Source organism: Engystomops pustulosus, chromosome 5 (assembly GCF_040894005.1).
Source record: "Engystomops pustulosus chromosome 5, aEngPut4.maternal, whole genome shotgun sequence".
NCBI lineage: Eukaryota > Metazoa > Chordata > Amphibia > Anura > Leptodactylidae > Engystomops > Engystomops pustulosus.
The window spans coordinates 207199486-207320512 of NC_092415.1; the positions used below are offsets into that span (position 1 = coordinate 207199486).

Below are 121027 nucleotides of genomic sequence, written 5' to 3' on the forward strand. Positions count from 1 at the left end.
GATATATATATAGACATAGAGAGAGCAGGATCTATCTTTCCCCGTGTGTGCAGGCCATGGGGCGCTGCTCTGTATAAGGCCGCTATATAAGGAGGGTTCATGGCTCCTCCTCTCCAGTGCACCGCCCTAGGCCCGGCTACGTCCAGGGCCGCCATATGCGTGTGTGAATGTACCCCAAGTCTGTGATTTCTAGAATATTCCATCTTTACAACATCACAAACTCATCAAGTCCCCCAAGAAGCCTGAAATGTCTCCAAATAAACACATATAATAATATAAATACACAGTGCCCCAAAATGTAATAAAATATACCTAGTGCCCCTCAAACCTCCTGAGTCCGTGTTCCTCTGTGGCAGCTGCATCAGACCCCCCTAGGTGGTTGGATGACATCATCCTGCATCATACAGAGCGGCGGCTACTATTGGGTCCTACACCCCCCCCCCCTGTAAACCTCCCATCTGACTCCTCCCCTCATTGACATCTTTATTGTCATTTATATGTTACTTCTCTACGATGGTTTTCTGATCGATGCATTTTTGCTCACTAAACGGCGGTAAATGACCTCGATGTGTTTCCATTCTCAGTTTATTATAATCCATCATTGTTGTATGGATATCCTATTGTATTTGTTGTTTGCACTATAAAATGTAAAAAAAAAACAATAAAAAGATTTTACAAACAGACATAAGGAGCCGCAGAGGCCTAAAGAAGAGGCCCTGCTGCTGCGCTCTCCGAATCAATTGTACTTGTCCCTTTGAAAGACGCAGATGCAATTGATATTGGCAGTGAACCCTAGCGGGTCCAGGCCATGACCCAGACCATGAGTCCCAGGTCCCCTAAGGTTAAGGGTCAATTAGCATCCAAGACATCTCCAGTGCCACTAGCGTATGCTTTGTATGGGTAATGCCTTTGAGATTAATTATGCAAATTAATGCAAAACTGTCCACAAGCTACTGGCACTGTATGTAGAGATAATTTGTATACCTTAGGAAAAAAAGATGCTTGAGAAGGTACAACATGAGACGCCATCCGACCGTAGAATGTGGCGGAAATTCTCTGAATGACCTTCAATCTGACCTCTAAAGTCATATGCAAATGAGCTTAAAAAAATAGACTCTTTTTGCATCAGAGGAGTCACATGTAGAGGCTGGAGAGGGGGACGGCACTTCAGACCCCTCAGGCTATAGAGCCCCTACCAACTATACTTATGTTATTTAAAGGACACAAATCTTTGCAACAATGGGGCAGTAAAAGACCAAATTGTGAATGTAAGCTCCAGATAAAAATCTCAACTGTGTCTTTAATTGACCGTATATTTTGTAAGAGGTGTAAAAAAAACTTACTTTACAATGACACCAGCAGTATAATTGTAGCAGCTATAGCTCCCAAGATCTGTAGAGAAGCTCTCTATCTAGCCTCTAAAAGTGACTCGTCCCAGGCAAAAAGTGACGCTTTTCAGCTCATTTGCATATGGCTTTGGAGCCGATTTTTCTTCTATGGTAAAAACAGGCAATTAATGACATATAAGAGGGAATATTAGAAAAGTAATTTAATTTCTTACCTGAGGGCGCTACTAGTTTAGTGATCCCTTTAAGATAATATCCCTTTAAGAATCCCTTATGATAATAAGAAAAAAAAAAATTCCGATTTCATGAGAAGAAGGAACATTTATTCTAAAAGGAACGAGATTAAAACACAAATATAAAACCGTAAAAGTCCAAAAAAAACAATGGAGAAGTTTTTTTTGTTTTCAGAAAACAATTTATTTTTAACCTTTAACAATCGAGCGCTCACGACTATTGTTCCCGAGATTCTACGTTAAAGGTCTGATTATTTTCTTCCATTTCCCATAAATCCTCCGCTTTCGTAGATTTTACGGGCACGGGCCGGTCCATTCTCATGTGATCCCCCCCCCCCACCCCCGCTCACTCAATCCTATCACTTGTCCGGAGAAGCCATTGTCCATGTGACCCATCCGCAAGGTCTCCACAAGCCGCTTCCTACAAAAACAAACACTGGAATCTCATGGGAACGTCGCCACAGACATCAATGCTTAATTATTGGGACTTCCTAAATCAACCTTCCCTGGCACCACATGAAGAGAATGCGAGTAATAAAGCGCAGGAAGTGCATTGTTATACTTTGTCCTGTACGACTCGCACAGGCGTTGTCCATCTGACCAGCGACTCTTCTCAAGGATTGTTCCCTCTCCGAGGTTCTGCAATAGACGCACTTCTCGCATCCTAAAGGCCAAGGACATCCGAAAAATGTCACATTATGAAACACAACATCCCACAATCCTCCGCACCAGGGCTCAGATTTACATAAAGTCTAATATCCCCCCCCCCCTCCCCCAACCAATGAGAACTGAGAAACCTGGAAGATAAGGCATCCAAGTCTGTACCCCCAGATCTATAGGACACCCCAAATACTAGCCAGAAGGGTCTACAGTACAGAGAATAACAATATAATATAGTATGTTACCTGGAAAAGAAACAGAGGAACAGTAAGTACAATTACATATAGAAGAAGTATTATAGTAGTTATATTCTTGTACATAGGAGGCAGTATTATAGTAGTTATATTCCTGTACATAGGGGGCAGTATTATAGTAGTTATATTCTTGTACATAGGGGGCAGTATTATAGTAGTTATATTCCTGTACATAGGGGGTAGTATTATAGTAGTTATATTCTTGTACATAGGGGGCAGTATTATAGTAGTTATATTCTTGTACATAGGGGGCAGTATTATAGTAGTTATATCCCTGTACATAGGGGGCAGTATTATAGTAGTTATATTCTTGTACATAGGGGGCAGTATTATAGTAGTTATATCCCTGTACATAGGGGGCAGTATTATAGTAGTTATATCCCTGTACATAGGGGGCAGTATTATAGTAGTTATATTCCTGTACATAGGGGGTAGTATTATAGTAGTTATATTCTTGTACATAGGGGGCAGTATTATAGTAGTTATATTCTTGTACATAGGGGGCAGTATTATAGTAGTTATATTCTTGTACATAGGGGGCAGTATTATAGTAGTTATATTCTTGTACATAGGGGGCAGTATTATAGTAGTTATATTCCTGTACATAGGGGGCAGTATTATAGTAGTTATATTCTTGTACATAGGGGGCAGTATTATAGTAGTTATATTCTTGTACATAGGGGGCAGTATTATAGTAGTTATATTCCTGTACATAGGGGGCAGTATTATAGTAGTTATATTCCTGTACATAGGGGGCAGTATTATAGTAGTTATATTCTTGTACATAGGGGGCAGTATTATAGTAGTTATATTCCTGTACATAGGGGGCAGTATTATAGTAGTTATATTCTTGTACATAGGGGGCAGTATTATAGTAGTTATATTCCTGTACATAGGGGGCAGTATTATAGTAGTTATATTCCTGTACATAGGGGGCAGTATTATAGTAGTTATATTCTTGTACATAGGGGGGCAGTATTAAAGTAGTTATATTATTGTACATAGGGGGCAGTATTATAGTAGTTATATTCTTGTACATAGGGGGCAGTATTATAGCAGTTATATTCCTGTACATAGGGGGCAGTATTATAGCAGTTATATTCCTGTACATAGGGGGCAGTATTATAGTAGTTATATTCCTGCACATAGGGGGCAGTATTATAGTAGTTATATTCCTGTACATAGGGGGCAGTATTATAGTAGTTATATTCTTGTACATAGGGGGCAGTATTATAGTAGTTACATTCTTGTACATAGGGGGCAGTATTATAGTAGTTATATTCTTGTACATAGGGGGCAGTATTATAGTAGTTATATTCCTGTACATAGGGGGCAGTATTATAGTAGTTATATTCCTGCACATAGGGGGCAGTATTATAGTAGTTATATTCCTGTACATAGGGGGCAGTATTATAGTAGTTATATTCCTGTACATAGGGGGCAGTATTATAGCAGTTATATTCCTGTACATAGGGGGCAGTATTATAGTAGTTATATTCCTGCACATAGGGGGCAGTATTATAGTAGTTATATTCCTGTACATAGGGGGCAGTATTATAGTAGTTATATTATTGTACATAGGGGGCAGTATTATAGCAGTTATATTCCTGTACATAGGGGGCAGTATTATAGCAGTTATATTCCTGTACATAGGGGGCAGTATTATAGTAGTTATATTCCTGCACATAGGGGGCAGTATTATAGTAGTTATATTCCTGTACATAGGGGGCAGTATTATAGTAGTTACATTCTTGTACATAGGGGGCAGTATTATAGTAGTTATATTCTTGTACATAGGGGGCAGTATTATAGTAGTTATATTCTTGTACATAGGGGGCAGTATTATAGTAGTTATATTCCTGTACATAGGGGGCAGTATTATAGTAGTTATATTCCTGTACACAGGGGGCAGTATTATAGTAGTTATATTCTTGTACACAGGGGGCAGTATTATAGTAGTTATATTCTTGTACATAGGGGGCAGTATTATAGTAGTTATATTCCTGTACATAGGGGGCAGTATTATAGTAGTTATATTCCTGTACATAGGGGGCAGTATTATAGTAGTTATATTCCTGTACATAGGGGGCAGTATTATAGTAGTTATATTCTTGTACATAGGGGGCAGTATTATAGTAGTTATATTCCTGTACATAGGGGGCAGTATTATAGTAGTTATATTCCTGTACATAGGGGGCAGTATTATAGTAGTCATATTCTTGTACATAGGGGGCAGTATTATAGTAGTTATATTCCTGTACATAGGGGGCAGTATTATAGTAGTTATATTCCTGTACATAGGGGGCAGTATTATAGTAGTTATATTCCTGTACATAGGGGGCAGTATTATAGTAGTTATATTCCTGTACATAGGGGGCAGTATTATAGTAGTTATATTCCTGTACATAGGGGGCAGTATTATAGTAGTTATATTCTTGTACATAGGAGGCAGTATTATAGTAGTTATATTCCTGTACATAGGGGGCAGTATTATAGTAGTTATATTCCTGTACATAGGGGGCAGTATTATAGTAGTTATATTCTTGTACATAGGGGGCAGTATTATAGTAGTTATATTCCTGTACATAGGGGGCAGTATTATAGTAGTTATATTCCTGTACATAGGGGGCAGTATTATAGTAGTTATATTCTTGTACATAGGGGGCAGTATTATAGTAGTTATATTCCTGTACATAGGGGGCAGTATTATAGTAGTTATATTCCTGTACATAGGGGGCAGTATTATAGTAGTTATATTCCTGTACATAGGGGGCAGTATTATAGTAGTTATATTCTTGTACATAGGGGGCAGTATTATAGTAGTTATATTCCTGTACATAGGGGGCAGTATTATAGTAGTTATATTCCTGTATATAGGGGGCAGTATTATAGTAGTTATATTCTTGTACATAGGGGGGCAGTATTATAGTAGTTATATTCCTGTATATAGGGGGCAGTATTATAGTAGTTATATTCCTGTACATAGGGGGCAGTATTATAGTAGTTATATTCCTGTACATAGGGGGCAGTATTATAGTAGTTATATTCCTGTACATAGGGGGCAGTATTATAGTAGTTATATTCTTGTACATAGGGGGCAGTATTATAGTAGTTATATTCTTGTACATAGGGGGCAGTATTATAGTAGTTATATTCCTGTACATAGGGGGCAGTATTATAGTAGTTATATTCCTGTACATAGGGGGCAGTATTATAGTAGTTATATTCTTGTACATAGGGGGCAGTATTATAGTAGTTATATTCCTGTACATAGGGGGCAGTATTATAGTAGTTATATTCCTGTACATAGGGGGCAGTATTATAGTAGTTATATTCTTGTACATAGGGGGGCAGTATTATAGTAGTTATATTCTTGTACATAGGGGGCAGTATTATAGTAGTTATATTCCTGTACATAGGGGGCAGTATTATAGTAGTTATATTCCTGTACATAGGGGGCAGTATTATAGTAGTTATATTCTTGTACATAGGAGGCAGTATTATAGTAGTTATATTCTTGTACATAGGGGGCAGTATTATAGTAGTTATATTCCTGTACATAGGGGGCAGTATTATAGTAGTTATATTCTTGTACATAGGGGGCAGTATTATAGTAGTTATATTCCTGTACATAGGGGGCAGTATTATAGTAGTTATATTCCTGTACATAGGGGTCAGTATTATAGTAGTTATATTCTTGTACATAGGGGGCAGTATTATAGTAGTTATATTCCTGTACATAGGAGCAGTATTATAGTAGTTATATTCTTGTACATAGGGGGCAGTATTATAGTAGTTATATTCCTGTACATAGGGAGCAGTATTATAGTAGTTATATTCTTGTACATAGGAGGCAGTATTATAGTAGTTATATTCCTGTACATAGGAGCAGTATTATAGTAGTTATATTCTTGTACATAGGGGGCAGTATTATAGTAGTTATATTCCTGTACATAGGAGCAGTATTATAGTAGTTATATTTTTGTACATAGGGGGTAGTATTATAGTAGTTATATTCCTGTACATAGGGGGCAGTATTATAGTAGTTATATTCTTGCACATAGGGAGCAGTATTATAGTAGTTATATTCCTGTACATAGGGGGCAGTATTATAGTAGTTATATTCCTGTACATAGGGGGCAGTATTATAGTAGTTATATCCCTGTACATAGGGGGCAGTATTATAGTAGTTATATTCTTGTACATAGGGGGCAGTATTATAGTAGTTATATTCCTGTACATAGGGGGCAGTATTATAGTAGTTATATTCTTGTACATAGGGGCAGTATTATAGTAGTTATATTCCTGTACATAGGGGGCAGTATTACAGTAGTTATATTCTTGTACATAGGGGGCAGTATTATAGTAGTTATATTCCTGTACATAGGGGGCAGTATTATAGTAGTTATATTCTTGTACATAGGGGGAAGTATTATAGTAGTTATATTCTTGTACATAGGGGGCAGTATTATAGTAGTTATATTCTTGTACATAGGGGGCAGTATTATAGTAGTTATATTCTTGTACATAGGGGGCAGTATTATAGTAGTTATATTCTTGTACATAGGGGCAGTATTATAGTAGTTATATTCTTGTACATAGGGGGCAGTATTATAGTAGTTATATTCCTGTACATAGGGAGCAGTATTATAGTAGTTATATTCCTGTACATAGGGGGCAGTATTATAGTAGTTATATTCTTGTACATAGGGGGTAGTTTTATAGTAGTTATATTCCTGTACATAGGGGGTAGTATTATAGTAGTTATATTCTTGTACATAGGGGGCAGTATTATAGTAGTTATATTCTTGTACATAGGGGGCAGTATTATAGTAGTTATATTCTTGTACATAGGGGGCAGTATTATAGTAGTTATATTCTTGTACATAGGGGCAGTATTATAGTAGTTATATTCTTGTACATAGGGGGCAGTATTATAGTAGTTATATTCCTGTACATAGGGAGCAGTATTATAGTAGTTATATTCCTGTACATAGGGGGTAATATTATAGTAGTTATATTCTTATACATAGGGGGTAGTATTACAATGAGGCCACAGACCAGATACCATGAGGATACAATGCAGAGCTTCTGTTATGTTGGGGTTGGTTGCGGCTTCTGGGTCAAAAATGGAATAAGAAAATAATTTAACATGTTGTTATCCATTGCATGTGATTGGATTACTAGTTTTTTTGCTCAAACTCAGTCTTATGCTCTAAAATATGGGACTGCAGGGACTCGTGTGGCAGCTAGGACAGTTCGAAAGTTTTCAGAACAACTAAGAATTTTCTTTTAACTCTGGACGAACTTCACCTGATGAGACGTAGAAGGACATGACTGATATCCATAAGAGTATTATGTGTACGGTATGGAGTGCACAGTATGTCAGTATTACACAACTACAAGACAACAGCAAGGATTGTCCATAGCTCAGAGATAACGTAATATAACAAAAACTGAAAAAATCCTTTTAGATATAAAGACGACACAAATGGTCTCTGACCTTTAAATATCAAATTTAAAAATCTGCAACAGAAAATTTTTCTTCTGTGACCATAAGAAAGTGAAAAACAAAGTTGCATGACTTACCCAGCCGAAAATAAAACACAGGCGGAGCAGCTGTCAGGACATGTGGCCTCAATATCCTTAATAAAATTACTACAGATTGTACTGGATGACTCAAATGTTTTCATCATGTGAAATAAAACATAAAAAACTATTTGTTATATAAAACATGAAGATGCAAATTACTAATAACCTGTGGTCCATATTCATGTACATAGGGGGCAGTATTATAGTAGTTATATTCTTGTACATAGGGGGCAGTATTATAGTAGTTATATTCTTGTACATAGGGGGCAGTATTATAGTAGTTATATTCCTGTACATAGGGGGCAGTATTATAGTAGTTATATTCTTGTACATAGGGGGCAGTATTATAGTAGTTATATTCTTGTACATAGGGGGCAGTATTATAGTAGTTATATTCTTGTACATAGGGGGCAGTATTATAGTAGTTATATTCTTGTACATAGGGGGCAGTATTATAGTAGTTATATTCTTGTACATAGGGGGCAGTATTATAGTAGTTATATTCTTGTACATAGGGGGCAGTATTATAGTAGTTATATTCCTGTACATAGGGGGCAGTATTATAGTAGTTATATTCTTGTACATAGGGGGCAGTATTATAGTAGTTATATTCCTGTACATAGGGGGCAATATTATAGTAGTTATATTCCTGTACATAGGGGGCAGTATTATAGTAGTTATATTCTTGTACATAGGGGGCAGTATTATAGTAGTTATATTCTTGTACATAGGGGGCAGTATTATAGTAGTTATATTCTTGTACATAGGGGGCAGTATTATAGTAGTTATATTCTTGTACATAGGGGGCAGTATTATAGTAGTTATATTCCTGTACATATGAGGCAGTATTATAGTAGTTATATTCCTGTACATAGGTTGCAGTATTATAGTAGTTATATTCTTGTACATAGGGGGCAGTATTATAGTAGTTATATTCCTGTATATAGGGGACAGTATTATAGTAGTTATGTTCTTGTACATTGGGGACAGTATTATAGTAGTTATATTCCTGTACATAGGGGGCAGTATTATAGTAGTTATATTCTTGTACATAGGGGGCAGTATTATAGTAGTTATATTCCTGTACATGGGGGCAGTATTATAGTAGTTATATTCCTGTACATAGGGGACAGTATTATAGTAGTTATATTCTTGTACATAGGGAGCAGTATTATAGTAGTTATATTCCTGTATATAGGGGACAGTATTATAGTAGTTATATTCTTGTACATTGGGGACAGTATTATAGTAGTTATATTCCTGTACATAGGGGGCAGTATTATAGTAGTTATATTCTTGTACATAGGGGGCAGTATTATAGTAGTTATATTCTTGTACATAGGGGGCAGTATTATAGTAGTTATATTCTTGTACATAGGGGGCAGTATTATAGTAGTTATATTCCTGTACATAGGGGACAGTATTATAGTAGTTATATTCTTGTACATAGGGGGCAGTATTATAGTAGTTATATTCCTGTACATAGGGGCAGTATTATAGTAGTTATATTCCTGTACATAGGGGGCAGTATTATAGTAGTTATATTCCTGTACATGGGGGCAGTATTATAGTAGTTATATTCCTGTACATAGGGGACAGTATTATAGTAGTTATATTCTTGTACATAGGGGGCAGTATTATAGTAGTTATATTCTTGTACATAGAGGGCAGTATTATAGTAGTTATATTCTTGTACATAGGAGGCAGTATTATAGTAGTTATATTCCTGTACATAGGGGGCAGTATTATAGTAGTTATATTCTTGTACATAGAGGGCAGTATTATAGTAGTTATATTCTTGTACATAGGAGGCAGTATTATAGTAGTTATATTCCTGTACATAGGGGGCAGTATTATAGTAGTTATATTCCTGTACATAGGGGGTAGCATTATACAAGTCACATGTATTATAGTATTAGGGCACTGTACTTCCTACATCCATGATGACTCCTGGCATTGTTGGCTCACTATACATTTGGGTCTGACCTCTTCGATGTAATGCCACCGATGTTATCCGTACATTTTCTGTAATGCTCAGAAATCAGTGAAATCCTGCTTTCCCTTGTGTACAATAAATCAGAACTTATCTAGGAATCAGTGTTATAGAACAATTGTTTAGGTCGGAGAAACAATGCAGTTGGCGGTATTATATAAGTGTGCCACAGATCCCGGCGAGGAGCTCACAGTCGGCCGTGCAGCCAATATAAACAAATAGAGTGAGATTGTTCATACATAGGAAGTTCTCCTGCGGGTCCCCGCTGTGAGAGGAGGCCTCCGCTGAAACAACTCGCACCACAATGGACTGAGGAAAAAGTCAATTAAGGTTCTTATCTTTCACTCCAGGACTGGAAGGCGAGGAGACCCGGCTGTGCCCAGGTTAGGCGGCAAATAAACATTACTAAAGCGATGAGGTGCGAGAAGCCGGAGTGTAGTAGCCCCGGGCATAAAGCCAACCCTACGGTATGGATCTCATAGAATATCTGAGAACAACCCTCACGCAGCGGCCATCCATCTAGGAGCGGATGGGGCTCCCACAATAACGGGGGGTCCAACATTCAGCACATGTGCCATATCTGGTCACATTTGGGATTGTCTACGAGTTACTTCTTTCTTGTCTTCCTCTAAGATTTTTCCTTAGCTCAGGGTCATGAGACCATAGACCAGTGATGGCGAACCTTTTAGAGACCGAGTGCCCAAATTACAACCAATCCCACTTATTTAAATGTAAAGGGCCAACATGGCAGCTTTTAATTGTATCTGTGTCTTAAGGACACCAATACAGTTGAACAAAATAGGACAAATTCTGATTATCATTGTAGCTTCCTACCAGGGGCCCCTGAACAGGAAGAATTGTGGGGCCCAGAGCAGGAGCTCCAATAATAATGCAGCCCTGTATGCACCTCCCTGCTCCACCTGTAGTTCCAGGCAACTAAGGACGTGTAGCTTTAAAATAGCACTGATCACAGCACATCCTGGTTGGACAGGGACTGCAGGAGGAGGTTTTGAGACCTGGCAAACTCTGTGCTGGGGTGATGGTCTGGGTGCCCACAGTGAGTGCTCCCAGTGCCACCTCTGGCACCCGTGCCATAGGTTCGCCACCACTGCCATAGACCATAGGGGAGCCGATAAGACGATCCTTACCACTGACCATCCTCTTAGTGGCCTTTGGCTCTTCCAGATTTTCAGTCTTACCAAATTCTTGTAATGGAATCTCGATGGGTCAAGGATCTGTCCACCAAATCTACAATAACACTTTACCACCTGTACCTCCATGTAACAGAGATTAGCCAAAGCCGATGATCTGGGTTCAATCCCTTTAGGTCTACCAGCTGCAGGCTACATAGCTAATCACCTTGCATGTCTACACGGTACCTCCAGGTTATCAGCTGGAGAGGTCTACCAACCACATTTCCAATCCTTCAGAGAACTAAGAAGCTAATCAAACGAGCATTGTATGGGGGATGTTGGGTTGTCGAGGTCAGACAGTGGCCAGCTTGCCTCGTAGACAACCTCTTGCTGGCCAGCATCCAGAGGCCTACACATCTACTGGATCTTCTGCTTTGGAGGACAAGTTCTTGGCTGTGGTGTTTCCACTCCACTGGTCTTTAGGCCCTTGGGTTCAGGTCTTCTGCTCTTACTCATCTCCATTATCTTCATCCTTCTAAAGGCTCGTTAATATGTAGCAGCAATGTATAAAATTGCTTCAATTCTCTGACTTTGAAAACTTGAAGTGTATTGTGGGAACTTCAGCTGCTCATCTTTGCCTGAGGAAGGGTCAGCTGCTTGTCTGCTTGTATCCAACCCTAGATAATGAGTTCTGTGATGGGTCATTCTCGTGGAATCTCAATCTTTTGATATTGAAGTTTTGGAAAGTAAAGCAATTCTTCTAATGGCAGAATTTGTAGGGAAGCAGCAGCAGGTCCTGCAAGGGGCGCTGTTTCCTCCTTTCATATGTACAATAACAACACAACCACATTACATATAAAAACATTTAATACAGATATAAAAAATGCACTTCTTACACCAGCACAAAAAATCATGATAAATTAACACATAAAATAAGTTCTAGGCGACCCCCACTAAAATCTGATTAGTAGGGCAGTTAGGGGCGGGTGTGAACACTGCCCGGCTTCTATGCCCGTACGATGAAGTAACCTGCTGAGGAGCGGTGTGCACAATATGTAAAGTTGCATCATTTTTTAGTTTCTATGCATGAGATCAGTAAAAGATGGCTACAAAAGTCTCGTGTATAGTGTCTGACCTCATCGGGTGCCTGGGATGTTTCTCAAATTCTAGTGAAAGTCAGTGAAGGGTTAAAGATGATGAAAAGCTGAGGGGAGGGAATTGAGGCTTCGCAGCCTTCGTGATGCGCAAAATGTTTTTCGAGGATAATCAAATTTTATGGACGTATTATGGAACGTATCAAAGTCTCTTGGTCTCAGAGCTCCCATGACTCTAGTGGCTGCTCTTGGTCTCGGATAGCCCTCATGACTCTAGCGGCTGCTCTTGGTCTCGGATAGCCCTCATGACTCTAGCGCAGGGGTAGGGAACCTATGGCTCGGGAGCCAGATATGGCTCTTTTGTTGGCTGCATCTGGCTCTCAGACAGATCTTTAATAAATAGTGATGGCTGCTGTGAGTATTAGACTGATCACTGGACACAGGCAGCGATGTTACCGCTGCCTACATCCTTTGTACTACCTAGGCGGCATCGGCGCCATAACTAAGCCTGGGTCAAAGAGAAGAGCGTGGGAGCGATGAGGAGCTGGCTGCAGAGAGCGCTGGTAAGTGCATTTTTTTTTTGCTGTGGCTTCCTATCTACTTGGGGGCATGTGCTGTGGCTACCTGTCGACTGGGGGCATATGCTGGGACCACCTGTCTACTGGGAAGCCAGGACGGGAGTAGGAACATGGAGAGGTGAGTGAGCTCGGAAAGGGGTGCCGCCACAGAGAGTGCCTGTGATCCGAGACGTAGATCGCAGAGGCACCCATGACACTGGGACTACCTATCTATTGGGGGGCATATGCATATTATACGGCTCTTATGGAATAGCATTTTAAAATATGTGGCGTTTATGGCTCTCTCAGCCAAAAAGGTTCCTGACCCCTGCTCTAGCGGCTGCTCTTGGTTCAGGATATCCTCCATGTCTCTAGCGGCTGCTCTTGGTCTTGGATAGCCCCCATGCCCCTATGACTCTAGCACCTGCTCTTAAATAGCCCCCATGCCCCTAGTGGCTGCTCTTGATCTTGGATAGCCCCCATGCCACTAGTGGCCTCTCTTGATCTTAGATAGCCCCCATGCCACTAGTGGCCTCTCTTGATCTTGGATAGCCCCCATGCCACTAGTGGCCTCTCTTGATCTTGTATAGCCCCCATGCCCCTAGTGGCTGCTCTTGATCTTGGATAGCCCCCATGCCACTAGTGGCCTCTCCTGATCTTGGATAGCTCCCATGCACCTTGCGGCTGCTCTTGATCTTGGATAGCCCCCATGCCCCTAGTGGCCGATCTTCATCTTGGATAGCCCCCATGCCCCTAGTGGCCGCTCTTCATCTTGGATAGCCCCCATGCCCCTAGTGGCTGCTCTTGATCTTGGATAGCCCCCATGCCACTAGTGGCCTCTCCTGATCTTGGATAGCCCCCATGCCCCTAGTGGCCGCTCTTGATCCCAGAGAGCACCGATGCTTCTCTTGATCTCGGATAGCTCTTGTGACTCTAGCACCTGCTCTTGATCTAGGATAGTCTCTGTGATGGTCACCGGGACTATAAAGCTATCCTTGGTCTTCTGTTGTATCAGACTTTAGGACTAAACCATGTGCCGTCCATTCATGTCAGTGATTGGCTCAGCTGTCAGACTCCATAAATTACGGCCAGTGATTGATTCAGGGGTCACTTAGCCCAAAAAAATACTTGGGATCCATTGGTGCTGTAGATACCAAGAGCCGCTGCTAGAGCCATAGGGGTCTCCCAAAAATGTTCATTGTCTAAAACACTTGTGCCCTGAGAAAACCCCTGAGAAGCCTGAAGAAGACAAAGTCATCCCTGCTCCCCCGTGTGAAGACCCTTCCCAGTATCCTGGAGGTCCTGACCTTTCGGCGGTGACATCCTCTGGATTATTTCTTGTAGGTTTTACAGCTCCGCAGACATTTTACTGCTGGCTCGGCACAATGGGATCTTTTACTAGTAAGACAATCGCTGAGCGCGTCAGAGTCTCCTGAGGAAATGCCATGTGAGCGTCTGCCTGGCACCGGCCGTGTCCTCATGATCCTCGCCTGGATACGGGGTGAGCAGATTTATAGGATGGGGTCTGTGTCGTTCCAGTCCACGGCCGCGCCTTTCCACCTAGAGCCATGCAGATAGAGACGTCAGTAAGGGATGTGCGGGGTCTGCACACAGATCCACAGGAGGGGACGACACACAACGTCCATGACCCCCCACCCAACCACCAGCTGGAGGAACACGTCCACTAAGAGTGTGACCTCAGGCCACCAATAGACCAGCACAACCAGCAGCCACTGCCATCACACACACCGGACTCACATATCCCATCAATTACATGATAAGAAGGTGAGAGGCTGACCTATAGAACCCAGCCTTAAAGGGGCATTCCTCCCACAAAGACAAGTTTCTTCTATGTACTCAGGATAACAAAATCACACATTCTCTAATTCACTGTTATTAACAAAAATTCAGCATTTCACAATTTCGGTTGTCCCTAGACACAACCCTGTAACTTTTGACTTGGGCTCGGGACGCCATCTTGGATGAGATCGTGGAGCTGAGTTTCTGTCAGTGTCTGCTATGTGGCTGTAACCCCGCCCCCAGCACGGAGCTCAGAGACGCTGATCACATCCTGCCAGGAGATAGTGAGCAGAGAAAGAGGCTGCAAACTACAAGGAGATAAGTGATCCAAGGGAAGGGGGAGGCAGGCACATATCTGTGAGATGTAGCAGAGCTGATAGTGTAACAGTGTAATGGCCTATGAGCCTCTGTGTAATAGGCATCTCATCCTCTCTCATCTCATGTGTCAGTGTGTGACTACAATGTCAGAAGCCAGATGAAAGTGCATATACACCTGTACCCTGATAATCTAACCACATTGTCGCCCCACAGAACTAGATGGGTCATCATGTATCTGCTTAGAGAGGCCCCGCCCACACCCTGGGATTTTGCACTGAGCAGCCAAGGGAGAGATAGGTGTTAAACCAGCAATAACACTGAGTAACATTGTCAAGTAAAGGGGTAAAATGATATTTATTGTGTAACATCACTAGGGGGTTGAGATGAGAATTTTCTTTTGTGGGAAAACCCCTTTCAAAGGATCAACCTGTAACATTACAACCTTTGTGTATGTTATTAGTAGCAGCAGGACTGTGATATATGAATTTGTATTCCAGGATTGTAGCTGCTCCAAATGCACTAGGATTGTGTCCTCACACTGCTGTGTTATGCAGAGGCACAGGGACTGTGGAGCAGTACAATGCAGAGGAGACGCGGAGAAGTAACAATCCTGGGATATAAATCTGTATTTCACAGCCCTGCTGCTACTACTAATATACACCGCTGACTAATTACACATCTCTCCAGGGACAATACATAACACTGGCTGCAGAGAGCACATAGCACAGCAGTGTGAGGTCTGATTACACATCTCTCCGGGGACAATACATAACACTGGCTGCAGAGAGCACAGAGCACAGCAGTGTGAGGTCTGATTACACATCTCTCCGGGGACAATACATAACACTGGCTGCAGAGAGCACAGAGCACAGCAGTGTGAGGTCTGATTACACATCTCTCCAGGGACAATACATAACACTGGCTGCAGAGAGCACAGAGCACAGCAGTGTGAGGTCTGATCACACATCTCTCCAGGGACAATACATAACACTGGCTGTAGAGAGCACAGAGCACAGCAGTGTGAGGTCTGATTACACATCTCTCCAGGGACAATACATAACACTGGCTGCAGAGAGCACAGAGCACAGCAGTGTGAGGTCTGATTACACATCTCTCCAGGGACAATACATAACACTGGCTGCAGAGAGCACAGAGCACAGCAGTGTGAGGTCTGATTACACATCTCTCCAGGGACAATACATAACACTGGCTGCAGTCCGTATGGTTGCACCTGCTGTGGACAATATTGCGGTCATAATGAATTTTAGGAAACTGTGCAAGTGATCATACTACGGACTACTCTCCAGTATTGGCTGGAGATGAGAGATGATGGGCCTTGTAGTGCTTCTGGTATTAGTAATGTCAGTCCATAAGAAGGAAATGTATTACTAATAGGGAGCAGGAGACACATGGGTGTCCTGTCTGTGTGGGTGTGCGTCTTCACTCAGTACATAGTGTCCGTTATGTGTACGCAGCTCTAACCGCAGTCATGTGCTGGGAACATCTGGATGTCCTTAGCTATAGGTTGGTCTTCTGACATCGTCTTTACATGGAGGCCAAGTATGTGGGAGATGGTTAACATGGGGAAACTGGAATTCTCCAAATCCAATGTTTCCACACATTGACCGCACCCATCTGGCGCCCCTCCACGCCGGCTCCTGCCGACGCTCCAGCTCCGCGTGGACGGATATCTGCCTTAAACTAATGCAGCCTCTGGATCATAGTCATGTAGGTTACCTGGAATCAGTAATATAATATCAAACTGCAGGACCCGACTACAAAAGTCCTGCCTGTAGTCTGTAACCATAGCGACACAGCAGTATACAATGTATATGTAACAATGTCTGATGTTTCTTTATGTATCAGAGCGACGGCCGGGAAAGTGACGTCTGGAAATGGTCCTGATGAAGTACAAGTCCCTTTCATCCCTTACAGCCGGAGCTAATTTTAGCCCTTCGGAAGGAAGCCATTGTTTTGTCTGCTCCCCTCGTTACTTCACACTTTATTACATTTGTTACCAGGGGAAACCTTAGCTTCTTCTGTAAAGTTATAGAATACTCAGAGGTTTTCCCACGGGTGGGTGATGGGGACCCTGGTGATGTGTGAATGTGAGGCAGCACCTATGTATATGGGACCACCGGCCCAATCACTTTGGTGCTAATCCTTGGACAGGAGATAACGGCTCTCAGCTCAGATAAATGTTTTGAGACTTTTAATATAAATGGAGGAACAACAAAATTCGAGGTGATAAGTGAGATGACAGGTGGATCTGTTGTCTGTATAGATCAGAGATGTGATGGTGTCCTCAGGACTAAGGGTTAGGGGCAGCCTCTTGTCTGACCTACTCTGAGATCAATGTATGAACAGGAGGCAGTGAGCTCCAGTGCTCCCCCTTGTGGAGGCCGATGCTAATTACAATCTTATAGACATCTATATTCTGGGATTTGGAGCTCTGAGCGCTGTAAGGATATTATAAATTATTCCAAACAGAATTGTGACCCAAAGATAACAAGATAATCATCTCCTGAAGATCTGTATTACTGTATAATAAGCAGGAATTATTCTTCCATATCCGGACTATGACTGAAGCCTAAGCCAGCGAGGGGGCACTATGACTGAAGCCTAAGCCAGCGAGGGGGCACTATGCCCGAAGCCTAAGTCAGCGAGGGGGCACTATGACTGCAGCCTAAGCCAGCGAGGGGGCACTATGACTGCAGCCTAAGCCAGCGAGGGGGCACTATGACTGAAGCCTAAGCCAGCGAGGGGGAACTATGACTGAAGCCTAAGCCAGCGAGGGGGCACAAGGGCTGCAGCCTAAGCCAGCGAGGGGGCACTATGACTGCAGCCTAAGCCAGCGAGGGGGCACTATGACTGCAGCCTAAGCCAGTGAGGGGGCACTATGCCTGAAGCCTAAGCCAGCGAGGGGGAACTATGACTGAAGCCTAAGCCAGCGAGGGGGCACAAGGGCCGCAGCCTAAGCCAGCGAGGGGGCACTATGACTGAAGCCTAAGCCAGCGAGGGGGAACTATGACTGAAGCCTAAGCCAGCGAGGGGGCACAAGGGCCGCAGCCTAAGCCAGCGAGGGAGCACTATGACTGAAGCCTAAGCCAGCGAGGGGGCACTATGACTGCAGCCTAAGCCAGCGAGGGGGCACTATGACTGAAGCCTAAGCCAGCGAGGGGGAACTATGACTGAAGCCTAAGCCAGCGAGGGGGCACAAGGGCCGCAGCCTAAGCCAGCGAGGGGGCACTATGACTGAAGCCTAAGCCAGCGAGGGGGCACAAGGGCCGCAGCCTAAGCCAGCGAGGGGGCACTATGACTGAAGCCTAAGCCAGCGAGGGGGCACTATGCCCGAAGCCTAAGTCAGCGAGGGGGCACTATGCCCGAAGCCTAAGTCAGCGAGGGGGCACTATGCCCGAAGCCTAAGCCAGCGAGGGGGCACTATGACTGCAGCCTAAGCCAGCGAGGGGGCACTATGACTGCAGCCTAAGCCAGCGAGGGGGCACTATGACTGAAGCCTAAGCCAGCGAGGGGGAACTATGACTGAAGCCTAAGCCAGCGAGGGGGCACAAGGGCCGCAGCCTAAGCCAGCGAGGGGGCACTATGACTGCAGCCTAAGCCAGCGAGGGGGCACTATGACTGCAGCCTAAGCCAGCGAGGGGGCACTATGCCTGAAGCCTAAGCCAGCGAGGGGGAACTATGACTGAAGCCTAAGCCAGCGAGGGGGCACAAGGGCCGCAGCCTAAGCCAGCGAGGGGGCACTATAACTGAAGCCTAAGCCAGCGAGGGGGCACAAGGGCCGCAGCCTAAGCCAGCGAGGGGGCACTATGACTGAAGCCTAAGCCAGCGAGGGGGCACTATGACTGCAGCCTAAGCCAGCGAGGGGGCACTATGACTGAAGCCTAAGCCAGCGAGGGGGAACTATGACTGAAGCCTAAGCCAGCGAGGGGGCACAAGGGCCGCAGCCTAAGCCAGCGAGGGGGCACTATGACTGAAGCCTAAGCCAGCGAGGGGGCACAAGGGCCGCAGCCTAAGCCAGCGAGGGGGCACTATGACTGAAGCCTAAGCCAGCGAGGGGGCACTATGACTGAAGCCTAAGCCAGCGAGGGGGCACTATGACTGAAGACTAAGCCAGCGAGGGGGCACTATGACTGAAGCCTAAGCCAGCGAGGGGGCACTATGACTGAAGACTAAGCCAGCGAGGGGGCACTATGACTGCAGCCTAAGCCAGCGAGGGGGCACTATGACTGCAGCCTAAGCCAGCGAGGGGGCACTATGACTGCAGCCTAAGCCAGCGAGGGGGCACTATGACTGAAGCCTAAGCCAGCGAGGGGGCACTATGACTGAAGCCTAAGCCAGCGAGGGGGCACTATGACTGAAGCCTAAGCCAGCGAGGGGGCACTATGACTGAAGACTAAGCCAGCGAGGGGGCACAAGGGCCGCAGCCTAAGCCAGCGAGGGGGCACTATGACTGAAGCCTAAGCCAGCGAGGGGGCACTATGACTGCAGCCTAAGCCAGCGAGGGGGCACTATGACTGCAGCCTAAGCCAGCGAGGGGGCACTATGACTGAAGCCTAAGCCAGCGAGGGGGCACTATGCCCGAAGCCTAAGTCAGCGAGGGGGCACTATGCCCGAAGCCTAAGTCAGCGAGGGGGCACTATGCCCGAAGCCTAAGCCAGCGAGGGGGCACTATGACTGCAGCCTAAGCCAGCGAGGGGGCACTATGACTGCAGCCTAAGCCAGCGAGGGGGCACTATGACTGAAGCCTAAGCCAGCGAGGGGGAACTATGACTGAAGCCTAAGCCAGCGAGGGGGCACAAGGGCCGCAGCCTAAGCCAGCGAGGGGGCACTATGACTGCAGCCTAAGCCAGCGAGGGGGCACTATGACTGCAGCCTAAGCCAGCGAGGGGGCACTATGCCTGAAGCCTAAGCCAGCGAGGGGGAACTATGACTGAAGCCTAAGCCAGCGAGGGGGCACAAGGGCCGCAGCCTAAGCCAGCGAGGGGGCACTATAACTGAAGCCTAAGCCAGCGAGGGGGCACAAGGGCCGCAGCCTAAGCCAGCGAGGGGGCACTATGACTGAAGCCTAAGCCAGCGAGGGGGCACTATGACTGCAGCCTAAGCCAGCGAGGGGGCACTATGACTGAAGCCTAAGCCAGCGAGGGGGAACTATGACTGAAGCCTAAGCCAGCGAGGGGGCACAAGGGCCGCAGCCTAAGCCAGCGAGGGGGCACTATGACTGAAGCCTAAGCCAGCGAGGGGGCACAAGGGCCGCAGCCTAAGCCAGCGAGGGGGCACTATGACTGAAGCCTAAGCCAGCGAGGGGGCACTATGACTGAAGCCTAAGCCAGCGAGGGGGCACTATGACTGAAGACTAAGCCAGCGAGGGGGCACTATGACTGAAGCCTAAGCCAGCGAGGGGGCACTATGACTGAAGACTAAGCCAGCGAGGGGGCACTATGACTGCAGCCTAAGCCAGCGAGGGGGCACTATGACTGCAGCCTAAGCCAGCGAGGGGGCACTATGACTGCAGCCTAAGCCAGCGAGGGGGCACTATGACTGAAGCCTAAGCCAGCGAGGGGGCACTATGACTGAAGCCTAAGCCAGCGAGGGGGCACTATGACTGAAGCCTAAGCCAGCGAGGGGGCACTATGACTGAAGACTAAGCCAGCGAGGGGGCACAAGGGCCGCAGCCTAAGCCAGCGAGGGGGCACTATGACTGAAGCCTAAGCCAGCGAGGGGGCACTATGACTGCAGCCTAAGCCAGCGAGGGGGCACTATGACTGCAGCCTAAGCCAGCGAGGGGGCACTATGACTGAAGCCTAAGCCAGCGAGGGGGCACTATGACTGAAGCCTAAGCCAGCGAGGGGGCACTATGACTGAAGCCTAAGCCAGCGAGGGGGCACTATGACTGCAGCCTAAGCCAGCGAGGGGGCACTATGACTGAAGCCTAAGCCAGCGAGGGGGCACTATGACTGCGGCCTAAGCCAGCGCTTGGTGAACTATGGTCGCAGCCTAAGGGTACATTCACACGAATGTGTGCCCACACGGACGGGCACACGCCAGCGAGCTGGAGAGGAGGAGTGATGAGCCTCTCCCCACAGAGCAGCACCGGCGATGTAAAAAAATGAAATATCGGACATTCCCTCTATTTCGCCATGCACGGACGCGGTGCAGTGAGACAACGTGTGCTCTCCGCACAGTCACAGGGCGCCATAGGCGTAATTGGGGAGCGATATCTGGCTGCAAATGGTGCGTCCTGATATTGGTCCCCATTACTTTCGTGTGCATGTACCCCAAGCCAGCGCAGGGCGCACTATGGCTGCGGCCTGAGCCATTGGGAGGACAGCCCTGGACTATGAGACCAGCACCTACTTAGTTCTGATGCAGTAATCGAGGGGTGGCACAAGGTCATCGTCCTCATCTCCCATGTAGGATCCAGATGTGTCTGAAAGGAAGAAGAATAGAAGCGGATTACAGGACGAGTACATACACCATGGAGCGGCACGGGAGGTGGGGGGCAGTGTCTGTGCCCGAGGCGGAGGACTAGAGGAAATCTCATAAATGCTGCCCTGTGCTGTTTACATACTTCACATTTCAGCAGTCAGACTGTCAGGTCCAGGAGGATTAATGGCAGCTGCAGCATCAGAGCCACAGAGAAAAATACCGCCCCACACGATATTAATCTTGGCATCGAGTCCATCTACTGCTCCACCACATCCACAGCTGCCAGGGGGCAACCAAGCAGCGCAACAGCAGCAGCAGCAGAGCCAGGACTGTGCGGGTCACTGATCACCGACTAACATACAGGGCAAGAGAGGACACGAGAGATACAGCCCCGAGCTGACCCACACCCAATATAACACCGCTATACTATACTATAGCTATACAACCAGCTATACTACCAGCCATCCCACCAGCTAATCACCAGCCATACCACCAGCCATACCACCAGCCATACCACCAGATATACCACCAGACATACCACCAGACATACCACCAGCCATACCACCAGACATACCACCAGCCATACCACCAGCTATATTACCAGCCATACCACCAGACATACCACCAGACATACCACCAGCTATATTACCAGCCATACCACCAGCTATATTACCAGCCATACTCAGCTATACCACCAGCTATACCACCAGCCATACAACCAGCCATACAACCAGCCATACTCACCTATACCACCAGCCATCCCACCAGACATACCACCAGACATACCACCAGACATACCACCAGACATACCACCAGACATACCACCAGACATACCACCAGCCATACCACCAGCTATATTACCAGCCATACTCAGCTATACCACCAGCTATACCACCAGCTATATCACCAGCCATACAACCAGCCATACAACCAGCCATACAACCAGCCATACCACCAGACATACCACCAGACATACCACCAGACATACCACCAGACATACCACCAGACATACCACCAGACATACCACCAGCTATATTACCAGCCATACTCAGCTATACCACCAGCTATATTACCAGCCATACTCAGCTATACCACCAGCTATATCACCAGCCATACCACCAGCCATACCACCAGATATACCACCAGACATACCACCAGACATACCACCAGACATACCACCAGACATACCACCAGCTATATTACCAGCCATACTCAGCTATACCACCAGCTATATTACCAGCCATACTCAGCTATACCACCAGCTATATCACCAGCCATACCACCAGCCATACCACCAGACATACCACCAGCCATACCACCAGCCATACCACCAGCCATACCACCAGACATACCACCAGACATACCACCAGACATACCACCAGCTATATTACCAGCCATACCACCAGCTATATCACCAGCCATACTCAGCTATACCACCAGCTATACCACCAGCCATACAACCAGCCATACAACCAGCCATACAACCAGCCATACAACCAGCCATACAACCAGCCATACCACCAGCCATACCACCAGCCATACCACCAGCCATACCACCAGACATACCACCAGACATACCACCAGACACACCACCAGACACACCACCAGACATACCACCAGACATACCACCAGACATACCACCAGACATACCACCAGCTATATTACCAGCCATACCACCAGCTATATTACCAGCCATACTCAGCTATACCACCAGCTATACCACCAGCTATATCACCAGCCATACTCAGCTATACCACCAGCTATATCACCAGCCATACCACCAGCCATACCACCAGACATACCACCAGCCATACAACCAGCCATACAACCAGCCATACAACCAGCCATACAACCAGCCATACAACCAGCCATACAACCAGCCATACTCAGCTGTACCACCAGTTAATCACCTATACCACCAGCTATAACACCAGCCATACCACCAGCTATACTCACCTCAACCACCAGTTATACCACCAGCCATACTACCAGCCATACCACCAACTATACCACCAGCCATACTCCCAGCTATACTACCAGCCATACCCCCAGCCACACCACCAGCCACACCACCAGCTATACTCACCTATACCACCAGCTATACTACCAGCTATACCACCAGCTGTACCACCAGCCGTACCCCTAGCCGTAGCCCAAGCCACACCACCAGCCACACCACCAGCTATACCACCAGCTATACCACCAGCTATAGCAGTTATATTCATGTAAATAGGGGGCAGTATTATAGTAGTTATATTCCTGTACATAGGGGGCAGTATTATAGTAGTTATATTCTTGTACATAGGGAGCAGTATTATAGTAGTTATATTCCTGTACATAGGGGGCAGTATTATAGTAGTTATATTCTTGTACATAGGGGGCAGTATTATAGTAGTTATATTCTTGTACATAGGGGGCAGTATTATAGTAGTTATATTCTTGTACATAGGGGGCAGTATTATAGTAGTTATATTCTTGTACATAGGGGGCAGTATTATAGTAGTTATATTCCTGTACATAGGGGGCAGTATTATAGTAGTTATATTCCTGTACATAGGGGCAGTATTATAGTAGTTATATTCTTGTACATAGGGGGCAGTATTATAGTAGTTATATTCCTGTACATAGGGGGCAGTATTATAGTAGTTATATTCCAGTACATAGGGGGCAGTATTATAGTTGTTATATTCCTGTACATAGGGGGCAGTATTATAGTAGTTATATTCCTGTACATAGGGGCAGTATTATAGTAGTTATATTCCTGTACATAGGGTGCAGTATTATAGTAGTTATATTCTTGTACATAGGGGGCAGTATTATAGTAGTTATATTCCTGTACATAGGGGCAGTATTATAGTAGTTATATTCTTGTACATAGGGGGCAGTATTATAGTAGTTATATTCAAGTAAATAGGGGGCAGTATTATAGTAGTTATATTCTTGTACATAGGGGGCAGTATTATAGTAGTTATATTCTTGTACATAGGGGGCAGTATTATAGTAGTTATATTCCTGTACATAGGAGGCAGTATTATAGTAGTTTCTTGTACATAGGGGGCAGTATTATAGTAGTTATATTCCTGTACATAGGGGGCAGAATTATAGTAGTTATATTCCTGTACATAGGGGGCAGTATTATAGTAGTTATATTCTTGTACATAGGGGGCAGTATTATAGTAGTTATATTCCTGTACATAGGGGGCAGTATTATAGTAGTTATATTCTTGTACATAGGGGGCAGTATTATAGTAGTTATATTCTTGTACATAGGGGGCAGTATTATAGTAGTTATATTCTTGTACATAGGGGGCAGTATTATAGTAGTTATATTCCTGTACATAGGGGGCAGTATTATAGTAGTTATATTCCTGTACATAGGGGCAGTATTATAGTAGTTATATTCTTGTACATAGGGGGCAGTATTATAGTAGTTATATTCCTGTACATAGGGGGCAGTATTATAGTAGTTATATTCCAGTACATAGGGGGCAGTATTATAGTTGTTATATTCCTGTACATAGGGGGCAGTATTATAGTAGTTATATTCCTGTACATAGGGGCAGTATTATAGTAGTTATATTCCTGTACATAGGGTGCAGTATTATAGTAGTTATATTCTTGTACATAGGGGGCAGTATTATAGTAGTTATATTCCTGTACATAGGGGCAGTATTATAGTAGTTATATTCTTGTACATAGGGGGCAGTATTATAGTAGTTATATTCAAGTAAATAGGGGGCAGTATTATAGTAGTTATATTCTTGTACATAGGGGGCAGTATTATAGTAGTTATATTCTTGTACATAGGGGGCAGTATTATAGTAGTTATATTCCTGTACATAGGAGGCAGTATTATAGTAGTTATATTCTTGTACATAGGGGGCAGTATTATAGTAGTTATATTCCTGTACATAGGGGGCAGAATTATAGTAGTTATATTCCTGTACATAGGGGGCAGTATTATAGTAGTTATATTCTTGTACATAGGGGGCAGTATTAAAGTAGTTATATTCTTGTATATAGGGGGCAGAATTATAGTAGTTATATTCTTGTACATAGGGGGCAGTATTATAGTAGTTATATTCTTGTACATAGGGGGCAGTATTATAGTAGTTATATTCTTGTACATAGGGGGCAGTATTATAGTAGTTATATTCTTGTACATAGGGGGCAGTATTATAGTAGATATATTCCTGTACATAGGGGGCAGTATTATAGTAGTTATATTCCTGTACATAGGGGGCAGTATTATAGTAGTTATATTCTTGTACATAGGGGGCAGTATTATAGTAGTTATATTCTTGTACATAGGGGGCAGTATTATAGTAGTTATATTCTTGTACATAGGGGGCAGTATTATAGTAGTTATATTCTTGTACATAGGGGGCAGTATTATAGTAGTTATATTCCTGTACATAGGGGGCAGTATTATAGTAGTTATATTCCTGTACATAGGGGGCAGTATTATAGTAGTTATATCCCTGTACATAGGGGGCAGTATTATAGTAGTTATATCCCTGTACATAGGGGGCAGTATTATAGTAGTTATATTCTTGTACATAGGGGGCAGTATTATAGTAGTTATATTCCTGTACATAGGGGGCAGTATTATAGTAGTTATATTCTTGTACATAGGGGGCAGTATTATAGTAGTTATATTCTTGTACATAGGGGGCAGTATTATAGTAGTTATATTCTTGTACATAGGGGGCAGTATTATAGTAGTTATATTCTTGTACATAGGGGGCAGTATTATAGTAGTTATATTCTTGTACATAGGGCAGTATTATAGTAGTTATATTCTTGTACATAGGGGGCAGTATTATAGTAGTTATATTCCTGTACATAGGGGACAGTATTATAGTAGTTATATTCTTGTACATAGGGGGCAGTAGTATAGTAGTTATATTCCTGTACATAGGGGGCAGTATTATAGTAGTTATATTCTTGTACATAGGGGGCAGTAGTATAGTAGTTATATTCTTGTACATAGGGGGCAGTATTATAGTAGTTATATTCCTGTACATAGGGGGCAGTATTATAGTAGTTATATTCCTGTACATAGGGGGCAGTATTATAGTAGTTATATTCTTGTACATAGGGGGCAGTATTATAGTAGTTATATTCCTGTACATAGGGGGCGGTATTATAGTAGTTATATTCTTGCACATAGGGGGCAGTATTATAGTAGTTATATTCCTGTACATAGGGGGCAGTATAATAGTAGTTATATTCCTGTACATAGGGGGCAGTATTATAGTTGTTATATTCCTGTACATAGGGGGCAGTATTATAGTAGTTATATTTCTGTACATAGGGGGGCAGTATTATAGTAGTTATATTCCTGTACATAGGGGGGCAGTATTATAGTAGTTATATTCCTGTACATAGGGGGGCAGTATTATAGTAGTTATATTCCTGTACATAGGGGGCAGTATTATAGTAGTTATATTCCTGTACATAGGGGGCAGTATTATAGTAGTTATATTTCTGTACATAGGGGGGCAGTATTATAGTAGTTATATTCCTGTACATAGGGGGCAGTATTATAGTAGTTATATTCCTGTACACAGGGGGCAGTATTATAGTAGTTATATTCCTGTACATAGGGGGCAGTATTATAGTAGTTATATTCTTGTACATAGGGGGCAGTATTATAGTAGTTATATTCCTGTACATAGGGGGCAGTATTATAGTAGTTATATTCCTGTACATATGGGGCAGTATTATAGTAGTTATATTCCTGTACATAGGGGGCAGTATTATAGTAGTTATATTCTTGTACATAGAGGGCAGTATTATAGTAGTTATATTCCTGTACATAGGGGGCAGTATTATAGTAGTTATATTCTTGTACATAGGGGGCAGTATTATAGTAGTTATATTCTTGTACATAGGGGGCAGTATTATAGTAGTTATATTCTTGTACATAGGGGGCAGTATTATAGTAGTTATATTCTTGTACATAGGGGGCAGTATTATAGTAGTTATATTCTTGTACATAGGGGGCAGTATTATAGTAGTTATATTCTTGTACATAGGAGGCAGTATTATAGTAGTTATATTCTTGTACATAGGGGGCAGTATTATAGTAGTTATATTCTTGTACATAGGGGGCAGTATTATAGTAGTTATATTCTTGTACATAGGGGGCAGTATTATAGTAGTTATATTCTTGTACATAGGGAGCAGTATTATAGTAGTTATATTCTTGTACATAGGGGGCAGTATTATAGTAGTTATATTCCTGTACATAGGGGGCAGTATTATAGTAGTTATATTCCTGTACATAGGGAGCAGTATTATAGTAGTTATATCCCTGTACATAGGGGGCAGTATTATAGTAGTTATATTCTTGTACATAGGGGGCAGTATTATAGAAGTTATATTCTTGTACATAGAGGGCAGTATTATAGTAGTTATATTCTTGTACATAGGGGGCAGTATTATAGTAGTTATATTCTTGTACATAGAGGGCAGTATTATAGTAGTTATATTCCTGTACATAGGGGGCAGTATTATAGTAGTTATATTCCTGTACATAGGGGGCAGTATTATAGTAGTTATATTCTTGTACATAGGGGGCAGTATTATAGTAGTTATATTCTTGTACATAGAGGGCAGTATTATAGTAGTTATATTCCTGTACACAGGGGGCAGTATTATAGTAGTTATATTGTGTAACTGTTATGTATCATATTATCTGGAAACAAACAGTTTTATGGGTCGTATAATAATGATATTGATTACTAGTGTGTACAGGGTGGGGGGGGGATACCGTGTCAGACGTAATTCTGTCAGTTTGGAAATTCTCATTTGCAGGAGATAAGACATGGAGTAATACGGGGTATAGCAGAGAGCAGATAGCTCGGGCTCCGGAGTGCGGGGTGCAGCAGATAATGTCTGGGCTCAGGATCAACTATGATCACTATGTGTATGTGTGCACCCTGCGACCTCCATTACTTTGGGATTGCAGGGTCTGTCCTAGAATAAACTTCACTGCTGGATGGATACACAATAAATCCACAGTAATTACATGTATTCTGGCAGGAGAAGCCAATCAGCTGTATGATGTATGTGAGAACTCCGACAGGCGGGGGAAGACATGCCCGATCCATGTCTTTGTGGACCATGATGCGCCATCAGAGAAGTTGGTCGGTACTTCCTAGGACTCCTTTGTATGGAGGGATTGTCCTTGTTTAGTGTTTGGCATTGGACAATGAAGGAAAGATGTGCAGTGGTTCTGGCCCCGCCCCTTGTGCACCGATCTCTATAATGAAGGATAGTAGAGGGTATGGGGAGCAGGTGATGGGTGCACAATGTTCCTGATCTTATCACTGCTGGAGCTGGAGATGTGTGAGGACCTCACGGGAGGAACCAGGGGGATGACATTTTTTAATTTCACATGACCTGCCCCCCTCAGGGGTATCTCCAGATCTTTATAATCCCATTAGACTGTATAAATCAGTACACAATGTGTCCGCTTACACAATCACACAGGAGAGGGGTGAATGCCGCCTTGGCATGGGCACCAGGTGAGAACATCCTCCCCTCCGCAGCGCAAACACCACCAGAGATAAGATAAGGACCCATTAAAGGTGAAAGCACTTAGAGCAGGCAGGACCTCCTGTGCCTGGAGGGGGCGCTGCACCTCACCCACATGCATCATGGCAGGACCTCCTGTGCCTGGAGGGGGCGCTGCACCTCACCCACATGCATCATGGCAGCAGCTCCCCCTGATCTGCTGCTACATACACAATTACATCCATACATATTCCCACTGTATATAAGGAGGGCATATGTAGCCACTGTATATAACAAGGGCATGCTAGGGCACTGTATATAAGGAGGGTATATGCGCACTGTATATAAGGAGGGCATGCTGTGGCACTGTATATAAGGAGGGCATGCTAGGGCACTGTATATAAGGAGGGCATGCTATGGCACTGTATATAAGGAGGATATGGGGGGCACTGTATAAAAGGAGGGTATGGGGGCACTGTATATAAGGGGGGCATGCTAGGGCACTGTATATAAGGAGGGCATGCTAGGGCACTGTATATAAGGAGGGCATGCTAGGGCACTGTATATAAGGAGGGCATGCTAGGGCACTGTATATAAGGAGGGCATGCTGGGCACTGTATATAAGGAGGACATATGTAGCCACTGTATATAACAAGGGCATGCGGGGGCACTGTATATAAGGAGGGCATGCTGGGGCACTGCATATAAGGTGGGCATGCTGGGGCACTGTATATAAGGAGGGCATGCTGGGGCACTGTATATAAGGAGGGCATGCTGGGGCACTGTATATAAGGAGGGCAAACTATAATGACATTTCATGATCACATGACCCTAAGCCCCGCTTACCAACTGTGAGCCGGATCTCCTCCTGCTGATTGGCCAGTCCATCGTAATAGTAAAGGTCAAATCTACGCTCGGCTTTCCAGTCGCTCATCAGCTCTTTCCTCAGGCAGAAGAGGACGCTGAAGTGACTTTCACTGCAGACCACCCAGATTGGATACTTAGGGGTCTTCAGATAAGAGCCGACCTGCAAGAGACCAATCAGAGGCAATTACTACGTCACTGGGAATGGGCAGCAATTGTTACAATGTATCAGAGGTCCTGGAAGAACTTCATCTAGACTGGATACAAGTGTAACAAATCTTCTGCTGTGAGAAGGATTAGGTCCAGAGAGGATTTCAGACTCTAGATGTCAATACGGCAGTTTCTATTTACTGACAGCAAGCGGAGTTGGTGGAAATTCAATAAGTCAAGTGTAAAGGGCAGAAGGGGAGTGACACTTCACACGCCCCTGTCTTGGTCTCTAGGTAAGGACCTCGCTTCTGGTGTCCCTGTAAAGATGAGAATCTTACCACTTGTGGTTTGGTGCTACAGAACTGGCAGATACATATTTGGGAACCTGGATCTTTCTCTACAGTTCAACTTCCAAACTATGTCCTTACCTGCCCGTATCTCCAGGGCTGAAGCTAACATACCCATCTGAAAGAGGAGATTCTCATCTTTACAAATAAACCAGAAACGTGGTTCAAGGTGCTATAGATTGTAAGATAAGGCCTGGAATGACTCTCCCCGGGAAAAAAAGTGACTCTTTTGACTCTTGATAGATAAATGAGCAAAGAATAACGTAAGAGAGGGAATTATAGAAAGGACATTTCATACCCGACAGACTTTCCTAACTTGTGTCCAGGACCTCCTGCACCTAGAATCCCTGCAGTGTTCAGGACCTCCTGCACCTACAATCCCTGCAGTGATCAGGACCTCCTGCACCTAGGAATCCCTGCAGCGTCCAGGACCTCCTTCACCTAGGATCCCTGCAGCATCCAGGACCTCCTGCACCTAGGATCCCTGCAGCGTCCAGGACCTCCTGCACCTAGGATCCCTGCAGCGTCCAGGACCTCCTGCACCTAGGATCCCTTCAGTATTCAGGACCTCCTGCACCTAGGATCCATGCAGTGTTCAGGACCTCCTGCACCTAGGATCCCTGCAGCATCCAGGACCTCCTGCACCTAGGATCCCTGCAGCGTCCAGGACCTCCTGCACCTAGGATCCCTGCAGCGTCCAGGACCTCCTGCACCTAGGATCCCTTCAGTATTCAGGACCTCCTGCACCTAGGATCCATGCAGTGTTCAGGACCTCCTGCACCTAGGATCCCTGCAGCGTCCAGGACCTCCTGCACCTAGGATCCCTGCAGTATTCAGGACCTCCTGCACCTACAATCCCTGCAGTGTCCAGGACCTCCTGCACCTACAATCCCTGCAGTGTCCAGGACCTCCTGCACCTACAATCCCTGCAGTGTCCAGGACCTCCTGCACCTACAATCCCTGCAGTGTCCAGGACCTCCTGCACCTACAATCCCTGCAGTGTCCAGGACCTCCTGCACCTACAATCCCTGCAGTGTCCAGGACCTCCTGCACCTACAATCCCTGCAGTGTCCAGGACCTCCTGCACCTACAATCCCTGCAGTGTCCAGGACCTCCTGCACCTACAATCCCTGCAGTGTCCAGGACCTCCTGTCCCTAGGATCCCTGCAGTGTTCAGGACCTCCTGCACCTAGGATCCCTGCAGTGTTCAGGACCTCCTGTCCCTAGGATCCCTGCAGTGTTCAGGACCTCCTGCACCTAGGATCCCTGCAGTGTTCAGGACCTCCTGCACCTACAATCCCTACAGTGTCCAGGACCTCCTGTCCCTAGGATCCCTGCAGTGTTCAGGACCTCACCTAAGTCCATGTCTATGCAGATTCTAAAATCCTTGTTCTCACATTGCACAAGGACCCCAGACTCTCCCCCTCCTCCCGCCATCATCCATGATCTCCAGGTAAGTTCCCAGCTGGGGATGAAGCCAAATTCCATTAAAAAATAATAATGAACTGTCAGTTTTGGGTGGAATTTCCCTTTCCTGGAGCCAAAATTAATCAAGAGTGGAATTCCAGATCCATCCCTGGAACAATAATTGTTAGTAATCTGCTGACGTTCCCCCCGGGTTGTTATGAAATACAAGAAGAGGCTTCTGTGTGCGCGCCCCCGGTGCAGTACAATGTACAGAAGGAAGGGGGCGCCCCCGGTGCAGTACAATGTACAGAAGGAAGGAGGCGCCCCCGGTGCAGTACAATGTATAGAAGGAAGGAGGCGCCCCCGGTGCAGTACAATGTATAGAAGGAAGGGGGCGCCCCCGGTGCAGTACAATGTATAGAAGGAAGGAGGCGCCCCCGGTGCAGTACAATGTATAGAAGGAAGGGGGCGATGCCGGTGCAGTACAATGTATGGAAGGAAGGGGGCGCCCCCGGTGCAGTACAATGTATGGAAGGAAGGGGGCGCCCCCGGTGCAGTACAGTGTATAGAAGGAAGGAGGCGCCCCCGGTGCAGTACAATGTATAGAAGGAAGGGGGCGCCCCCGGTGCAGTACAATGTATAGAAGGAAGGAGGCGCCCCCGGTGCAGTACAGTGTATAGAAGGAAGGGGGCGCCCCCGGTGCAGTACAGTGTATAGAAGGAAGGAGGCGCCCCCGGTGCAGTACAATGTATAGAAGGAAGGGGGCACCCCCGGTGCAGTACCATGTATAGAAGGAAGGAGGCGCCCCCGGTGCAGTACAGTGTATAGAAGGAAGGAGGCGCCCCCGGTGCAGTACAATGTACAGAAGGAAGGGGGCGCCCCCGGTGCAGTACAATGTATAGAAGGAAGGGGGTGCCCCTGGTGCAGTACAATGTATAGAAGGAAGGGGGCGCCCCGCGATACAGTACAATGTACATGAGGAAGGGGGCGCCCCCGGTGCAGTACAATGTATAGAAGGAAGGGGGCACCCCCGGTGCAGTACCATGTATAGAAGGAAGGAGGCGCCCCCGGTGCAGTACAATGTACAGAAGGAAGGAGGCGCCCCCGGTGCAGTACAATGTACAGAAGGAAGGGGGCGCCCCCGGTGCAGTACAATGTACAGAAGGAAGGGGGCGCCCCCGGTGCAGTACAATGTACAGAAGGAAGGAGGCGCCCCCGGTGCAGTACAAAGTATAGAAGGAAGGAGGCGCCCCCGGGGCAGTACAATGTATAGAAGGAAGGGGGCGCCCCCGGTGCAGTACAATGAATAGAAGGAAGGAGGCGCCCCCGGTGCAGTACAATGTATACAAGGAAGGGGGCGCCCCCGGTGCAGTACAATGTATAGAAGGAAGGGGGCGCCCCCGGTGCAGTACAATGTATAGAAGGAAGGGGGCGCCCCCGGTGCAGTACAATGTACAGAAGGAAGGGGGCGCCCCCGGTGCAGTACAATGTATAGAAGGAAGGGGGCGATGCCGGTGCAGTACAATGTACAGAAGGAAGGGGGCGCCTCCGGTGCAGTACAATGTATAGAAGGAAGGGGGCGCCCCCGGTGCAGTACAATGTATAGAAGGAAGGGGGCGCCCCCGGTGCAGTACAATGTATAGAAGGAAGGGGGTGCCCCTGGTGCAGTACAATGTATAGAAGGAAGGGGGCGCCCCCGGTGCAGTACAATGTATAGAAGGAAGGGGGTGCCCCTGGTGCAGTACAATGTACAGAAGGAAGGGGGCGCCCCGGTGCAGTACAATGTATAGAAGGAAGGGGGCGCCCCCGATGCAGTACAGAAGGAAGAGTGTGACTGCAGAGTGTGAACAAGCTCCATACAGAAGAGGTTGTGTCTGATCTCGGGGAGTCCGAGGACCCCCCAATGTGCTCCATTCACTCCTATGAGGGCAGAGCCATCAGGAACAGACCATAGACATGAGTGGGGCACAGACCAGACACCCCCTTCAGCCCCCGATTCTTCTGACAGCCGAGTGATGTACCCCCAGGGATCAGGCACTTTCCTGTAGGATCTTATATGGAACATTGGCCTAAAACCACTGAGACTGTTGAGCGCCGGACAAGGAGATCCTCACACTTCTGTGCTCTGAGCGCTGCATGCAAGCTGATTTATAGGCTCCTACATATGTGTGTCATTTCACCAGGGCCCGGCCAGGGGTGTTAGGGAAGTACCCTGAGGATTTTTGACATTCTTGAAGCCACTCTGATACATGCGTGTCACATCCGTGTTGTGTGTGCAATGGTCCGACTTCTGTATTTCTAGGATCTGAGTGCACAAAGGGAAGTCCCTGGGACCCTACAAGTGTACACTTTGGGATTGCTACGTGCGTTCAGGTACGGTTCCGGAGCATGTGGGTCGCAGTGGGCGGAGTCCTGTGATGGGGAGACGTGTTCTAGAGCATGACCCTCCGCTGCTGTGATCCGGGTGATCCCTCTCCTCCTCCCGGGAGCTCCGGGCAGCAGATGGTAGACTTATTACTTTTGTTCTGGCCGCACATTCCTGCATTGCCCGAGCGTCTGATGCCGGAGAATTTCCTTTTGGAGGATTTCAGATCTGTGACCTCGGGGCTCACTGGGGTCATTCCGAGTTTACCGGATCTGTACAAGGACATGTTATCCGATGTAAGCGGTCACCAAGGGGTGAAGGAGGGAGGCAGAGAGAGGGAGATGGGACCCGGCACCACGCACCTGACAGCACAGGAGAGACCAGAGGGCAGAGACATGGAGGAGTCACAGGAGTCAGAGCAAGAACCAGGGACCCCCCAGAGAGTCCCATCATAAAGGGAACCTGTCAGCAGGTGTGACCCCCTCCATACATACAGATAATACACCACCACTAGGGGGAGATCACTACATACAGATTATACACCACCACTAGGGGGAGATCACTACATACAGATTATACACCACCACTAGGAGGAGCTCACTACATACACATTATACACCACCACTAGGGGGAGATCACTACATACAGATTATACACCACCACTAGGAGGAGCTCACTACATACACATTATACACCACCACTAGGGGGAGCTCACTACATACACATTATACACCACCACTAGGAGGAGCTCACTACATACAGATTATACACCACCACTAGGAGGAGCTCACTACATACAGATTATACATCACCACTAGGAGGAGATCACTACATACACATTATACACCACCACTAGGGGGAGATCACTACATACACATTATACACCACCACTAGGAGGAGATCACTACATACACATTATACACCACCACTAGGGGGAGATCACTACATACAGATTATACATCACCACTAGGAGGAGATCACTACATACACATTATAAACCACCACTAGGGGGAGATCACTACATACAGATTATACACCACCACTAGGGGGAGCTCACTACATACAGATTATACACCACCACTAGGGGGAGATCACTACATACAGATTATACACCACCACTAGGAGGAGCTCACTACATACAGATTATACATCACCACTAGGAGGAGATCACTACATACACATTATACACCACCACTAGGGGGAGATCACTACATACACATTATACACCACCACTAGGAGGAGATCACTACATACACATTATACACCACCACTAGGGGGAGATCACTACATACAGATTATACATCACCACTAGGAGGAGATCACTACATACACATTATAAACCACCACTAGGGGGAGATCACTACATACAGATTATACACCACCACTAGGGGGAGCTCACTACATACAGATTATACACCACCACTAGGGGGAGATCACTACATACAGATTATACACCACCACTAGGAGGAGATCACTACATACAGATTATACATCACCACTAGGAGGAGATCACTACATACACATTATAAACCACCACTAGGGGGAGATCACTACATACAGATTATACACCACCACTAGGGGGAGCTCACTACATACAGATTATACACCACCACTAGGGGGAGATCACTACATACAGATTATACACCACCACTAGGGGGAGATCACTACATACAGATTATACACCACCACTAGGGGGAGATCACTACATACACATTATACACCACCACTAGGGGGAGCTCACTACATACAGATTATACACCACCACTAGGAGGAGATCACTACATACAGATTATACACCACCACTAGGGGGAGCTCACTACATACACATTATACACCACCACTAGGAGGAGCTCACTACATACAGATTATACATCACCACTAGGGGGAGCTCACTACATACACATTATACACCACCACTAGGGGGAGATCACTACATACAGATTATACATCACCACTAGGGGGGGGATCACTACATACAGATTATATACCACCACTAGGGGGAGATCACTACATACAGATTATACACCACCACTAGGAGGAGATCACTACATACAGATTATACACCACCACTAGGGGGAGATCACTACATACAGATTATACACCACCACTAGGGGGAGATCACTACATACACATTACACAACACCACTAGGGGGAGATCACTACATACAGATTATACACCACCACTAGGGGGAGATCACTACATACAGATTATACATCACCACTAGGAGGAGATCACTACATACACATTATACACCACCACTAGAAGGAGATCACTACATACAGATTATACACCACCACTAGGGGGAGATCACTACATACAGATTATACACCACCACTAGGGGGAGATCACTACATACAGATTATACACCACCACTAGGGGGAGATCACTACATACACATTATACACCACCACTAGGGGGAGCTCACTACATACAGATTATACACCACCACTAGGAGGAGATCACTACATACAGATTATACACCACCACTAGGGGGAGCTCACTACATACAGATTATACACCACCACTAGGAGGAGATCACTACATACAGATTATACACCACCACTAGGGGGAGATCACTACATACAGATTATACACCACCACTAGGGGGAGCTCACTACATGCAGATTATACACCACCACTAGGGGGAGATCACTACATACACATTATACACCACCACTAGGAGGAGCTCACTACATACAGATTATACACCACCACTAGGGGGAGATCACTACATACAGATTATACACCACCACTAGGAGGAGATCACTACATACAGATTATACACCACCACTAGGGGGAGATCACTACATACAGATTATACACCACCACTAGGAGGAGATCACTACATACAGATTATACATCACCACTAGGGGGAGATCACTACATACAGATTATACACCACCACTAGGGGAAGCTCACTACATACAGATTATAAATCACCACTAGGAGGAGCTCATTACATACACATTATACACCACCACTAGGGGGAGATCACTACATACACATTATACACCACCACTAGGGGGAGATCACTACATACACATTATACACCACCACTAGGAGGAGATCACTACATACAGATTATACACCACCACTAGGGGGAGATCACTACATACAGATTATACACCACCACTAGGAGGAGATCACTACATACAGATTATACACCACCACTAGGGGGAGATCACTACATACAGATTATACACCACCACTAGGAGGAGATCACTACATACAGATTATACACCACCACTAGGGGGAGATCACTACATACAGATTATACACCACCACTAGGGGGAGATCACTACATACAGATTATACACCACCACTAGGGGGAGATCACTACATACAGATTATACACCACCACTAGGGGGAGATCACTACATACAGATTATACACCACCACTAGGAGGAGATCACTACATACACATTATACACCACCACTAGGGGGAGATCACTACATACAGATTATACACCACCACTAGGGAGAGATCACTACATACACATTATACACCACCACTAGGGGGAGATCACTACATACAGATTATAAACCACCACTAGGAGGAGATCACTACATACAGATTATACACCACCACTAGGAGGAGATCACTACATACAGATTATACACCACCACTAGGGGGAGCTCACTACATACAGATTATAAATCACCACTAGGAGGAGCTCACTACATAGAGATTATACACCACCACTAGGAGGAGCTCACTACATAGAGATTATACACCACCACTAGGAGGAGATCACTACATACAGATTATACATCACCACTAGGGGGAGATCACTACATACAGATTATACACCACCACTAGGAGGAGATCACTACATACAGATTATATACCACCACTAGGGGGAGATCACTACATACATATTATACACCACCACTAGGGGGAGATCACTACATACAGATTATACACCACCACTAGGGGGAGATCACTACATACAGATTATACACCACCACTAGGGGGAGATCACTACATACATATAATACACCACCACTAGGGGGAGCTCACTACATACAGATTAACCACCACCGCTAGGAAGAGATCACTACATACATATAATACACCACCACTAGGAGGAGATCACTACATACACATTATACACCACCACTAGGGGGAGATCACTACATACACATTATACACCACCACTAGGGGGAGATCACTACATACACATTATACACCACCACTAGGAGGAGATCACTACATACAGATTATACACCACCACTAGGAGGAGATCACTACATACAGATTATACACCACCACTAGGGGGAGATCACTACATACACATTATACACCACCACTAGGAGGAGATCACTACATACAGATTATACACCACCACTAGGGGGAGATCACTACATACACATTATACACCACCACTAGGGGGGATCACTACATACACATTATACACCACCACTAGGGGGAGCTCACTACATACAGAATATACACCACCACTAGGAGGAGATCACTACATACATATTATACACCACCACTAGGAGGAGATCACTACATACAGATTATACACCACCACTAGGGGGAACTCACTACATACTGATTATACACCACCACTAGGGGGAGATCACTACATACAGATTATACACCACCACTAGGGGGAGATCACTACATACATATTATACACCACCACTAGGGGGAGATCACTACATACATATAATACACCACCACTAGGGGGAGCTCACTACATACAGATTATACACCACCACTAGGGGGAGCTCACTACATACAGATTATACACCACCACTAGGAGGAGATCACTACATACATAAAAATACACCACCACTAGGAGGAGATCACTACATACAGATTATACACCACCACTAGGGGGAGATCACTACATACAGATTATACACCACCACTAGGAGGAGATCACTACATACATAAAAATACACCACCACTAGGAGGAGATCACTACATACATATAATACACCACCACTAGGAGGAGATCACTACATACACATTATACACCACCACTAGGGGGAGATCACTACTTACACATTATACACCACCACTAGGGGGAGATCACTACATACAGATTATACACCACCACTAGGAGGAGATCACTACATACAGATTATACACCACCACTAGGGGGAGATCACTACATACATATTATACACCACCACTAGGGGGAGATCACTACATACAGATTATACACCACCACTAGGAGGAGATCACTTCATACAGATTATACACCACCACTAGGGGGCGATCACTACATATACATTATACACCACCACTAGGGGGAGATCACTACATACAGATTATACACCACCACTAGGGGGAGATCACTACATACACTTTATACACCACCACTAGGGGGAGATCACTACATACAGATTATACACCACCACTAGGAGGAGCTCACTACATACAGATTATACACCACCACTAGGAGGAGATCACTACATACAGATTATACACCACCACTAGGGGGAGATTACTACATACAGATTATACACCACCACTAGGGGGAGCTCACTACATACAGATTATACACCACCACTAGGGGGAGCTCACTACATACAGATTATACACCACCACTAGGAGGAGATCACTACATACACATTATACATCACCACTAGGAGGAGATCACTACATACAGATTATACATCACCACTAGGAGGAGATCACTACATACAGATTATACACCACCGCTAGGAGGAGATCACTACATACAGATTATACACCACCAGTAGGGGGAGATCTCTACATACAGATTATACACCACCACTAGGGGGAGATCACTACATACAGATTATACACCACCACTAGGAGGAGATCACTACATACACATTATACACCACCACTAGGAGGAGATCACTACATACAGATTATACACCACCACTAGGAGGAGATCACTACATACAGATTATACACCACCACTAGGAGGAGATCACTACATACAGATTATACACCACCACTAGGAGGAGATCACTACATACAGATTATACACCACCACTAGGAGGAGATCACTACATACAGATTATACACCACCACTAGGAGGAGATCACTACATACAGATTATACACCACCACTAGGAGGAGATCACTACATACAGATTATACACCACCAATAGGGGGAGATCACTACATACACATTATACACCACCACTAGGGGGAGATCACTACATACACATTATACACCACCACTAGGGGGAGCTCACTACATACAGATTATACACCACCACTAGGGGGAGATCACTACATACAGATTATACACCACCACTAGGGGGAGATCACTACATACAGATTATACACAACCACTAGGAGGAGATCTCTACATACAGATTATACACCACCACTAGGAGGAGATCACTACATACAGATTATACACCACCACTAGGAGGAGATCACTACATACAGATTATACACCACCACTAGGAGATCACTACATACAGATTATACACCACCACTAGGAGGAGATCACTACATACAGATTATACACCACCACTAGGAGGAGATCACTACATACAGATTATACACCACCACTAGGAGGAGATCACTACATACAGAGTATACACCACCACTAGGAGGAGATCACTACATACAGATTATACACCACCACTAGGGGGAGATCACTACATACAGATTATACACCACCACTAGGAGGAGCTCACTACATACAGATTATACACCACCACTAGGGGGAGCTCACTACATACAGATTATACACCACCACTAGGGGGAGATCACTACATACAGATTATACACCACCACTAGGAGGAGATCACTACATACAGATTATACACCACCACTAGGGGGAGCTCACTACATACACATTATACACCACCACTAGGAGGAGATCACTACATACAGATTATACACCACCACTAGGGGGAGATCACTACATACAGATTATACACCACCACTAGGAGGAGATCACTACATACAGATTATACACCACCACTAGGGGGAGATCACTACATACACATTATACACCACCACTAGGAGGAGATCACTACATACAGATTATACACCACCACTAGGGGGAGATCACTACATACAGATTATACACCACCACTAGGAGGAGATCACTACATACAGATTATACACCACCACTAGGGGGAGATCACTACATACACATTATACACCACCACTAGGAGGAGATCACTACATACAGATTATACACCACCACTAGGGGGAGCTCACTACATACAGATTATACACCACCACTAGGGGGAGATCACTACATACAGATTATACACCACCACTAGGGGGAGCTCACTACATACCGATTATACACCACCACTAGGAGGAGATCACTACATACAGATTATACACCACCACTAGGGGGAGATCACTACATACAGATTATACACCACCACTAGGAGGAGATCACTACATACAGATTATACACCACCACTAGGAGGAGATCACTACATACACATTATACACCACCACTAGGGGGAGATCACTGCATACACATTATACACCACCACTAGGGGGAGCAGAGGTGTGGGAGTTCTCAGCGTTTGTGTGTTTGATTTGGCCCAATTTCTAATGAGGCTTCCGTTCTTGGCCGGTTTTACAAAGTTATTAAATATGAATCTAGATCTTGGCTCTCGGCGTTGTGTTTGTCTGTAGGGCTCCGACCTCTGACCTGACCCCTCCCTGCTGCACTATTACAATAGAGATATATTCACACCTGCAGTTGGCGGCAGGAATGCAGGGTGTTATGTATGGCGTGTAGATCAGATGTCCCCTATGTGATAGGGATCCCCCAGAGGGAGGCGCTGTGCAGTGGGAACACCGCCCTGTACTATTAATGGGATCATTAAGCTGTAAGGGACCCTGTCAGGAGGTTTGACCAAACAGAGCTGCTGACAGTGTTCTGCAGCAGCCGGACTGTAAGAGGCACAGTACCATACAGTATCTATGGAGTGTAAGGTAATCGTAGTATATCAGGAGGTGAGAAGTAACATCTTTATACGGTCCCGCGACATTCTCCATCCTGGCAGCCAATCAGAAGCTCTGCTCTGGCGGAGGTGACATAGCAGTGTAAATCATGGCAGGTGTCTGTTTGGATCGGAGCAGGACATCCTCCAGCGGGGTCGGCCCATCCTCTGGTGTTACTTGCTCTGTACGAGGCTTATTATAGTGAAGCCGCGTCTCACAGTGCGCTGAGCACATCCTCCTCCCTGATCTGTGTGTGTGTAGTGCGGCCGTGGGATAATGGGAAATTGTTCTGAGGGTCCAGTGAGGGTCTTACTCCTGATCTGTTCTGATGGTCGGGGAGCAGAGGGAGGAATGCTGGGAACGTGGTCCTGATCCTACCAGAATTACATGAAGCCTTTGCTGCTGAATGGGGCGACTGTGCGATGCTATAAACCCCTCCTGACACATAGGACATCACATTATAGTCACAATCAGACCTTCAAGTACATTGAACAGGACTGTGAAATATAGATTTATATTCCAGGATTGCAGCTCCTCCAAGTGCACTGGGGGAGTGTACTCACACTGCTGTGCTCTGTGCTCTCTGCAGCCAATGTTATGTACATCCCTGGAGAGATGTGTAATCAGACCTCACACTGCTGTGCTCTGTGCTCTCTGCAGCCAGTGTTATGTACATCCCTGGAGAGATGTGTAATCAGACCTCACACTGCTGTGCTCTGTGCTCTCTGCAGCCAGTGTTATGTATTGTCCCTGGAGAGATGTGTAATCACACCTCACACTGCTGTGCTCTCTGCAGCCAGTGTTATGTATTGTCCCTGTAGAGATGTGTAATCAGACCTCACACTGCTGTGCTCTGTGCTCTCTGCAGCCAGTGCTATGTATTGTCCCTGGAGAGAAGTGTAATCAGACCTCACACTGCTGTGCTCTGTGCTCTCTGCAGCCAGTGTTATGTATTGTCCCTGGAGAGAAGTGTAATCAGACCTCACACTGCTGTGCTCTGTGCTCTCTGCAGCCAGTGTTATGTATTGTACCTGGAGAGATGTGTAATCAGACCTCACACTGCTGTACTCTGTGCAGCCAGTGTTATGTATTGTCCCTGGAGAGATGTGTAATCAGACCTCACACTGCTGTGCTCTGTGCTCTCTGCAGCCAATGCTATGCATTATCCCTGGAGAGATGTGTAATCAGACCTCACACTGCTGCGCTCTGTGCTCTCTGCAGCCAGTGTTATGTATTGTCCCTGGAGAGATGTGTAATCATACATCACACTGCTGTGCTCTGTGCTCTCTGCAGCCTGTGTTATGTACTGTCCCTGGAGAGATGTGTAATCAGACCTCACACTGCTGTGCTCTGTGCTCTCTGCAGCCAGTGTTATGTATTGTCCCTGGAGAGATGTGTAATCAGACCTCACACTGCTGTGCTCTGTGCTCTCTGCAGCCAGTGTTAGTGAATGTATTTGGAGAGATGCGTAATCAGACATTTGTTTATGTTGTTAGTAGCAGCAGGACTGTGATATATGAATTTAGATTCCTGAGTTGTAGTCTCTCTGAATACACTAGTGAGTGTCCTCACACTGCTGTGCTCTCGGCAGCCAGATTTATGTATAATCCATGGACAGATGTGTAATCAGACCTTTGCGTATGTTGATAGTTGCCGCAGGACTGTGAAATATGCATTTATATTTCAGGATTGTAGCTTCTCCCGGGGCACTGGGGCTGTTTCCTCGCACTGCTGTGCTCTGTGCTCTCTGCAGCCAGTGTTATGTATTGTCCCTGGAGAGATGTGTAATCAGACCTCACACTGCTGTGCTCTGTGCTCTCTGCAGCCAGTGTTATGTATTGTCCCTGGAGAGATGTGTAATCAGACCTCACACTGCTGTGCTCTCTGCAGCCAGTGTTATGTATTGTCCCTGTAGAGATGTATAATCAGACCTCACACTGCTGTGCTCTGTGCTCTCTGCAGCCAGTGTTATGTATTGTCCCTGGAGAGAAGTGTAATCAGACCTCACACTGCTGTGCTCTGTGCTCTCTGCAGCCAGTGTTATGTATTGTCCCTGGAGAGAAGTGTAATCAGACCTCACACTGCTGTGCTCTGTGCTCTCTGCAGCCAGTGTTATGTATTGTACCTGGAGAGATGTGTAATCAGACCTCACACTGCTGTACTCTGTGCAGCCAGTGTTATGTATTGTCCCTGGAGAGATGTGTAATCAGACCTCACACTGCTGTGCTCTGTGCACTCTGCAGCCAGTGTTATGTATTGTCCCTGGAGAGATGTGTAATCATACATCACACTGCTGTGCTCTGTGCTCTCTGCAGCCTGTGTTATGTATTGTCCCTGGAGAGATGTGTAATCAGACCTCACACTGCTGTGCTCTGTGCTCTCTGCAGCCAGTGTTATGTATTGTCCCTGGAGAGATGTGTAATCAGACCTCACACTGCTGTGCTCTGTGCTCTCTGCAGCCAGTGTTAGTGAATGTATTTGGAGAGATGCGTAATCAGACATTTGTTTATGTTGTTAGTAGCAGCAGGACTGTGATATATGAATTTAGATTCCTGAGTTGTAGTCTCTCTGAATACAATAGTGAGTGTCCTCACACTGCTGTGCTCTCGGCAGCCAGATTTATGTATAATCCATGGACAGATGTGTAATCAGACCTTTGCGTATGTTGATAGTTGCCGCAGGACTGTGAAATATGCATTTATATTTCAGGATTGTAGCTTCTCCCGGGGCACTGGGGCTGTTTCCTCGCACTGCTGTGCTCTGTGCTCTCTGCAGCCAGTGTTATGTATTGTCCCTGGAGAGATGTGTAATCAGACCTCACACTGCCGTGCTCTGTGCTCTCTGCAGCCAGTGTTATGTATTGTCCCTGGAGAGATGTGTAATCAGACCTCACACTGCTGTGCTCTGTGCTCTCTGCAGCCAGTGTTAGTGAATGTATTTGGAGAGATGCGTAATCAGACATTTGTTTATGTTGTTAGTAGCAGCAGGACTGTGATATATGAATTTAGATTCCTGAGTTGTAGTCTCTCTGAATACACTAGTGAGTGTCCTCACACTGCTGTGCTCTCGGCAGCCAGATTTATGTATAATCCATGGACAGATGTGTAATCAGACCTTTGCGTATGTTGATAGTTGCCGCAGGACTGTGAAATATGCATTTATATTTCAGGATTGTAGCTTCTCCCGGGGCACTGGGGCTGTTTCCTCGCACTGCTGTGCTCTGTGCTCTCTGCAGCCAGTGTTATGTATTGTCCCTGGAGAGATGTGTAATCAGACCTCACACTGCTGTGCTCTGTGCTCTCTGCAGCCAGTGTTATGTATTGTCCCTGGAGAGATGTGTAATCAGACCTCACACTGCTGTGCTCTGTGCTCTCTGCAGCCAGTGTTATGTATTGTCCCTGGAGAGAAGTGTAATCAGACCTCACACTGCTGTGCTCTGTGCTCTCTGCAGCCAGTGTTATGTATTGTCCCTGGAGAGAAGTGTAATCAGACCTCACACTGCTGTGCTCTGTGCTCTCTGCAGCCAGTGTTATGTATTGTACCTGGAGAGATGTGTAATCAGACCTCACACTGCTGTACTCTGTGCAGCCAGTGTTATGTATTGTCCCTGGTGAGATGTGTAATCAGACCTCACACTGCTGTGCTCTGTGTTCTGTGCAGCCAGTGTTATGTATTGTCCCTGGAGAGATGTGTAATCAGACCTCACACTGCTGTGCTCTGTGCACTCTGCAGCCAGTGTTATGTATTGTCCCTGGAGAGATGTGTAATCATACATCACACTGCTGTGCTCTGTGCTCTCTGCAGCCTGTGTTATGTATTGTCCCTGGAGAGATGTGTAATCAGACCTCACACTGCCGTGCTCTGTGCTCTCTGCAGCCAGTGTTATGTAATGTCCCTGGAGAGATGTGTAATCAGACCTCACACTGCTGTGCTCTGTGCTCTCTGCAGCCAGTGTTAGTGAATGTATTTGGAGAGATGCGTAATCAGACATTTGTTTATGTTGTTAGTAGCAGCAGGACTGTGATATATGAATTTAGATTCCTGAGTTGTAGTCTCTCTGAATACACTAGTGAGTGTCCTCACACTGCTGTGCTCTCGGCAGCCAGATTTATGTATAATCCATGGACAGATGTGTAATCAGACCTTTGCATATGTTGATAGTTGCCGCAGGACTGTGAAATATGCATTTATATTTCAGGATTGTAGCTTCTCCCGGGGCACTGGGGCTGTTTCCTCGTACTGCTGTGCTCTGTGCTCTCTGCAGCCAGTGTTATGTATTGTCCCTGGAGAGATGTGTAATCAGACCTCACACTGCCGTGCTCTGTGCTCTCTGCAGCCAGTGTTATGTAATGTCCCTGGAGAGATGTGTAATCAGACCTCACACTGCTGTGCTCTGTGCTCTCTGCAGCCAGTGTTAGTGAATGTATTTGGAGAGATGCGTAATCAGACATTTGTTTATGTTGTTAGTAGCAGCAGGACTGTGATATATGAATTTAGATTCCTGAGTTGTAGTCTCTCTGAATACACTAGTGAGTGTCCTCACACTGCTGTGCTCTCGGCAGCCAGATTTATGTATAATCCATGGACAGATGTGTAATCAGACCTTTGCATATGTTGATAGTTGCCGCAGGACTGTGAAATATGCATTTATATTTCAGGATTGTAGCTTCTCCCGGGGCACTGGGGCTGTTTCCTCGCACTGCTGTGCTCTGTGCTCTCTGCAGCCAGTGTTATGTATTGTCCCTGGAGAGATGTGTAATCAGACCTCACACTGCCGTGCTCTGTGCTCTCTGCAGCCAGTGTTATGTATTGTCCCTGGAGAGATGTGTAATCAGACCTCACACTGCTGTGCTCTGTGCTCTCTGCAGCCAGTGTTAGTGAATGTATTTGGAGAGATGCGTAATCAGACATTTGTTTATGTTGTTAGTAGCAGCAGGACTGTGATATATGAATTTAGATTCCTGAGTTGTAGTCTCTCTGAATACACTAGTGAGTGTCCTCACACTGCTGTGCTCTCGGCAGCCAGATTTATGTATAATCCATGGACAGATGTGTAATCAGACCTTTGCGTATGTTGATAGTTGCCGCAGGACTGTGAAATATGCATTTATATTTCAGGATTGTAGCTTCTCCCGGGGCACTGGGGCTGTTTCCTCACACTGCTGTGCTCTCGGCAGCCAGAGTTAGGTACAATCCATGGACAGATGTATAATCAGATCTTTATTTATGTTGTTAGTAGCTGCAGTACTGTGAAATATGGATTTATAATCCAGTATTGCAGCTTCTCCGTGTGCACAGTCCTAAATTTAAAATACAACTTTCCCACCCAGGACTCGGCACATTACTGTATTATACTCTCTTCTTCTTCTTTTATAGATACTGCGCCCACTTTTTGCAGTGTTGCCTCTGTTCTGTTTTAGACAAAGCTCCATCTCAATGTTTCCCATTTTCCTTCCTCCTCTGGTTTGCTATCAATCCCATGATGCTTTGGCACAGCATTATGTAACCAGTTAGAAATAGATCCATCTCTGTGCTGCGATATCCTATACATATATATTCTATCTATCATAAGTATACAGTCAGGGAGGCTGAGAGGTGTCTGTGGGGTGGAGGATCTGGAGCCGGTGTCAGGAAATATCAAAGTGGAGCACATGGGGTACTGTATTTAGTGTATTTAGTATGGAGTGTCCCTTAAATTAACACTTTATTAGCTGCAAAGAAAGACGACTTACCTGGCACACGTTATAATGCTCGAAAAGAGACAGGAACCCGATGTCGCTGCGGCTGGAGATCCCTTTAAGGACGGTGATATTCCCATTCCCGGAGTCCAGCTCCATCACATCATTGAACACGTTGGACACGGCTCTGCCGCCCAGTATGAGGTTCACCAGCTCCTGTGAATAATCATATGGTCAGTGCTGTACAGGACACTGCCTCTCAGCCCTGCACAGAGCGGTCACAAGCTCCGCCCACTATGGAAGCGGGAGGATGAGTACTGTACAGGACACTGCCTCTCAGCCCTGCACAGAGTGGTCAGAAGCTCCGCCCACTATGGAAGCGGGAGGATGAGTACTGTACAAGACACTGCCTCTCAGCCCTGCACAGAGTGGTCAGAAGCTCCGCCCACTATAAAGCGGGAGGATGAGTACTGTACAGGACACTGCCTCTCATACCTGCACAGAGCGGACAGAAGCTCCACCCACTATGGAAGCGGGAGGATGAGTACTGTACAAGACACGGCCTCTCATCCCTGTACAGAGCGGTCACAAGCTCCGCCCACTATGGAAGCGGGAGGATGAGTACTGTACAGGACACTGCCTCTCAGCCCTGCACAGAGTGGTCAGAAGCTCCGCCCACTATGGAAGCGGGAGGATGAGTACTGTACAAGACACTGCCTCTCAGCCCTGCACAGAGTGGTCAGAAGCTCCGCCCACTATAAAGCGGGAGGATGAGTACTGTACAGGACACTGCCTCTCATACCTGCACAGAGCGGACAGAAGCTCCACCCACTATGGAAGCGGGAGGATGAGTACTGTACAAGACACGGCCTCTCAGCCCTGTACAGAGCGGTCAGAAGCTCCGCCCACTATGGAAGCGGGAGGATGAATACTGTACAAGACACTGCCTCTCAGCCCTGCACAGAGCGGTCAGAAGCTCCGCCCACTATGGAAGCGGGAGGATGAGTACTGTACAAGACACTGCCTCTCAGCCCTGCACAGAGTGGTCAGAAGCTCCGCCCACTATAAAGCGGGAGGATGAGTACTGTACAAGACACTGCCTCTCAGCCCTGCACAGAGCGGTCAGAAGCTCCGCCCACTATAAAGCGGGAGGATGAGTACTGTACAAGACACTGCCTCTCAGCCCTGCACAGAGCGGTCAGAAGCTCCGCCCACTATGGAAGCGGGAGGATGAGTACTGTACAAGACACTGCCTCTCAGCCCTGCACAGAGCGGTCAGAAGCTCCGCCCACTATGGAAGCGGGAGGATGAGTACTGTACAAGACACTGCCTCTCAGCCCTGCACAGAGCAGTCAGAAGCTCCGCCCACTATGGAAGCGGGAGGATGAGTACTGTACAGGACACTGCCTCTCAGCCCTGCACAGAGCAGTCAGAAGCCCAGCCCACTATGGAAGCGGGAGGATGAGTACTGTACAGGACACTGCCTCTCAGCCCTGCACAGAGCGGTCAGAAGCTCCGCCCACTATGGAAGCGGGAGGATGAGTACTGTACAAGACACTGCCTCTCAGCCCTGCACAGAGCGGTCAGAAGCTCCGCCCACTATGGAAGCGGGAGGATGAGTACTGTACAAGACACTGGGGCAGATTTACTTACCCGGTCCGTTCGCGATCCAGCGGCGCGTTCTTTGCGGTGGATTCGGGTCCGGCCGGGATTCACTAAGGTAGTTCCTCCGCCGTCCACCAGGTGGCGCTGCTGTGCTGAAGTTCCCCGGAGGCGCGCTGGAATGCCCTGAAATTCACCGGCCTATACCTGGTGAAGGTAAGTGTAATTTTCACGACACATTTTTTGTCTTAAATGCGGCGGTTTTTCCTAATCCGTCGGGTTTTCGTTCGGCTACGCCCCCCCATTTCCGTCGCGTGCATGCCAGCGCCGATGCGCCAAAATCCGATCGCGTGCGCCAAAATCCAGGGGCAATTCAGGTACAATTGGCGCAAATCGGAAATATTCGGGTAACACGTCGGGAAAACGCGAATCGGGCCCTTAGTAAATGACCCCCACTGCCTCTCAGCCCTGCACAGAGCGGTCAGAAGCTCCGCCCACTATGGAAGTGGCGGCCCCATCCTGCAGCCTGGTCTCGTCCTGGACCACCATGGGTTAGCTATGCGGCCATACAACCCCACTGCTGTATCTCTCTCCATGTGCACCGTGGGTAGTGAAGGCAAGTTCAGCAAACTTCTCGTTTCCAGGAACAAAAATGTCAAACTGCACACAAGGGAAAATAAGTATGTGCCCCCCCCCTGGATATGGCAGATGATTGCAGCATTGAAGTGGATGCACTAAACTCCTATAATTCCATCTTCCTCCCTGATAACAGGGGTGAAGGGGTTAATCTCGCCGACATGCCATGACCTTGAGAAGCACCCTGCCAAAAAATCTGGGTTCCTTTTGTTTGGGTCGGGAGGACTGCGGAGCGTTCACAATTGTCCAATGATAATTTAAATGACATGTGTCCGATTGTAAGTGCCAAAAACGTAGCCGAGAGCACGGGAATAACTAGAGGAGGAGGAGGGAGGGACAGTGCAGGAGGGGACACATGTACATGCAGATGTATTGTGCGCTCTACCCCCCATTTCCTTCTGATCCTCCCTGAGATGGTTCTACTCCTTTGTTAGAGTCCAGCTGTGTTATATTAGACTGACTGGTCGTGATTAGGAAAGGCGCACACCTGTCTATATAAGATCTCACAGCTCACAGTGCAGGTCACAGCACATGAGAATCATGAGGTCTAAGGAACTGCCCAAGAAGCTCAGAGACAGAAGTGTGGCAAGACACAGATCTGGCCAAGGGTACAAAAGAATTTGGAAGAAGTATGGGGTGACCACAACTCTTCCTTCACCTGGCCGTCCAGCCAAACTAAGTAATGGTGGGAGAAGATCCTTGGTGAGAGCTAAAGAAGCCCCCGGGATCCCTGTGTCTGAGCTCCAGAGATGCAGCAGGGAGATGGGGGTCACCTATTACTGTGGTAGGTAGGTGGGGGTCACCTATCACTGCAGCCTCCAGCAGTCGGGGCTTGTGTGTAAGACACATGAAAGCCGCATACAGTGCACAACACATGAGGGACCCGGACTACGAGGAATAAGATTCTCTGCTCTGAGGAGATGAAGATTGGACTTCTAAGCGGTGGAGACATTCGGGCGCCGCTCATCACCTGCCAAATCCAATCCCAGCAGTGACACCTGGAGGGGGGGGAGAATCAGGCTTAGGGGGGCAGAGTGTACGTTACCGAGGGGGGCAGAGTGCACACTACCGAGGGGGGCAGAGTGCACACTACCGAGGGGGGCAGAGTGCACACTACCGAGGGGGGCAGAGTGCACACTACCGAGGGGGGCAGAGTGCACACTACCGAGGGGGGCAGAGTGCACACTACCGAGGGGGGCAGAGTGCACACTACCGAGGGGGGCAGAGTGCACACTACCGAGGGGGGCAGAGTGCACACTAGGGAGGGGGGCAGAGTGGACATTAACGAGGGGAGAAGAGTGGACATTACCGAGGGGGGAAGAGTGGACATTACCGAGGGGGGAAGAGTGGACATTACCGAGGGGGGAAGAGTGGACATTACCGAGGGGGGAAGAGTGGACATTACCGAGGGGGGAAGAGTGGACATTACCGAGGGGGGAAGAGTGGACATTACCGAGGGGGGAAGAGTGGACATTACCGAGGGGGGAAGAGTGGACATTACCGAGGGGGGAAGAGGGCACATTACCGAGGGGGGAAGAGGGCACATTACTGGGGGGGGGGGCGAGGGCACATTACTGAAGGGGGCAGAGTGCACGTTACTGAGGGGGCAGAGTGCACGTTACTGAGGGGGCAGAGTGCACGTTACTGAGGGGGCAGAGTGCACGTTACTGAGGGGGCAGAGTGCACGTTACTGAGGGGGCAGAGTGCACGTTACTGAGGGGGCAGAGTGCACGTTACTGAGGGGGCAGAGTGCACGTTACTGAGGGGGCAGAGTGCACGTTACTGACGGGGCAGAGTGCACGTTACTGACAGGGCAGAGTGCACGTTACTGACAGGGCAGAGTGCACGTTACTGACAGGGCAGAGCGCACATTACTGAGGGGGGCAGAGCGCACATTACTGAGGGGGGCAGAGCGCACATTACTGAGGGGGGCAGAGGGCACATTACTGAGGGGGGCAGAGTGAGGAAAAGAAGAACTTTTTTGATCTTCCCAATTCGGAATACTTTCTGCACCCCTGTATGATGTAGGACTGTATATAGTGATGGGGGCAGTATGGAGATGTATGAGGTACCTGTAATTTATAACCATGTGTGACAGCTGGGATACTGATTCCTATTGGCAAAGATAAGTCTCTGGGGCGCAGTCTGTATTTGGGTGTCTCTCGGGTACTTACCTGGGTGCAGTATGAATGGGCACCGATAAGGCAGTTTGTTGGAACATCAAAATCCTTCTGAACCCTAGAGAAAGATAAGAGGGAAAGCAGTGACACGCTGCAAAGCGCGGGACAGAAAGCAGTGACACGCGGCAAAGCACAGGACAGAAAGCAGTGACACGCTGCAAAGCACAGGACAGAAATCAGTGACACGCTGCAATGCACAGGACAGAAATCAGTGACACGCTGCAATGCACGGGTCAGATAGCAGTTACACGCTGCAGAGCACGGGACAGAAATCAGTGACACGCTGCAATGCACGGGACAGATAGCAGTTACACGCTGCAGAGCACGGGACAGAAAGCAGTGACACGCTGCAGAGCACGGGACAGAGAGCAGTGACACGCTGCAGAGCACGGGACAGAGAGCAGTGACACGCTGCAGAGCGCGGGACAGATAGCAGTTACATGCTGCAGAGCACGGGACAGAAAGCAGTGACACGCTGCAATGCACGGGACAGAAAGCAGTGACATGCTGCAGAGCACGGGACAGAGAGCAGTTACACGCTGCAATGCACGGGACAGAGAGCAGTTACACGCTGCAATGCACGGGACAGAGAGCAGTTACACGCTGCAATGCACGGGACAGAAAGCAGTGACACGCTGCAGAGCACGGGACAGAGAGCAGTGACACGCTGCAATGCACGGGACAGAAAGCAGTGACACGCTGCAGAGCACGGGACAGAGAGCAGTTACACGCTGCAATGCACAGGACAGAAAGCAGTGACACGCTGCAATGCACAGGACAGAAAGCAGTGACACGCTGCAATGCACGGGACAGATAGCAGTTACACGCTGCAGAGCGCGGGACAGATAGCAGTTACACGCTGCAGAGCGCGGGACAGATAGCAGTTACACGCTGCAGAGCGCGGGACAGATAGCAGTTACACGCTGCAATGCACGGGACAGAGAGCAGTGACACGCTGCAGAGCACGGGACAGAAAGCAGTGACATGCTGCAGAGCACGGGACAGAGAGCAGTGACACGCTGCAATGCACGGGACAGAGAGCAGTGACACGCTGCAATGCACGGGACAGAGAGCAGTGACACGCTGCAGAGCACGGGACAGAAAGCAGTGACACGCTGCAGAGCACGGGACAGAAAGCAGTGACACGCTGCAGAGCGCGGGACAGAGAGCAGTGACACGCTGCAGAGCACGGGACAGAGAGCAGTTACACGCTGCAGAGCGCAGGACAGATAGCAGTTACACGCTGCAGAGCGCGGGACAGATAGCAGTGACACGCTGCAATGCACGGGACAGAGAGCAGTGACACGCTGCAATGCACGGGACAGAGAGCAGTGACACGCTGCAGAGCACGGGACAGAAAGCAGTGACACGCTGCAGAGCACGGGACAGAAAGCAGTGACACGCTGCAGAGCGCGGGACAGAGAGCAGTGACACGCTGCAGAGCGCGGGACAGAGAGCAGTGACACGCTGCAGAGCGCGGGACAGAGAGCAGTGACACGCTGCAGAGCACGGGACAGAGAGCAGTTACACGCTGCAGAGCGCAGGACAGATAGCAGTTACACGCTGCAGAGCGCGGGACAGATAGCAGTGACACGCTGCAATGCACGGGACAGAGAGCAGTGACACGCTGCAGAGCACGGGACAGAAAGCAGTGACACGCTGCAGAGCACGGGACAGAAAGCAGTGACACGCTGCAGAGCGCGGGACAGAGAGCAGTGACACGCTGCAGAGCACGGGACAGAGAGCAGTTACACGCTGCAGAGCGCAGGACAGATAGCAGTTACACGCTGCAGAGCGCGGGACAGATAGCAGTGACACGCTGCAATGCACGGGACAGAGAGCAGTGACACGCTGCAATGCACGGGACAGAGAGCAGTGACACGCTGCAGAGCACGGGACAGAAAGCAGTGACACGCTGCAGAGCACGGGACAGAAAGCAGTGACACGCTGCAGAGCGCGGGACAGAGAGCAGTGACACGCTGCAGAGCGCGGGACAGAGAGCAGTGACACGCTGCAGAGCGCGGGACAGAGAGCAGTGACACGCTGCAGAGCACGGGACAGAGAGCAGTTACACGCTGCAGAGCGCAGGACAGATAGCAGTTACACGCTGCAGAGCGCGGGACAGATAGCAGTGACACGCTGCAATGCACGGGACAGAGAGCAGTGACACGCTGCAGAGCACGGGACAGAAAGCAGTGACACGCTGCAGAGCACGGGACAGAAAGCAGTGACACGCTGCAGAGCGCGGGACAGAGAGCAGTGACACGCTGCAGAGCACGGGACAGATAGCAGTTACACGCTGCAGAGCACGGGACAGAGAGCAGTTACACGCTGCAGAGCACGGGACAGATAGCAGTGACACGCTGCAGAGCACGGGACAGATAGCAGTTACACGCTGCAGAGCGCAGGACAGATAGCAGTTACACGCTGCAGAGCGCAGGACAGATAGCAGTTACACGCTGCAGAGCACGGGACAGAGAGCAGTTACACGCTGCAGAGCACGGGACAGATAGCAGTTACACGCTGCAGAGCACGGGACAGATAGCAGTTACACGCTGCAGAGCACGGGACAGAGAGCAGTTACACGCTGCAGAGCGCAGGACAGACATTGAATGGGCTAGAGCCTGAATTGTGAACAATGTGATACGAGATTGTGTAACACATTACAGTGTTGTCTGCAGCACATTGCACCAGGTTACATCCCCCCCCCCACATTACAGTGTTGTCTGCAGCACATTGCACCAGGTTACATCTCGCTCCCCCCACATTACAGTGTTGTCTGCAGCACATTGCACCAGGTTACATCTCGCTCCCCCCACATTACAGTGTGGTCTGCAGCACATTGCACCAGGTTACATCTCGCTCCCCCCACATTACAGTGTTGTCTGCAGCACATTGCACCAGGTTACACCTCGCTCCCCCCACATTACAGTGTTGTCTGCAGCACATTGCACCAGGTTACATCTCCCTCCCCCCCCCCACATTACAGTGTTGTCTGCAGCACATTGCACCAGGTTACACCTCGCTCCCCCCACATTACAGAATTGTCTGCAGCACATTGCACCAGGTTACATCTCCCTCCCCCCCCCCCACATTACAGTGTTGTCTGCAGCACATTGCACCAGGTTACATCTCGCTCCCCCCACATTACAGTGTTGTCTGCAGCACATTGCACCAGGTTACATCTCCCTCTCCCCCCCCCCCACATTACAGTGTTGTCTGCAGCACATTGCACCAGGTTACATCTCGCTCCCCCCACATTACAGTGTTGTCTGCAGCACATTGCACCAGGTTACATCTCCCCCCCCCCCCACATTACAGTGTTGTCTGCAGCACATTGCACCAGGTTACATCTCGCTCCCCCCCCCACATTACAGTATTGTCTGCAGCACATTGCACCAGGTTACACCTCGCTCCCCCCACATTACAGTATTGTCTGCAGCACATTGCACCTCGCTCCCCCCACATTACAGTATTGTCTGCAGCACATTGCACCTCGCTCCCCCCACATTACAGTATTGTCTGCAGCACATTGCACCAGGTTACACCTCGCTCCCCCCATGGCGCAGTGAGATAAATGCGAGGCGTCACAGATTATGATCGGCCGCACGGATCGTCTGACAAAAGGAGGATATTCTAATGACAGGTTCAGCTGTAAACAACGTGGGAAAGGAGCGTCCGACATCTGCAAATTATATCATCTGCTCCCGGAGGAAGCGGCAATCAGGAGGGGTCACCAGGTTACAGCCAAAAACACAACCTGAGCCCCCACCCCATCCAAGACCCCCCTCTACAGTGCACCCCCCCCCAAAAAAAAGTCATTACTGTACCATCAGTGATACACAGCACAGAGCAACTGGACCAGAACTTAGAGAGTCCAAGACATAACTGACAATGGAGGAGTCTACTAGATGTAATGTTACTCCAGTCCCAAATACATTCATCCCACTGCATAGACTTATCCCTATACTGTGACATAACTGTGTGAATTACCCCTGTACTGTGACATCACTGTGTATTATCCCTGTACTGTGACATCACTGTGTGTATTATCCCTGTACTGTGACATCACTGTGTGTATAATCCCTGTACTGTGACATCACTGTGTGTATTATCCCTGTACTGTAACATCACTGTGTGTATTATCTCTGTACTGTGACATCACTGTGTGTATTATCCCTGTACTGTGACATCACTGTGTGTATTATCCCTGTACTGTGACATCACTGTGTGTATTATCCCCTGTACTGTGACATCACTGTGTATTATACCTGTACTGTGACATCACTGTGTGTATTATCTCTGTACTGTAACATCACTGTGTGTATTATCCCTGTACTGTGACATCACTGTGTGTATTATCCCTGTACTGTGACATAACTGTGTGCATTATCTCTGTACTGTGATATCACCGTGTGCATTATCCCTGTACTGTGACATCACAGTGTGTATTATCTCTGTACTGTGACATCACTGTGTGTATTATCCCTGTACTGTGACATCACTGTGTGTATTATCCCTGTACTGTAACATCACTGTGTGTATTATCTCTGTACTGTAACATCACTGTGTGTATTATCCCTGTACTGTGACATCACTGTGTGTATTATCCCTGTACTGTGACATCACTGTGTGTATTATCTCTGTACTGTGACATCACTGTGTGTATTATCCCTGTACTGTGACATCACTGTGTGTATTATATCTGTACTGTGACAGCACTGTGTGTATTATCCCTGTACTGTGACATCACTGTGTGTATTATCCCTGTACTGTGACATCACTGTGTGTATTATCCCTGTACTGTGACATCACTGTGTGTATTATCCCTGTACTGTAACATCACTGTGTGTATTATCTCTGTACTGTAACATCACTGTGTGTATTATCCCTGTACTGTGACATCACTGTGTGTATTATCCCTGTACTGTGACATCACTGTGTGTATTATCTCTGTACTGTGACATCACTGTGTGTATTATCCCTGTACTGTGACATCACTGTGTGTATTATATCTGTACTGTGACAGCACTGTGTGTATTATCCCTGTACTGTGACATCACTGTGTGTATTATCCCTGTACTGTGACATCACTGTGTGTATTATCTCTGTACTGTGACATCACTGTGTGTATTATCCCTGTACTGTGACATCACTGTGTGTATTATATCTGTACTGTGACATCACTGTGTGTATTATCCTGTACTGTGACATCACTGTGTGTATTATCCCTGTACTGTAACATCACTGTGTGTATTATCCCTGTACTGTGACATCACTGTGTGTATTATCTCTGTACTGTGACATCACTGTGTGTATTATCCCTGTACTGTGACATCACTGTGTGTATTATCCCTGTACTGTGACATCACTGTGTGTATTATATCTGTACTGTGACATCACTGTGTGTATTATCCTGTACTGTGACATCACTGTGTGTATTATCCCTGTACTGTGACATCGCTGTGTGTATTATCCCTGTACTGTGACATCGCTGTGTGTATTATCCCTGTACTGTGACATCACTGTGTGTATTATCCTGTACTGTGACATCACTGTGTGTATTATCCTGTACTGTGACATCACTGTGTGTATTATCCCTGTACTGTGACATCACTGTGTGTATTATCCCTGTACTGTGACATCACTGTGTGTATTATCTCTGTACTGTGACATCGCTGTGTGTATTATCTCTGTACTGTGACATCACTGTGTGTATTATCCCTGTACTGTAACATCACTGTGTGTATTATCCCTGTACTGTGACATCACTGTGTGTATTATCTCTGTACTGTGACATCACTGTGTGTATTATCCCTGTACTGTGACATCACTGTGTGTATTATATCTGTACTGTGACATCACTGTGTGTATTATCCTGTACTGTGACATCACTGTGTGTATTATCCCTGTACTGTGACATCGCTGTGTGTATTATCCCTGTACTGTGACATCGCTGTGTGTATTATCCCTGTACTGTGACATCGCTGTGTGTATTATCTCTGTACTGTGACATCACTGTGTGTATTATCTCTGTACTGTGACATCACTGTGTGTATTATCTCTGTACTGTGACATCACTGTGTGTATTATCCCTGTACTGTGACATCACTGTGTGTATTATCCCTGTACTGTGACATCGCTGTGTGTATTATCCCTGTACTGTGACATCACTGTGTGTATTATCTCTGTACTGTGACATCGCTGTGTGTATTATCCCTGTAATGTGACATCACTGTGTGTATTATCCCTGTACTGTGACATCGCTGTGTGTATTATCCCTGTACTGTGACATCCCTGTGTGTATTATCCCTGTACTGTGACATCACTGTGTGTATTATCCCTGTACTGTGACATCACTGTGTGTATTATCCCTGTACTGTGACATCACTGTGTGTATTATCCCTGTACTGTGAGATCACTGTGTGTAATATCCCTGTACTGTGACATCACTGTGTGTATTACCCCTGTACTGTGACATCACTGTGTGTATTATCCCTGTACTGTGACATCACTGTGTGTAATATCCCTGTACTGTGCCATCACTGTGTGTATTATCCCTGTACTGTGACATCACTGTGTGTATTATCTCTGTACTGTGACATCGCTGTGTGTATTATCCCTGTACTGTGAGATCACTGTGTGTAATATCCCTGTACTGTGACATCACTGTGTGTATTACCCCTGTACTGTGACATCACTGTGTGTATTATCCCTGTACTGTGACATCACTGTGTGTAATATCCCTGTACTGTGACATCACTGTGTGTATTATCCCTGTACTGTGACATCACTGTGTGTATTATCCCTGTACTGTGACATCGCTGTGTGTATTATCCCTGTACTGTGACATCACTGTATTATCCCTGTACTGTGACATCGCTGTGTGTATTATCCCTGTACTGTGACATCACTGTGTATAGTATCCCTGTACTGTGACATCACTGTGTGTATTATCCATGTACTGTGACATCACTGTGTGTATTATCCCTGTACTGTGACATCACTGTGTATAGTATCCCTGTACTGTGACATCACTGTGTGTATTATCCCTGCTCTGTGACATCACTGTGTGTATTATCCCTGTACTGTGACATCACTGTGTGTATTATCCCTGTACTGTGATATCACTGTGTGTATTACCCCTGTACTGTGATATCACTGTGTGTATTATCCCTGTACTGTGACATCACTGTGTGTATTATCCCTGTACTGTGACATCACTGTGTGTATTATCCCTGTACTGTGACATCACTGTGTGTATTATCCCTGTACTGTGACATCACTGTGTGTATCTCTGTACTGTGTCATCGCTGTGTGTATTATCTCCTGTACTGTGACATCACTGTGTGTATAATCTCTGTACTGTGACATCACTGTGTGTATTATCCCTGTACTGTGACATCACTGTGTGCATTATCCCTGTACTGTGACATCACTGTGTGCATTATCCCTGTACTGTGACATCACTGTGTGTATTATCCCTGTACTGTGACATCACTGTGTGTATTATCCCTGTACTGTGACATCACTGTGTGTATTATCCCTGTACTGTGACATCACTGTGTGTATCATCTCTGTACTGTAACATCACTGTGTGTATTATCCCTGTATTGTGACATCACTGTGTGTATTATCCCTGTACTGTGACATCACTGTGTGTATTATCTCTGTACTGTGACATCACTGTGTGTATTATCTCTGTACTGTGACATCACTGTGTGTATTATCCCTGTACTGTGACATCACTGTGTGTATTATCCCTGTACTGTGACATCACTGTGTGTATTATCTCTGTACTGTGACATCACTGTGTGTATTATCCCTGTACTGTGACATCACTGTGTGTATTATCTGTACTGTGACATCGCTGTGTGTATTATCCCTGTACTGTGACATCGCTGTGTGTATTATCTCTGTACTGTGACATCGCTGTGTGTATTATCTCTGTACTGTGACATCGCTGTGTGTATTATCTCTGTACTGTGACATCGCTGTGTGTATTATCCCTGTACTGTGACATCACTGTGTGTATTATCTCTGTACTGTGACATCGCTGTGTGTATTATCTCTGTACTGTGACATCGCTGTGTGTATTATCCCTGTACTGTGACATCACTGTGTGTATTATCCCTGTACTGTGACATCACTGTGTGTAATATCCCTGTACTGTGACATCACTGTGTGTATTACCCCTGTACTGTGACATCACTGTGTGTATTATCCCTGTACTGTGACATCACTGTGTGTAATATCCCTGTACTGTGACATCACTGTGTGTATTATCCCTGTACTGTGACATCACTGTGTGTATTATCTCTGTACTGTGACATCGCTGTGTGTATTATCCCTGTACTGTGACATCACTGTGTGTATTATCCCTGTACTGTGACATCACTGTGTGTATTATCCCTGTACTGTGACATCACTGTGTGTATTATCTGTACTGTGACATCACTGTGTGTATTATCTCTGTACTGTGACATCGCTGTGTGTATTATTTCTGTACTGTGACATCGCTGTGTGTATTATCCCTGTACTGTGACATCACTGTGTGTATTATCCCTGTACTGTGACATCACTGTGTGTATTATCCCTGTACTGTGACATCGCTGTGTGTATTATCCCTGTACTGTGACATCACTGTGTGTATTATCTCCTGTACTGTGACATCACTGTGTGTATTATCTCTGTACTGTGACATCACTGTGTGTATTATCCCTGTACTGTGACATCACTGTGTGTATTATCCCTGTACTGTGACATCGCTGTGTGTATTATCCCTGTACTGTGACATCACTGTGTGTATTATCTCTGTACTGTGACATCGCTGTGTGTATTATCCCTGTAATGTGACATCACTGTGTGTATTATCTCTGTACTGTGACATCGCTGTGTGTATTATCCCTGTACTGTGACATCACTGTGTGTATTATCTCTGTACTGTGACATCGCTGTGTGTATTACCCCTGTACTGTGACATCACTGTGTGTATTACCCCTGTACTGTGACATCACTGTGTGTAATATCCCTGTACTGTGACATCACTGTGTGTATTACCCCTGTACTGTGACATCACTGTGTGTATTATCCCTGTACTGTGACATCACTGTGTGTAATATCCCTGTACTGTGACATCACTGTGTGTATTATCCCTGTACTGTGACATCACTGTGTGTATTATCTCTGTACTGTGACATCGCTGTGTGTATTATCCCTGTACTGTGACATCACTGTGTGTATTATCCCTGTACTGTGACATCACTGTGTGTATTATCCCTGTACTGTGACATCACTGTGTGTATTATCTGTACTGTGACATCACTGTGTGTATTATCTCTGTACTGTGACATCACTGTGTGTATTATCCCTGTACTGTGACATCACTGTGTGTATTATATCTGTACTGTGACATCACTGTGTGTATTATCCTGTACTGTGACATCACTGTGTGTATTATCCCTGTACTGTGACATCACTGTGTGTATTATCCCTGTACTGTGACATCGCTGTGTGTATTATCCCTGTTCTGTGACATCACTGTGTGTATTATCCCCGTACTGTGACATCCCTGTGTGTATTATCTCTGTACTGTGACATCACTGTGTGTATTATCCTGTACTGTGACATCACTGTGTGTATTATCTCTGTACTGTGACATCACTGTGTGTATTATCTCTGTACTGTGACATCACTGTGTGTATTATCTCTGTACTGTGACATCACTGTGTGTATTATCCCTGTACTGTGACATCACTGTGTGTATTATCCCTGTACTGTGACATCACTGTGTGTATTATCTCTGTACTGTGACATCACTGTGTGTATTATCTCTGTACTGTGACATCGCTGTGTGTATTATCTCTGTACTGTGACATCGCTGTGTGTATTATCCCTGTACTGTAACATCACTGTGTGTATTATCCCTGTACTGTGACATCACTGTGTGTATTATCCCTGTACTGTGACTTCGCTGTGTGTACTATCCCTGTACTGTGACATCACTGTGTGTATTATCCCTGTACTGTGACATCACTGTGTGTATTATCCTTGTACTGTGACATCACTGTGTGTATTATCCCTGTACTGTGACATCACTGTGTGTATTATCCCTGTACTGTGACTTCGCTGTGTGTACTATCCCTGTACTGTGACATCACTGTGTGTATTATCCCTGTACTGTGACATCACTGTGTGTATTATCCCTGTACTGTGACATCACTGTGTGTGTTATCTCTGTACTGTGACATCACTGTGTGTATTATCCTTGTACTGTGACATCACTGTGTGTATTATCCCTGTACTGTGATATCACTGTGTGTATTATCCCTGTACTGTGACATCGCTGTGTGTATTATCTCTGTACTGTGACATCACTGTGTGTATTATCCCTGTACTGTGACATCGCTGTGTGTATCATCTCTGTACTGTGACATCACTGTGTGTATTATCCCTGTACTGTGACATCACTGTGTGTATTATCCCTGTACTGTGACATCGCTGTGTGTATTATCCCTGTACTGTGACATCACTGTGTGTATTATCTCTGTACTGTGACATCACTGTGTGTATTATCCCTGTACTGTGACATCACTGTGTGTATTATCCCCGTACTGTGACATCCCTGTGTGTATTATCTCTGTACTGTGACATCACTGTGTGTATTATCCTGTACTGTGACATCACTGTGTGTATTATCCCTGTACTGTGACATCACTGCGTGTATTATCTCTGTACTGTGTCATCGCTGTGTGTATTATCTCCTGTACTGTGACATCACTGTGTGTATTATCCCCTGTACTGTGACATCACTGTGTGTATTATCCCCGTACTGTGACATCCCTGTGTGTATTATCTCTGTACTGTGACATCACTGTGTGTATTATCCTGTACTGTGACATCACTGTGTGTATTATCTCTGTACTGTGACATCACTGTGTGTATTATCTCTGTACTGTGACATCACTGTGTGTATTATCTCTGTACTGTGACATCACTGTGTGTATTATCCCTGTACTGTGACATCACTGTGTGTATTATCCCTGTACTGTGACATCACTGTGTGTATTATCTCTGTACTGTGACATCACTGTGTGTATTATCTCTGTACTGTGACATCGCTGTGTGTATTATCTCTGTACTGTGACATCGCTGTGTGTATTATCCCTGTACTGTAACATCACTGTGTGTATTATCCCTGTACTGTGACATCACTGTGTGTATTATCCCTGTACTGTGACTTCGCTGTGTGTACTATCCCTGTACTGTGACATCACTGTGTGTATTATCCCTGTACTGTGACATCACTGTGTGTATTATCCTTGTACTGTGACATCACTGTGTGTATTATCCCTGTACTGTGACATCACTGTGTGTATTATCCCTGTACTGTGACTTCGCTGTGTGTACTATCCCTGTACTGTGACATCACTGTGTGTATTATCCCTGTACTGTGACATCACTGTGTGTATTATCCCTGTACTGTGACATCACTGTGTGTGTTATCTCTGTACTGTGACATCACTGTGTGTATTATCCTTGTACTGTGACATCACTGTGTGTATTATCCCTGTACTGTGATATCACTGTGTGTATTATCCCTGTACTGTGACATCGCTGTGTGTATTATCTCTGTACTGTGACATCACTGTGTGTATTATCCCTGTACTGTGACATCGCTGTGTGTATCATCTCTGTACTGTGACATCACTGTGTGTATTATCCCTGTACTGTGACATCACTGTGTGTATTATCCCTGTACTGTGACATCGCTGTGTGTATTATCCCTGTACTGTGACATCACTGTGTGTATTATCTCTGTACTGTGACATCACTGTGTGTATTATCCCTGTACTGTGACATCACTGTGTGTATTATCCCCGTACTGTGACATCCCTGTGTGTATTATCTCTGTACTGTGACATCACTGTGTGTATTATCCTGTACTGTGACATCACTGTGTGTATTATCCCTGTACTGTGACATCACTGCGTGTATTATCTCTGTACTGTGTCATCGCTGTGTGTATTATCTCCTGTACTGTGACATCACTGTGTGTATTATCCCCTGTACTGTGACATCACTGTGTGTATTATCCCTGTACTGTGACATCACTGTGTGTATTATCCCTGTACTGTGACATCACTGTGTGTATTATCCCTGTACTGTGACATCACTGTGTGTATTATCTCTGTACTGTGACATCACTGTGTGTATTATCCCCTGTACTGTGACATCACTGTGTGTATTATCTCTGTACTGTGACATCGCTGTGTGTATTATCCCTGTACTGTGACATCACTGTGTGTATTATCCCTGTACTGTGACATCACTGTGTGTATTATCCCTGTACTGTGACATCACTGTGTGTATTATCCCTGTACTGTGACATCACTGTGTGTAATATCCCTGTACTGTGACATCACTGTGTGTATTATCCCTGTACTGTGACATCACTGTGTGTATTATCCCTGTACTGTGACATCACTGTGTGTATTATCCCTGTACTGTGACATCACTGTGTGTATTATCCCTGTACTGTGACATCACTGCGTGTATTATCTCTGTACTGTGTCATCGCTGTGTGTATTATCTCCTGTACTGTGACATCACTGTGTGTATTATCCCCTGTACTGTGACATCACTGTGTGTATTGTCCCTGTACTGTGACATCACTGTGTGTATTATCCCCTGTACTGTGACATCACTGTGTGTATTATCTCTGTACTGTGACATCACTGTGTGTATTATCCCTGTACTGTGACATCACTGTGTGTATTATCTCTGTACTGTGACATCACTGTGTGTATTATCCCCTGTACTGTGACATCACTGTGTGTATTATCTCTGTACTGTGACATCGCTGTGTGTATTATCCCTGTACTGTGACATCACTGTGTGTATTATCCCTGTACTGTGACATCACTGTGTGTATTATCCCTGTACTGTGACATCACTGTGTGTATTATCCCTGTACTGTGACATCACTGTGTGTATTATCCCTGTACTGTGACATCACTGTGTGTATTATCTCTGTACTGTGACATCACTGTGTGTATTATCTCTGCACTGTGACATCACTGTGTGTATTATCCCTGTACTGTGACATCACTGTGTGTATTATCCCTGTACTGTGACATCACTGTGTGTAATATCCCTGTACTGTGACATCCCTGTGTGTATTATCTCTGCACTGTGACATCACTGTGTGTATTATCCCTGTACTGTGACATCACTGTGTGTATTATCCCTGTACTGTGACATCACTGTGTGTATTATCCCTGTACTGTGATACAATGTTGTTATCAGTAGTAATGAAGTTGGCCACGCTTACAAGGAATAAAAGTATTCACCCAAAATGAAACGCCTGTGCCAGGGATTTGTAATGTTATCACCTCCTGGATCAGAAGTGCTGGCTGTACAGAGAGATGGTGCGGGGGTCCGTGTAATCTAAAACCACTGATAACAGGAACATGAGCTGATATCCTGGGAACGTCAGAAAAATTAAGATTTCGAAAGCTGAATGATCATTAATGTCAGTGTCTAATGCTGACGGGAAACATAACATAGCAGAATAGTGAGTGCAGCTCTGGGGTATAATACAGGATGTAACTCAGGATCAGTACAGGATAAGTAATGTCATGTATGTACACAGTGACTGCACCAGCAGCAGAATAGTGAGTGCAGCTCTGGGGGTATAATACAGGATGTAACTCAGGATCAGTACAGGATAAGTAATGTCCTGTATGTACACAGTGACTGCACCAGCAGCAGAATAGTGAGTGCAGCTCTGGGGTATAATACAGGATGTAACTCAGGATCAGTACAGGATAAGTAATGTCATGTATGTACACAGTGACTGCACCAGCAGCAGAATAGTGAGTGCAGCTCTGGGGGTATAATACAGGATGTAACTCAGGGTCAGTACAGGATAAGTAATGTCATGTATGTACACAGTGACTGCACCAGCAGCAGAATAGTGAGTGCAGCTCTGGGGTATAATACTGGATGTAACTCAGGATCAGTACAGGATAAGTAATGTCATGTATGTACACAGTGACTGCACCAGCAGCAGAATAGTGAGTGCAGCTCTGGGGTATAATACAGGATGTAACTCAGGATCAGTACAGGATAAGTAATGTCATGTATGTACACAGTGACTGCACCAGCAGCAGAATAGTGAGTGCAGCTCTGGAGTATAATGCAGGATGTAACTCAGGATCAGTACAGGATAAGTAATGTCATGTATGTACACAGTGACTGCACCAGCAGCAGAATAGTGAGTGCAGCTCTGGAGTATAATACAGGATGTAACTCAGGATCAGTACAGGATAAGTAATGTCATGTATGTACACAGTGACTGCACCAGCAGCAGAATAGTGAGTGCAGCTCTGGAGTATAATACAGGATGTAACTCAGGATCAGTACAGGATAAGTAATGTCATGTATGTACACAGTGACTGCACCAGCAGCAGAATAGTGAGTGCAGCTCTGGAGTATAATACAGGATGTAACTCAGGATCAGTACAGGATAAGTAATGTCATGTATGTACACAGTGACTGCACCAGCAGCAGAATAGTGAGTGCAGCTCTGGAGTATAATACAGGATGTAACTCAGGATCAGTACAGGATAAGTAATGTCATGTATGTACACAGTGACTGCACCAGCAGCAGAATAGTGAGTGCAGCTCTGGGGTATAATACAGGATGTAACTCAGGATCAGTACAGGATAAGTAATGTCATGTATGTACACAGTGACTGCACCAGCAGCAGAATAGTGAGTGCAGCTCTGGAGTATAATACAGGATGTAACTCAGGATCAGTACAGGATAAGTAATGTCATGTATGTACACAGTGACTGCACCAGCAGCAGAATAGTGAGTGCAGCTCTGGGGTATAATACAGGATGTAACTCAGGATCAGTACAGGATAAGTAATGTCATGTATGTACACAGTGACTGCACCAGCAGCAGAATAGTGAGTGCAGCTCTGGGGTATAATACAGGATGTAACTCAGGATCAGTACAGGATAAGTAATGTCATGTATGTACACAGTGACTGCACCAGCAGCAGAATAGTGAGTGCAGCTCTGGGGTATAATACAGGATGTAACTCAGGATCAGTACAGGATAAGTAATGTCATGTATGTACACAGTGACTGCACCAGCAGCAGAATAGTGAGTGCAGCTCTGGGGTATAATACAGGATGTAACTCAGGATCAGTACAGGATAAGTAATGTCATGTATGTACACAGTGACTGCACCAGCAGCAGATAGTGAGTGCATCTCAGGTGTTGCTCGTTACCTCGTTAGCTGTCTGTTGCTGTGAGAGGCTGTGTGCTGCTGCTGCTCCTGAGCTCCAGGGAAAACCACCTCCACCTGGGGCCTGCTCTCTCCTCTCCCAGGGAGGGAGTGGGTTTTCAGGCATGAGCCAAGGCAGCAAGTCCCACGCTCCTGCTTCCCGGTCTAGGCCGGCGGGAGGCAGGGGTAGCCAGGAACCGGCCAGCGCTGCGGAAGCCTTGGGGGTAAGAAGATCTGCAAGGAACAGCAGCAATGCTGCTCCAAGTACCCCCAGGCCAGCTAAGGCTTCAAAAAGCAGCAAGACCTCAGAAAAGATGAATACCTCAGGAAAGCTGGATACCTCGGGAAAGCTGGATACCTCGGGAAAGCTGGATACCTCGGGAAAGCTGGGTACTTCGGAAAAGCTGGATACCGCAGGAAAGCTGAGTGCTCAGAGAGGTGAGGCTGACCTCAGTGAAGAGGGCTGGGGAATGCTGAGGACCCGGGAGTCTATTTCCAGCTATGCCTCCCGGGCTCTGGGCCACCTCTCTGAGTACGAAGAAGCCAGCAAGACGGTGAGGAGACTGCGGGAGGAGCTCAGGTGCGCCCATGCCAGGGCAAGCTCTGCCCCAAAGAGGAAGAAGGAGCAGATTATGGCAGAGATATCCAGGCTCCAGACTGACATCCAGGCCTTGGAGGAGAGGAAAGCTTACCTGCTGGAGAGGAGCGGGCCGTTTAAAGAAAAGATCCTTAATGATGAGCGGTTCCGGGAGATGGAGGAGGAGAAGCAGAGGCGGCTGATGGGGCTTCAGCCTGAGAGTCAGATGGAGGAGGAAAGTTCGGTACCGTGCAGTGGGCCCCCTGCAGGACAAGCGGCTATGTCATCTGGCTGCGGTTCTGCCGGCCCGGGTGAGGATAGTGACAGCCACCAGGGAGGGGCGCTGATGGAGGAGATCCGACGGCTCGAGTCCCCTGTGCACCTCCAGGACTTTACTTTTGGAGACGATCTGCCGGAGGATGCACCGGGGGGCAGCAAACCGCGAAAGAAGAAGACCAAATCCGTGGAAGTGGTGAGTCTAGTCTACAGCCCCCTCCCCGTAAAACCCGAGTCGGCCGCAGGGTCAGCTCACTGTGCGAGCCCCGTTACCCAGCCCAGCACGGGTCCTGCAGTGGACTCAGTGCCAGGGAGCGGGGAGATTACAGGTGTGACATCTGATGTGGCGATGGGCTCCGTCTCTGTTTGTGGTAACAGTGGGGGAGCAGGGGAGGCATCGGCCGCGAGGCCGGACAGTAAGGGCGGCTCGGCAGTGGCGATACCATCCAAATCCAGTGCTGTGGTGCGTCCCCCAGTGGGAGGGGGGGATAGCCCGGCACTGGTGGCAGCTTCCGGTGCCTCGGCGCCTCTTCATGCTGTTGCCGCTGATCACTTGGTTATGGAGCGGCGGCAGCGTGGAGGGGTCGCTGAGGCTGAGGGCTCCGGACCTCCCAAACCTAAAGTCCTATTTTGTGTTGGTGTTGGAGACAGTCTGCAGAGGAGTGCTGAGGAAGGTGGGGATCAGCGGTGCCACATACCAGCCAAAGATCAGCGGCGACTCCTACCTTCCTCTAAGAAAAGTAAAATAACATCTGCTACCGATGATGCGGAGGGCACAAGTGTGACACAAGTTGGGGTCCCCTCTGGGCGATGCACTGCGGGGGGACCCCCGTCCCTTGTGCCTGAAGATGCGGAGGTGGTCTTGTCTGCTAATGTTGTTGCTGGTCCAGCCAGTGTGAATGGTGTCAGTAATGTTGTGGTGGATAATGTGAATGGTGTGAATGGTGGAGAATCTTTTCCAGCTGTGGGGGTGGGTGATGGAGTGACTGGTGGTGTGAGTGGCACGGCTGAGTGTAACATGCAGGTGGGTAGTGTTAATGTGGTGGGTGCAGGGGTTGGTCCGGTTGCTCCCCCAGTGGCGGCCCCTATTAAGAGCTATGCCAGTGTCGCTGCTGGGGGACGTAGGGTTCCATCATCCTCGTCTCTGGGCTCTGGGGACGGCTTTTTGCAAGGGCGCCTCCTGCAGGCCTTACAGAAGGGAGAAAGGACGATCAATGTAGCGGGGCAGGAGGTTGATTTGTCGTTTTGGATAGAGAGGCACGGCCTGTCTGCCTTCCGAGAGCAAAGAGGCAGGGAGACATCATGGTCGCTCCCGACAACCGGGCCGGGTGCTAACCGTAGGAATGTGGTCCGTCTTCGGTGGCGTGGCAGTGATGTGTGTCCCCCTCGGGCACGGGTAGTTGAGCTGCTGCTGAAGATGGACTTCAAGGCGGCTGACATCTTTGCCTTGATCCATCCCTATGGTACATCTGAGTTTGATGTCAGCTTTGTTCGGCCGGAGGGGCTTGAGCTCTTCTGGTCCAACTATGAGCTGAGATACAACGAGCCCGAGTGGCGGGACTTTGCTGTGCAAGCAGTGTCCCGCCAGAGCGAACTCAAGAAAGTGACCGTTCTTACCCGTAACGAATCACTATCTTGCTTTGACATCATGACCTGGATGAATCGTTATGGAGAGGTACTGGGAGTACCCGAGAAAAATCGTGACGAGTATGGTATCTGGTCAGGGGCCTGGACCTTCATGGTGAAGTTGAGGCGTTCAGGTAACTCAGTCGCCCACATCCCTTCATCAGCCTTCCTGGGGAGGGATCGGATCCTGATCTTCTACCGGGGGCAGCCTAAGCTGTGTCACAGGTGCGGTGACCCCACACATTTCAGCGCAAACTACACCGTGCAGAAGTGTGCGTTGTGTGGGGGTGTCGGCCATCTCGCTGCATCCTGTACAGGGCAGATTAGGTGTAACCTGTGTGGTGATCTCGGTCACCCGTACAGTCGTTGTCCTCTTTCCTTCGCTAATGCGGGCTCAGCCTCAGCGGATGAAAGCCATGAGGCTGAATCTGCTGGGGAGGGGACTAGCAGAGGTGGAGGAATGGAGGGGCCAGGGAAGAAAGACAGGAAAAAGACGCCTGCCCAGCTAAGGCGTCTAGAGAAGCGTCAACAGGAGAGAGAGCGGGGGGAGTCTCGGGCTGCTGGGACAACCTCTGGCGCTCTCCTAGAGACCACACCTGTCGCTGAGGCCCCAGGGGAGGATGTACTGGATGAGGAGGTCAGGAGGATCGAGAGAGAGGAAGGTGCCACGTCCTCAGACTCCTCCCATTATGAGAGTATGGACGAGGATAATAGGGCGTGGCTAGAGGAAAAGCGTAAGCGTGGCGCCAAAAAGAAGAAAAAGGGTAAAAAGAAGGGAGGTGTAAGATCTTCTCCCTCCCTGACTAAGGTACCCAAGGAAGGTGCAACCGACCCCCCGCTGGTCGAACTTTCAAATCGATTCCTGGCCCTGGATGGAGCGCCTCCTGCCGATGGAGGGGCTGAGGGTGAAGGGCCAGAGGTGGCGGAGCCTGCAGGAGGTGCCGAGTCTCCCCCTGGGGAGTCAGGGTCCTCAGGAGGGGAGACTGGCCCAGAGTCTGGAGACGAGGATGAGGGGGCCGGTCCTGGATCTGCCCCTGAAGCATCAGAGGTGCGGGAGATGGACACCACAATATGTCTAAAAAGGGGGTGTTCATTTCCCGAGGGTGGTGGTAAGATGGGTAAAAAGAAAGCCGTCTAACTCAATCACTCATGATGGCGGCACCCACTCCGTTGACGCTGGCGTCCATTAATGTCGCCAGCATTAAGTCTGATGCGGCTAGATTTGCGGCCTTTGATTTTCTCGGCCGTGTTGAAGCCGACATTTTATTTTTGCAGGAGACCAGGCTGCCAGATTTGGCGGCCGTGTTTAAAGCTAAGAGGGAATGGAGACACGGGCCTTCCTATTGGTCTCTTGCGGCCGAGCCGTATAGCGGAGTGGCGGTCCTTTTTACCGCACCGGTAGAATGCCGACGAGTTATTGAGTTAGAAATGGGGAGGTGCCTGATCCTGGATGTCCTCATGAAGGGACAAGAACTTCGCCTAATTAACATCTATGGTCCCCAGTCCAAGTGGGACAGGAAGTGTCTCTTTATGAGGATCAAGCCCTACCTTTTTACAAGTCGGCAGGTGGTCTTTGGAGGGGACTTCAATGCTGTCACGAGGTCCCAGGATAGGGGAGGTTCCAGAGACAAGCTGACTTATGATAGCGTCGCTCTTAATAGCATAGCCAGTGAGGCTCGCCTGGTGGATGTCCACATCCGGCACACCCCAGGCCACGCGGGGTTCACCTATTATAGGGGTAGCTGCAGGTCTAGAATAGACAGGTTTTATTTAAAGGAGGAAGCCATCTCTTCAGCAGTGTCCGTTGTTGAGGTGGAGTTCTCCGACCACTGTTTAATTTTGTTTTCTCTGAATGTTACAGAGACCCCCCGGATGGGAAGAGGCTACTGGAAGCTCAATTCGTCTCTCCTGGAGGAAGCGGAGATCAGACAATCCTTTGAGGACTTTCTTCAGAGCCAGGTACCATTGCTGGGCCTTTGTAGCAGTAAGTCAGAGTGGTGGGAGATGCTCAAGAAAAGGGTGGCGAGATTCTTCCGCCAGCTCTCGAGCCTCAGGAGCCTGGACAGGTACCGCCTTTATCAGGGCCTGAGGAGGAAACTCGAGCATCTCGTCTCGACTGGGGGTAGTCGTGAGGACATCTCCAGAGTGAAATCCTTGCTGAAGAGGTGTCAGTACGATAGACACGCATCTTTGGTTTTTGAGAGGGATTACGGGAAATACCGCTCGCCCGACCCTTACAGAAACTGCAAGATGTCAGTGAATGGTAAAGTTGTCACAGGACTGGTTGACAGTACGGGATCCCTGAAAAGGTCCAGATCAGGGATTCTGGAGGTCGTCAGATCCTTCTACTCACACCTCTTGGGCAGGAAGGATCTAGATCGGGATGTGATGTCGGCTTTCCTGGCTGACACTGTTTCTGAGCCAGGAGTAGACCCCTCTCTTGATGTTTTGACAGAGATGATCAGGGAAGAGGAAGTCAGCCGGGCGATTGAAGGGCTCGCCCTCAAGAAATCGCCAGGTCCGGATGGCTTAACATCTGAGTTTTATAAGACCTTTAAGGACGCCTTGGTTCCCCTCTTGACTGAGGTATTCAATGAGTGTCTTTCCTCGGGCGCTCTGCCGAAGTCAATGAGGAGGTCTGCCCTGATCATTCTGTCAAAGGGTAAGGACCGATCTCGTATTGAGAACTGGCGTCCCATAGCGCTTCTCAATACGGACAGAAAGGTTTTGGCAAAGGTGCTGTTTAATCGGCTGGTGCAGTTTGCACCCCGGCTCCTTTCGGGGACCCAGCACTGCTCTGTTCCAGGCCGCAGTACATTTAGTGCTGTGCTTTGTGTTCGGGAGGCAGTGGAGCAGGGCAGGGCTGGTAACTGGAAGGGGTACTTGCTGTCCTTGGATCAGGCAAAAGCGTTTGATCGGGTTGACCACGAGTACCTCTGGTCTGTCCTTCTGAGGTATGGCCTGCCGGGGGAGTTTGTCAATTGGCTAAAGGTTTTGTACGCAGGGGCAGAGAGTTTCCCGCTTGTGAACGGTTGGATTGGCCGCTCTTTTGAGGTCGGGTCTGGTGTTCGCCAGGGTTGTCCTCTGAGCCCACTCTTATACGTGTTCGCGATTGACCCATTCCTTAGGAGGGTTGATCGTGGGCCGTTGGTGGGAGTCGGGATGGACCAGGCGGCACCGGAAGCCACTCTAAGGGTGGTAGCGTATGCCGATGATGTCACCGTTTTTGTGTCCTCGAGAGGGGAGGCGCAATGGGTGATGTCAGAGGTTGACCGCTACTCAGAGGCTTCTGGGTCCAAGATCAACCGGGATAAGTGTGAGAGTCTCTGGCTGGGAGAGGGGGATCCAGGCTTTGATCTCCCGGACACTCTTCCAGGGCCCCAAGACTCTGCCAAAGTTCTCGGCATCGAATTTGGCCAGGGGGATTACCCCATGCAAAACTGGGATGGCAGGCTTAAGATCGCCGCCCAGAAGGTGGACCAGTGGAAGGGTTGGTCTTTGACCCTCAGGGAAAGGGTGAACTTGATTAAAACTTACCTGCTCCCATTGCTGATATATCTGGGCAGTGTGTGCATGTTGCCAGAACCCCTCTGGACTCGAGTGTACAGTCTGTTCTTCCAGCTGTTATGGGGGAATAGGCTGAACCTTATCAAGAGGGAGGTTACTTACCGCACGAGGAGACAAGGTGGGTTGTGTATGGTCAACCCTGTGGTGTTCCTAGTGAATACCTTTCTTAAGATCAATGTAGCAAACCTCTGGAAAGAGAGGGCTCCTCCGTGGGTATACTCCTGCAGGGGATGGTTTCGGCCTTTCTTCCAGGAATGGGAGACAGGAGGGCAAGTGAAGGATCTCCGTACACCACATGGGCATCTTCCGGCTTACGCTACCCCGGTTCTGAAGGTAATTCGCCGGTGGGGTCTGGGAATGTGGGAGATCAGGACCATGTCGAGGAAAATCCTTGACAAAAGGGTTCTGTTGACCCATTTCCAGAAGCCTCTGGCCCTCAGGGATTGCCCAAGTCGGGATCTGGGGGTGGGTTTAGGTCTTTTGAATTCCATCAGGATCCCCTTGAAGTTTTGGGACTTGACTTGGCGCTGCTTCCATGGAAAGCTGTGTGTGAGGGACAATCTGAAGTGTAGGAGCTCTGAGGAAAGGGGTTGTCCCCGGGAGGAGTGCGGTGGCCTGCTGGAGAGCATGGACCACTTCCTGCTTCAGTGCCCCTTTAACACAGAGGTGTACAACCGGGTGGGCGCTTCCATCCATTGGCCCGGGTTGGCCGGTCTCTCCTATGCGGAGTGGGCCTATGGAGCATTCAGAGGCCTGGGTGGCCGGGACCGCTGCACGTTATTCCTAGTCAGTCTAGTGGTCAGGTACCACACGTGGAACGCACGGTGTTTAGTATCGACGCAGCATAAAATCCTCCCGGTGGATGAGGTGGTTAGGAACATTCTGGGTGACCTGGTGAAGGTGCGCTCTCTGGAGTATGAGAGGCTGGGCACGGGGAGGGCCTCTCTCCTTAGTGTCCCTTAGTCTGTCCTCTCCCTCCTGGTGAAGGTGCGCTCTCTGGAGTATGAGAGGCTGGGCACGGGGAGGGCCTCTCTCCTTTGGAGGGGGTTCTCCTTTAGTGTCCCTTAGTCTGTCATCTCCTCTCCTGGTGTTGGGCTGAAGCTGACACTGTAGATTTTTGTTTTGTGTCCTGAGGTTATAGTGATGTTGGGCTTGCAGGCGCCGAACCTGGGCTTTATGTGGTTGGTTTGTTATGTTGATATGTTTAATGTGTTTGTATTTTGTGTACAGTGTGTATTTATGTAGTTATAGTTAATGTGTATATAGCTTGGTTGGTTTTGGGGTGTTGGTGTTAGGGTGTTAGGTTGGGAGGGGGGTGGACGGGATTTGGACAATATGATCCTGGGCACTGGTCTGGACTATATAGCGCGGACTTTGGACGTTAGACCAGTGTCTGGGTGGGAGGGTGATGGGCGTGGGATTTAGTTAGTTATATTTAATGTTTTTATTTCCTGTTTGTCTTTTTTTTTGCTGTGTATTCTTTAGTTATTTATGGAAAAAAAAAAAAATTATTATAAAAAATTATATAAAAAAAAAAAAAAAAAAAAATTTAGGTGGTGGGATTGGGTGAAGGTTTTGTTTTATAATGCTGATTGTGTGGTGTGTGTGTGGCTGGGCCAGGAGATTTTCGTAAGTCTCTTTTAGTTTGTATTATTGTTTTGTTATTATTATTATTGTTTTGTTTTGCCAGAAGTTATGGCTTGATTTATGTTTATTGTTGTAATGTTTTTCATTTTTATATATAAAATAAAAGATTTACAGGATGTAACTCAGGATCAGTACAGGATAAGTAATGTCATGTATGTACAGTGACTGCACCAGCAGCAGAATAGTGAGTGCAGCTCTGGGGTATAATACAGGATGTAACTCAGGATCAGTACAGGATAAGTAATGTCATGTACAGGGACACCAGCAGCAGAGTAGTGAGTAGTGAGGCCGGGCAGTATGTGATCCCCTTCTTCCTCCATAGTACGGGCAGGGTCAGTGGGATCTGTGTGAAATCCTAATACGGCAGATTATTACTGGCAGGAGATGCAATAAACAGCGGAGACCTCCCTTACAAGTGGAAAAATGAAAAATCCAGGCAAAATGCGATCGTCCTTCCCTGACTTTTCATGTGATGCCAGAAGTATGTCAGTTATGTAAACACGTCCTGCGCACAATAGTCGTAGCGGATCCTCCCCGGGTGCAGAGATCTCCACAGGTCAGAGGCTCGCACATAGGATCACACTTATCTGCCATCCTGAGCGAGCACAAACACCACCCCGGCCAAATGTAACAGGCACTCACACCACGGGGCCTCCTACCCAATGCTACACACTGCGGGGCCTCCTACCCAATGCTACACACTGCGGGGCCTCCTACCCAATGCTACACACCGCGGGGCCTCCTACCCAATGCTACACACCGCGGGGCCTCCTACCCAATGCTACACACCGCGGGGTCTCCTACCCAATGCTACACACCGCGGGGCCTCCTACCCAATGCTACACACTGGGGGGCCTCCTACCCAATGCTATACACCGCGGGGCCTCCTACCCAATGCTACACACTGCGGGGCCTCCTACCCAATGCTACACACTGCGGGGTCTCCTACCCAATGCTACACACCGCGGGGCCTCCTACCCAATGCTACACACTGCGGGGCCTCCTACCCAATGCTACACACCGCGGGGTCTCCTACCCAATGCTACACACCGCGGGGTCTCCTACCCAATGCTACACACCGCGGGGCCTCCTACCCAATGCTACACACTGGGGGGCCTCCTACCCAATGCTATACACCGCGGGGCCTCCTACCCAATGCTACACACTGCGGGGCCTCCTACCCAATGCTACACACTGCGGGGCCTCCTACCCAATGCTACACACCACGGGGCCTCCTACCCAATGCTACACACCGCGGGGCCTCCTACCCAATGCTACACACTGCGGGGCCTCCTACCCAATGCTACACACTGCGGGGCCTCCTACCCAATGCTACACACTGCGGGGCCTCCTACCCAATGCTACACACCGCGGGGTCTCCTACCCAATGCTACACACCGCGGGGCCTCCTACCCAATGCTACACACTGGGGGGCCTCCTACCCAATGCTACACACTGGGGGGCCTCCTACCCAATGCTATACACCGCGGGGCCTCCTACCCAATGCTACACACTGGGGGGCCTCCTACCCAATGCTATACACCGCGGGGCCTCCTACCCAATGCTACACACCGCGGGGCCTCCTACCCAATGCTACACACCGCGGGGCCTCCTACCCAATGCTACACACCGCGGGGCCTCCTACCCAATGCTACACACCGCGGGGCCTCCTACCCAATGCTACACACCGCGGGGTCTCCTACCCAATGCTACACACCGTGGGGCCTCCTACCCAATGCTACACACCGCGGGGCCTCCTACCCAATGCTACACACTGCGGGGCCTCCTACCCAATGCTACAGGGTCACTGCTGTTAAAGGGGTATCCTCGCCCATAGCCGGGATTAGCCCTCGCTATAGGATTGGTAAGGGACTTATTTCCAGCTGCGGCACAGTAAGCCCATATGCTGAAAGGGGCCCTAACAGTCCTGCTGCTACTAACAACACACACAAAGGTTACACATCTCTCCAAGGACAATACATAACACATCTGCAGTTTGTACTGTAACTGATGACGGGTTCCCTTTAAAGGAAATTTCCAGATGAGGGAGTGTTACAATGGTATCTCGTCTAGATTACGATGTGTCTCCTTTTTACTAGGACTGATACATTGTAGCAAATCCACAGGCCAGGAGAGAGCTGACCGCTTTATCTCTCAGAGGATTGTTACTGCAGCTCTGGATGTGACTGGAGTATAAAGCAGGAGGACTAAAGCTGATTAGTAACACAACACAGCGTGACATTGGTGTTATGGAAGCATTTATAGCATGTGGACAAGGTATATAGCGTATACTACTACTACTTACAGTTCAAGTGTCCTGGAGAAGACGATGGAGACCGTCAGCAAGATGCATCCAAAGGGCCCGCGCTCAAACTGGGAAACAGAAGAACACAGAACGTGAGGTCATCCTGTATGCGGTCCTGGTGCTAGTCTGGTCACAATGGGTCCTATTCATAGGTCATTGGGTCAGTGGGGGTCGCCCCTCCGGTGTTGGATAACAAGAGCTGGGGCTGCAGATGCCCACGGACGGAGCAATGACTACTGGATCAGACTACATTCAAGGTTTGTTTGTAGTCTGTAACCACGGAGACACATATGAATGAGAATTTAGGATTGTGGAAAATTCTCTAACAACAAAAAGTTACAAACCTGCTTCCTGCCCCATTCTCTGTGCATCATGTGATTTGTGGGGGTGTTGGATTTTGGATCGGCACCGGTCTCATATCATGGAGTGGATACAAATATTTTTACCCTTTACAGTCCCTAAATCCTTGCAGTATCCTGATATTCTTGTATTTACTCGTTCCCCGTTGACCTATGACCCCATGTCCCTTGTGATTGATTCTCCTTCCCTCCCCACACGATGCTAATGGCCTCATATTGTCACCGAGCCGAGTCTTCACCTGATTGATGTTCTGCTGCAGGAAGGTCTCCAGATCTTCATGTCTTCTGAAGCCGAACAGGATGAGCTGAGGAAGAGGAGGAACATGCATTACTACAAGGTGAAAATCAAAAATCTGATGTAAATACTTTTGTGTAAAAACTACAAAAGTGCTTAAGGAATGATACCTTTATTGGCTAACCAGAAAAATTATATTTGGTGCAAGCTTTCAGGGCACACAGGCCCCTTCTTCAGGCATGGATACAAATGAAGCACTGAGAGAAAAACACAATATTTGAGGGATGTTACAACAAGATAATTAGTACATATGGTGAGACTCAATTAAGATAAGCTGGGGCAATAAAACTGGAGGTTATGTTACACAGAGAAGGGTGATGGGCAGGGGGTGGGGTGAATTCTCACAGACACACCATAAGTGAGGGGATGGACACACCTGTGGGAAAACACTTTTCTGGACCAGGCCACAGCGAGAAGGATTTAAAGGTCCTAATACTGAAAGGTGACTTTAAGGACAGCAGAGAAAGGAAAACCTGGGAGTTCAAACTGATGATGACCTTCCAGTCACTGACACAAGGCCTCAATATTGCACCTGGGTTTATGGCTCATTACATGGACTCACTTCAATCCCCACAAGAGACTAACTCCAGACCCCTGCCATCCTAGCCCCCCACCCCCTGCCCATCACCCTTCTCTGTGTAACATAACCTCTAGTTTTATTGCCCCAGCTTATCTTAATTGAGTCTCACCATATGTACTAATTATCTTGTTGTAACATCCCTCAAATATTGTGTTTTTCTCTCAGTGCTTCATTTGTATCCATGCCTGAAGAAGGGGCCTGTGTGCCCTGAAAGCTTGCACCAAATATAATTTTTCTGGTTAGCCAATAAAGGTATCATTCCTTAAGCACTTTTGTAGTTTTTACACAAAAGTATTTACATCAGATTTTTGATTTTTCCTGGCTAACACGGTACGTCAACAATTTTCTCAACTTACTACAAGGTGCACATGACCTGGGCTCCATTACCCCTCCTGACCACATGGGGGCAGAGGTCATGCCGGTGCCTGGCCCCTAATAAACAATACAGAGAGTCATCACTGGGCAATGAAGATTACTGAAGCTACAGTCATCCGTACATGGATTAGAGGAAACCCATCCTGATAATCCAGGGACATTACTCATAGATCCGGGCACCGGGGCTGTGGGAATCTTCTTATATTTGTCATCCATGGCCTCCTTCCTTCTAAAATCAACTTTTATAATTATGAAAATGAGTCATAAGGGCTCTGGGAGGTGTTACCAGAGCCCCTCACAGGCTGTTACACTGTCTTCCCCTCCCCCTGACGTAATCTTACACAGCGGGAGGAAGTGCTTCTGCGCAGTGTAACAGCCTGTGAAGCTACCAGACAGAGGGGCTCTGGTAACACGCCACCTCCCCATAGCCCTTCTGGGTCATTAGCATAATTTTCGGTTGACCTTAGAGAGAAGAAGGATAACATGGATAACAAATATAAGAAGATTACCACAGTCACGGTGCCTGACTATGAGTTGGTGTTCCTGATTTATCATGAGGCGAGGCTTATAGGCTCGACTACTGTCCCCTCCACTTCCGATCCTGGCTGTACAGGAAGTGGTGATGTTCCTACAACCAATCACTGGACTTACAATCACAAGATCGAAAATGGTGACACTTCACGTTATTTCTCTCTGCAATATGATTTGCTCTCAGTGATGAGAGGAGGTGGAGTCCCGGGGGATTAGACCACGCCTTGCCACTAGAGGGGGTTACAAATTTAAGGGGTCATCCAGGGAATAAAAAAAGTCAGTTATAAACGTCCTCGATTTGCCATTACTGGTTGAAATATGGTTAAAAAATATTCATCTGGTCTGAAGAACCAAGCAAAGCTCCGGGCCATGTGGTCTGGAGGCGGAGCTGCACTATATCATGTGACTAGGGGGGGGGTGGATTCATGCTTTTTTACTGAAAACATCCATCCACTGTGAGACTGAGGGGTCCAGATCTCTTCAGTCACTAGTCACGTGATGCAAAGATGTTCCGACTCTTGAGAGGGGGAGACCCTGTTGTCCGAAGTTGTTGTATTATTGCAACAATCATCAATATGTGATCGTGGGGGGGTTGACACTGAGCAACAGATCAGATAATAGCACATCAATATATATATTTTCAGGTTCCTTAAGGATTAACTTGAAGCAACCAATCGGATCACGGCTCTCAACTAGTGATCTGCACTACAAATATAAAAGCTGTGATGTGATTGGCTGATATTTGGAGTGATGTAGATATACAGTATATTTATGTGCATCTATTAGAGGATGTAGTGTTACGGCTTCTGTGGTCGGAGGGGCAGGAGGACCGGACAGGTCGCTCCTCATTTCTTGTACTTTTCCATCATTTAATTTTGTCTTATTTAGGAATATTTCTGATGACACAGGAGGGGTCAGAGGGCAGCCCCCCGCGTCCTGGTTAATAAATATTCAGATGTTGTTTGCTGGTCCCACTGTTTTGCCAACCTCCCTGCAAGTTTTACACAGGATGAACAAAGAGACGTTGGTCCGGTGCCCGGAGGAGCTTACAATCAGATGCCGGGAGCCTCGGGCTCCGCTACTATGTGCGGGAAGGGGGGGCTCAGCCTGGACTGAAAGGGGGAGATCACCAAGTGCCCCTGTGCCGGAATATCACTGGAGAGATGTGGCACCGTGTATATCACACAGAAGCTAGCACAGACCTTCCTCCCCATGGGAATGAGGGTCTCGCTCCCTCCTCTGTGACTTGCTAGTCTGACCACATAATCCCTAAACTGGGCAGGGGGTCATGTTATAACCCAATTAAAGGGAATGGTACATTATTTTCCATATCCAGCCTGAGGATATATAGAGAATTAGTAAAGCAAAGCTCGTGGCTAGATTAATCAACCGGAGATGACTGTAGCCTCAGGCCGCATGCACATCAGGTAGCACTGGGGACCCCTGCCTTGTAATCAGAGCGGAGCCAGGGACCCCCCCCCCCCCATCAATCACAAAGTGATATTTTTCCACTTGGATTAAGCCCTTTGGGACAGAACAATAAGACGCATAATAATAGATAATATTTGCGGGTTGATAGTGGAGGCCTCCTGCTGCGATGTCTGAGGGTGTAGTCTGGTCCTCAGCGCGGTCCCTGATGTATCAGACACTAACAGTGGAGAGAACTGGGCTAAAAGTGTCAATGCTGGGAACATGTGAACTCTCTATGTAATTACTAGGGCTACCTGCAGCCACCACTAGGGGGAGCTTAGTGTATACCATTTATACACTCCTGTACGAGCGCCCCCTGGTGGTGGCAAAAAGACTCATCTACAATGATTTGTAGGGGTTTTGGATTCTGAATCAGAAAAATAGTATTTAGGATGCTGTATAGATGTCTTATAAAGGTGAAAAAGTGTTAAATGCTGGAAAAATTTAATTACAGGCAGAGAGGCAAAGTCCTATCCACCTGGCATCACACACATCCCATATAGTGTCCTGTCCTCCTGGTATATAGGACATCACACACATCCCATATAGTGTCCCGTCCTCCTGGTATATAGGACATCACACACATCCCATATAGTGTCCTGTCCTCCTGGTATATAGGACATCACACACATCCCATATAGTGTCCTGTCCTCCTGGTATATAGGACATCACACACATCCCATAAAGTGTCCCGTCCTCCTGGTATATAGGACATCACACACATCCCATATAGTGTCCTGTGCTCCTGGTATATAGGACATCACACACATCCCATATAGTGTCCTGTCCTCCTGGTATATAGGACATCACACACATCCCATATAGTGTCCCGTCCTCCTGGTATATAGGACATCACACACATCCCATATAGTGTCCTGTCCTCCTGGTATATAGGACATCACACACATCCCATAAAGTGTCCTGTCCTCCTGGTATATAGGACATCACACACATCCCATATAGTGTCCTGTCCTCCTGGTAGGTGGGGCATCACACACATCCCATATAGTGTCCTGTCCTCCTGGTATATAGGACATCACACACATCCCATATAGTGTCCTGTCCTCCTGGTATATAGGACATCACACACATCCCATATAGTGTCCTGTCCTCCTGGTATATAGGATATCACACACATCCCATATAGTGTCCTGTCCTCCTGGTATATAGGACATCACACACATCCCATATAGTGTCCTGTCCTCCTGATATATAGGACATCACACACATCCCATATAGTGTCCTGTCCTCCTGGTATATAGGACATCACACACATCCCATATAGTGTCCTGTCCTCCTGGTATATAGGACATCACACACATCCCATATAGTGTCCTGTCCTCCTGGTATATAGGACATCACACACATCCCATATAGTGTCCTGTCCTCCTGGTATATAGGACATCACACACATCCCATATAGTGTCCTGTGCTCCTGGTATATAGGACATCACACACATCCCATATAGTGTCCCGTCCTCCTGGTATATAGGACATCACACACATCCCATATAGTGTCCTGTCCTCCTGGTATATAGGACATCACACACATCCCATATAGTGTCCTGTCCTCCTGGTATATAGGACATCACACACATCCCATATAGTGTCCTGTGCTCCTGGTATATAGGACATCACACACATCCCATATAGTGTCCTGTCCTCCTGCTATATAGGACATCACACACATCCCATATAGTGTCCTGTGCTCCTGGTATATAGGACATCACACACATCCCATATAGTGTCCTGTCCTCCTGGTATATAGGACATCACATACATCCCATATAGTGTCCTGTCCTCCTGGTATATAGGACATTACACACATCCCATATAGTGTCCTGTGCTCCTGGTATATAGGACATCACACACATCCCATATAGTGTCCTGTCCTCCTGGTATATAGGACATCACACACATCCCATATAGTGTCCTGTCCTCCTGGTATATAGGACATCACACACATCCCATATAGTGTCCTGTCCTCCTGGTATATAGGACATCACACACATCCCATATAGTGTCCTGTCCTCCTGGTATATAGGATATCACACACATCCCATATAGTGTCCTGTCCTCCTGGTATATAGGACATCACACACATCCCATATAGTGTCCTGTCCTCCTGGTATATAGGACATCACACACATCCCATATAGTGTCCTGTCCTCCTGGTATATAGGACATCACACACATCCCATATAGTGTCCTGTCCTCCTGGTATATAGGACATCACACACATCCCATATAGTGTCCTGTCCTCCTGGTATATAGGACATCACACACATCCCATATAGTGTCCTGTCCTCCTGGTATATAGGACATCACACACATCCCATATAGTGTCCTGTCCTCCTGGTATATAGGACATCACACACATCCCATATAGTGTCCTGTCCTCCTGGTATATAGGACATCACACACATCCCATATAGTGTCCTGTCCTCCTGGTATATAGGACATCACACACATCCCATATAGTGTCCTGTCCTCCTGGTATATAGGACATCACACACATCCCATATAGTGTCCCGTCCTCCTGGTATATAGGACATCACACACATCCCATATAGTGTCCTGTCCTCCTGGTATATAGGACATCACACACATCCCATATAGTGTCCTGTCCTCCTGGTATATAGGACATCACACACATCCCATATAGTGTCCCGTCCTCCTGGTATATAGGACATCACACACATCCCATATAGTGTCCTGTCCTCCTGGTATATAGGACATCACACACATCCCATATAGTGTCCCGTCCTCCTGGTATATAGGACATCACACACATCCCATATAGTGTCCCGTCCTCCTGGTATATAGGACATCACACACATCCCATATAGTGTCCTGTCCTCCTGGTATATAGGACATCACACACATCCCATATAGTGTCCTGTCCTCCTGGTATATAGGACATCACACACATCCCATATAGTGTCCTGTCCTCCTGGTATATAGGACATCACATACATCCCATATAGTGTCCTGTCCTCCTGGTAGATGGGACATCACACACATCCCATATAGTGTCCCGTCCTCCTGGTATATAGGACATCACACACATCCCATATAGTGTCCTGTGCTCCTGGTATATAGGACATCACACACATCCCATATAGTGTCCTGTCCTCCTGGTATATAGGACATCACACACATCCCATATAGTGTCCTGTCCTCCTGGTATATAGGACATCACACACATCCCATATAGTGTCCCGTCCTCCTGGTATATAGGACATTACACACATCCCATATAGTGTCCTGTCCTCCTGGTATATAGGACATCACACACATCCCATATAGTGTCCTGTCCTCCTGGTATATAGGACATCACACACATCCCATATAGTGTCCTGTCCTCCTGGAATATAGGACATCACACACATCCCATATAGTGTCCTGTGCTCCTGGTATATAGGACATCACACACATCCCATATAGTGTCCTGTCCTCCTGGTAGGTGGGGCATCACACACATCCCATATAGTGTCCTGTCCTCCTGGTATATAGGACATCACACACATCCCATATAGTGTCCTGTCCTCCTGGTATATAGGACATCACACACATCCCATATAGTGTCCTGTCCTCCTGGTATATAGGGCATCACACACATCCCATATAGTGTCCTGTCCTCCTGGTATATAGGACATCACACACATCCCATATAGTGTCCTGTCCTCCTGGTATATAGGACATCACACACATCCCATATAGTGTCCTGTGCTCCTGGTATATAGGACATCACACACATCCCATATAGTGTCCTGTCCTCCTGGTATATAGGACATCACACACATCCCATATAGTGTCCTGTCCTCCTGGTATATAGGACATCACACACATCCCATATAGTGTCCTGTCCTCCTGGTATATAGGACATCACACACATCCCATATAGTGTCCTGTCCTCCTGATATATAGGACATCACACACATCCCATATAGTGTCCTGTCCTCCTGGTATATAGGACATCACACACATCCCATATAGTGTCCTGTCCTCCTGGTAGATGGGGCATCACACACATCCCATATAGTGTCCCGTCCTCCTGGTATATAGGACATCACACACATCCCGTATAGTGTCCTGTCCTCCTGGTATATAGGGCATCACACACATCCCATATAGTGTCCCGTCCTCCTGGTATATAGGACATCACACACATCCCATATAGTGTCCCGTCCTCCTGGTATATAGGACATCACACACATCCCATATAGTGTCCTGTCCTCCTGGTAGATGGGGCATCACACACATCCCATATAGTGTCCCGTCCTCCTGGTATATAGGACATCACACACATCCCATGTAGTGTCCTGTCCTCCTGGTATATAGGACATCACACACATCCCATACAGTGTCCTGTCCTCCTGGTATATGGGACATCACACACATCCCATATAGTGTCCTGTCCTCCTGGTATATAGGACATCACACACATCCCATATAGTGTCCTGTCCTCCTGGTATATAGGACATCACACACATCCCATATAGTGTCCTGTCCTCCTGGTAGATGGGACATCACACACATCCCATATAGTGTCCTGTCCTCCTGGTATATAGGACATCACACACATCCCATATAGTGTCCTGTCCTCCTGGTATATAGGACATCACACACATCCCATATAGTGTCCCGTCCTCCTGGTATATAGGACATCACACACATCCCATATAGTGTCCCGTCCTCCTGGTATATAGGACATCACACACATCCCATATAGTGTCCCGTCCTCCTGGTATATAGGACATCACACACATCCCATATAGTGTCCTGTCCTCCTGGTATATAGGACATCACACACATCCCATATAGTGTCCCGTCCTCCTGGTATATAGGACATCACACACATCCCATATAGTATCCTGTCCTCCTGGTATATAGGACATCACACACATCCCATATAGTGTCCTGTCCTCCTGGTATATAGGACATCACACACATCCCATATAGTATCCTGTCCTCCTGGTATATAGGACATCACACACATCCCATATAGTGTCCTGTCCTCCTGGTAGATGGGACATCACACACATCCCATATAGTGTCCTGTCCTCCTGGTATATAGGACATCACACACATCCCATATAGTGTCCTGTCCTCCTGGTATATAGGACATCACACACATCCCATATAGTGTCCTGTCCTCCTGGTATATAGGACATCACACACATCCCATATAGTGTCCTGTCCTCCTGGTATATAGGACATCACACACATCCCATATAGTGTCCTGTCCTCCTGGTATATAGGACATCACACACACCCCATATAGTGTCCTGTCCTCCTGGTATATAGGACATCACACACATCCCATATAGTGTCCTGTCCTCCTGGTATATAGGACATCACACACATCCCATATAGTGTCCTGTCCTCCTGGTATATAGGACATCACACACATCCCATATAGTGTCCTGTCCTCCTGGTATATAGGACATCACACACATCCCATATAGTGTCCCGTCCTCCTGGTATATAGGACATCACACACATCCCATATAGTGTCCTGTCCTCCTGGTATATAGGACATCACACACATCCCATATAGTGTCCTGTGCTCCTGGTATATAGGACATCACACACATCCCATATAGTGTCCTGTCCTCCTGGTATATAGGACATCACACACATCCCATATAGTGTCCCGTCCTCCTGGTATATAGGACATCACACACATCCCATATAATATCCTGTCCTCCTGGTATATAGGACATCACACACATCCCATATAGTGTCCTGTGCTCCTGGTATATAGGACATCACACACATCCCATATAGTGTCCTGTCCTCCTGGTATATAGGACATCACACACATCCCGGCATATAGTGTCCTGTCCTCCTGGTATATAGGACATCACACACATCCCATATAGTGTCCTGTCCTCCTGGTATATAGGACATCACACACATCCCATATAGTGTCCTGTCCTCCTGGTATATAGGACATCACACACATCCCATATAGTGTCCTGTGCTCCTGGTATATAGGACATTACACACATCCCATATAGTGTCCTGTCCTCCTGGTAGATGGGACATCACACACATCCCATATAGTGTCCTGTCCTCCTGGTATATAGGACATCACACACATCCCATATAGTGTCCTGTCCTCCTGGTATATAGGACATCACACACATCCCATATAGTGTCCTGTCCTCCTGGTATATAGGACATCACACACATCCCATATAGTGTCCTGTCCTCCTGGTAGATGGGACATCACACACATCCCATATAGTGTCCTGTCCTCCTGGTATATAGGACATCACACACATCCCATATAGTGTCCTGTCCTCCTGGTATATAGGACATCACACACATCCCATATAGTGTCCTGTCCTCCTGGTATATAGGACATCACACACATCCCATATAGTGTCCTGTCCTCCTGGTATATAGGACATCACACACATCCCATATAGTGTCCTGTCCTCCTGGTATATAGGACATCACACACATCCCATATAGTGTCCTGTCCTCCTGGTATATAGGACATCACACACATCCCATATAGTGTCCCGTCCTCCTGGTATATAGGACATCACACACATCCCATATAGTGTCCTGTCCTCCTGGTATATAGGACATCACACACATCCCATATAGTGTCCCGTCCTCCTGGTATATAGGACATCACACACATCCCATATAGTGTCCCGTCCTCCTGGTATATAGGACATCACACACATCCCATATAGTGTCCTGTCCTCCTGGTATATAGGACATCACACACATCCCATATAGTGTCCTGTCCTCCTGGTAGATGGGACATCACACACATCCCATATACAGGCAGTCCCCGGGTTACATACAAGATAGGGTCTGGAGGTGTGTTCTTAAGTTGAATTTGTATGTAAGTCGAAACTGTATATTTTATAATGGAAGTTCTAGACAATTTTTTTTCTTTTGCCCCAATGACAATTGGAGTTTCAAAATTTTTGGTGTAATTGGACCAAGAATTATCAATAAAGCTTCATTACAGACACCTTACAGCTGATCATTGCAGTCTGGGACTATAGTAACATCCAGAGAGCTTCACCAGAGGTCACAGGGGGCAGAGGGGTCCGTCTGTAACTATGGGTTGTCTGTAAGTCGGGTGTCCTTAAGTAGGGGACCGCCTGTAGTGTCCTGTCCTCCTGGTATATAGGACATCACACACATCCCATATAGTGTCCTGTCCTCCTGGTATATAGGACATCACACACATCCCATATAGTGTCCTGTCCTCCTGGTAGATGGGACATCACACACATCCCATATAGTGTCCTGTCCTCCTAGTATATAGGACATCACACACATCCCATATAGTGTCCCGTCCTCCTGGTAGGTGGGGCATCACACACATCCCATATAGTGTCCTGTGCTCCTGGTATATAGGACATCACACACATCCCATATAGTGTCCTGTCCTCCTGGTATATAGGACATCACACACATCCCATATAGTGTCCTGTCCTCCTGGTATATAGGACATCACACACATCCCATATAGTGTCCTGTCCTCCTGGTATATAGGACATCACACACATCCCATATAGTGTCCTGTCCTCCTGGTATATAGGACATCACACACATCCCATATAGTGTCCTGTCCTCCTGGTATATAGGACATCACACACATCCCATATAGTGTCCTGTCCTCCTGGTATATAGGACATCACACACATCCCATATAGTGTCCTGTCCTCCTGGTATATAGGACATCACACACATCCCATATAGTGTCCTGTCCTCCTGGTATATAGGACATCACACACATCCCATATAGTGTCCCGTCCTCCTGGTATATAGGACATCACACACATCCCATATAGTGTCCTGTCCTCCTGGTATATAGGACATCACACACATCCCATATAGTGTCCTGTCCTCCTGGTATATAGGACATCACACACATCCCATATAGTGTCCCGTCCTCCTGGTATATAGGACATCACACACATCCCATATAGTGTCCTGTCCTCCTGGTATATAGGACATCACACACATCCCATATAGTGTCCTGTCCTCCTGGTATATAGGACATCACACACATCCCATATAGTGTCCCGTCCTCCTGGTATATAGGACATCACACACATCCCATATAGTGTCCTGTCCTCCTGGTATATAGGACATCACACACATCCCATATAGTGTCCTGTCCTCCTGGTATATAGGACATCACACACATCCCATATAGTGTCCTGTCCTCCTGGTATATAGGACATCACACACATCCCATATAGTGTCCTGTCCTCCTGGTATATAGGACATCACACACATCCCATATAGTGTCCTGTCCTCCTGGTATATAGGACATCACACACATCCCATATAGTGTCCTGTCCTCCTGGTATATAGGACATCACACACATCCCATATAGTGTCCTGTCCTCCTGGTATATAGGACATCACACACATCCCATATAGTGTCCTGTCCTCCTGGTATATAGGACATCACACACATCCCATATAGTGTCCTGTCCTCCTGGTATATAGGACATCACACACATCCCATATAGTGTCCCGTCCTCCTGGTATATAGGACATCACACACATCCCATATAGTGTCCTGTCCTCCTGGTATATAGGACATCACACACATCCCATGTAGTGTCCTGTCCTCCTGGTATATAGGACATCACACACATCCCATATAGTGTCCTGTCCTCCTGGTATATAGGACATCACACACATCCCATATAGTGTCCTGTCCTCCTGGTATATAGGACATCACACACATCCCATATAGTGTCCTGTCCTCCTGGTATATAGGACATCACACACATCCCATATAGTGTCCTGTCCTCCTGGTATATAGGACATCACACACATCCCATATAGTGTCCCGTCCTCCTGGTATATAGGACATCACACACATCCCATATAGTGTCCCGTCCTCCTGGTATATAGGACATCACACACATCCCATATAGTGTCCTGTCCTCCTGGTATATAGGACATCACACACATCCCATATAGTGTCCTGTCCTCCTGGTATATAGGACATCACACACATCCCATATAGTGTCCCGTCCTCCTGGTATATAGGACATCACACACATCCCATATAGTGTCCTGTCCTCCTGGTATATAGGACATCACACACATCCCATATAGTGTCCTGTCCTCCTGGTATATAGGACATCACACACATCCCATATAGTGTCCTGTCCTCCTGGTATATAGGACATCACACACATCCCATATAGTGTCCTGTGCTCCTGGTATATAGGACATCCCATATAGTGTCCTGTGCTCCTGGTATATAGGACATCACACACATCCCATATAGTGTCCTGTCCTCCTGGTATATAGGACATCACACACATCCCATATAGTGTCCCGTCCTCCTGGTATATAGGACATCACACACATCCCATATAGTGTCCTGTCCTCCTGGTATATAGGACATCACACACATCCCATATAGTGTCCTGTCCTCCTGGTATATAGGACATCACACACATCCCATATAGTGTCCTGTCCTCCTGGTATATAGGACATCACACACATCCCATATAGTGTCCTGTCCTCCTGGTATATAGGACATCACACACATCCCATATAGTGTCCTGTCCTCCTGGTATATAGGACATCACACACATCCCATATAGTGTCCTGTCCTCCTGGTATATAGGACATCACACACATCCCATATAGTGTCCTGTCCTCCTGGTATATAGGACATCACACACATCCCATATAGTGTCCTGTCCTCCTGGTATATAGGACATCACACACATCCCATATAGTGTCCTGTCCTCCTGGTAGATGGGACATTACACACAACCCCTGTAACGTCATCTCACTGCCTAGATCACAATAGTCACAGGTGCAGTACATTTACACAGGACTTTTCCATCCATCTCCCCTGGATATGTGTTATTCCTCCTCCTACACCCCCCCAGCTGCAGGCATCAGCCGGTCTGAGTGATGATGTGCAGTAGACGCGCCTCACATGTACAAACCTCATTACAGCCTCCGTCATAGACTTACACTTTCTAGGATTCCATCGGCTTTATACCTTCCAGCTGGACTGAAGTGCTGCCTGCCAGACGACCTGCGAGGTGTGAACACGACACATCAGTCTGGGACATGACAACACGTTTCCTGGCACAGATCTGTACGGGATGTAAAGGGAGAAGGGGCCCTATGGGGCTTATTACATCTCCTCCTAGTGCTGCCTCGTACTACTAGAGCCCTAGTGTATACATATATACAACCCACCTGATGTCAGCTCTCCCCCATTACTAGGAGATGAAGAAACTATCTACAGGGATTGTACCGGACAGGAAAAATATGGTCTGACAGTCCCATTCTAATCCTATGTGCAACAATGTAGCAAAGTGTTTGTGTTATAAAATTGCAACATATTGAGATTTTCACTAATAGGGAAACCCCATCAGTAACAACAACAAAGAGGATCTGGAGGAACATGTAAGAAAGTGCTGCTGCAGAACCTCTTTGTAAGGGGGGTATATATTTCTCAAAGAGTTATACTTTTCTTTGCCTCGTGACTGCTACATCACGCAGACCCTGTAGCTGATACTATTGATGGAGTTTCCCACCTTCTCCGCTCAATATATGATGTGGAAAAATGAGGGATTGAACAAGACGGACTATAAGATGGGAGAAGCTGGTTGGAATGAACCAGCGAGTCCACAGGGATGAATCCTCAATAAAACTTTGTTTCTTTATTTTTTTCTTCATAAAACCAGTAACAGACAAATTGGCAACATCACAGAGTAGTAGATCCACACATCTTAGGCTGCCTTCACACGACCGCAAGGGGGACGTATATGCGGCCGATATACATCCCCCATAGATGGCAATGGGCGCGCGGCGCCCTACGGGAGAAGTACGGTGCCGCACATGTCCTATTTTTTCAGGGCATACGGCGCCGTGCGTTATGTATCCCTATGGAGAGGGGCGGGGGTGAGCAGCGTTCTCCCCCTCTTCCTCTCCCCGCGCGCTGCCGTGTGCCCGCCGTGCTACGGTACGGCGGGCACCGGCCGTGTGAATCCAGCCTTACGCGTTTTAATCATAGATCATAGGAAAGATGTGTGGATCTACTACTCTCTGATGTTGCCAATTTGTCTGTTACTGGTTTTATGAAGAAAAAAATAAAGAAACAAAGTTTTATTGAGAATTTTTATTGGACTCGCTGGTTCATTTCAACAATCTTCTCCCATTGTAACCGTGGTATGACCCATCTTGTCCCATGTTTACTTACAATGCGACGGTCGCTTCCCTGCCATTTCCTGCGCGCCACAAGATGTCATCGAGGGCCTTACATAGGCAGCTTGTCCGGAGGGTGTCCGAAGGCTGAAGGGGACGGCTAAAGAGAAAGAAGGGGTAAAAATCTTTAAATATGAGTATAAGGGGGCAACCCACCACTATCACCCTGCATCCTCTACACCATGTAATGTATCTCTATACTGTTACTATGAGTATAAGGGGGCACCCACCACTATCACCCTGCATCCTCTACACCATGTAATGTATCTCTATACTGTTACTATGAGTATAAGGGGGCACCCACCACTATCACCCTGCATCCTCTACACCATGTAATGTATCTCTATACTGTTACTATGAGTATAAGGGGGCACCCCACCACTATCACCCTACATCCTCTACACCATGTAATGTATCTCTATACTGTTACTATGAGTATAAGGGGGCACCCACCACTATCACCCTGCATCCTCTACACCATGTAATGTATCTCTATACTGTTACTATGAGTATAAGGGGGCACCCCACCACTATCACCCTGCATCCTCTACACCATGTAATGTATCTCTATACTGTTACTATGAGTATAAGGGGGCACCCACCACTATCACCCTGGATCCTCTACACCATGTAATGTATCTCTATACTGTTACTATGAGTATAAGGGGGCACCCACCACTATCACCCTGCATCCTCTACACAATGTAATGTACCTCTATACTGTTACTATGAGTATAAGGGGCACCCACCACTATCACCCTGCATCCTCTACACCATGTAATGTATCTCTATACTGTTACTATGAGTATAAGGGGGCACCCCACCACTATCACCCTGCATCCTCTACACCATGTAATGTATCTCTATACTGTTACTATGAGTATAAGGGGGCACCCACCACTATTACCCTGCATCCTCTACACCATGTTATGTACCTCTATACTGTTACTATGAGTATAAGGGGGCACCCACCACTATCACCCTGCATCCTCTACACCATGTAATGTATCTCTATACTGTTACTATGAGTATAAGGGGGCACCCACCACTATCACCCTGCATCCTCTACACCATGTAATGTACCTCTATACTGTTACTATGAGTATAAGGGGGCACCCACCACTATCACCCTACATCCTCTACACCATGTAATGTATCTCTATACTGTTACTATGAGTATAAGGGGGCACCCACCACTATCACCCTGCATCCTCTACACCATGTAATGTATCTCTATACTGTTACTATGAGTATAAGGGGGCACCCCACCACTATCACCCTGGATCCTCTACACCATGTAATGTATCTCTATACTGTTACTATGAGTATAAGGGGGCACCCACCACTATCACCCTGGATCCTCTACACCATGTAATGTATCTTTATACTGTTACTATGAGTATAAGGGGGCACCCACCACTATCACCCTGCATCCTCTACACAATGTAATGTACCTCTATACTGTTACTATGAGTATAAGGGGGCACCCACCACTATCACCCTACATCCTCTACACCATGTAATGTATCTCTATACTGTTACTATGAGTATAAGGGGGCACCCACCACTATCACCCTGCATCCTCTACACCATGTAATGTACCTCTATACTGTTACTATGAGTATAAGGGGGCACCCCACCACTATCACCCTGCATCCTCTACACCATGTAATGTACCTCTATACTGTTACTATGAGTATAAGGGGGCACCCACCACTATCACCCTACATCCTCTACACCATGTAATGTACCTCTATACTGTTACTATGAGTATAAGGGGGCACCCACCACTATCACCCTGCATCCTCTACACCATGTAATGTACCTCTATACTGTTACTATGAGTATAAGGGGGCACCCACCACTATCACCCTGCATCCTCTACACCATGTAATGTATCTCTATACTGTTACTATGAGTATAAGGGGGCACCCACCACTATCACCCTACATCCTCTACACCATGTAATGTATCTCTATACTGTTACTATGAGTATAAGGGGGCACCCACCACTATCACCCTGCATCCTCTACCCCATGTAATGTACCTCTATACTGTTACTATGAGTATAAGGGGGCACCCACCACTATCACCCTGCATCCTCTACACCATGTAATGTACCTCTATACTGTTACTATGAGTATAAGGGGGCACCCCACCGCTAATGTATCTCTATACTGTTACTATGAGTATAAGGGGGCACCCCACCACTATCACCCTGCATCCTCTACACCATGTAATGTATCTCTATACTGTTACTATGAGTATAAGGGGGCACCCACCACTATCACCCTACATCCTCTACACCATGTAATGTATCTCTATACTGTTACTATGAGTATAAGGGGGCACCCACCACTATCACCCTGCATCCTCTACCCCATGTAATGTACCTCTATACTGTTACTATGAGTATAAGGGGGCACCCACCACTATCACCCTGCATCCTCTACACCATGTAATGTACCTCTATACTGTTACTATGAGTATAAGGGGGCACCCCACCGCTAATGTATCTCTATACTGTTACTATGAGTATAAGGGGGCACCCCACCACTATCACCCTGCATCCTCTACACCATGTAATGTACCTCTATACTGTTACTATGAGTATAAGGGGGCACCCACCACTATCACCCTGCATCCTCTACACCATGTAATGTATCTCTATACTGTTACTATGAGTATAAGGGGGCACCCACCACTATCACCCTACATCCTCTACACCATGTAATGTACCTCTATACTGTTACTATGAGTATAAGGGGGCACCCCACCACTATCACCCTGGATCCTCTACACCATGTAATGTATCTCTATACTGTTACTATGAGTATAAGGGGGCACCCACCACTATCACCCTGCATCCTCTACACCATGTAATGTATCTCTATACTGTTACTATGAGTATAAGGGGGCACCCACCACTATCACCCTGCATCCTCTACACAATGTAATGTACCTCTATACTGTTACTATGAGTATAAGGGGGCACCCCACCACTATCACCCTGCATCCTCTACACCATGTAATGTACCTCTATACTGTTACTATGAGTATAAGGGGGCACCCACCACTATCACCCTACATCCTCTACACCATGTAATGTATCTCTATACTGTTACTATGAGTATAAGGGGGCACCCCACCACTATCACCCTGCATCCTCTACACCATGTAATGTACCTCTATACTGTTACTATGAGTATAAGGGGGCACCCACCACTATCACCCTACATCCTCTACACCATGTAATGTACCTCTATACTGTTACTATGAGTATAAGGGGGCACCCAGCACTATCACCCTGCATCCTCTACACCATGTAATGTATCTCTATACTGTTACTATGAGTATAAGGGGGCACCCACCACTATCACCCTACATCCTCTACACCATGTAATGTACCTCTATACTGTTACTATGAGTATAAGGGGGCACCCACCACTATCACCCTACATCCTCTACACCATGTAATGTACCTCTATACTGTTACTATGAGTATAAGGGGGCACCCAGCACTATCACCCTGCATCCTCTACACCATGTAATGTATCTCTATACTGTTACTATGAGTATAAGGGGGCACCCCACCACTATCACCCTGCATCCTCTACACCATGTAATGTACCTCTATACTGTTACTATGAGTATAAGGGGGCACCCACCACTATCACCCTGCATCCTCTACACCATGTAATGTATCTCTATACTGTTACTATGAGTATAAGGGGGCACCCCACCACTATCACCCTGCATCCTCTACACCATGTAATGTACCTCTATACTGTTACTATGAGTATAAGGGGGCACCCACCACTATCACCCTGCATCCTCTACCCCATGTAATGTACCTCTATACTGTTACTATGAGTATAAGGGGGCACCCAGCACTATCACCCTGCATCCTCTACACCAGGGGTAGGGAACCTATGGCTCGGGAGCCAGATATGGCTCTTTTGTTGGCTGCATCTGGCTCTCAGACAGCTGTGGCTACCTATATACTGGGGGACATGTGCTATGGCTACCTATCTGGTAACCTCCGGTCTCCCGGGATGGGAGCTGGAGAGTGGTGGGTTGAGTGAGCTCGGAAAGGGGCATAGCCACAGGGAGTAAAACGGGTGTACCTGACATTCGAGACCTAGATCGCAGGGGCACCCATGACACTGGGACTACCTATCTACTGGGGAGCATGTGCATATGCTACGGCTCTTACGGAATAACGTTTTAAAATATGTGGCGTTCATGGCTCTCTCAGCCAAAAAGGTTCCTGACCCCTGCTCTACACCATGTAATGTACCTCTATACTGTTACTATGAGTATAAGGGGGCACCCCACCACTATCACCCTGGATCCTCTACACCATGTAATGTACCTCTATACTGTTACTATGAGTATAAGGGGGCACCCACCACTATCACCCTACATCCTCTACACCATGTAATGTATCTCTATACTGTTACTATGAGTATAAGGGGGCACCCACCACTATCACCCTGCATCCTCTACACCATGTAATGTACCTCTATACTGTTACTATGAGTATAAGGGGGCACCCACCACTATCACCCTACATCCTCTACACCATGTAATGTATCTCTATACTGTTACTATGAGTATAAGGGGGCACCCACCACTATCACCCTACATCCTCTACACCATGTAATGTACCTCTATACTGTTACTATGAGTATAAGGGGGCACCCCACCACTATCACCCTGCATCCTCTACACCATGTTATGTACCTCTATACTGTTACTATGAGTATAAGGGGGCACCCACCACTATCACCCTGCATCCTCTACACCATGTAATGTATCTCTATACTGTTACTATGAGTATAAGGGGGCACCCCACCACTATCACCCTGCATCCTCTACACCATGTAATGTACCTCTATACTGTTACTATGAGTATAAGGGGGCACCCACCACTATCACCCTGCATCCTCTACACCATGTAATGTACCTCTATACTGTTACTATGAGTATAAGGGGGCACCCCACCACTATCACCCTGCATCCTCTACACCATGTAATGTACCTCTATACTGTTACTATGAGTATAAGGGGGCACCCACCACTATCACCCTGCATCCTCTACACCATGTAATGTACCTCTATACTGTTACTATGAGTATAAGGGGGCACCCAGCACTATCACCCTGCATCCTCTACACCAGGGGTAGGGAACCTATGGCTCGGGAGCCAGATATGGCTCTTTTGTTGGCTGCATCTGGCTCTCAGACAGCTGTGGCTACCTATATACTGGGGGACATGTGCTATGGCTACCTATCTGGTAACCTCCGGTCTCCCGGGATGGGAGCTGGAGAGTGGTGGGTTGAGTGAGCTCGGAAAGGGGCATAGCCACAGGGAGTAAAACGGGTGTACCTGACATTCGAGACCTAGATCGCAGGGGCACCCATGACACTGGGACTACCTATCTACTGGGGAGCATGTGCATATGCTACGGCTCTTACGGAATAACGTTTTAAAATATGTGGCGTTCATGGCTCTCTCAGCCAAAAAGGTTCCTGACCCCTGCTCTACACCATGTAATGTACCTCTATACTGTTACTATGAGTATAAGGGGGCACCCCACCACTATCACCCTGGATCCTCTACACCATGTAATGTACCTCTATACTGTTACTATGAGTATAAGGGGGCACCCACCACTATCACCCTACATCCTCTACACCATGTAATGTATCTCTATACTGTTACTATGAGTATAAGGGGGCACCCACCACTATCACCCTGCATCCTCTACACCATGTAATGTACCTCTATACTGTTACTATGAGTATAAGGGGGCACCCACCACTATCACCCTACATCCTCTACACCATGTAATGTATCTCTATACTGTTACTATGAGTATAAGGGGGCACCCACCACTATCACCCTACATCCTCTACACCATGTAATGTACCTCTATACTGTTACTATGAGTATAAGGGGGCACCCCACCACTATCACCCTGCATCCTCTACACCATGTTATGTACCTCTATACTGTTACTATGAGTATAAGGGGGCACCCACCACTATCACCCTGCATCCTCTACACCATGTAATGTATCTCTATACTGTTACTATGAGTATAAGGGGGCACCCCACCACTATCACCCTGCATCCTCTACACCATGTAATGTACCTCTATACTGTTACTATGAGTATAAGGGGGCACCCACCACTATCACCCTGCATCCTCTACACCATGTAATGTACCTCTATACTGTTACTATGAGTATAAGGGGGCACCCCACCACTATCACCCTGCATCCTCTACACCATGTAATGTACCTCTATACTGTTACTATGAGTATAAGGGGGCACCCACCACTATCACCCTGCATCCTCTACACCATGTAATGTACCTCTATACTGTTACTATGAGTATAAGGGGGCACCCACCACTATCACCCTGCATCCTCTACACCATGTAATGTACCTCTATACTGTTACTATGAGTATAAGGGGGCACCCCACCACTATCACCCTGCATCCTCTACACCATGTAATGTACCTCTATACTGTTACTATGAGTATAAGGGGGCACCCACCACTATCACCCTGCATCCTCTACACCATGTAATGTACCTCTATACTGTTACTATGAGTATAAGGGGGCACCCACCACTATCACCCTGCATCCTCTACACCATGTAATGTACCTCTATACTGTTACTATGAGTATAAGGGGGCACCCACCACTATCACCCTGCATCCACTACCCCATGTAATGTACCTCTATACTGTTACTATGAGTATAAGGGGGCACCCCACCGCTAATGTATCTCTATATTATTACCCTCTATGCTAGAGCCCCCTTATACTCATATGCCGCTGTACTACGGTATGGTCGCATAATTCGTGAGAATGGAGCCTAAGACAGGGAAGTTCTCCTGATACCCGAAAACCATACCCATACCCATATACTCCTAAAACCAGTCACCTCCATCTCCATAATTCTGGGTGTCACCTGCCGCCCACATTCTGTATAACTCACCTGGTGTCACATTCACTCCCAAAGAGCAGATGCTTCAGTACACAGGCCTGGACCGCAGCCAGGACCCCGCATGGACCACCCTACAAGACACAATCACACAGAATCATCAGAATCCAAAATTGATAACAAATAATCAGGGGTGTACAAAGGCGATAGAATATAGAATATATGGGATACACAAAAGAAGGTATACAAGGGGTACATAGAGAGTATACAGAGGACATCTACTACCAGGACAAAGGCTTCTTATACCCTTGTTTAAAAAAAAAAAGACTTTTACAATTATGCAAATGAGTTTGAGGGGCTCCACGTTCTATATGTGTCAATGGAGCGAAGAGCCCCTCAGGCTCATTTGCATAATTTTTAAAGCCTTTTTTTCTAAAAAAAACAAGGGCATGGGAAACTTAAAGAAGAGTGGATCCTGCCAGAGGGGGCATGCACCGGTATGTGCTTGGTTTACAATCCTTCATCCTGGTGGCATTATAAGCAGAAGGTATATAGCAGAGATATATATAGTGATATACACCTTTTTTTGTACAATCCCGTACTTCAGGTTCTTGTTGCTGTTGAATGTGAAGCTCTGAATCTTCCATTCCTCGCTGAAGCAGCAAAGAGCAGACCCGAAAAGCAGCTTCTTCAGTTCCTACAGCAGAAGAAGGGTCCATCAGGAGTCATAATATAACATAGCAGATGATTACAGGTCTAGGTGTAAGGAGATAATGGATACTATTGTACTATGTACATAGTATATAGCTCTCCCTGTAGTCTGATGACCCGTCCTTGTCCTCTAATCCACCCATAACCTTACCCCCTTGCTCTCTCTCCTGTGTCCGGCTCTTCTCATACACAGGTGCCCGGAGCTGGGCACAATCCTCCATAACATCTAGGCCTCCCATGATGCATCCTATTATCTCCTGGCTCTGGTCCGTGGAGCCGGGTCTATGTCCTCTTATAATTGTACTTTGTGTTTCCTTGGCCCAAGTGCAGAACTACATTAAACTTCATCCAAAAATGTCTCAGCCCCGGCCTCCAGCTTTTCCAAATCCCCCTGTAATGTTTTACTATCCCCCTCTGTAATAATGTCCTATATTATCTGTAATACAATACAATGAATCGTTATTGATTCCTGGGGAACAGTATTATCCTCCTCTGTAATAATGTACAGTATTATCCTCCTCTGTAATAATGTACAGTATTATCTTCCTCTGTGGAGGGGGGGGGGATTACGTTACGGAGCTTAGTATCATCTGCAAATATTGAACTTTTTCTATGTAATCCCTCTATGAGGCCATTATTAAAGATCCCCAAAATGAGGACATCACATACTGACCCTGTGGCACCCACTGCCTCCTCTGATCCCTCTACATGACCCATACTGACCCTGTGGCACCCACTGCCTCCTCTGATCCCTGTACATGACACATACTGACCCTGTGGCACCCTCCTCTGCTCCTTATACAAGACACCTACTGACCCCTGTGGCACCCATTGCCTCCCCTGCTCCCTGTACATGACAAATACGGACCCCTGTGGCACCCGCTGTCTCCTCTGCACCCCGTACATGACACATACGGACCCTGTGGCATCCACCGCCTCCTCTGCACCCTATACATGACACCTACTGACCCTGTGGCACCCACTGCCTCCTCTGCACCCTGTACATGACACATACTGACCCCTGTGATACCCGCTGCCTCCTCTGCACCCTGTACATGACACCTACTGACCCCTGTGGCACCCACCGCCTCCTCTGCACCCTGTACATGACACCCACTGCCTCCTCTGCACCCTGTACATGACCCATACTGTCCCCTGTGGCACCCATTGCCTCCCCTGCTCCCTGTACATGACAAATACGGACCCCTGTGGCACCCGCTGTCTTCTCTGCACCCCGTACATGACACATACGGACCCTGTGGCATCCACCGCCTCCTCTGCACCCTATACATGACACCTACTGACCCCTGTGAAACCCTCTGCCGTCTCTGATCCCTGTACATGACACATACTGACCCCTGTGATACCCGCTGCCTCCTCTGATCCCTGTACATGACCCATACTGTCCCCTGTGGCACCCACTGCCTCCTCTGCACCCCGTACATGACACAATGATCCCTGGGGCACCCACTGCCTCCTCTGCACCCTGTACATGACACATACTGACCCCTGTGGCACTCATTGCCTCCCCTGCTCCCTGTACATGACAAATACTGACCCCTGTGGCACCCGCTGTCTCCTCTGCACCCCGTACATGACACATACGGACCCTGTGGCATCCACCGCCTCCTCTGCACCCTATACATGACACCTACTGACCCCTGGGGCACCCACTGCCTCCTCTGCTCCCTGTACATGACACATACGGACCCCTGTGGCACCCGCTGTCTTCTCTGCGCCCCGTACATGACACATACGGACCCTGTGGCATCCACCGCCTCCTCTGCACCCTATACATGACACCTACTGACCCCTGGGGCACCCACTGCCTCCTCTGCTCCCTGTACATGACACATACGGACCCCTGTGGCACCCACTGCCTCCTCTGCACCCTGTACATGACACCTACTGACCCCTGTGATACCCGCTGCCGTCTCTGATCCCTGTACATGACACATACTGACCCCTGTGATACCCGCTGCCTCCTCTGATCCCTGTACATGACCCATACTGTCCCCTGTGGCACCCACTGCCTCCTCTGCACCCCGTACATGACACAATGATCCCTGGGGCACCCACTGCCTCCTCTGCACCCTGTACATGACACATACTGACCCCTGTGGCACTCATTGCCTCCCCTGCTGCCTGTACATGACAAATACTGACCCCTGTGGCACCCGCTGTCTCCTCTGCACCCCGTACATGACACCTACTGACCCCTGTGATACCCGCTGCCTCCTCTGCACCCTGTACATGACCCATACTGTCCCCTGTGGCACCCACTGCCTCCTCTGCACCCCGTACATGACACAATGATCCCTGAGGCACCCACTGCCTCCTCTGCACCCTATACATGACACATACTGACCCCTGTGGCACCCACTGCCTCCTCTGCACCCTGTACATGACACATAGTGAACCCTGTGGCACCCATTGCCTCCTCTGCACCCTATACATGACACATACTGACCCTGGGGCACCCACTGCCTCCTCTGCACCCTATACATGACACCTACTGACCCCTGGGGCACCCACTGCCTCCTCTGCACCCTGTACATGACACCTACCGTCCCCTGTGGCAACCACTGCCTCCTCTGCACCCTGTACATGACACATACTGACCCTGGGGCACCCACTGCCTCCTCTGCACCCTGTACATGACACCTACTGACCCCTGTGGCACCCACTGCCTCCTCTGCACCCTGTACATGACACCTACTGACCCCTGTGGCACCCACTGCCTCCTCTGCACCCTATACATGACACATACTGACCCCTTTGGCACCCACTGCCTCCTCTGCACCCTATACATGACACATACTGACCCCTTTGGCACCCACTGCCTCCTCTGCACCCTATACATGACACATACTGACCCCTGTGGCACCCACTGCCTGTATCTGTCCATGACACATGGCACTGGTAAGTATAATCAGACAGGTGCCCGCTCGGGGCTTGGACCCATCTATCACTGCCCGGGCACTCACTGTGGCCCGCTGTAAGTCTATAGGTTTTCCTTCCGCCTGCACTTTACTCCTGGCGATGGAAGGCGAGATCCTGGCGGCATCGACAGAAACCAAATCTTCTTCTACGTCATCTAAGAGTAAGGAGAGGAAAATCATGAATGTATCTCAGACAGCGCTCTCCTGAAATACTCTGTGCTACTGGGGACCCTGCCCCTCCGACTGTATACCAGCTACATCTCTCCTGAAATACTCTGTGCTACTGGGGACCCTGCCCCTCCGACTGTATACCAGCTGCAGCTCTCCTGAAATACTCTGTGCTACTGGGGACCCTGCCCCTCCGACTGTATACCAGCTACATCTCTCCTGAAATACTCTGTGCTACTGGGGACCCTGCCCCTCCGACTGTATACCAGATGCAGCTCTCCTGAAGTTCTCTGTGCTACTGTATACCAGCTACAGCTCTCCTGAAGTTCTCTGTGCTACTGTATACCAGCTGCAGCTCTCCTGAAGTTCTCTGTGCTACTGTATACCAGCTGCAGCTCTCCTGAAGTTCTCTGTGCTACTGTATACCAGCTGCAGCTCTCCTGAAGTTCTCTGTGCTACTGTATACCAGCTGCAGCTCTCCTGAAGTTCTCTGTGCTACTGGGGACCCTGCCCCTCCTACAGTATAACAGCTACATCTCTCCTGAAATACTCTGTGCTACTGTATACAAGCCTCACTAATACTAAAATACTCTGTATACCCTGTGCTACTGTATACCAGCCTCACTAGTACTAAAATACTCTGTATACTCTGCTAATGGAGACCATGCTGCTCCTTCTATCATATACCAGCTACAGCTCTCCTGAAATACTCTGTGCTGCAGTAAATTTGGCTATGAATGGGGTACGGATGGAGCTATGACAGGGGCTTGTTAGAGAGCGGAGACCCCTGTAATATAGCTATGAGCCTCACCCAGCCTCAGCTCCTCTGCGGGGTCTTCATGTGTCATCGCTGTGAATGACTTCCTGCAGGAAACAGAAGGGTTATAGGTTATTCTATAGAGGTAATTACACAGCGCACGGGGTCACACACCTACAGGGGGCATCTTATAGCCATAGGAGGAGTCTCACACTGCACCATACATAATATATAGGACGGGTCACTATAGGGTGCAGGCCTGAGTGCTGCACCTGTATATGAGAGTGTAGACGATGGCCTCCTCAGAGATTGAATAGAGCGGCAGGGCGAATGCTTGAACTGCCCCACCACCAATCAGGAGGAACGAGAGCCCCATTCTCATGAATGGTGGGGGCCTCCACTGATCACATCGCTATGCTCATTCCTGAGGGACAACCCCTGGTGTAATAGGTCATTTCCCCTTTGTGGTTCCCACTAATTCTCTCTCTCCGCAGCGTCTGGCAGGGGCATGTACCCTCCTGGGGTCTCCCACAAGTGTCAGGATGCAGTCTGAGGAGCCGCTGACATCTCCATGGCACTTCTCATTGTGTCACACATCCTCCCTAAGAAGATCGCACTCAACTCCTGACATAAAGGAAGAGCCACTTAGTGTAATGATCCTCCAGGACGGCTCAGCCCGGACCCCCTGCTCCAGACACTGATGGCCCAGTGCAATCCCGGGGCCACAAGACACAAGGATATCCCATCAACTTCTCCAAGTGTCAGTGGGGAGAGTCTCCCTGAGCCCACCGTACCCGGCTGTCCCATTTTATCTTCTGTAAACCATACAGCCCCCTCCACGAACCTTCATGCACTCCCCTGACCTGTTCCTACTCTGAGGACCCAACGCTACTCCCATAAAGACCCTCTTCTTCAGACCCTGGTGCTCTCCCCTGACCTCTCCCTCCTCCACAGACCCTGGTGCTCTCCCCTGACCTCTCCCTCCTCCACAGACCCTGGTGCTCTCCCCTAACCTCTCCCTCCTCCACAGACCCTGGTGCTCTCCCCTATCCTCTCCCTCCTCCACAGACCCTGGTGCTCTCCCCTAACCTCTCCCTCCTCCACAGACACTGGTGCTCTCCCCTGACCTCTCCCTCCTCCACAGACCCTGGTGCTCTCCCCTAACCTCTCCCTCCTCCACAGACCCTGGTGCTCTCCCCTAACCTCTCCCTCCTCCACAGACCCTGGTGCTCTCCCCTAACCTCTCCCTCCTCCACAGACCCTGGTGCTCTCCCCTAACCTCTCCCTCCTCCACAGACCCTGGTGCTCTCCCCTGACCTCTCCCTCCTCCACAGACCCTGGTGCTCTCCCCTAACCTCTCCCTCCTCCACAGACCCTGGTGCTCTCCCCTGACCTCTCCCTCCTCCACAGACCCTGGTGCTCTCCCCTAACCTCTCCCTCCTCCACAGACCCTGGTGCTCTCCCCTGACCTCTCCCTCCTCCACATACACTGGTGCTCTCCCCTAACCTCTCCCTCCTCCACATACACTGGTGCTCTCCCCTAACCTCTCCCTCCTCCACAGACACTGGTGCTCTCCCCTGACCTCTCCCTCCTCCACAGACCCTGGTGCTCTCCCCTAACCTCTCCCTCCTCCACAGACCCTGGTGCTCTCCCCTGACCTCTCCCTCCTCCACAGACCCTGGCGCTCTCCCCTAACCTCTCCCTCCTCCACAGACCCTGGTGCTCTCCCCTGACCTCTCCCTCCTCCACATACACTGGTGCTCTCCCCTAACCTCTCCCTCCTCCACAGACCCTGGTGCTCTCCCCTGACCTCTCCCTCCTCCACAGACCCTGGTGCTCTCATCTGACCTCTCCCTCCTCCACAGACCCTGGTGCTCTCCCCTGACCTCTCCCTCCTCCACAGACCCTGGTGCTCTCCCCTAACCTCTCCCTCCTCCACAGACCCTGGTGCTCTCATCTGACCTCTCCCTCCTCCACAGACCCTGGTGCTCTCCCCTGACCTCTCCCTCCTCCACAGACCCTGGTACTCTCCCCTAACCTCTCCCTCCTCCACAGACACTGGTGCTCTCCCCTAACCTCTCCCTCCTCCACAGACCCTGGTGCTCTCCCCTGACCTCTCCCTCCTCCACAGACCCTGGTGCTCTCCCCTGACCTCTCCTTCCTCCACAGACCCTGGTGCTCTCCCCTAACCTCTCCCTCCTCCACAGACCCTGGTGCTCTCCCCTAACCTCTCCCTCCTCCACAGACACTGGTGCTCTCCCCTAACCTCACCCTCTTCCACAGACACTGGTGCTCTCCCCTAACCTCTCCCTCCTCCACAGACCCTGGTGCTCTCCCCTGACCTCTCCCTCCTCCACAGACACTGGTGCTCTCCCCTGACCTCTCCCTCCTCCACAGACCCTGGTGCTCTCCCCTAACCTCTCCCTCCTCCACAGACCCTGGTGCTCTCCCCTGACCTCTCCCTCCTCCACATACACTGGTGCTCTCCCCTAACCTCTCCCTCCTCCACATACACTGGTGCTCTCCCCTAACCTCTCCCTCCTCCACAGACACTGGTGCTCTCCCCTGACCTCTCCCTCCTCCACAGACCCTGGTGCTCTCCCCTAACCTCTCCCTCCTCCACAGACCCTGGTGCTCTCCCCTGACCTCTCCCTCCTCCACAGACCCTGGCGCTCTCCCCTAACCTCTCCCTCCTCCACAGACCCTGGTGCTCTCCCCTGACCTCTCCCTCCTCCACATACACTGGTGCTCTCCCCTAACCTCTCCCTCCTCCACAGACCCTGGTGCTCTCCCCTGACCTCTCCCTCCTCCACAGACCCTGGTGCTCTCATCTGACCTCTCCCTCCTCCACAGACCCTGGTGCTCTCATCTGACCTCTCCCTCCTCCACAGACCCTGGTGCTCTCCCCTAACCTCTCCCTCCTCCACAGACCCTGGTGCTCTCATCTGACCTCTCCCTCCTCCACAGACCCTGGTGCTCTCCCCTGACCTCTCCCTCCTCCACAGACCCTGGTACTCTCCCCTAACCTCTCCCTCCTCCACAGACACTGGTGCTCTCCCCTAACCTCTCCCTCCTCCACAGACCCTGGTGCTCTCCCCTGACCTCTCCCTCCTCCACAGACCCTGGTGCTCTCCCCTGACCTCTCCTTCCTCCACAGACCCTGGTGCTCTCCCCTAACCTCTCCCTCCTCCACAGACCCTGGTGCTCTCCCCTAACCTCTCCCTCCTCCACAGACACTGGTGCTCTCCCCTAACCTCTCCCTCCTCCACAGACCCTGGTGCTCTCCCCTGACCTCTCCCTCCTCCACAGACACTGGTGCTCTCCCCTAACCTCTCCCTCCTCCACAGACCCTGGTGCTCTCCCCTGATCTCTCCCTCCTCCACAGACCCTGGTGCTCTCCCCTAACCTCTCCCTCCTCCACAGACACTGGTGCTCTCCCCTAACCTCTCCCTCCTCCACAGACACTGGTGCTCTCCCCTAACCTCTCCCTCCTCCACAGACACTGGTGCTCTCCCCTGACCTCTCCCTCCTCCACAGACCCTGGTGCTCTCCCCTAACCTCTCCCTCCTCCACAGACACTGGTGCTCTCCCCTAACCTCTCCCTCCTCCACAGACCCTGGTGCTCTCCCCTGACCTCTCCCTCCTCCACAGACCCTGGTGCTCTCCCCTAACCTCTCCCTCCTCCACAGACCCTGGTGCTCTCCCCTAACCTCTCCCTCCTCCACAGACCCTGGTGCTCTCCCCTGACCTCTCCCTCCTCCACAGACCCTGGTGCTCTCCCCTGACCTCTCCCTCCTCCACAGACACTGGTGCTCTCCCCTGACCTCTCCCTCCTCCACAGACCCTGGTGCTCTCCCCTGACCTCTCCCTCCTCCACAGACCCTGGTGCTCTCCCCTAACCTCTCCTTCCTCCACAGACCCTGGTGCTCTCCCCTAACCTCTCCCTCCTCCACAGACCCTGGTGCTCTCCCCTAACCTCTCCCTCCTCCACATACACTGGTGCTCTCCCCTAACCTCTCCCTCCTCCACAGACACTGGTGCTCTCCCCTGACCTCTCCCTCCTCCACAGACCCTGGTGCTCTCCACTAACCTCTCCCTCCTCCACAGACCCTGGTGCTCTCCCCTGACCTCTCCCTCCTCCACAGACCCTGGTGCTCTCCCCTGACCTCTCCCTCCTCCACAGACCCTGGTGCTCTCCCCTGACCTCTCCCTCCTCCACAGACACTGGTGCTCTCCCCTGACCTCTCCCTCCTCCACAGACCCTGGTGCTCTCCCCTAACCTCTCCCTCCTCCACAGACCCTGGTGCTCTCCCCTGACCTCTCCTTCCTCCACAGACCCTGGTGCTCTCCCCTGACCTCTCCCTCCTCCACAGACCCTGGTGCTCTCCCCTGACCTCTCCCTCCTCCACAGACACTGGTGCTCTCCCCTGACCTCTCCCTCCTCCACAGACCCTGGTGCTCTCCCCTGACCTCTCCCTCCTCCACAGACCCTGGTGCTCTCCCCTAACCTCTCCCTCCTCCACAGACCCTGGTGCTCTCCCCTGACCTCTCCCTCTTCCACAGACACTGGTGCTCTCCCCTAACCTCTCCCTCCTCCACAGACCCTGGTGCTCTCCCCTAACCTCTCCCTCCTCCACAGACCCTGGTGCTCTCCCCTGACCTCTCCCTCTTCCACAGACACTGGTGCTCTCCCCTGACCTCTCCCTCCTCCACAGACACTGGTGCTCTCCCCTGACCTCTCCCTCCTCCACAGACCCTGGTGCTCTCCCCTGACCTCTCCCTCCTCCACAGACCCTGGTGCTCTCCCCTAACCTCTCCCTCCTCCACAGACCCTGGTGCTCTCCCCTGACCTCTCCCTCTTCCACAGACACTGGTGCTCTCCCCTGACCTCTCCCTCCTCCACAGACCCTGGTGCTCTCCCCTAACCTCTCCCTCTTCCACAGACCCTGCTGCTCTCCCCTGACCTCTCCCTCCTCCACAGACCCTTCTATCCTCCTCCAAAGACCCTTCTCTGTCTCCCCCCTTTGTCCACCTTCAGGGACCTGCAGAAGTCCCTGTCTGTTTGCTGCACCTGGGCCCATAGAACGCTGGACCCTAATAACCTGCACTAGAGGAGCACCGCGCGGCCCCGCCAAGGTATCACATGGTTACCATAGGGTAATTGTCGTCTATACCTCTGCTCCCAAGTTCATCATGTGATTATAGAAGCCTGGAGGGACATATAGATATACCCTATAGATGGCACAGTGTCTGAGAGCACAACTGTTATAGTAGCCCATGGAAACCAATGAGCACTCAGCTTTCATTTTCTCATAGTGATTTATAAATTTAAAGCCAAGCTCTGATTGGTTGCTCTGTTCTCAGACTCTTCCTCTATAGAGTAAGGACTATAGACATCCATCAGCCGCAGGATCACGCAGCTCATCCAGACCCGATATACGGGTATCATGGAGCAGGATCTGTAGGGTCACAGTGCACTGACCCCGCCGCCTTATTGTTCCTCTTATATAATGTTTACATCCTCAGGATCTTTTCAGACACAGAAAAAAGAAACTTTTGAGGAAGTTATAAACTCCGTCCAAACAGATGAATTGTTCCTGATCCGGGTGTATCCGTGGCTGCGGCCTCTCCTTCCCTATATATCCCATCAATGCTTCCTGTCACAGAGAACACAATGTTCCCGCAGCGCCAATCTCCAGAGATGGAGCACGCTCATCCCGCTATTATAGGGAGCAACAATCCTGTACAGCATTGTGCAGCGTCAGAGCAGGGGATTGTGGGAAATGCTATAAATCCCCTCCCCTGCAATGTACAGAGGGGTCTGCATGTACCCCATGTGAGCAGAGCAGTAGTGGGCATGCTCAGCCACCGCTCCGTTCATTTCTATGGGACGGATGGAGATTTAATGAGCGGTGCTGTGGATGACCAGCATCTCTTCACATTGGGCAGTCAGACACGTAGACGTCCGGGCGCTCTATCCACATACTGTGGTGTGGCCGGAGATAGTGAGAGCTGCACTCTGCTATGCCTGCAGCACAGGGTAACCTTCATTATCAACAATAATATAATTTATAAATCTGTATGCACAGAGCTCCCCCTAGTGGTGGCTGCAGCGAGTAGTATTTTGTCATGTAAACCAATGTCTATGTAGGGAATTTGGAGCAAGGCACAGGTTAGAGGTGGGCAGCACCCACCTCTCTGGTGTCAAAGGCCATGGGAGCATCAGGTCCCAGTCATCATACATGGGTCCTGGAACTCTGTAGAGGAACCAGACGTCCTGGCGAGCCATCCTTCTACACCTGTACCAAGAGCACTTGCATTCAAACCAGGGACCCCGACTTTTCCCACTCTATGGGGGAGCCATCCTCTGAGGTTCCTATTACAGGGGAGTTAGAAATCACAGCTTGGGCCCCCTATCCCCAGGCTGCGGCCATGCCTGGGCCCCCTATCCCCGGGCTGCGGCCTTGGCTGGGCCCTCTATCCCCGGGCTGCGGCCATGGCTGGGCCCCCTATCCCCGGGCTGCGGCCATGCCTGGGCCCCCTATCCCCGGGCTGCGGCCATGCCTGGGCCCCCTATCCCCGGGCTGCGGCCATGCCTGGGCCCCCTATCCCCGGGCTGCGGCCATGCCTGGGCCCCCTATCCCCGGGCTGCGGCCATGCCTGGGCCCCCTATCCCCGGGCTGGGGCCATGCCTGGGCCCTCTATCCCTGGGCTGCGGCCATGCCTGGGCCCCCTATCCCTGGGCTGCGGCCAGTCCTCGGCCCCATATTCCCAGACTGCGGCCATGCCTGGGCCCCCTATTCCCGGGCTGCGGTGGCTGCAGAGGTGCTGGAGGAGGAGGCCAGTCCTTGACCCCTATTCCCGGGCTGCGGTGGCTGCAGAGGTGCTGGAGGAGGAGGCCAGTCCTTGGCCCCATATTCCTGGGCTGCGGCGGCTGCAGAGGTGCTGGAGGAGGAGGCCAGTTCTCGGCCCCTATTCCCGGGCTGCGGCGGCTGCAGAGGTGCTGGAGGAGGAGGCCAGTCCTCGGCCCCATATTCCCGGGCTGCGGTGGCTGCAGAGGTGCTGGAGGAGGAGGCCAGTCCTGGGCCCCTAATCCCGGGCTGCGGCAGCTTCAGAGGTGCTGGAGGTGGAGGCCAGTCCTCGGCCCCATATTCCCGGGCTGCAGCGGCTGCAGAGGTGCTGGAGGAGGAGGAGGCCGCTGCCGCTGGACTATTCTTCGTGGGTTTCCTGTCTGCCAACAGGAGTCATCACAGGCTGGAAACATATGTTGGGCTTTATGAGGGTCCGCGGCCCACAGGATGCCAGGCGGGCACAGAGCGGGAAGCTGTAAATGTGCAGAGGCTTTCCCCATTCTTATTTTTCCTTTTTTACCCCATTCTCACTTTATGGGTTATTTGAGGATTCTTCCTATTATTGTCCTGCATTTCCACACAAATCACCAGAAAGCTGACAAGTCTGCAGTATCAGCACTAATACCATGTACTGCTATCATCACTACCCCTGGATCAGAAGAAGGAATAGCTGTGCTCATCCTGTGCCTCCTAGTTCATAAATACAATCCTCATAGAACAAGTGAGACGTCAATCAACTGCGGAGACTCCAATACAAACACCGTGCAACAATATGTAGGTATAACAATGCATAATTACAGGGGCTCCGGGAAAGCTGGGTGACATCCAAGACCCTCCAATACTGATCCATAATAGGACGGAGATAGTACTAATGGTTCTGCAGCAGTAGAGGACATGTCCCCTATTACAGACACCACCTGGAGTGGCCGCCATCTTTCTATACTAATCACCTGATGACGATGACATCTGCATCGGCTGCCAGACCTAGTAATAACTAATGAATTACATGTCAATCCTTGTGGAAAGCTGAGTGAGGATCAAAGCCGAGAACCTGCAATATTAAACAAATACAACCACGTATAGCAGGGCAGCGGCGTCAAGAACAGGATAATCACAGGAAAAGACTCATCAATGAGCAAGTGCCGACACCTGGTGGTCACACTACAACTGTACATTCACAGGAGGGTAACAATTACAGATATCACTACAGGATACGTAATGACTCTACCAGCAGAACAGTGAGTGCAGCTCTGGAGTATAATACACGATGTAACTCAGTAGACCCTCTATGTATGTATAACCTCTAGGTCTTGGGTATGGTGTATAGCGTGTACCCCGTGCACCCACCTTTTGGAGGCAGATACACCTTCATTTTTCTTCAATGACTTCTGATGTTCTTCTTGTTCTGCTCCTAAGGAAAGTTTCATCCTGAAGTCTCTGTAGGTGTCGGACTCCCTCTGTGTTACTTCCCCCGCAGATTTGGGGTGTTGCTTGGTAATGGAGGTGATGGAGGGGCTCCGGGGTGCAGAATTAGTGGAAGGGGACCTCAGTAATTTGGCAGAGAATTCTTTGCCCAGTCGTAGTGCAGGGTTCGGGGGGCTGCGCGGGGGCTCCACAGACTTTCCTCCATGGCCATTAGTCAGCGGATCATCTTTGGCTTGAGCGGAGTAAGATGCGGAGGAACGTCTCTGCCCCCTCTTCTTCAGGGAATCCTGCGGGAGAAACGGTTGAAGGTTTTATGGATGGAGGGAGAAAAGAAAAACTGTGGAAATGCCCCAGGGTATAACAGACTGTAACTGCCCGATAAAAATTAAAACCTTCTATAAAATAAAAAAATTCTTTGTTCCGCCATCTTCTGGCGCTAATAACCTTCTCACACCTGCACAGAGATGTGAGGGGCTTGTTTTCTGCAGGAGGTGATAATGTTTTCTTTGCTACCATTCTGAGGACTGTATGAACTTTTGATTACTTTTTATTACATTTTTCATGTTACAAAATGCCAAATAACCGAGCATTTAGGACATTGGGGCTTTTTGGTCCTGCGGGGTCCAACGCCCGGAATAACCATTATTATATATTTTGATGGATCAGACATTTGATGGATACAGGTTTATGATTTTTGCTGTTCTAGAGAAATGGGGTTGATTTTAATTGATTTGAGTTTAATTGTAATTATTTTGCAGACCCCCTGGGGTACTTAAACCCTAAATTGTATGATTCACCCTATCGTATACGGCTATACTATAATATGGCAGTACATGGGGATTTTACAATGTGCCACAATTGCTCAGAAACTGCTGCTATGGCTGCTACCACTATTGTAATGCCAGCCGGGGGTGGGGGGCCCTTCCAGCCCTGGCCCCTCTTGGTTTTACCAAATTTCACAGAAAACCCCTTTTTAAAAGTGTCTAGTGGACGCTCACTATCTAACTATTTATGTTCACCCAGCTTTTCCATAAACAGGACCTGAGAGGCACCCACCTCCTGGGCGCTGGCTATAGGACCAGACATCATCCCTCGGACAATCCTGCTGGATTTCGGCCTCTGAGGCTCTGCCGGGCTCTCGGGCTGCACGGAGGGCTCCCGTTTGGTCTCTATGGTTGTGTTTTCTTGAGTGCAGCGACTTCCTGCGATGTTCTCAGTTTTTCTATAGTCATTGTGTACAGCTCGGGGCCGCTCCGCAGGATTGTATGTAGTCCTGCTGCTTCTGCAAGACATGAGGACATGTAATAAAGGACGGGCACAGAGGTTTAGACATAAAGCTGACATTTTAGGAAGCCGGGGCTGTGCTTAGTTTAATGACTCGGGCTTCATAGTGTCCCCTGGCGTGAAATACTGGGATCACAAGGTCATAGGGCAACGCTGGAAGTATTGATGTCAAGGTGGTGCAATAAAGGAAAGCCACAGTGCAAAATATCTGTACCCAAAAGATTTATGGACACATATCACTAAAGGAAAGACAACTGAGGGTTGTGTGTAATAAGTGTCACAAAATCTAAATTGTGCACGGCTATTATACAATGTACAACAGTGGTGGTCTTCACACTGCTGATCAGTGGGGGGCACAGGTGTAAGAACCCCCACATCTGATATTGATATCCAACGCTAAGGATCAATAGTTTAGTCCCAGAAAACTCTGCGTCATCCTCTATACACCGCTGATACCTTCCACGACCACTAGGAGTCACTAGAGGTGCAGGAGAAGCGACCACCTACCTCTGGATGTGGGTGACACTGGAGTCAGACACGGCAGAGCTCTCGCCGACCTCCTCATCAGAGAGGTCATACACGTCCAGGTGCGAGGCCTCCGACTCCTTCCTCCGGTTCCCTTTGATGAATATCTTGGTGGCCTCCGGGTTCTTTTCTTCCGTCATCTTCAACTTTTTGCTTTTGCCAAAACTTTCAAGAAAATACTTTGTGATGAGCTCCAGGAGGGTCCTCAGGGGTCTCTCAGACACCTACAAAGGTAAATTCACATGGACCAGTCATTTGCCAGAGATGTTGCCCGCATGATACAGAAGTCATCTGTCTTCAATCTGTCATCCAATAATCCAGAACCTCTGATAATCTGAGTCCAGACCGTAATCCTCGCTACAATCATCCTAACGATACAAGTTACCTGCTGCCCTGATACACTGGGAGAACGGATACAATTATAACAAACAAACAGCGATCAGAGCCCTGAACCCCCATTAGTTCTGGGACCAGCAGCCCCCCTTCCAGGACAGTGGGGGTCACTCACCTTATTCTCCTTATATAGAGACTCCAGGTGCAGGACGCTCCTCAGCTCGTTCCTATTATTGATACTTTGTGAGCAGCGAGGAAATTCCTCCTCCAGAGCAGCGCTCGTCCTCTTCAAGCCCTGGGAAGAGAATGGGGTGAACAGGGGTCACTACAGAGGACACCCCAAATCAGAACAGGGGTCTCTACAGGGGACACCTCAAACCCGAACAGGGGACACCCCAAACCAGAACAGGGGTCACTACAGAGGACACCCCAAACCAGAACAGGGGTCACTACAGAGGACACCCCAAACCAGAACAGGGGTCACTACAGAGGACACCCCAAACCAGAACAGGGGTCACTACAGAGGACACCCCAAACCAGAACAGGGGTCACTACAGAGGACACCCCAAACCAGAACAGGGGTCACTACAGAGGACACCCCAAACCAGAACAGGGGTCACTACAGAGGACACCCCAAACTAGAACAGGGGTCACTACAGGGGACACCCCAAACCAGAACAGGGGGTCACTACAGGGGACACCCCAAACCAGAACAGGGGTCACTACAGGGGACACCCCAAACCCGAACAGGGGTCACTACAGAGGACACCCCAAACCAGAACAGGGGTCACTACAGAGGACACCCCAAACCAGAACAGGGGTCACTACAGAGGACACCCCAAACCAGAACAGAGGTCACTACAGGGGACACCCCAAACCAGAACAGGGGTCACTACAGAGGACACCCCAAACCAGAACAGGGGTCACTACAGGGGACACCCCAAACCAGAACAGGGGTCACTACAGGGGACACCCCAAACCAGAACAGGGGTCACTACAGAGGACACCCCAAACCAGAACAGGGGTCACTACAGAGGACACCCCAAACCAGAACAGGGGTCACTACAGGGGACACCCCAAACCAGAACAGGGGTCATTACAGGGGACACCCCAAACCAGAACAGGGGTCACTACAGGGGACACCCCAAACCAGAACAGGGGTCACTACAGGGGACACCCCAAACCAGAACAGGGGTCACTACAGAGGACACCCCAAACCAGAACAGGGGTCACTACAGAGGACCCCCCAAACCCGAACAGGGGTCACTACAGGGGACACCCCAAACCAGAACAGGGGTCACTACAGGGGACACCCCAAACCAGAACAGAGGTCACTACAGGGGACACCCCAAACCAGAACAGAGGTCACTACAGGGGACACCCCAAACCAGAACAGGGGTCACTACAGAGGACACCCCAAACCAGAACAGGGGTCACTACAGGGGACACCCCAAACCAGAACAGGGGTCACTACAGGGGACACCCCAAACCAGAACAGGGGTCACTACAGAGGACACCCCAAACCAGAACAGGGGTCACTACAGAGGACCCCCCAAACCCGAACAGGGGTCACTACAGGGGACACCCCAAACCAGAACAGGGGTCACTACAGGGGACACCCCAAACCAGAACAGGGGTCACTACAGGGGACACCCCAAACCAGAACAGGGGTCACTACAGGGGACACCCCAAACCAGAAACAGGGGTCACTACAGAGGACACCCCAAACCAGAACAGGGGTCACTACAGGGGACACCCCAAACCAGAACAGGGGTCACTACAGGGGACACCCCAAACCAGAACAGGGGTCACTACAGGGGACACCCCAAACCAGAACAGGGGAAGAATGTAGGAAACATAAAAATAACAGATTGGCCGCATTTATTAAAGTGTTTGCGCCAGTTTTCTGTGTTTGCACTAAAAAGGACACAGAAACTGCTGTCACTGCTGCTCAGTGTCCGACACGACTAAAAAGTGTCACCTGCGCCACATTTATTACAGATATGCGCCACAAATTCAGCATGAACAAAGTGCAGCAAATAAAAATTACAGGGACACGCTGACACTTGGGGGACAGGACAGGGACACGCTGACACTTGGGGGACAGGACAGGGACATGCTGACACTTGGGGGGACAGGACAGGGACACGCTGACACTTGGGGGGACAGGACAGGGACACGCTGACACTTGGGGGGGACAGGACAGGGACACGCTGACACTTGGGGGGGACAGGACAGGGACACGCTGACACTTGGGGGGACAGGGACACGCTGACACTTGGGGGGGACAGGACAGGGACACGCTGACACTTGGGGGGAAAGGACAGGGACACGCTGACACTTGGGGGGACAGGACACGGACACGCTGACACTTGGGGGGGACAGGACACGGACACGCTGACACTTGGGGGGGACAGGACACGGACACGCTGACACTTGGGGGGACAGGACAGGGACACGCTGACACTTGGGGGACAGGACAGGGACACGCTGACACTTGGGGGACAGGACAGGGACACGCTGACACTTGGGGGACAGGACAGGGACACGCTGACACTTGGGGGGACAGGACAAGGGACACGCTGACACTTGGGGGGACAGGACAGGGACACGCTGACACTTGGGGGGATAGGACGGGGACACGCTGACACTTGGGGGGACAGGACAGGGACACGCTGACACTTGGGGGGACAGGACAGGGACACGCTGACACTTGGGGGGACAGGACAGGGACACGCTGACACTTGGGGGGACAGGACAGGGACACGCTGACACTTGGGGGGACAGGACAGGGACACGCTGACACTTGGGGGACATGACAGAGACACGCTGACACTTGGGGGACAGGACAAGGACTCGCCGACACTCGGGGGACAGGACGGGGACACACTGACACTCGGGAGACAGGACGGGGACACGCTGACACTTGGGGGACATGACAGGGACACGCTGACACTTGGGGGACATGACAGGGACACGCTGACACTTGGGGGACATGACAGGGACACGCTGACACTTGGGGGACATGACAGGGACACGCTGACACTTGGGGGACATGACAGGGACACGCTGACACTTGGGGGACATGACAGGGACACGCTGACACTTGGGGGGACAGGACAGGGACACGCTGACACTTGGGGGGAAAGGACAGGGACACGCTGACACTTGGGGGACAGGACAGGGACACGCTGACACTTGGGGGGACAGGACAGGGACACGCTGACACTTGGGGGGGACAGGACACGGACACGCTGACACTTGGGGGGGACAGGACACGGACACGCTGACACTTGGGGGGACAGGACAGGGACACGCTGACACTTGGGGGACAGGACAGGGACACGCTGACACTTGGGGGACAGGACAGGGACACGCTGACACTTGGGGGACAGGACAGGGACACGCTGACACTTGGGGGACAGGACAGGGACACGCTGACACTTGGGGGGACAGGACAAGGGACACGCTGACACTTGGGGGGACAGGACAAGGGACACGCTGACACTTGGGGGGACAGGACAGGGACACGCTGACACTTGGGGGGACAGGACAGGGACACGCTGACACTTGGGGGGACAGGACAGGGACACGCTGACACTTGGGGGACATGACAGAGACACGCTGACACTTGGGGGACAGGACAAGGACTCGCCGACACTTGGGGGACAGGACGGGGACACGCTGACACTCGGGAGACAGGACGGGGACACGCTGACACTTGGGGGACATGACAGGGACACGCTGACACTTGGGGGACATGACAGGGACACGCTGACACTTGGGGGACATGACAGGGACACGCTGACACTTGGGGGACATGACAGGGACACGCTGACACTTGGGGGACATGACAGGGACACGCTGACACTTGGGGGACATGACAGAGACACACTAACACTTGGGGGACAGGACAAGGACTCGCCGACACTTGGGGGACAGGACAGGGACACGCTGACACTTGGGGGGACAGGACAGGGACACGCTGACACTTGGGGGGACAGGACAGGGACACGCTGACACTTGGGGGGACAGGACAGGGACACGCTGACACTTGGGGGGACAGGACAGGGACACGCTGACACTCGGGAGACAGGACGGGGACACGCTGACACTTGGGGGACATGACAGGGACACGCTGACACTTGGGGGACATGACAGGGACACGCTGACACTTGGGGGACATGACAGGGACACGCTGACACTTGGGGGACATGACAGGGACACGCTGACACTTGGGGGACATGACAGGGACACGCTGACACTTGGGGGACATGACAGAGACACACTAACACTTGGGGGACAGGACAAGGACTCGCCGACACTTGGGGGACAGGACAGGGACACGCTGACACTTGGGGGGACAGGACAGGGACACGCTGACACTTGGGGGGACAGGACAGGGACACGCTGACACTTGGGGGGAAAGGACAGGGACACGCTGACACTTGGGGGACAGGACAGGGACACGCTGACACTTGGGGGGACAGGACAGGGACACGCTGACACTTGGGGGGGGACAGGACACGGACACGCTGACACTTGGGGGGACAGGACAGGGACACGCTGACACTTGGGGGACAGGACAGGGACACGCTGACACTTGGGGGACAGGACAGGGACACGCAGACACTTGGGGGACAGGACAGGGACACGCTGACACTTGGGGGGACAGGACAAGGGACACGCTGACACTTGGGGGGACAGGACAGGGACACGCTGACACTTGGGGGGACAGGACAGGGACACGCTGACACTTGGGGGGACAGGACAGGGACACGCTGACACTTGGGGGGACAGGACAGGGACACGCTGACACTTGGGGGGACAGGACAGGGACACGCTGACACTTGGGGGGACAGGACAGGGACACGCTGACACTTGGGGGGACAGGACAGGGACACGCTGACACTTGGGGGGACAGGACAGGGACACGCTGACACTTGGGGGGATAGGACAGGGACACGCTGACACTTGGGGGGACAGGACAGGGACACGCTGACACTTGGGGGGACATGACAGGGACACGCTGACACTTGGGGGACATGACAGGGACACGCTGACACTTGGGGGACATGACAGGGACACGCTGACACTTGGGGGACATGACAGGGACACGCTGACACTTGGGGGACATGACAGGGACACGCTGACACTTGGGGGACAGGACAAGGACTCGCCGACACTTGGGGGACAGGACAGGGACACGCTGACACTTGGGGGACAGGACAGGGACACGCTGACACTTGGGGGGACAGGACAGGGACACGCTGACACTTGGGGGGACAGGACAGGGACACGCTGACACTTGGGGGGACAGGACAGGGACACGCTGACACTTGGGGGGACAGGACAGGGACACGCTGACACTTGGGGGGACAGGACAGGGACACGCTGACACTTGGGGGGACAGGACAGGGACACGCTGACACTTGGGGGGACAGGACAGGGACACGCTGACACTTGGGGGGACAGGACAGGGACACGCTGACACTTGGGGGGACAGGACAGGGACACGCTGACACTTGGGGGGGACAGGACAGGGACACGCTGACACTTGGGGGGACAGGACAGGGACACGCTGACACTTGGGGGGGACAGGACAGGGACACGCTGACACTTGGGGGGACAGGACAGGGACACGCTGACACTTGGGGGGAAAGGACAGGGACACGCTGACACTTGGGGGGACAGGACAGGGACACGCTGACACTTGGGGGGACAGGACAGGGACACGCTGACACTTGGGGGGAAAGGACAGGGACACGCTGACACTTGGGGGGAAAGGACAGGGACACGCTGACACTTGGGGGACAGGACAGGGACACGCTGACACTTGGGGGTACAGGACAGGGACACGCTGACACTTGGGGGACAGGGACACGCTGACACTTGGGGGACAGGACAGGGACACGCTGACACTTGGGGGGACAGGACAGGGACACGCTGACACTTGGGGGGACAGGACAGGGACACGCTGACACTTGGGGGACAGGACAGGGACACGCTGACACTTGGGGGTACAGGACAGGGACACGCTGACACTTGGGGGACAGGGACACGCTGACACTTGGGGGACAGGACAGGGACACGCTGACACTTGGGGGGACAGGACAGGGACACGCTGACACTTGGGGGGACAGGACAGGGACACGCTGACACTTGGGGGACAGGACGGGGACACGCTGACACTTGGGGGGACAGGACAGGGACACGCTGACACTTGGGGGGACAGGACGGGGACACGCTGACACTTGGGGGGACAGGACAGGGACACGCTGACACTTGGGGGGACGCGCTGACACTCGGGGTACACTGATAATTGGGGTGCTCTCTTGGAGCTGGAGCAATGCTCTGCAGCACATCAGTCCGGGCATGCTGGGAGTTGTAGTTCGGGCGTGTCTCTTACCTTGCGGCTCAGGAACTCCCGGAGCAGTGATGCCGCCACGGCCTCTATGTACCCGGGCTCCATGCTCCGCTCCCGGCCTGGGCTCGGGCTCCGGGGGCTGCTAGGCCGCGGCTGTGTGTAGCGGTAGTCATGGTGACGGCTGTGTAGCGCTTTCTGGCGGTGGTGTGCGCGCGCCCCCTGGCGGCCCGAGCTGGCAGTGCACCACACATAGATGGGGGGGGGGGGGGGCACATACTTATCATTATTAACCCCTAGGGGACACAGCCTATTTTGGCCTTAAGGACGCGGCCCCATTCTTCAAATCTGACCTGTGTCACTATAAGTGGTTATAGTTTTGGAACGCTATGAGATATCCAGGGGATTTTGAGATTGTTTTCTCGTGACACTTTATACTTCAAATTAGTTTAAA

General features: G+C 48.8%; 1 protein-coding gene across 4 annotated transcripts; it reads right to left on the reverse strand.

The window, feature by feature from the left end:
* Positions 1 to 1567: 1567 nt before the first annotated feature.
* On the reverse strand, positions 1568 to 120794 carry MINDY4 (MINDY lysine 48 deubiquitinase 4). Of its 4 annotated transcripts, none has more exons than XM_072154440.1 (18): positions 120619 to 120794; positions 114385 to 114504; positions 113859 to 114100; positions 113124 to 113349; positions 111990 to 112354; positions 103845 to 103897; positions 102911 to 103020; positions 99793 to 99909; positions 99267 to 99346; positions 92248 to 92352; positions 91011 to 91074; positions 78000 to 78065; positions 77402 to 77469; positions 52096 to 52159; positions 47738 to 47899; positions 29798 to 29978; positions 21356 to 21428; positions 1568 to 1673 (listed from the first exon to the last, which is right to left on the reverse strand). In XM_072154440.1, the coding sequence occupies exons 1-18, from the start codon at positions 120679 to 120681 to the stop codon at positions 1607 to 1609; spliced, it is 2226 nt and encodes a 741-aa protein (XP_072010541.1). In that variant the 5' UTR covers positions 120682 to 120794; the 3' UTR covers positions 1568 to 1606. The 4 variants fall into 4 exon arrangements, with proteins under 4 accessions (XP_072010541.1, XP_072010544.1, XP_072010542.1 ...); XM_072154441.1 differs by lacking the exon at positions 1568 to 1673 and adding an exon at positions 12811 to 14422 and having other exon boundaries at positions 120619 to 120792; XM_072154443.1 differs by lacking the exon at positions 29798 to 29978 and having other exon boundaries at positions 1585 to 1673.
* Between the last annotated feature and the right edge of the window lie 233 nt (positions 120795 to 121027).

What these genes read in the sequence shown, in the direction of transcription:
- MINDY4 (XM_072154440.1), bottom strand. Translation starts at nt 120,681, where the DNA reads ATGGAGCCCGGGTACATAGAGGCCGTGGCGGCATCACTGCTCCGGGAG. An exon ending in GGGAGTTCCTGAGCCGCAAG is followed by an intron (nt 114,505 to 120,618) that starts GTAAGAGACACG and finishes TTCTCTTCCCAG; the next exon opens with GGCTTGAAGAGGACGAGCGC. An exon ending in GGGAGTGAATGTGACACCAG is followed by an intron (nt 92,353 to 99,266) that starts GTGAGTTATACA and finishes CTTTCTCTTTAG; the next exon opens with CCGTCCCCTTCAGCCTTCGG.